The sequence below is a fragment of the Vicia villosa genome, linkage group LG7, assembly GCF_029867415.1.
Source record: "Vicia villosa cultivar HV-30 ecotype Madison, WI linkage group LG7, Vvil1.0, whole genome shotgun sequence".
Taxonomy (NCBI): Eukaryota; Viridiplantae; Streptophyta; class Magnoliopsida; order Fabales; family Fabaceae; genus Vicia; species Vicia villosa.
In genome coordinates, this window is record NC_081186.1 from 92,463,725 (window position 1) to 92,607,903 (window position 144,179).

The 144,179-nt window shown below is 33.8% G+C and overlaps 11 protein-coding genes, 4 non-coding genes and 3 pseudogenes across 18 annotated transcripts; 10 read left to right on the forward strand and 8 right to left on the reverse strand.

Moving 5' to 3' along the window:
• The first annotated feature begins 1,598 nt into the window (after positions 1-1,598).
• LOC131619702 (probable polygalacturonase At3g15720) lies at positions 1,599-3,626 on the forward strand. Its single transcript, XM_058890772.1, has 7 exons — positions 1,599-1,733; positions 1,849-1,986; positions 2,222-2,392; positions 2,527-2,737; positions 2,879-2,960; positions 3,060-3,168; positions 3,273-3,626. The coding sequence occupies exons 1-7, from the start codon at positions 1,599-1,601 to the stop codon at positions 3,624-3,626; spliced, it is 1,200 nt and encodes a 399-aa protein (XP_058746755.1).
• Positions 3,627-5,822: 2,196 nt separating this feature from the next.
• On the forward strand, positions 5,823-7,850 carry LOC131619704 (probable polygalacturonase At3g15720; annotated as a pseudogene).
• Positions 7,851-23,278: 15,428 nt separating this feature from the next.
• Positions 23,279-25,824, forward strand: LOC131617838 (WRKY transcription factor 71-like). The gene is made up of 3 exons (XM_058889092.1): positions 23,279-23,811; positions 24,354-24,491; positions 24,961-25,824. The coding sequence occupies exons 1-3, from the start codon at positions 23,420-23,422 to the stop codon at positions 25,406-25,408; spliced, it is 978 nt and encodes a 325-aa protein (XP_058745075.1). The 5' UTR covers positions 23,279-23,419; the 3' UTR covers positions 25,409-25,824.
• A 5,466-nt stretch (positions 25,825-31,290) lies between these two features.
• Positions 31,291-35,555, reverse strand: LOC131615848 (probable receptor-like protein kinase At2g42960). Of its 3 annotated transcripts, none has more exons than XM_058887015.1 (9): positions 35,400-35,555; positions 34,719-34,848; positions 33,228-33,921; positions 32,866-32,970; positions 32,547-32,669; positions 32,286-32,456; positions 32,066-32,195; positions 31,773-31,982; positions 31,291-31,688 (listed from the first exon to the last, which is right to left on the reverse strand). In XM_058887015.1, exons 3-9 carry the CDS (start codon positions 33,872-33,874, stop codon positions 31,542-31,544), a joined length of 1,533 nt encoding a protein of 510 aa, XP_058742998.1. In that variant the 5' UTR covers positions 33,875-33,921; positions 34,719-34,848; positions 35,400-35,555; the 3' UTR covers positions 31,291-31,541. The 3 variants fall into 3 exon arrangements, with proteins under 3 accessions (XP_058742998.1, XP_058742999.1, XP_058742997.1); XM_058887016.1 differs by having other exon boundaries at positions 33,228-33,941; XM_058887014.1 differs by having other exon boundaries at positions 33,228-33,945.
• Positions 35,556-36,184: 629 nt separating this feature from the next.
• On the reverse strand, positions 36,185-40,043 carry LOC131617839 (uncharacterized). Its single transcript, XM_058889093.1, has 13 exons — positions 39,723-40,043; positions 39,198-39,248; positions 39,036-39,069; positions 38,639-38,725; positions 38,497-38,548; positions 38,153-38,342; positions 37,927-38,022; positions 37,629-37,689; positions 37,460-37,524; positions 37,300-37,374; positions 37,133-37,208; positions 36,831-37,006; positions 36,185-36,660 (listed from the first exon to the last, which is right to left on the reverse strand). Exons 1-13 carry the CDS (start codon positions 39,819-39,821, stop codon positions 36,637-36,639), a joined length of 1,086 nt encoding a protein of 361 aa, XP_058745076.1. The 5' UTR covers positions 39,822-40,043; the 3' UTR covers positions 36,185-36,636.
• Positions 40,044-42,329: 2,286 nt separating this feature from the next.
• LOC131615849 (probable sucrose-phosphate synthase 2) lies at positions 42,330-47,822 on the reverse strand. Its single transcript, XM_058887018.1, has 12 exons — positions 47,187-47,822; positions 46,841-47,073; positions 46,379-46,442; positions 45,591-46,289; positions 45,378-45,512; positions 45,140-45,271; positions 44,867-45,043; positions 44,682-44,735; positions 44,531-44,593; positions 43,359-44,273; positions 42,930-43,057; positions 42,330-42,760 (listed from the first exon to the last, which is right to left on the reverse strand). Exons 1-12 carry the CDS (start codon positions 47,475-47,477, stop codon positions 42,478-42,480), a joined length of 3,174 nt encoding a protein of 1,057 aa, XP_058743001.1. The 5' UTR covers positions 47,478-47,822; the 3' UTR covers positions 42,330-42,477.
• Positions 47,823-58,835: 11,013 nt separating this feature from the next.
• On the forward strand, positions 58,836-58,908 carry TRNAR-UCU (transfer RNA arginine (anticodon UCU)). Its single transcript has one exon. It is a non-coding gene; the product is annotated as a tRNA-Arg (tRNA).
• A 1,383-nt stretch (positions 58,909-60,291) lies between these two features.
• Positions 60,292-60,372, reverse strand: TRNAL-AAG (transfer RNA leucine (anticodon AAG)). Its single transcript has one exon. It is a non-coding gene; the product is annotated as a tRNA-Leu (tRNA).
• Positions 60,373-68,759: 8,387 nt separating this feature from the next.
• LOC131617840 (uncharacterized) lies at positions 68,760-69,555 on the forward strand. The gene has a single exon (XM_058889094.1). The coding sequence runs from the start codon at positions 68,823-68,825 to the stop codon at positions 69,087-69,089; it is 267 nt and encodes an 88-aa protein (XP_058745077.1). The 5' UTR covers positions 68,760-68,822; the 3' UTR covers positions 69,090-69,555.
• Positions 69,556-72,699: 3,144 nt separating this feature from the next.
• Positions 72,700-80,651, forward strand: LOC131615850 (conserved oligomeric Golgi complex subunit 5). Of its 2 annotated transcripts, XR_009287962.1 has the most exons (4): positions 72,700-73,872; positions 75,794-76,267; positions 77,824-78,895; positions 80,126-80,651. XR_009287962.1 is itself a non-coding variant. In XM_058887019.1 (3 exons), exons 1-3 carry the CDS (start codon positions 72,805-72,807, stop codon positions 78,760-78,762), a joined length of 2,481 nt encoding a protein of 826 aa, XP_058743002.1. In that variant the 5' UTR covers positions 72,700-72,804; the 3' UTR covers positions 78,763-79,127. The 2 variants fall into 2 exon arrangements, 1 of the variants encoding a protein (XP_058743002.1); XM_058887019.1 differs by lacking the exon at positions 80,126-80,651 and having other exon boundaries at positions 77,824-79,127.
• Positions 80,649-82,518, reverse strand: LOC131619705 (GDSL esterase/lipase At4g10955-like; annotated as a pseudogene).
• Positions 82,519-87,744: 5,226 nt separating this feature from the next.
• Positions 87,745-87,817, forward strand: TRNAR-UCU (transfer RNA arginine (anticodon UCU)). Its single transcript has one exon. It is a non-coding gene; the product is annotated as a tRNA-Arg (tRNA).
• Positions 87,818-88,391: 574 nt separating this feature from the next.
• Positions 88,392-91,328, reverse strand: LOC131615851 (GDSL esterase/lipase At4g10955-like). Its single transcript, XM_058887020.1, has 2 exons — positions 91,067-91,328; positions 88,392-89,583 (listed from the first exon to the last, which is right to left on the reverse strand). The coding sequence occupies exons 1-2, from the start codon at positions 91,183-91,185 to the stop codon at positions 88,554-88,556; spliced, it is 1,149 nt and encodes a 382-aa protein (XP_058743003.1). The 5' UTR covers positions 91,186-91,328; the 3' UTR covers positions 88,392-88,553.
• Positions 91,329-96,899: 5,571 nt separating this feature from the next.
• Positions 96,900-96,972, forward strand: TRNAR-UCU (transfer RNA arginine (anticodon UCU)). The gene has a single exon. It is a non-coding gene; the product is annotated as a tRNA-Arg (tRNA).
• Positions 96,973-97,841: 869 nt separating this feature from the next.
• LOC131615852 (uncharacterized) lies at positions 97,842-99,144 on the forward strand. The gene is made up of 3 exons (XM_058887021.1): positions 97,842-98,079; positions 98,175-98,246; positions 98,787-99,144. The coding sequence occupies exons 1-3, from the start codon at positions 97,926-97,928 to the stop codon at positions 99,080-99,082; spliced, it is 522 nt and encodes a 173-aa protein (XP_058743004.1). The 5' UTR covers positions 97,842-97,925; the 3' UTR covers positions 99,083-99,144.
• Positions 99,145-99,249: 105 nt separating this feature from the next.
• On the reverse strand, positions 99,250-100,478 carry LOC131619706 (F-box/kelch-repeat protein At3g06240-like). The gene is made up of 3 exons (XM_058890773.1): positions 100,446-100,478; positions 100,173-100,248; positions 99,250-100,079 (listed from the first exon to the last, which is right to left on the reverse strand). Exons 1-3 carry the CDS (start codon positions 100,476-100,478, stop codon positions 99,250-99,252), a joined length of 939 nt encoding a protein of 312 aa, XP_058746756.1.
• Positions 100,479-102,077: 1,599 nt separating this feature from the next.
• Positions 102,078-103,272, reverse strand: LOC131619707 (putative F-box protein At3g16210; annotated as a pseudogene).
• A 4,742-nt stretch (positions 103,273-108,014) lies between these two features.
• LOC131615853 (uncharacterized) lies at positions 108,015-111,712 on the forward strand. The gene is made up of 2 exons (XM_058887022.1): positions 108,015-108,214; positions 108,554-111,712. The coding sequence occupies exons 1-2, from the start codon at positions 108,129-108,131 to the stop codon at positions 111,441-111,443; spliced, it is 2,976 nt and encodes a 991-aa protein (XP_058743005.1). The 5' UTR covers positions 108,015-108,128; the 3' UTR covers positions 111,444-111,712.
• Positions 111,713-144,179: the final 32,467 nt, after the last annotated feature.

Genomic DNA, 144,179 nt, shown 5'->3' on the forward strand with positions numbered 1-144,179 from the left:
AATGAAATCACATAAATGTAGGATACACGAGTATGACCTAATACATATACAAAAATGGATGTCGATACCAAATACTAATCAGAACAACACACTCACATAACAACATAAGATAAATGGTCTTCAAAGTATTCAAGACTTTTTGCCTTTTTCTTTTTCCTTCACCTGATTACCTAAAATGTTAGCATTGGGCAAGATACAACTACCTCAGTGGAGTCTTAACAAGACCACAAGTCTGCTCGGCAAAAGTGTTTTCTATTACTATCCTCAATTCCCTAGCACTACACTTACGTGTTTGATGAGCAAAGTAAAAGAAATTAAATTTTGTTCAGCTTCACTCAACGCTTGAAATTGGACATCCTATTTTTACAAGCCATGTAAAACTCAGATGGTGGTTAGCATAATGAACCTTCGTGAATAATTACTAATCCAGTCCATTAAGGGGAGATTTCACAGAATTAACTCCCTCCGTTTGATTGGATCATATCCATTAAGGTGATGTCTTTTGGGTTTACCTACCTCACTCTGCTCTTGGTCTTATCCTCCTAATAACAAACTACACTTAAGGCAAGCCATAGGAGTTTTAACATTCAATATATTCACTATGCTTGATTCATACTGAAATTAATACTATCGGTACTCGTCAAACTTGAAGTGTCATTACACTTTTACGCTTTCTTTACCATGGAATCTCAACATATGTCTAGGATTTAAATATAGTTTAATATATAATTTTTTTTCTTTTCTACTTAAAATATTTTTGTTTTAAGACATTGAAAAGATAAAAATAAAAGTAAGTTTGGTCCATGGAGTTTTTAAACTCCATTTAAAATTTGTTGAAGTTATAATTAGTCTGAATAAATACGTGCAATATATAGTTTAACCCTTCGTAAAAAAAATGAATTTCAAAAATCATTTTTAAATTAGATTTATTTCAAAATAATAAAAAATAATTAGATAAATGTAAAAGCAAAATAAATTTTGTTTTCTAATGACTAAAAGCCAATCTAAAAATGTCAAGAGATAAAATAAAATGATACTATTTTAATGACTAAAAACGAATCAATATTGTTTCTCAAGATATAAAAATGTTATCATTTTTTAGACTAATGGCTTATTCAAAAATAAGATGTTCATTTTTATTATAAAATTTATATTTTTTTGGCATTAACATAGAATTAAAAAGAGAAAAAAGAAAAATGGTTTTATATTCTCTTCATGCAATTCATTTATTATATTTGCACACCATTTTTATAATTTTTTCTCATTTAAATCATATTCATGTTAAAAAGATTTGGATTCATTAAACTTTAACTTTTCCATCTTAGTACTAACTAGTTGTCATGCATTTTCTTAACATTTTAGCTTTTTGATTTAACATTAACAAATCTTTCTCATTAACTCTCACACCATGCCGCAAAATTGATATTTGCATGTTGCACAATTGTTTTTTGTTTAATTTTAATTAAGTATTTTGATTATAGAAATTAATATCAATAACATCATTGTTGATTGAAAATTTCCCATATATAAATCATCGTCATTTCTCTAGTACTCAACAATTTGAACTATATTAATTTTTTTTTCTTTTCACTTTAAAGATGAAAGACTTGTTTCCTCTTTTTCTAGTGTTTGTAATAGCTTCACATTGGTTGTGTTTTAGATTAGTAGGCGCTATTGATTTTAACGTTGTTAATTATGGTGCTAAAGGCGATGGCCTTACTGATGATTCAATTGTAAGATATTTTTATTATAGTTATAATTTTTTCATACAATTTAAATATACTTATATATAATATTGTCAGATAAAATTTCTCAAACCTAATATAATTTTCTATCTTATATACAAAGGCTTTTCTAAAAGCATGGCAAGCCGTGTGTGTTACAACCAGAGGCACTCCAACACTTATCATACCCCAACACAAAACATTCATGTTGCAACCTTTATCCTTCCAAGGTCCCTGCAAATCAACAACCATTAATGTTATGGTATGTAAACTTGTTTTTATCAAATGTATCATAAAACCCTAACATTTACAATATTGAACTTTTGAATGATGACATATATGTATACCTTTTCTTTTTTTAATTTTAAAATTATAATCATGTTAGCTGATGATTATTTTTAGTTATATTTATTTATTCACTCTTAATCTTATTAATCAAATTTTTTGTTTGACTAGTATATTTATCAGCAACATTATAACAATATCTGGTTTAACAGATTATGGGAACTATCATTGCGCCAAAAAATCCTAAGAATTGGAAATGGGTTAATAATGACGATGATGAGTCATGGGTTAAATTCGATGGTATCGATGGTCTTGTTATCAATGGAGGAGGAAAAATTGATGGTAAAGGTGCTCCTTGGTGGAGGCAAAGTAATAGACCAACAGTAAGTTAATTCATTATGTAAACAATATAGTCTCTCATGTTGAAATTAAAATGATAATGATATAATTGTATATGTACACACACTTTAAGTCTTAATTTTCAAGTGTATAACTTGTATATAATATGTATGTGCAGGCTCTTCGATTTCTTAAATGTGATAATCTAAAGCTGATTGGCCCATTGACACACATCAACAGTCCAAAAAATCACATAAGCATAACTTCATGCAATGGCGCTTTACTCTCGCGTCTTCATATAATTTCACCAGAGAATAGTCCAGACACTGATGGGATTGATATCTCAACATCAACAAACATCCATGTTGAAAAATCGACCATCTCAACTGGTTCAGTTCTATATATTTTCGATCTTTAAATATTTAAGTTAATCATAAAGTTAAAAATTAATTAAGTAATATTGGACACTTTTTCCTCCATAATTATGTGATTTCTCTCCCATTCACTTTCTTTTCAATTTATTATTATAGGTGACGATTGCATAGCCATTAACAGTGGTTCCAAACTCATCAATATAGTTGGTATTAAATGTGGATCTGGTCATGGCATTAGGTTCGTTGTGCAAATACTATATAATTTTTACATTATTTTAATATTTCATCATTTTTAATGAAACAATAACGTCATTTGGGTGTATTTGTGAATACATAGTGTTGGAAGCCTTGGAAAAGATGGAAAATATGCTACGGTAGAAGAAGTACACGTGAGAAATGACACCTTTAAAGGAACAACCAATGGGGCTAGAATCAAGACATGGGCGGTAGGCATTGAATCTAGTTAATTGATAATTGATTATCTTAAAATATTGTGTAGATTTAATCATAAATAATAACACTAATATTTTGTTCTTGTTATTTGAATTAGGGAGGATCAGGGTATGCGAGGAACATAACTTATGAAGATATTATACTTATTGGGGTTAAAAACCCAATAATTATTGATCAACATTATGATGCATACAATATTTTGAACAATGCAAGAAAAGTAGACCGTGGAAGCAAAGCAATAAAAGTTAGTGATGTTATTTTTCGAAACATTCATGGAACCACAATTAGTAAGGATGCAATTAAACTTGATTGCGATGTTATTGGTTGCACCAACATTTTACTCGAAGATATCAACATAACTAGTCTTGATGGAGAGATACCACATGCATCGTGTAATAATGCACAAGGGTCGTGCATCTCGTGCAATATAAATGTCCCGTGTCTTAAGTAGACTTCGCCTTTTTAATTTGCTAATTTTACGATGAAAAATAAAAATAGTTATTAATAATGTTAAATTTTAGTCAAACAAGTTCTTATAAAAGAATTTTAGTTATAAGAAGCTAATTTGACCAATATTTTATATTCTTAAAAAAACACTAAATTTGTGTTTCTCTGTTCTTTGAGATCAAATAAGTGTAAGTGTGTGTTAGTTTGTGAGATTACTAACTTTAATTTATATGTATATTTTATATAAAAATCTGATCTATTTTTTTCTATTGGTTTAAAAAGTAAACCACTTTTATTTTGCACTTTCAATTTTTTCCTTTTGCCTTGAGTTTATATTTATATTAGATGAAAATGTTTTTTGTAAACATAATCTCGTATCTTTATGATGCACCAATGAAGAGTGCTTGCCTTGAAATACCCTTTAACATATTAGAGACCCCAAAAGAGAAGAAGGAAAAATGAGTTAATTTTAATTATCAATAAAACAGTACACTAGTTCTTGGTCTTCGCTGGCGTGAGTCCTTGTAACACCCATAAAATATGCGTCTAGAATCATACTACTAAAAGAATTATAACGCGGTACTATGTACAATCAAAAGCATCAAAATGAAATCACATAAATGTAGGATACATGAGTATGACCTAATACATATACAAAAATGGATGTCGATACCAAATACTAATCAGAACAACACACTCACATAACAACATAAGATAAATGGTCTTCAAAGTCTTCAGGGCTTTTTGCCTTTTTCTTTTTCCTTCACCTGATTACCTAAAATGTTAGCATTGGGCAAGATACAACTACCTCAGTGGAGTCTTAACAAGACCACAAGTCTGCTCGGCAAATGTGTTTTCTATTACAATCCTCAATTCCCTAGCACTACACTTACGTGTTTGATGAGCAAAGTAAAAGAAATTAAATTTTGTTCAGCTTCACTCAACGCTTGAAATTGGACATCCTATTTTTACAAGCCATGTAAAACTCAGATGGTGGTTAGCATAATGAACCTTCGTGAATAATTACTAATCCAGTCCATTAAGGGGAGATTTCACAGAATTAACTCCCTCCATTTGATTGGATCATATCCACTAAGGTGATGTCTTTTGGGTTTACCTACCTCACTCTTCTCTTGGTCTTATCCTCCTAATAACAAACTACACTTAAGGCAAGCCATAGGAGTTTTAACATTCAATATATTCACTATGCTTGATTCATACTGAAATTAATACTATCGGTACTCGTCAAACTTGAAGTGTCATGACACTTTTACGCTTTCTTTACCATGGAATCGCAACATATGTCTAGGATTTAAATATAGTTTAATATATAATTTTTCTTCTTTTCTATTTAAAATATTTTTGTTTTAAGACATTGGAAAGTTAAAAATAAAAGTAAGTTTGGTCCATGGAGTTTTTAAACTCCATTTAAAATTTGTTGAAGTTAGAATTAGTCTGAATAAATACGTGCAATATATAGTTTAACCCTTCGTAAAAAAATGAATTTCAAAAATCATTTTTAAATTAGATTTATTTCAAAATAATAAAAAATAATTAGATAAATGTAAAAGCAAAATAAATTATGTTTTCTAATGACTAAAAGCCAATCAAAAAATGTCAAGAGATAAAATGAAATGGTACTATTTTAATGACTAAAAACGAATCAATATTGTTTCTCAAGATATAAAAATGTTATCATTTTTTAGACTAATGGCTTATTTAAAAATAAGATGTTCATTTTTATTATAAAATTTATATTTTTTTGGCATTAATATAGAATTAAAAAGAGAAAAAAGAAAAATGGTTTTATATTCTCTTCATGCAATTCATTTATTATATTTGCACACCATTCTTATAATTTTTTCTCATTTAAATCATATTCATGTTAAAAAGATTTTGATTCATTAAACTTTAACTTTTCCATCTTAGTACTAACTAGTTGTCATGCATTTTCTTAACATTTTAGCTTTTTGATTTAACATTAACAAATCTTTCTCATTAACTCTCACACCATGTCGCAAAATTGATATTTGCATGTTGCACAATTGTTTTTTGTTTAATTTTAATTAAGTATTTTGATTATAGAAATTAATATCAATAACATCATTGTTGATTGAAAATTTTCCCATATATAAATCATCGTCATTTCTCTAGTACTCAACAATTTGAACTATATTAATTTTTTCTTTTCACTTTAAAGATGAAAGACTTGTTTCCTCTTTTTCTAGTGTTTGTAATAGCTTCACATTGGTTGTGTTTTAGATTAGTAGGCACTATTAATTTTAACGTTGTTAATTATGGTGCTAAAGGCGATGGCCTTACTGATGATTCAATTGTAAGATATTTTTATTATAGTTATAATTTTTTCATACAATTTAAATATACTTATATATAATATTGTCAGATAAAATTTCTCAAACCTAATATAATTTTCTATCTTATATACAAAGGCTTTTCTAAAAGCATGGCAAGCCGTGTGTGTTACAACCAGAGGCACTCCAACACTTATCATACCCCAACACAAAACATTCATGTTGCAACCTTTATCCTTCCAAGGTCCCTGCAAATCAACAACCATTAATGTTATGGTATGTAAAGTTGTTTTTATCAAATGTATTATAAAACCCTAACATTTACAATATTGAACTTTTGAATGATGACACATATGTATACCTTTTCTTTTTTTTATATTTAAATTTATAATCATGTTAGCTGATGATTATTTTTTGTTATATTTATTTATTCACTCTTAATCTTATCAATCAAATTTTTTGTTTGACTAGTATATTTATCAACAACTTTATAACAATATTTGGTTTAACAGATTATGGGAACTATCATTGCGCCAAAAAATCCTAAGAATTGGAAATGGGTTAATAATGACGATGATGAGTCATGGGTTAAATTCGATGGTATCGATGGTCTTGTTATCAATGGATGAGGAAAAATTGATGGTCAAGGTGCTCCTTGGTGGAGGCAAAGTAATAGACCAACAGTAAGTTAATTCATTATGTAAACAATATAGTCTATCATGTTGAAATTAAAATGATAATGATATAATTGTATATGTACACACACTTTAAGTCTTAATTTTCAAGTGTATAACTTGTATATAATATGTATGTGCAGGCTCTTCGATTTCTTAAATGTGATAATCTAAAGCTGATTGGCCCATTGACACACATCAACAGTCCAAAAAATCACATAAGCATAACTTCATGCAATGGCGCTTTACTCTCGCGTCTTCATATAATTTCACCAGAGAATAGTCCAAACACTGATGGGATTGATATCTCAACATCAACCAGCATCCATGTTGAAAAATCGACCATCTCAACTGGTTCAGTTCTATATATTTTCGATCTTTAAATATTTAAGTTAATCATAAAGTTAAAAATTAATTAAGTAATATTGGACACTTTTCCTCCATAATTATGTGATTTCTCTCCCATTCACGTTGTTTTCAATTTATTATTATAGGTGACGATTGCATAGCCATTAACAGTGGTTCCAAACTCATCAATATAGTTGGTATTAAATGTGGATCTGGTCATGGCATTAGGTTCGTTGTGCAAATACTATATAATTTTTACATTATTTTAATATTTCATCATTTTTAATGAAACAATAACGTCATTTGGGTGTATTTGTGAATACATAGTGTTGGAAGCCTTGGAAAAGATGGAAAATATGCTACGGTAGAAGAAGTACACGTGAGAAATGTCACCTTTAAAGGAACAACCAATGGGGCTAGAATCAAGACATGGGCGGTAGGCATTGAATCTAGTTAATTGATAATTGATTATCTTAAAATATTGTGTAGATTTAATCATAAATAATAACACTAATATTTTGTTCTTGTTATTTGAATTAGGGAGGATCAGGGTATGCGAGGAACATAACTTATGAAGATATTATACTTATTGGGGTTAAAAACCCAATAATTATTGATCAACCTTATGATGCATACAATATTTTGAACAATGCAAGAAAAGTAGACCGTGGAAGCAAAGCAATAAAAGTTAGTGATGTTATTTTTCGAAACATTCATGGAACCACAATTAGTAAGGATGCAATTAAACTTGATTGCGATGTTATTGGTTGCACCAACATTTTACTCGAAGATATCAACATAACTAGTCTTGATGGAGAGATACCACATGCATCGTGTAATAATGCACAAGGGTCGTGCATCTCGTGCAATATAAATGTCCCGTGTCTTAAGTAGACTTCGCCTTTTTAATTTGCTAATTTTACGATGAAAAATAAAAATAGTTATTAATAATGTTAAATTTTAGTCAAACAAGTTCTTATAAAAGAATTTTAGTTATAAGAAGCTAATTTGACCAATATTTTATATTCTTTAAAAAACACTAAATTTGTGTTTCTCTGTTCTTCGAGATCAAATAAGTGTAAGTGTGTGTTAGTTTGTGATATTACTAACTTTAATTTATATGTATATTTTATATAAAAATCTGATCTATTTTTTTCTATTGGTTTAAAAAGTAAACCACTTTTATTTTGCACTTTTAATTTTTTCCTTTTGCCTTGAGTTTATATTTATATTAGATGAAAATGTTTTTTGTAAACATAATCTCGTATCTTTATGATGCACCAATGAAGAGTGCTTGCCTTGAAAGACCCTTTAACATATTAGAGACCCCAAAAGAGAAGAAGGAAAAATGAGTTAATTTTAATTATCAATAAAACAGTACACTAGTTTTTGGTTTTCGCTGGCGTGAGTCCTTGTAACACCCATAAAATATGCGTCTAGAATCATACTACTAAAAGAATTATAACGCGGTACTATGTACAATCAAAAGCATCAAAATGAAATCACATAAATGTAGGATACATGAGTATGACCTAATACATATACAAAGATAGATGTCGATACCAAATACTAATCAAAACAACACACTCACATAACAACATAAGATAAATGGTCTTCAAAGTCTTCAGGACTTTTTGCCTTTTTCTTTTCCTTCACCTGATTACCTAAAATGTTAGCATTGGGCAAGATACAACTACCTCAGTGGAGTCTTAACAAGACCACAAGTCTGCTCGGCAAAAGTGTTTTCTATTACTATCCTCAATTCCCTAGCACTACACTTACGTGTTTGGTGAGCAAAGTAAAAGAAAATAAATTTTGTTCAGCTTCACTCAACGCTTGAAATTGGACATCCTATTTTTACAAGCCATGTAAAAAAAAATGAAGATTGTTCACCTAGCGAACATTCGTGACTAATTACTAATCCTACCTAATAAGGCGAGATTTCACGGGATATTACCTGCCTCCGTTTAACTGGATCATGTCCACTAAGGCGAGGTCTTTTGGGTTTACATACCTCACTTTGCCTGGGGCTTATCCTCCTAATAACAAACTACACTTAAGGGAAGCCATAGAAGTTTTAACATTCAATATATTCACTATACTTGATTCATACCAAAATTGATACTATCGGTACTCGTCAAACTTGAAATGTCATTTCACTTTGACGCTTTCCTTATCATGGAATCTCAACACATGTGTAGAATTTAAATATAGTTTGACATTTTTTTTCTTCTCTATTGAAAAGCTTTTTGTTTTAAGACATTGGGAACATAAACTAAAAGTAAGTTTGGTCCTTGGAGTATTTTGTTGAAGTTAGAATCAGTCTATATAAATACTTGCAATATATATTTTAACCCTTCTCTAAAAGATATGAATTTCAAATATTCTAAATATTTTAAAAATTATTTTTAAATTAAATTTATTTTAAAATAATAAAAAATAATTAGATAAATGTGAAAGCAAAATAAATTATGTTTTCACTACCAAAAAAAAAGCAACATATTGCGGGGTTAGTTTGAGGAGGGTATAAAAACCCCCTCAAAATAATTTTAAAAGAAACAAATTCTCTTTTAGACAAAATATTCCTATAGTTTAGGGGGCTTAAAAAATCCCTTGCTTAAAAATTCTATCAATCACATTTAAAAAAACATATATTTTTTTTCTTTAGGAAAAACGAAGTTAACCCTAAAATTGAAAAAGTGAAGAAATAGATCTAAAATTTCCAGATCTAAAATCCATTCTCCTACAATCACGTTTCTTTCTAAATTTGAATAAATCCATAAATGTATCTATCTTATTCTTCAATTAAACTTTGATGAAACAGATCAATGTTTAATCACATTTTATGACCTAATCCGTTTCATTTTTATTTTGATTGATCTAGTCTGCATTGTAAATATGATAAAGAATTACATTTTTCTTTTCTAAATTTGTTTATATTCCATAGAAGCTATAGGATTTTTGTTTGAAGCTATAAGACTTATGTTAAAGGGGAGATAAAAATAAACTTTGAGGTGAATCTTAAATTAATTTTAAGCAATTCTTTAAAGGCTTTTTAATGTGTGAAAAATAAAGTCAGTATCCTCACTTGTTTTCATTGTGGTTTCCTAGCTTCTTATTGAAGGGTTTAGTTATGTTCTTGGTTTTACTGGTAATGCTAACGAGTGTTCCAGGGACACTGTTTAAGAGTTTAAAATGGTTACTTATTAAATACTTTTAATAAATGTAGTGAAAATTAAAATAATTGACTATTGTAAGAAATAAAATATATGTTATTCTTAAAAACACTTATATTAAATGCATTGAAAGTTTAAATAATTGATTTATATAAAGATTATTTTCTATATTTGAAATCCTTAACCAGTACCCCTGGAATACTCGTTAGCATGACCCTTTACTTATTAGTACATTTGTGTCTTACTTTACAAATTAAAGAAAATGATGAGTATTTTAATAAATAATATTAATTTTATTATTAAAATCAACACATTTAATATTTTTTTAAAGAATCGCGCAAAATTCAAAGAGTTAAAAGGTAGTGCACTGACAGTGTAAAATAGTTTTACACTGTCATCCAATAGGGAGTCATGAATGTGCCATGTCATTAAAGTTTTTTTTAAATAAAAGAATGTTTTAATTAGATACATGGTGGTGATTGGTTGACAGTGTAAAAATACTTTACACTGTCAGTGCATGACCCATTTTCTCAAATTCAAATAAGATATTTATTATAAGACAGAAGGAGTACTTAGAAAAGAAAAAGGAGGAAAAGACTTCCAAATCAAAGTCTTTAGTGTCACCATAGTTGTGAGTAGGGGTGGAAAAACGGACCCGACCCGTTGGGTATGCTCGTTTTACCTGCACTTTTGTGCGGAGCCGGCTAAAGTTTTAGGCTCTCACCCTCTAGTGTGACCATCCTTACCGTTTTTTATGCGGGTTTTTGCGGACATGTGCATTAACATAAATTTTACATTATTAGACCTAAAAAGTGAGATGCCTGCGGGCTTAATTCGCCCCGCCTTCATTTTTTTGCGGGACGGACAAAGATTTTAGATCCGCACCCTCAATTATGACCGCCCCGCCCCTTTTTTTTGCGTAATAGACCTAAATGAGGTGGGTATGCCCGTTTGCCACCCCAACAGTGAGAATAGTTTTGTTGTCAAATGAAGATTAGTCAAATTCAGAACAGCTATACAAGTAAGGTTTTCAAATCTCAAAAATCTCACAAGAGCCATGCAAGTGTAAGAACAAGTCAAATGCATGTGAAATTGACAATTCAACTACAAACACACATGTTCCATAATTTTCAATTCTACAAATAAAAAAGCATCTATTTTCATTGATGATGATGATGATCAAGGGCGGTTCTATAGCCCAGCAAGCCCGGGCACGCGCTCGGGCTCAACCCCTATTTTCGTTGTATTCCCCTAAATTTAATAGCCGATTTTTAAACGAAATTAGGGGCAAAATTAATAAAAGTAAGGGTGTAAAAATTAAAATAGATGAATACCCAATGGTCCAGTCAGGCCCAACCCAATTAAATATTTAAGACTTAAAACATAAATAAATAAAAAACAAAATTAAAAGTACCGCAAATCCTTTTTTTTTAATCTCTGAACCGCAGCACCTGCACCTGCTGCTGTCTTTTCAACTGTTCCTATTCGGCTATTCCTATCTCATCTCATTTACACGTTCCAGCCAGCTAGCACTAGCAAGTATGCTTCTCTTTCTCTTAATTTATCTTCTCATTAGATATTAGTATATATTATAATGTAACAAATTGTTGCTATTGTAGAAAGGGTTACTAACAATAGTACTTTACATGTTGCTACTTCAATTCAATTTAATAGTCTGTATCTCTTGCCACTGTCTTATGCTTAGAGTTTTCTTTTTAATAAAATTTTGTCTTTTCTAAACAAAACAAAAAAATAGTTCAATATATTATAGGTCAATTTTACATAGTTCAATATAAGTCAATTTTACATAGTTTAATTTAGAATGAATGATAGTTCAATTTTTCTTCTAATATTTATATTGTAGTTTTTATTTTAACAGAAACTCTACTCTATTTTTTTTGGGTTCTAATATAATATCAAAGATTTTGGTTAATTTAATAGGTCATTCATAATAATAAAATTCTCTTTTAATTTTGTGGTTATGAATTATTTATTTTATTTAATTATTTGGTCTTGTCAATTTGCGTGTTATAAATTGTTTAATTAAAAATTCGTTTCACTAAATCATTAAATTTCAGAGATGAGAAAGTTTTCGGTTCCTAGAACAAGTATTGAGAAAGTGAATGTTAAGCAATCGGAAGTCGAAGTAGAAGAAATATGTTGCTATTGACAAAATATGTGTGGAGATGGATCACCGGTTTTGTGAAGGAAGTAACGTTGTGCTGGATTGCTTCTCATGTCTTGACCCCAAGAACTCTTTTTCCAAGTTTGATGTTGATAAGCTTGCTCGTCTTGCTAATATTTATCATGCAGACTTTTCTGATGATGATCGTGGAACAATAAGGGAGCAACTTGAGACTTATGTACATCAAGTAAAAAGGCACGCTTCTTTTACTTCTTGTGAAGATGTTCAAAGTTTGGATAGGAAGATGGTTCAAACTGAGAAATATTTGGTATTTCCATTGGTTTACAAGCTCATTGAGTTGGCTTTGATATTGCCGGTGTCGACAGCATCCGTTGAAAGAGCTTTTTCAGCAATGAAGATTATCAAGTCTAATTTGCGCAACAAGATCAACGACGTGTGGTTCAATGACTTGATGATATGTTACACCGAGCGGGAGATATTCAAGTCACTTAAAGATGTTGATATTATTCGAACATTCACCGCAAAGAAGTCTCGGAGAGGGCATTTACCTGTTAATTTTATTTAGCACACTATTCGCAGGTGAGGTTTCATCTCTCTTATGTAGCACACTTTATTATTATTTATATATTGTCACATGTAACGTTCAGTTAAATTTTTTGCCCAGACTATAAAAAATTTCTGGCTCCGCCACTGATGATGATGATGATGATGAGAAGTACTAGTAGAGAAGAACATGTTGTAGGTTAGAGAATCAGAAAATACTGCGGAAAAAACAAGACATGCAAATTAAGGATTGCCACGTGCACCGAATAACAGACCAAACACGCGCGAGAATGTACATCAGACAACAACGTGAAATGCTTCACATGTTACGATCTAATTGATTTGATGTGAGTGTTAGGGGTGTTCGCGGTGCGGTTTGGTTCGGTTTTGAGCATAAAAGTCATCCTAACCGCGAGATAAAAATGCATGCGGTTCGGTTTGGTTCGGTTAATTTTTAAAAAGTCATCCAAACCAAACCAAACCAAACCAATGCGGTTAGGATCGGTTCGGTGGCTGCGGTTTACACCATAAAATAAAAATGTACTGAAATAAAAAAAGAAAAATAATTCATTCTTCCATACATATATTACAGTACCATTAAAAAGAAGTTTTTCATACTAATTACACCAAAATAATTCATTCCTCCATACATGTAATTTACACCAAAATTACTACCATATAAGTGTATCATGTATTTTACAGTACCATATTATGTATTTTACATATACTACATACTAAATTACTAATATAACTTCAGTTATTCATATTACATACTATATACAATTTTTCATACTAATAAACTACATACTAACTAATAAACTACATACTACATATACAAGTATCAGATAACTTCAGTTCTAAATATTAATACAACATTACAACTTTAGGACTAAATATTATCAGTACTACATATACACCAAATGTTTCTCTAGAATGAGTGAGAAATAAGAGAATGAAGTTGAAATGTTGAATAGGAAGAAAGAATGAAGGAATAGTGAGTCACGTGACGTTTGGAAATATAACAAATTAATTATAGAAATTCAAATGTTTAGTTAAATATGCGGTTTGGTTCGGTTTGGTTCGGTTTTGTGAAATGAAAACCGCAAACCAAACCGAACCGTGCGGTTCCGTGCAAAAATCATCCAAAACCATCCAAACCAAACGCGGTTTTTGCGGTTTTCGGTTTGGATTGGTTCGGTTTGCGGTTTTCCTTTTGGATTGGTTCGGATACGATCACCCCTAAGTGTGATAGTGTTTTGCATATGATAAGGCACACAAAGGGAACTAGACGCGTGCCACAAACTTCAGTAAGCAACCAAAGCAAAAATATGAAATCCCACTCAGCAACACAAAGCCATGTATATAGGCGTGATGAGAAACAGTACGAAGAAATCAAGAAAACATTAGTATTCGATGTCGTCTATAATTTTGTTCTAACTAATATGTACTATCTCAATTATTAGCTCACGTCTATAAATTTGTATTTGACATCATTTTCAATATTTGTTTGTACTGAGATGGATCACCAACTATAGCAAAAAATGTGAAAGTTAGTTCTTGTTTGGTTAAAATGAGTCAAATCAAATCGGACTTGCCATTGTTTGATTTCATAAAAATTCGATTTGGATTTTATATCAATTTTTATTATAGCTCAAACTAAACCCACTTTAAATTTGCAAACAACTCAATGTTAATGGAATAGCTTGCAAAGGAAGAAACTCATTATTATTGATGAAGAAATGATAACTTGCATAGATCGAGAATAATAATGATCACCAATTAACCACTTTCTAACAAACTAACTAACCATCCAAAAATAAAAATAAAAAACAGAAAATTTAGACTATGGAGGTAACATAAACCCAAATTGGAGATGTTGGCAAGGAAAATGTGTTCGATGTAAAGGCTTGGTGAATGCATCTGCAAGCTGATTCAAGCTGCTGACAGTTAGAAAAAGTATGAGTTTATTTTGAAAATTCGCTCTAATGACATGAAAATCTATTTTTGAATGTTTGCTTCTTTCATAAAAGGTGGGATTATGTGCAAACTATATAGCTGATTTTCTATCACAATAAATGGAAGAGGTTAGAGGAAGAAATGTGCAGAAATCAGATATGAGATTGTGAAACCATTGAAATTCACATGTGAGAGAGGCAGGGGATCGATATTCTGCCTCACTGGAAGACCTTGAAATAGTATTTTGCCTTTTGGATTTCCAAGAGAAGAGAGAGGTTCCAGGGAAGACACAGTAGCCAATAATGGATTTCCTCGAATCAGGGCATATTGCCCAATCAGAGTGGGAAAAACCATGAAGCTTGACTTGAGCAGTGCTAGAGTAGAAGATGCCTTTGTGTGGTGAAGATTTAAGGTACCTCAGAATATTGGTTGCTGCATTGATGTGAGAGGTCAAAGGTTTTGAGATGAACTGAATCAAATGTTGCACAGAGAAATAAATGATAGAGCTTGTGTGAGTAAGATAGAGAAGTTTCTCAACGAGTCTTCTATAAGAAGTAGGGTCTTTTAGAGGAGTGCCCTTGTGTTGAGAGAGTTTGGTGGTTGGATTGATGGGAATGAGAGACAACTTAGCTCCTAAGTAACATGTGGCCTCAATTAATTCAAGGGTATACTTCCCCTGGTTCAGTATAATGCCTTCATCCGATCTTGCAATTTCAAAGCCAATGAAGAATCTAAGTTTGCCAAGATCTTTGATGCAAAATTGTTGATCATGAAGGTGAGAAAAACACAAGAAGGGGTTTAATTGTGTTGACTTTTATTTCTCTTTCTTCTTAAGATCTGTTATTAAATTCTGGTTCAGAATTCGATTTAGAGTCTAATTGATAGCAACGGAATAATATTGAACAGAAGTAAAGAATATAGCAAGACAACACACAAGCAATTTATCCTGGTTCCTCCTACAAATTAAGAGTAATCTAGTCCCCTTGCATTTCCAAGAGATTTCCACTATAATTGATTATGATTACAATTTGCTCAAGCACACAAGTAAGAGACTTCCAATACCAAAACACACAAATAAGGGGCTTCAATGCTCAAGCATACAAGCAAGAGAGTTTTGATTGATCAAACCCACAAGCAAGAGACTTTTACAAGTGCTCAAACACACAAGCAAGAGACTTCACAAATGATCAAGCACACAAGCAAGAGATTTCACTGCTCAAGCACACAGGAAAAGGACTCCTAATAATCTATCTAATAGATAAATGATAATGATAGTTACACTTGGTATACAATCATAGATGTAACCAAATTACAACACAAAAAACCTAAGAGTAACTTCTCTTTTTCTTGTCAAGGCACACTGTTGTTTTTATCTTTAAATTTTCAGCTCCTTTTATAAGTTTTATGAAAGAGTTGTTGAAGAGTTCTTTAAGCACAAGAGAGACGTTGTAGAGAGGCATCAACAAATCTGTTGCAAAACTTCCTCAAATGGACAATGTCACCGTAAGCTCATTTGAACTTCCTTTGCTAGAAAAGAGATTATCAGTTGCAAACAATCAGACTTCTACAACTTTTTGCCGAATTATCTCGTGACCAAAATTAGAAAAATTGACCTCAAAGTTTGATAGCAATATGTCACGACTTCTTCCGTTCATGAGCTTTGATTGGGTTCAGGTTCCTGTTCTTCAGAGTCTAAGTCTATGGCTTCTAATCTTTTAGACTTTGACTCTTCATAGGCTAGCTTGTTCAAAGTCTAAAATTCTAATCATCTTGATCAAAAGTTGATTCTTTAGAATCTACCTCTTAAAGACTCCTCTTCCAATGTTCAGTGCAGTTTCATAACTGACTTTCAATCAGTATATTGACCTTTGTACCTGCACACTTGAACACACATTAGACTGCCTAATTATTCTTCAAATACTTCATTATCATCAAAACCCAAGGGATATAGTATAAACCAATTTTGTTTCAACAATCTCCCCCCTTTTTGATGATGACAAACTCAAATATTTAAGAATAATGGTTGTTGATTTAATTAACATTCTGACTTCAGGGTCTGGGATTTGTAATCTCCCCCTAAGCCTGATAGTCCTAAGGGTGAAGTTTATAAGCGCCCCTTAAGTTAGAGAGTCCTAAGGGTGAAGTTTGTAAGCTCCCCCTAAACCCTAGCCAGGTTATTAGATTTTTCATTTAAACACAAAAAATCATATCTTCAGAATTAAGCATAAACAGATTTAATTTCATCAGGTTCAGATGCTTAAATACTTGTCCTTTTTCTCCCCTTTTTCTTTCGACAAAAAGATAGAAGAGAACAAATAAGTGACTGAAGAGTAAGACTATGTATGGGATTTAAGTAATTCAGAATAAAAATAAGCTAAAAATAGACCTACTTTGCGTTATTCCAATAATGTTCTGGAAAAGGTTTGGCTAGTAAGATTGATAAAAAATATCTTTCAAGTTTCAAATTGGTTAAACTATGATTCTGACGACCGAGCATATGATCAGATCTTGAAAGTTGTGCATGAAGACCGAGACCAGCCTCCCTCTTCTGCAACCATTGATGCATAGTGATCGAAGCTTGACCAGACATTATTCCTTTCTTCTTATTCGTAGCTTTGCACTATCAGCAGGATTACACATTCCTTCTTCCACACTTTTTTTTGTCAAGCATAATGGACCAGCCACACATTTCTCTTTTTGATACAATTGATCATTTTCTTCTACAGATGGTCATGTCTTCTACTATCTATTCATTAATAATAGATTGACCAAATTGCCTAAATTACCCTTTCACCAAAATTTATTTGCACTAATAAAAGGTCATTTTTGTAACTAACAAATTAAGTATTCACTCTTTCAACTTTATTGAATGGATGCCCCAAGTGTTAGCTTTTCATTGGTCCAAATTAAATAACATTTTCCCTACAACTTTATTGCATGAATGATGACATCACATGTAAGCCATGGATGATGGAAGTCATATTTAAATTTCTTTTACATTTCATTTTCCCACACTTTCTTACTTTCATTTTAACTTTTCTTAATTTATTTATTATCACAAAAAATATTAATAATCTATTTTTAAATTTTAATCTTACTAAAAATTTCAAATTTCTTTCGCATTTCATTTTTCCATACTTTCATTTTAATTTTTCAACATTTATCTATTATCGCAAAAAATATTAATAATCGATCATTTAATTATTATTTCCAAAAATATTTAATTATTTCACGGGCCACTATCAACTCAATATTTAATTTTTTTAATCGATCATTACACATTTTCTCTATCTTAATTAAAATTTCAAATTTCTCTCACATTTTTTCACACTTTCTTACTTTCATTTTAATTTTTTTCTCTATTTATTTATTTATTTATTATCTCACGGGTCACTATCAACATAATGTCTATTTTATTTTAATCAATCATTGTCTTTATTTAAGAGATAATATCTTTATTTTTATTTTTTTCTCCATCTCACAATTTTTTATCATTATTTAATACAATTAAATTTCCATGATTATTGTTTATTTTACATTTGTTTTTAAATATATTTTATATCGCATCAAATTATTTTTTTATTTCACGGGTCATTATCAACATAGTAGCTATTTTATTTTAATCAACAATTACTATTAATTGAGAGATAATTTTTATTTTTAAATGTTAATATTTCATTTTTATGATCTCCATCTTATAGTATTTTTTCTATGATTATTTAATATAATTGAATTTATATGATCATTTTTCATTTATAATTAAACCATAGTGATCTATATCATTTTCTTTTAATTGTTGTTGGACCGTCAATTATTAAATTACCTGACCCAATTTTGCTATTGTGTTCTTAACCTATCTTAAACATTTTTTTGTGGATCATTGTTTTCTATATAATTATTGTTAAATTTACAATTAAGTAAATTATTTCATATTTTTCATTTATATTTAAAATTTTACATTTGCATTTGTTAAAATTTTTATTTTTTCTCCAACTCACATGTCCTTTTTTATATGGTTCTTTATTACACACAAAATTAGCACATGAATAAGATAATAATTAATGTTTAATCTTAAGGGTCAATTTCAATACAATGCCTATTTTATTTTAAACAATAATGACTTTTATTTGAAAACTAAATTATTTATTTTCAAATTTCAAAACCATTCCTATGGATATTAGGTTTTCAAAGAATTGGGAGTATAACAGAGCAATCAATAAAACTCTAACTCTATTCAAATAAAACAATTCCTTTTAATTATGCATATTGCTTATAATTCCTTTTATTTATATTATTCATATCATTACAAAAATACTACACCAGAAAAAAAATCACCCGTGCGGAAGCACGGGTCTCTCACTAGTTATTTCCTGTAATTGATTGTAAATTATTCTTCAGCATAAAACAAACACATTAAAGTATAATTAATTATTCTTAATTATATTACTATCATCAAAACTCTACAGGTTATTGTCTTCCAAACTATATTTGATTCAATATAGTATCATTGTGTTTTAACTTTCTATTTTTTTTTCTTAAACACCACTACTTTTACAATCCATCAATTATTTTTCTTTCTATTTCTATTATAATCAGAATAAGACCACTCGAAAATTATGAGAAAAAGAATATTTTAACAACTTTTCCACGAACCTAATCAAACAATATATCCTTTAAAATTAATTATTTTAAATTATAAAATAATTTTCAACCTATTTGCTTAACTAGTGATTAGGGATGAAAATAGTCAGACCAATTAACAGAGACTTACTGTCTAATGTCAATGTCAGATCAGACTTTTTTTTAAATTGAATAGGACTATGCTTGTTTATAAGTCTATTAATTAGCTAAAAATACTAGACCACGGGTCATAAAAAAAATACCTTCTAAGTCTATCTGGCCGACCTATTTAAATATACATTTATAAATTTAAGTTAAATTACTCCCAAGGTCCTTTTAAGTTATTTAATTGTAACCGTTTGGTTCTTCAAGTTTTTTTTGTAACAACTTGGTCCTTTTGGGTGATTCTGCCTCTTTTTTTTTCTCATTTTAATAATTTAGAAATGGTGATTGTTGTGTTCTTGGAAGCACTTCATCATTTTTACACCCCTCAAAATAATTGCATCCACAATTAACACATTTTCTTGGTTAAAAAAGGATAATGGTGTACACATTTGATAACATAAAGGACCTAGTTGTAGCGAAAATAACATGAAGGATTAAATTGTTACAATTAAATAACTTAAAGGATCTTGGGAGTAATTTAACCATAAATTTATCATTATTATATTGTATTTTCTACTTTGAAATAAAATACGAAAATAAAACTTAGTTAGCCTAAACAATGTCATAAGTTATTTTTCGTAAATTCTCAGACAAAACAGTATCACAAAACTTATGCTAATAGGTAAACTCAAATGAGTCAATAAAAATAAATATTTAACCTCATTGATCTTTTAATTTGTTAGCTTATTTGTCATTAGTTGAATTGCATATTTACAGATGTTCATATGAAGTAGGCTAGTCGGAAAATCAGACCTTCAAAAAAACTAAGTTCAGACATAAAAATAAACATATAATAAACTACATATTAAACATAAACTTTATTATTTAACAAGTCAGACCCAAACTTAACAAAATCTATCTTAACCTAACCTATTGTCATTCCTATTTAATTTGTTCATAAATCATACTTGTTTAACAACATCTGACACACCATAACTAAAATCATTAAAATCATTACATGAAATGGAAAGACACTTAAAATATATTTAAATACTACTGGAAGAACCCTTCTAAAATTGATTTCTTCATACGTGAAAGATCATCTAAAAAAATTCTCCTATGCTATTTTAAATAACATGTATAAAACAAATATAACATTTATAGAATAAAAATATAGTTTGATTGTGTTAAAAGTCAAATTCATAAATAAAACAATATTTTTGAGAGAATTTAGAAACAATACGTTTGAAAATATCAAGTTTATTATATTCTCCACTAAAAAAACCTAAAATTCTAAAAAAAGAAATATGTGAAAATGCACTTTAGAAATAGTAAAAACAATCATAAACTTAACCTCTAATTAACATGACCTGAGTTTTCTTCACATAGAAATAATTTTTTATTTACAAATTTTAAAGAGCTTAGAATTTTTGGTACATGCCTAGAAATACTTGGCACGTGCCATTTCAGCAGTCAAATGCCGGTGCCATATTTCTAACACGTGTAAGCCTAATTGTCCCAAATGCATAAAAGCAAAGTGTGTATAGTCGAAATTTTTGACTTACCCCCACTTTCTAGTTATCAACGTGACTATGACACTCTACACTCTTTATCTCTCTCTCAAAAAATATCTTTCACAAGCTATAGTAATCATAATTAATTATATATTTTTAATTACATAAAGTTTTATTCAATTTTTTTTTAAAAAATCGAGTATTCTTGACATTACAAAAAACTTTAGTCAATTATTTTTTACGCGTAATTGCAGTGACTATTCGAGCAGAGAACAATTTCAAAGAATTATAAATTTTTTATTATAAAAATATAATATCATTGTATGTTTATAATGAATTTGAGCTTTAGATCTAAAAAAAAAGTTAATATTGTTTTTGGATAATTTAAATTTTAAGTAAGTTTAGATTATTATCAAAGCTAAACAAATATTTATAAAACTACTTATAATTAAGCTATTTATGGTGTCATTAATCAACTCAAAAATATTTGGATGAGATCATAAAAATTTCTTGCAATTTAAATAAAATTTTTATATTCGAAATCAACTTCAAACGCATCAATAAAATTTTTATATTCAAATTTTACTTATTTTTAAGAGACAATTTGTCTTTTATAATCCTCTCATACTTGAGAGATTATAAGTATAATTCAATTTCTTATCCTTTCATAATTTCTTAATTTATAACTAGAATTTTATATCATATCATAGAAAATAGAAAATTATAGTGGACATTTCTCAAAGTAATATTTTTAAATAGGAGACAAATCCCAGTTTTAGAAATTAAAAAACTAAAAACTGATTTTGTTCTAGATATATAGAGAATGATCTAATTATATCTAAATAATAATCTTTTTCAACTATTATATCTAATTATCTAATAATAATAATATATATCATGCATCACGTCACTTTTGAAGGACCCCTATATATACATACTCTATCACACTCTAGGATCCTACCAAACCACTACGTGGAACACAAATGATCACATAATGCAAACTTGAGGTTTTCAATCAATATTTTTTCTTAATTACTACATTAATTAAGCAACCATAGCCTTAATTACTTTTAAAAATATAATCAAATTGCTACTTTTCTAAACATCAATTATCATATCATACATTAATAACAAATACAAACATTTTTATCTTTTATGAAACAAACAAACGCATTATGCTAAACTTGTTATTTTTCTTTCCCTTTGATTAGATTCAAAACTATCAAATAAATAATTAATATTGAAAAAGGCACTTTAGTTAGATCTGTATGAGAAGTCGTTATCAGCTTAATAGCTAATTAAGTCTTTCAACCAATTGGCTCAATTAATAATAGATCACAAATCACGCCACACAATATGAAAATATTCTCACTTTTTCATTTTTTTAATAAAAATAATAATTTTCTTTTGCATAAAATAATTACAAGCGACCAATAGTTTGTGTGATCAATAAATCAATCTAATATGTTTAAAAATTAGTTTAAAGGTAGATCTTTGTTATTTTTAGTAAAAAGTAAATTTTATATTATTAAAAAATTGAAAATAATTATGAGATTTTATTAAAATTTACTTAAAATAGTAAGACACCTCTTTAATCAGATCTATGAATAATACTCCTTTAATCAATCATATCTATAGTTTGTACATTTAAAAATTCACTACTTTAAGAAAAATCTCATTTAATAAATCATATCTATAATTTATAGTTTCATACATATAATTTTTTTTTTTAAATTATTAATTCATAAATACCAACAATTTATTTATATTAATATATAAAAATTATAGATTAATAATTTATATCCATTTAATTCAATTAATACATATCAATTTAACAATGTTACATGTTACCATCCAAAAAAATCACTCTTAAATAGAGACTAAGTTGAAGATATTTAAATACTCGATAAATTAAAAGATTAATGTATTATTTGAAAAATTTTAAACACATCTAAAGACAAAATGACCATAGAAATTTGAGATTGAGTTTTGCTGTAGTTAAAATTAATTCCGGTCACTCATTCATGCATCCGTGACGGTCTGATTAAGATAAAAAAAAATTAATTTAACCGCATGAATGCGACAAAAAAAATCGAATGGTTTATATTATTTTGACCGCATGAATGCGACAAAAAAATCGATTGAAGAATATTGATTTTTGAGAAATTTGGAGATAGAGAAACCCTAGTGAATTACCTAGAAACATTAAAGGAAGAGAGTGTAAAAGTAGGAAGAAATATAAAAACCAATAAGAAAAACAAAGCTCCCTTTCCCACAACAAGCAACCATCAAAATTAAGTCTTAGCTGAAATTTCATTCTCATAAAAAAGCTAACTTTATTTCTGGTCCATTATTCCACCTTCTCTCTTCACACTCTCTCTCTCTTTCTCTCTTTCTCTTTCCATGGCTAATGAAAATCATGATCCATTCTATCATCACAACAACAACCACCACCATGATGATGATGAACTCAATCACTCTAACTTTTCATTCTCACAAAACTTTCAAGGATTTGAGCATCCTTCTACTCATACTACAACTTTCACTGACTACTTACATGGTTCCATGGACTATAACACTCTCTCTAAAGCCTTTGACTTGTCTTGTTCATCATCTGAAGTGGCTTCTTCCATTAATGATAATAACATGAAGAAATCTAGTGCTGGAGATTCTGAATCATCTTCATCTAATGAAGCTGAAGCTGTCATAGAACAAGACTCAACCAAAAGTGAGAAGAAAGATAAGCAACCTAAATTATTAGGGCCTGAAGATGGAGATGAAAATTCTAAGAAAGAGTAGGTTTTTTTTTATCTCTTATTCTTCTGTTGTTTCTCTTTCTTTTCCTTTAATCCTTGAGATATATGAATAAAATCTGATCATGATTTTAAATTGCGGTTGCGGCAGGGCTGCAGACCTTTATATTACGCAGAAATGAGAAAAAAAAAATGCAATCATGGATTGAAATTGTGGCTCAGAGATCTTGAAGCTGCAATTTAAGACCATGAATATGATTATCTTTTTATTATTAGCTTTTGTGTTTTTTTTTTTGTGATATATTTTGAGTTTTGTTTGAACCACCAATAATGCAATAATTAGGACATTTTTCAGTGTCTCTCATGAAATGAATTTGGTCAATTTTGTTTATATTCCATCTCTTCAAATTATTACAATTGTACAGTAGTGTGAATGCAATATTTGTAGGTTTTGTTACTTTTGTGTAGAAAAGGAACTTAACTAACCCTAATAATATATGATCAGTTTCTTATGTTTTATTATATGTCAGATATTTATGTATATTTTTTGTTGTGAATTTGACTTATGGTTTGGAGAATTTTAGGAAGGTTAAAAAGAAAGAGAAAAAACCAAAAGAACCAAGGTTTGCATTCTTGACTAAAAGTGAGATTGATCATCTTGAAGATGGATATAGATGGAGAAAATATGGACAAAAAGCAGTCAAGAATAGTCCATACCCAAGGTTCATTATTTTTCCACCTTTGAATTTAACTTTCTTTTTTACTTAACCTTTCAAAATAAAATGATTAAGGGTTGTGTGCCACTATTATCAATATTAACCTACACATTCTTTTAACTATTTTTTCTTAATCATCCTTATAATCATATATTAAGATTTAGGTCATCTGCATCGACAATCGCTGCAGCTGATCCAAATCTCAATTTGTTTACTATTAGTCGAGATTTGGTTTTGTTAATCAAATATCTGATAATAAAATATACTCAAACGGAGTATACAAGAGAATCTGAGTTCAAATTCTGGCTAAAACAATTATTAATAGAATTTTTTACCGAACGAAGTATGAGTTACTAGGTCATTTTTCTTGAAAAAGCAAAAATGAACAATCAATACCTCTAAATTATTCAATAAATATTGTATTATAAGATAAAATCTAAGAGTACTAATGTTATAGTTTATATGTATAATGCAGGAGCTATTATAGATGCACAAGTCAAAAGTGTATAGTGAAGAAAAGAGTGGAAAGATCATACCAAGATCCATCAATTGTGATGACAACATATGAAGGACAACACAACCATCATTGCCCAGCAACACTTAGAGGCAATGCAGCTTCCAACATCTTTTCTTCACCATCTCTCTTTAGTTCCAACTCAATTGGATTTGAACAAAGAATACACCAAGATTTCCTTGCTCAGTTTCTTCCAAGTTATAGCCAAAGTAGTAATCATCAAATGTTCCACCAAAATCTTCCTCTACCATCTCATCATCAACAACAACAACAGCAACAACAACATCAGCAGCAACAACATCAACAACAGCAACATCAACAACATCAGCAGTTTCAACTCCATCACGATAATGGTTTGTTGCAAGATCTACTACTACCATCATCATTTCCGGGAAAACAAGAGCAATGATGATCAAACTTATATAGTAAAGTAATTAATTTATAATCTGATGTCAATTAACAATATACTCCATAAAGTCTCTATGTACTATGTAGTAAATAGTACTAGTAGCTTCCCTTAACTTGTTCCATATATGTACCTAGCTAGATTTGTATGCAAATCAGAACATTATTTAAGAATTATTAATTACTGCAGAAGATGTTGCACTTGGGTCTCATATGGTGGACCTTGAACTAACCTATCCATATTAAGATAAAGTGTTAAAGAACATATATGTGATGTAGATGAAAGGTTGGTTGGATATTTTGTTTTGAACAAAAACCGTGTAATTGGGGCTTTAAGTTTCTAGCATGTGTCTACGTGTGTAACAACAATACATACTTCTGGTTGGATTTGTGGATGCATATATACCTAACTTTTCAAGCTTGATGTGATCTTAATTTCAACCAATAATTTGCATAAAAAAAGAAGTTAAACCAACATTGTTATTTTAATAAAGGTTGAATATATTTTTTATCATGTTTAATAAATATAGTTTAAATTATAAAAAGCTGCTTAGACATTTGATAAATTTGAATGCATATTTGAATATGAAGATCTTCATTTATAAGCACTTAGTGTATATGTGAATTTTATAATAAACTCCTTAGAATTAGAAAAGAGGAACTATATATGTTTATTCTGTAAACATATTGTTCCTAGATTACAACATTAGGGTGGGTGCTAATCCTAGAATATATTCAAACAAGCTCTACAACTTAAAGAACAATGTGTAAGTAATTAAAGTAAGAGAAACACAAGAAATTGAAAATTGAAAATTGAATATAGTGTTAGATTTGAAAAGCTTTTTCAATATTCTCAAACACAAAGATCCTATGGCAGCGGAAAGAAAAGAGAATATTAAAAAAAATCACATACAAATTTTATATTGGTTCACCCTGTTAACAAAAGAATAGTCAAGTCCCGTTACACTTGAGAAATCTTCACTATAATCACACTAGATTGTAGACAACCACTAAGACAATTTAGTCTTAGATTTCCTTGTCTCATGAACACTTCCTTGCCTTTCAACATATAGGGGTTTCCTTTCCTTAAATTTTCAGACTTTGTTTGTGAGTTAGGAGTAGAGCCGTCAATTTAAGGGGCCAATTAGTTTGGGCCCCAGCCCCAATAATAAGAGGGCCTAAAAAAGTTTAACAATAGTAAGCCCTCAAATACATAGGGCCTAAGTTAGAAGACCCTAAAATTCAAAAGGGGGCCATAAGGCCCAACTAAAATTAAAAAAAACATAATTGTGAAAAATAAAAAAGTAAATTTAATAAATTAAAAAAAATCTGTTAAAAATTTTCAAAATAGAACAAATTTTTAAAAAAGATTTAAAAAAAGTTTTTTCAAAAAATAAAAAAATAAAACTCATATTTTATAAATTATCATTAACCGCACTGTTATAATCTTGTATGCACTTACTAAACACTTATTTATTATCAAATTATATAGATAATTTCACTATTATTTTATCAATAAAAAACCCCATTAACATAATAAATTACAATAAAATAATCATATTATGTGAAGTAATATCAATTAGTCTTTTTTAATGGCAAATCAATTATACAGATAGAAAATGAATTCAAATAATACTTTTGACTCATTACAAAATTAAAAGATATAAATAAACAAAAACAAAATAAAACTGAGTTTAACAAATGTACTTCTCTTTAGTCTCTTTCATTAAAGTACTTCTCTTTAGTTTAACAAAATAAAACTGACTTTAAAATAAAAGTACTTTCTTCCAGTTTATCAAATAAACAATTATAATTCTTAAATTCTTAACTTATTGAACATTTAAGTATTTTTAACTACTATAAGTGTGCTTTAAAAATCAATAATGCTTTAAAATAAAAGTACTTTTTGTTTAACAAATGAATAATTAACTCTTTGCTGAACAAAATAGAGAATGAAATATTGGTGCAAATAGAATATTGTGCAAGTTTTGGAATAAAATAGGGCCCTCTCAATGGGGCCATAAAAAAATACATTATGTAAAGCGCCTACAATTTTAGGGCCTAAAATAAATCTCCAACAATAAGGGCTTAATATATTAGGGCTTTGATGGAGCTAAATAAGTGGGGCTTTCAAATATAGGGTTTATTTGACAGGTTTAGTTAGAAGATGATGTAAAGGGGAGGAAAATAAAGGATTCCAAAGAAGGAAATTTTAAAAAATAGAGAAATTTTAAATAATTTTTTAAAGAGTAATTTTATATAAAAAGATAAATGAATGTCTATCATTAATAAAATTTTAATTTTTAAAATATTATAGCAACATATATTATAATGAAAATTTTATCTAAACCTTCACATTTCCTCTAAATCTCACATCTAATATAAAATCCATATCAATTTCTCTCAAGCACTCTCCCAAGTGTTTGGACAATTATAATAGATTAAGAATGATGGAAACGAATTACAACTTAAAATACTTTATTCTTTAATATAGGAATATGACTCAATAATAGAGTATTACAAAATAAAACAATTAGGCTCAAACAAAATAAACATGTCTTTACGATGGAAAGCTCCTCCATAAACAACAACAAGGTTCCGATGTATGGTCCATTAGGAATTTCGTCTTTGAACACGGCTAAACAATCCCACAAGCGTAAGTAAACAATTATTCATTAAGATGATTTGCTATCATTGATTGGTTAAATCTTAAATCAGATTTGATCTATTTTAATCTTCATGTAATGATCTTTAGGGAAAATTTTTTTATTCCAAACAACACTTAAAAGTTTAAACACGATTAGATAAATATATAAGCAAATCTTCAAGCAGCACATTATTTACTCAGCGCTCAACAGCTTTTGGACGAGACATGATTCATCAAGATCAAGAGCGCTAGTGATGACAGTTTTTGCTTTCAAACCGCGTTGCACATTTTCTTTATCATCTTTGGTCCAATCCTTTTTCAAATTTTTTCACTACAACTCTCTTTACTTCGTGTGAAGGAAGAACAAATGGACCTTCTTTCACAAGCCTAAGAATATCATGATCCATCCCTTATATGAAAATTTTCATTTTCTCTTTCCACAAACTACACCCTTATCCATTAAAGGATGAGAGTTTGTTTAGTTAATAGCTTGAAGACATTTTTCCTCCTGAAAAAATTAGTCTATAGCAGGAGTTATGCTCTGATACCCTTTGTTGGACAAGTGAATTCAAGCACAAGAGGGGGAAATAATGGTATTTAAAATTTGCGATTAATTTTAGTGTTTTGTTACTTAAGAAACAATTTGTGTTAGTATTCTTTAAAATCGGAGTAAATTGAACAACAAAATGTAAATCAGTAAAATAAATTGCAGAAATAAAGAGATAATGGTTTAGAAAGATTGCACCAATTGTTTATCCAGGTTCAGCCGAACGTTGGCCTACTCTAGTCCCTAGAGACCTTTTTGAGATTTTGACTATAAATTTGAGCGTTTATAAGTTATGCCCATGAACCTTGATACAGTCTAAACTTGAAATTTTACAAAGACTTATCCCCAACGAAAATGAAATCTATTACCTAGGATTCTTCTAATCTATTAGCTTAAGGTCCCAATCGATTTGGTAGTTCAAAAAAGTTTTTAACAATAAGGTGATAGTTTCCTAATCATTTAGTTCGACCTTGAAAATATTTTAATGTAATTATATAGTTGGAAAATATTTTTTAAAAGTGTATGAGTGAGTTGCCTTAGTATCTTAGAAGTTACTTCTCTACTTTTACAAAACTCTGGTCACTCAGACAGACACGACCAGACAAACTTTCACACTTCCTCTCTTTCACAACTTTGAGGTTTTCAAGATCATTTGCTAGATACATGATCATACAAACACTTCAATGGAATCTTAAGTCTCATACTATATGAGGCTAGAGATGTTTCCATGTTTTGTCACCTTCATTAGAGAATTAGAAAGTCGTTACCAATTACTTCAACAATCATTAATGTTGTTGTCATCAAAACATCACAAAGGATTTTTTTGCAGGATCATCAACTTCATACCTGCAAACACATAGATTCATAATAACTTGTAAAAGCTCAATTTTATATTCAAATCTCAAAAAGTTTTCTTGGGGATAAGAGTGGACCAACGTTTGGCCGAACATAGATAATTCTCTAGTGTCATTCCTCTAACCCTTATCTTTTATTTCCTGCTATTTACTTTACCACTTTTACTTCTTACTGTCCTTTATTATGATCTTAAAAATACTAACACATCTTGCTTCTTAAGTAATAAAAACTTGAAATTAATCATGAATTTTGAATACAGCAATTCACCCCTCTCTTATATTTTGAGTCACTTGTCTAACAAAGGTAACTCTCACATACACACTCCTTTGTATATTTTAAAGCCTCTCTTATTTTATAAAATCACTTGAAATGTTGTATGCACGTCCCTAACTGGTTACTAGCTTGTTTAAACCCTTAAGAGTGATTATTGCACTAGATAATCGATTAACACATGGTTATTCAATAAACTCTTTTGTAATTCCACTAAATCATTTAAATAAGTTTTTACTTGATTAGTGATGGAGGATTGAAAAACATTTCATATTTAGCCTATCTAATCGATCAACCATAGGTCTTAATCAGTTATATCATTAAAAGGCCCATGAATATTTTCCTTTTCGAGCCAAATATTTATCCTTTAAATAAAGGGATTCTCCTTATTCCGAAATACACCATAATTCGTATTGAATATATTATCTATCATTTTTTACTTCTTTTCTATTCTTTCACCAAAGTTGCCTTTAATGTCTTGTGAGTAAAAAAAGTACTTGTGAGGGTTTTGGATACTGGTGTTCATGCTCCAATGTTCTTCATTAAGAGTGCAATTCCCTTTTTTGATTTCTTTGTTTGGTTCTTGAGATTATACATCCTTATAAAATATTTGTTTTGTTCTTGAGATTATCCTAGTAAAATCTCTATTTAGTTCTTAAAACTAACCGGTTAAAATTTCAAATTGACTCGTGAGCGCAACTTGTTAAAAGTTTGGTTTAATTTGAGGGATCAGTCATTGTAAAATCTCTCATTTATTGTAAAAAGATTTGTGGGCATATCCATAAAATCTAAAGACATTTTATTAGTAGAATTCTTAAGATTAATTTACTGGTGACATAAATAAGTCAAATGGTTAGAATGAACCTACAAAAATCATCTTGCTCTCCAAATACTAGTTTTGGCATTATTGAACATGTGTCGTTTCTTGTTCTCCAAATACAATGAATCATGTGCATTCTGGCTAAGTAATTGTGTCGTTGATTTTGGGATGTCGTCCTAAACTAATCATATTTTATAGATCAGTTATCTTTGTGACAATATTATATGGCGAACTTTTTAGTGGTTTCCTTCCAAATACCAACTGCAAAAGCATGCTGAAAAAATTATATTTGGTTATTTCCCACTGGCAATTACAAAAACCACACATCGGTGTCATAGTTCACCAATTTTTATCACAAAGGATTTTAGCATGGGCGAGTCTCCAAACCGTGAAAAGGGTTTTTAGCTTATGTGTACACTCTTATTATCATTTTTTTTGTGAGCTAGTTGTATTTTTGAAGCCCAAAGATGGAAATCCATATTTAGGCCTTGATTAATACCATTGGACAAAACAGCCTTAAGGAAAGGGGTGGACCCATTCAAAAGAAAAAAAATCATTTGTACCTCATCTATGGTCCCCACTTTCTCTTAAGTTTCCTTGTCTTTGACTGAGTAGGAATCTTTTGACACATGATAATCTCATTTCCATTATTGTAGATTTGTAGTGAATACCATCACGAGTCCTTTGACCAAGCAACAAAAGAACACAATACATTCAAAACCAATGCATAACAAAGACAAATTATCATGTGATTAAATGCTTTTAGAACCTTAAAATAATCAATTATGTAAGCAGAAGATAGCCTCAACAGAGAAATCTATACAACACTATCACTAATCTGGCCACTTCAAATTAAAAAAATGATCCATTATCCAGATGAGTTTTCTGGTTTGATTCTCTTTTCAGATGCAGCAAAATTTTCTAGAAGATACATAAACTTAGAGATATATGGTATAAATAGTTTCTGGAACAGGTTTTATGGTATGTGGTTCTCAATCCTATCCTCGAGCTGTTCCGGGAGCTGTTTCGGGCGCATGGCTCTTAGAATGTACCGCCGCCTTTTCAGCATTTGATGGACCGGAAATATCATTGACTGTTTCAATTTCCAAGCTGGTGGTAGTAGCGCTCTTTCTATTTCTTCGATCCTGAAAGTGATTATACCAACCAATTAGTTACCGTGCTAATTTTTTACGAGATGATAAGTCAATAGGTATCGAAGTGAAGCAAACCTCTCGATATGGATATTCGTCGGCTTCAAGCATCCTTACAACATGACTCATTTTGGGCCTTTTTTCTGCATCGGGATCAATACATCTAAGAGCGACCAGAAGCGAACGCTTTAAAGCGCGAGCAGATGGTTTAACTTCGAGTCTAGAGTCCACAACTTCCTCGGCTCTTCTTGCTCCCACCATCATCTTGAGCCACTCAACAAGATTGACCTGTCATTGGGGTAAACAAAATCTCATCAGACATGTGAAGGATAAACAAGAGGACAAGGTTCTAAAGGATTTCGGATACGAACCTCATCAGAAGGACGCGAATAATCTACAGGGTCCCTGCCGGTAACGGCTTCCAGCAGGAGGACGCCGAAGCTGTAAATGTCACTCTTCTCATTTAACAAACCGCTATTGGCATATTCTGGTGCTACATAGCTGAAATCCGCAATAGAAGTTAAGTTCATAATTGTGTAAATAAATCCGAAATAAAACTTATCGAAAGAGATATTGAAATTTTCTTTATACCCAAATGTTCCCATTACTCGAGTAGTTATGTAACTTTCTCCTGTTTCCAAGAGTTTGGCCAAACCGAAATCGGAAACTTTCGCATTGAACTCAGTGTCGATCAATATATTGCTGGACTTTATATCTCGGTGAATAACTTTCGGTTCTATTGCTTCATGTAAGTAAGCAAGCCTGCAACCAACCACAATAAAATATAATATAACGTCAGTAACATAATATTATCAAGATGATACATATTACTAATTTGCAAGGGGAACTTACGCTTTGGCTGTGCCGAGAATAACTTTCATGCGGGCCTCCCAGGTAAGTGTTCCGAGTTGGTATTTGTCTCCATGTAACCACTGTTCTAAGTTACCGTTGTTCACGTATTCATACACCAGTAGCCTGAATAATAATCGGAACGCACGTGCATTATAACATAGATAGAAACAAAACATAGAGAAAAGGTTCGGTTTGAATTTGGAAAAGTATAATTAGTGACTCAAAAGAAACACCAAAAGCTTGTGTTATTATTGAGTGCGAACGAACTTGTGAGAGTACTACAGTACACGTATATAACATAAAATGGTGAAATGAATACCTGTGAACTCCTTCAACGCAATAGCCAAGTAGGCGCACGAGATGCTTATGTCTAACATGGCCTATAGCTTCCACTTCAACCCGGAATTCTCTCTCTGCTTGTCCTCTATGAACTCAATGTGGAATACAATTATGTAACAAAAGATAGAAAAGAGGTCACTGTTTATGAATAGTATCAATCTATGCATCACCAGCGCTTTTGATTAAAGGTGTATCTTACACTGATATGACTCTGACACGTGTAGTTTCATTCAACTATTCTACTTTCTCAAATTATTGTCAGTGTTGATGTGGTAGCATCAGTGTCGTGTTAGGTGTCTGTGTGTTTTGCAGGTGTCAAAAAACAATATGAAATGTCCTTACAAGTTGTTAAGAAGTTTCTTCACAGCAACATCGGTTCCATTGATCAGCCTGCCCTTGTAAACAACTCCATATCCACCCTCGCCAAGAATGTTCTCAGCCGAGAAATAGTGGGTCGCTTGTTCAAGATCTCTAAGTGTAAACCAGTGACCCCACCCGAGATGAGAAAATTCCGGCAAACCAATCAAAGGAGAGGTAGTCGTTGGCCCTCCTCCATACGATAATGTAGACCGCTTCTTGAAATTTCCGGAGCTCCCTTCTTCCCATGACAGTGAACTTAATCCTCTCTCGTGATGATAAACTGAGCTGCACTGACTAACACTATCAGGATCACTGAATTTGCCCGTCCTCATACGAACTGATATCTTATCCAAATTATTATCATTAGGAACAAACACGTTTCCATGTTGAACATGAGAATTCTGCACCCCAACAATGTCAACATTGATATCTTTCGACACATTCGGTATTTGGGGCTTCTCGAGAGATCTCCTATTCCTAGACTTCCTCCGAAACATCACCCATATAGACAATATACAAAGAATCACCACAATAAATGCTCCAACACCTATCCCAATCAAAACCCATCTTTTCAAACCCAAAACTGATTTCTTTGATAATTCAACATTCAACGAATTATTTGATGACATAATCGGTTGCTAGAAGTCAATCAATTGCCTCCTCCAAAGCTCTTCACCTGATAGAATCAAGGCATTCCTATCTGAGTACAAGAATCTAGTTAAGCACACCCCTTTGTCAACGCTTGGAAACAAACATGTTTGAACATTCTAATTCACATATTGCAACGATCCCGTGAACATAAGGCAAAATCAACAAGGGAAGCATTTTACCTCTTAGTTGTCCCAACTAGAGTAGTCATTCCCGGATAGCGATCCGGAGCGGCCGACCCCAAAAGTGGGATTGCGTATAGCGGGATGACCGCTCTATTTGATCATTTTTTGAACAAATTACATTTAATAATTATAAACATACTTTAAATAGAAAGTTAAACAAATAACTCAAATCATAAAATATTCATAAATCAAAGCACACATGACTATTGAAGTCCATAAACCACTACAGGGGAAGGTTAAGGTTGACCGTTCTACACCGCTAAGGCTCTTCCCATAGTGATTGGCCTCTGCTCTGCTATAGCAGGATAGTGCCGCTATAGACTACTCTGGTCCCAGTCCAAACAACACGGCTAATCCGTCGGGGACAATTTTCAAGCTTGATTGTCAATGGTATAGAATAAAGAATCTAAGTTTTAACTATCATAAGGAGCACTCACTTGTTCTTAAACAAAACTAAATGACATTAAAAAAAGGAAAATATAGAGAATCCACAATTCATTGCAAAAGTAAAAGTAAATGTTGATCATCACAACAATTCTGACACACACAAAAAATAGAAATTGGTAAAGCATCACTTATGATCCAAGCAAAGTGAAACAATTAATTATCCACTATTATCCAAAAAAGACAAAGCATATACCTTTGTGTTGATTCAAGGTAGCTATCCTCCTTGATCTTCTACCTTGAGGAAGCAAAGAAGCAACAAGTTTCACACTTCTTTTTGAACCAACAAACTCAATGTGCATAGCAGGCACATCAACACACAAACCCTACCACAAAATCCACAATTACAGTATAGTACCCCACTAGTCAACAAACAAGTAAACCACAAAAATGAATATATAAAAAAAAAAATCGCTATTGAAAACCAAAAACTTAAAAGGAAATGCCAGATAAAAATCTAATTTTTATAATTAGAAACCAAAAATTAAAAGGGAATGCAAGATAAAAATCTGATTTTTATGATTAAAAACCAAAAATGAAAAGGAAATGCCATATAAAAATCTGATTTTTATGATTAAAAACCAAAAATGAAAAGGAAATGCCAGATAAAAATCTGATTTTTAAGAGAAAAAATGAAGAGGGGTAGAGAGAAATTGTAGGATTTGGAAAAGAGAAAAGGACAAATTAGTAAAATGGTTGATGGGTATTGTAGTTGAAGAAGAACAAGACAAGAGCAAATTAAGGTGGAAGTGAAACATGGTTTGTAACGAAGGGAAAGTAAATATGAACAGTGATTAAGGTTGAAAAAAGCAATGTAATGCAATGAAAAAGAACAAGAGTAAAGTGTAGAGAGAGGAGAGAGAGTGAGAGGATGAACCTGAATCCAACAGGAGAAGAGAAGTGAAGGTGTGTCGTCTGGAAGCCCCAAATCTAGCTGCCGCTTATGTCATGTCTGCTTACCAAACTGTCATATTTGTGTGAAAAGGAAAATTCCCATGTAAATTTTCAATCTTTGTCTCTGTTTTTTCTTTACTTTTCACGTTGTTTTTTTAACTTGGGCTTTGGTTTTTTGGGACAAAACACCGAAATTTAAGGAAGTTACTATCTACACCATACTTAATACTTAAATAAAAATATTTTTATACAATTTTTTTATTATAAAAAATTATGTCAATCGAACAACAAAACTCATCAGAGTTGAGCCAGGGTAGATCTCAACTGTCAAACTATTTATGTCATCCGCCAAATTCAAAGAGCCGATTCAATTTCTGGTAGATCTCAACTGTCAAAATATTTATGTCATCCGGCAAATTCAAAGAGCAGATTCAATTTCTTTGAGTCAACTTGAGTCAACTTTATTTTACACTTTAATTTATTAAAAAAAATGAAAAGTTATTTTAATTTTAAAAAATGTGTCAAAATTGTAAATATTTCTATAATCTTTCCTTTTGTTATTAATTTTAGAGACTAAAATTGATTGACTGAAGATTTGGCTTTAATAAAGCTATTATGTATAGAAAATATTATGTTGACACTACTTATATAAACAAGTTAGTTTGAAAGGAATATTTCTATAACATAATTTACTAAAGGTGTTTAGAGAGTGCATTTTTGTTAACTATAAGTTGTATTTTAGGATAAAAGTTGAATAATTTTTTCTTTTTTAAGAATTATAAATTTTATTTATTTTATGGATTCACTTTGTTATAATATCTATTTCTACTAAATAAAGTATTTAATAATTAATAACTCTATTTGTCGTTCGTATTACTTTGTATATGTAACATAGTGGATACTTTGTATATGTGCTCCCCAAGTTCATCACTATTATATTACAACCTTTGATTGCATTCATATATATGTACAATGTAAAAGCCATCCATAGCATCATAAGAGCTTTTACAAAGAGATGATCACAAATTGCAACTATATACAGTAACATATATACATCATATATACCGATGCATGTTGGAAGGAAGGAAGGAAGCCAACTAATAGACACTTGATCAAATGCTTTGTCACTTGTCAGAAATCACAATTAATCGTGTACTCGGGACGTATCATGTGTCATTAGAATATTTGTTCATTAGATGGAGTATAAGGAGCTCAATCACTCATATCGGACTTGCTCTTGAAATCTGCAATGAAAGAAAGGTCATGTTATATCATGAGCATGGCTGCATGCAATCTGCAAGAGGAATTTACAACATTCACAGAATCTGCGCACCAACCACTTGGGCTAGACCGCGATGGTAACTTCAATTTCGACGAGTATACTATATAAAGCAATATGAATAATAAAGTGAACCTGATTCTTGGAACTTGTAGCAGTAGTCCACGACGAAGGATGATTTGAGCTGGATGTTTCCTCGGCGTGGCTGATGAAAGCATATGTTCCTCTTGGTTCTTCTTGTATACTATCTGTGACTGGAGGTGGCAATTCTCTAATTATCCATAACAAATAAGCTGACGGTAAAGAAGAACCTAAAAATTCAATAAAATAATCACTTTTCGATTTCCATATTCAGTAATCAAAAGCTCAAATGAAAATATTTCGATGAAGAAATGTAGCAGAAGTTTCGATAATGTTTCCATACTACTAATGATTACCTATAAAATAATAAATGGTCAAGAAAACAAAAGCTTTAACTCCATATATGAACTTTAAATGCCAATGATAGAAAAGCTGTGAAAAGGCACAAGATTAAAACAGCGTAAGTACAAAAAACTTACCATTACGGAAACAAGGAAAAAACACTGAAGGCAACTAAACTTACAGGTATATCTGTATTGAGAGCTACTAATGCACTCGATGAAAAACATACAATCGAAATAATAGCTAAACTGATAACCTGCATGCGCAGCAAATCCATCATAATAAGGCTCAAAATAAAAATATTTATAGCTAAAGATATTGTCAAGAGTTTTGCAAGAGACCTTCCACATTTCTGATGAAGCGTTCTCAGATCGTACTTTCCTTAATTTGAAGAAAAGAAGGAAACCTAGAGTGAAAAGATTGATGGAGAAGAAAATAACTGATTTAATGGATTGTAAACTATAACACAGTTAGTCATAAAAGGTGGAGCAAGAATACGTAATAGCTTACCATAGCAGCCTAACGCTCCGGCCAATATAAGTATCATTATTGCAAGAAATGTTTCATATACCTACAAAAGTTGCATCTCAAACATGTTAATATGCCAACGCCCTTTTAATTTGTTAACGCCATTATTCACTAGATGAAAAAGTATTTTAGAATATGTAGCAGAATTAGGTCAAATAACGGCAGTAGCATCTCTATAGCATTGTTATGCAGTGGGATTTGAACAAACTGCTATTTTTTGCAATTCACGATTGATAACACTGATAAAAAGCTAGGTGATGCATGGAATAGTGTTCAATACCCGAGCAACAATTGACGGATCTATTGGATTCGTGACATCTCCAACACAGATAAGTATAGCAAATGCCATCATCACAGCAAAGATCAGAAGCACAATCTGGAGGAAGAAAAACATAAAATCCACATGACAAAGAGTTTTTAGCATTTTCTATTTTTCCGATACAAATTTTTTTAGTGATTATGTGTATTCTTAACAAGAAATAATTCCGTTGATCCATTCTCTCTACCATTATGACGTATTTCTGTCTGCTACCAATGTGAATGCCTTGGATTGAGCAGCATCTACGGTGAAATTTTTTGGGAGCTGAACCATGTTGTTCCCTCATCACACCTTCCACCAAAGCCTGCTGCGACCTACTCTCGGCATTATCCTCATCGTCCAACTCTTCTTCATTTTCCTGATGGCAAAGGTCGACCCTACAATATTATTGTCCACAGAAGCATACATAGACTTTATGAATAACTGTTTCACTAAGGTGAGCCTTAATGCGTATGCGGCTACTAGCGTATCAAACCAATGTTGTTATGTGCAGTGGAATATATATTTTAATTCATCGATACTATGGCATACCAGAACGATAGTAGGAGTAGAAACGCTGCTAAAAACACGACTTTGGGAGCGGCTGCAAAAATGTTTTGTCAGTAAGAATGAATAGTAAACAATCAAGTTCTCAATAAATAGACATTAAAAACATAACTTTGAATGAACATACCCATAAGAATAAAACCGCAAACACCGGACCAGCAATACCACCCATTACAAGTAGCAAAAACAGTACTTGTAAAATAGATACAGTATCCTGTGAATACAAGTAGAAAAATACGTAAAAAAATAGAGTTGAATGAATAGAGTAAGATAACACATAATGTTTCCTATTTCCGAACTTCAACATATTGAACTACAACGCAAACTAATAATTAGCACCACAGCATATTGAAGAGCTTCCAAAACTAAATTTCAATACGAATCATAAAAGAGTTATTCCATGATTAAAATGATCCACTTTCGGCAAAGAAATTAGTCTGAAGTCTGAACTATGACCACAAATCTCATCAAACGCAATATAGGATATATTGCTCATGGCATCAAAAAGAGACTCTAAATCTTACCTAAGTTGGAAGTGCCAATCATGATATGAAGTACCTGAAAAAAGTAGCTATTATCAAATACTAACATAATGTATATTACAGCAAAACATAAGAATGTATTTCAAACACTAGCATCAATAAAGACAATTTGAAAATAGAAAAAATTAATCAGATGCAACTAACTTTTTGCCGCATCCAACCATTTTGTTGACTTCTCAAGTGAATCCGGAGGACCTGCCATGTGATAGTGTAAAATTTTGTCACACACTTCCAATGCAAACTATTAATTTATCAGTTAATTTTACCAAACACTTCAAATGTATTATATCAAACACTTCATCGTGTTAGGTAAGGTAAAGTCGTTAATTTTATCAAAGACTAATCTATTAATTCATCTTAGTTTTATCAATGACTAATCTATTAATTCATCTGGTAATTTTATCAAATACTTCAACGGCAATTCGTTAAGAAAACCGACCTACTATCGTTTGGCGTTTCCCATGTAGTAAAAAACTTTCCTTTTTGCCTTATTCCCAAATTCTAGCATCTAAATGGTTCCCCTAAAGATGCCAATGAAAAAGGGCTTTTTAAGAAAAGCTATTCCCCACCCCAGATTCTACTACCTAACCATCGAATCATAGCACAATTTACCTATCAAAATATTTGAATGCTAAGAACCAAAAAGAGAATAGAAATGAAAATTGAAACCTGAGCAAATGCAATGAAGGCAAGAAATCCATCTATGGAAGCTAGAGTTACATTGAAGATGATCAAATCAAGAGTTAAGCAATTCCAGTTTTCAGTCATAGATTACAACAAACTATAACAAGCTTTGGGTGAAGAAAAACACAACAACAACAACAATAACAACAACAACAACAAAAAGAATGACTAATCAGAGAAGGAAAAAAAGACAGAGTGACAGATAGACAGGTTTGTTAGTTCGTATAGGACTATGTAGAAGGTGCTGTCTGTCTTGCTTTCATGACTTTGTCTCAAACTCCTTGTTTGAGGCAACTGGCAACAAGTTTTGGACCATTATTATACTTTATTTATCAAAGACTTTCCTTGTTGACCTATTTTAAATTATTATTTGTTCGTCTCGTTAAATCAACTTAGTAGTTGTTTACAATTGTCCGGTTTCGAATCCACGACATATTACTTATTCATTTTTAAAAGATGTCTGTCTGCTTAGAAGTTAGATCTATCTTGTAAAATTCGTAAAAAATGGCATATGGCAAGACATATATGATTGAGGATCTGAATCTGAAACCTCGACTTATCTTGAAAAAATGAGGATGGAACCTATCTGCAAACACTGCATCTCAGATGTCTAAACATGGTAAAAAAAAATATTATATTAATTAATATTCGTGTTCGTAAAAGTCCAAAAAACAAAGCGGCGCTGAGTAAAATATTAGAGGGTGTGGATATAAAATGTGGACAAAATGAACATATATGACGGATCGGGTCAATTTTGTCACCCCTAGTTAATCAACCTACTTTAAAAAAATTAATTTTTGTTCTAAACCAATGTAATCAAAATCTTTGTCTTTGGAATTTACCTAAAGTAAAGTTAGTATACTGCTAGTTGTACATAAATAAATGTAAAACAAATATTATAGTGTATAGCAGTTGTGGCAACTATGAAAAAATAATCTTAGTTCTATGTATCTGTTAAAAAGAGAATAAGGTGTCTTTGTCAAACCTTTATGAATTGTTAAGAAGAAAAATTAGAGATTTTACTTTGGTGAATCAATGTTAAGGACAGATAATGAATATTCTATCTGAATTTGATATTGAGGATGATTCTGTTTAGATCCTTGTTTTTCTTCTTTAGTGTTTTTTATTCAATTGGGATATGAAATATTAAAATTCGGATTTCAAATGGGATTTATTTGCAAATAACTGGAGATTCTAACTACTGTGGAAAAAAGTGCAGATTCTAACTGTTTCAAAAGTCTTCACCTAGTGATCTAGTTCTAGCCTATGCATAAAGTGACCCAAAGTTAATTTAGGCACTCTTACTATTTCTTTCTCATCTTATTGAAAACTCGAAAATACTCATTCAAAACTCTAGATTCATTAGTGATAAACTTGAAAATACTCATTCAAAACTCTAAATTCATTAGTGATATATTAAAATCATTAGTGGTTTATTAAAATTATAAAATACTCATAATTTGAGACAAATATTTTTGTCAAAAGTGACTTGATATGAATTGTAAAAGGAAACAAAAGTGGATATGAATTATGAATGGAAACAAAAGTGATGAATTAAAGAAACCACTCGTTGTCACTATTGAGGAGCCCTCTGTCTACTACTCCAAATCCTGGCCATTGGTTTTATTATAATTTGAAATTGAAGACAGTTAAACTTAAAGCTTCAATAACTGTCCTCAATTTCAAATGGTAAAGAAACCAACGGCCAGAATTTGGAGTAGTTGACAAAGGGCTCCACAATAGTGACAACGAGTGGTTTCTTTAATTCATCACTTTTGTTTCCATTCACAATTCATATCAAGTCTCTTTTGACAAAAATATTTGTCTCAAATAATGAGTATTTAATAATTTTAATATATCACTAATGATTTTATGTCTAATATTTTAAGTCTAAAAACACTAACAGACCTCTCAAAACTCTAGATTCTCTCAATTTCTACTCCAGCTCATTCAAACTAAGTACTTTTACTCCTTTTCATTCAAACTAAGCGTCTTCATCTCTCACATTTGATAAGGTTCTCATTCTTCTCTTTGATGATTTTTATGCATGCAATTCCTTAATAGGTTATAGTTAACCTACATTATATACATAGTTAAGCTACATTAATAGATTCCTTCATCTAATATTGATGTATACTTTTGTGATTATGATTTTGAAATATTTGGGATACGGTATACAATAACATCCAATGGTTTATAGAGTTTCTCATCCATATATGACACCAGTGTTAGAAGGAGATCTCCATAGATCAATTCATCATAAGATACTAAAAGGGGAACTGGCAAAGGCGGACTATGTTGGCCTATATCCCAATGTTTTCTTTTGTAATGGCTATTAATAAAATTCAAAGACAATAACTTTAAACATGTTAGAATATATCTTTTTCTCTTGTCTTCTCACATGGTCAATACTCAATTATATGATATAGTTTCAAAAATTATTTCAAGAAGAGGAATAAAGTTGTTGATAACCGGTTATATCTACAGAAGTTTTTCGAAATTTATTTCAAACAATGATAATATTATATTTTACATATATTTGCTTCTTTTTTTTATGGATTCTAACCAATAAAAATTATGCAACAGAAAAAACAACAATTTATATACATTTTGATCAGATTTATATGCATAATTATAAGAGATAATTAATTACATCCAATTTCCATTTTATAATACATGGAAACATAAGTATCACTTATTTTCAAAAGAGATAAAAAAAACACAAATATACATAACCACTTCAATTTCCTCCAGAGTTTGAAAGTAGCTTCAAAACATCTGCAATAGTTTCCTCTCTTGTATCACTTACATATGCAACAAGAGGACTCTTATTTGGTACAACATCATCCCTTTGGTAACTTCCCGGACCTCTAAGCAATTCTTCTGAGCCCTTGGACACAACACCCTTCATGATTATAGTCTTGTGTGTCCCGGAAATAAGTTCCTCGTGATCAGTGTCGCCTGTTTCTCCAAGGATGACATACATGTTTGCGACGTTTAATCTCCAACGAACAAACAGATACCTAACACATTTACACCAACACATAGTCAAGCTAAGTTCTGAAAGATATGTACCTGGTAGTGGTACGCGTATGGTATGTGCCAAGTCCATACATATTTTTCTTATGTTTGGTACGCGTGCTGATACATATGTATAGATAAACATGATAGTTTATTATGAAGTATATTTACCTTAGTGCTTGAGCTCTAGATGCAAGAAGAGGAATAACATGCATTCTAGAAGATCCTCTACAATACATAGGATGACATCTTAAACCTCGCATCCTAAGCTTTTGCCTCAAGTCATCAACTTTCTTTGCCTAAAACAAACAATCAATAGAACCATTTCAATCAATTTGGAAGTAAAGCATGTTTGATATCACACTCAAGATTTCCAGAATCACAGTAATCCACCGTGATTTGGAAGTGTAACTTTTACAAAATTATGATGGATCACTCTGATTCTGGTAATTCACTGTGATACAAAACATTTATTTAGTGCATGTCTTAATTCGCAGTGAGTTTGTCATAATCCTATGAACCATCGTGATTCTGTCAAATTCACTGTGATATTAATCTGCACTTACCTTACTAAATAAATATATAGTAAATTTCACTTACCTTACTAAGATCATTTATTTTGTATGAAATACAATGTGCATTACTTGATTTCGAATCTTCCTCAATAGGACTAATTGTTTTTCCATGATTTTCTTCTCCATCAGAGGCATTCATAAGTTTACGAATAGTATTCTTCAAACCTTCAACACCCCAACGATAATCTATATGCACGTCATAATCATGATCGGGCAAAAGCTTTCCGTCTTCCGTGTGAACACCAGGGTAATAAACTTCACTCCCGCTGCTACAGATTATAGCATCAAACTCAGTTACTTGAACATTCCCCGATGCTAAAAACTCCTTCGTTTCTTGCATTGTCATAGCAGTTGATAGAGCAAATCCGGTAACTCTAGTAGTTTGAGGATCTAACTGAACAGCTTTAACTATCCTTTGAACTATCTCAATCAATGTTTTATCAGGATCTCCATTACTGTCATAGGAATCAAGCGCTATAACAATCAACCTGCGTCTCCGCCTCAATAAAGGATACTTGTGTGGTACGCTATCGAGCAAGATGTCACTATTTGAACCAGAATCTTGCTTCCTTATCCTGCTTAGAATATTTTTCACTTGGTCTTGCATATCACCGCTATTTGCTGCAACGAATTCACCGTCGATCGAGAGCCTGAGTGACATATCTTGAACATCTCTAAGTGAATCGTTGAAAGACTCTTCAGCATCTACATCTACATCATCTTCTGGAGCAGTATCCTGCCATTGTGGATGTCTCATTCGACACGCATCAACGCGTGTCAAATATGTTCGACAATGTTCAGGCCATGAGAAAAGGTGTATGTTCTTCCAACCGTTTTTTCTGCATTCATACCATAAGTTTTTCTCTGATAACAATTTGAGCAATGCATCAGCAATTGCTTGATGATCATGAGGATCCACAAGCAAACCATTGTTGAGAGCCTAACATTATAAAAAAGAAACATAATTAGAAGATGCAAAGTCATTATATATTTTTCCCTATGCCTTGATTACATCTAAGAAAATAGCACTATGAATTCCTATTATGTTCAATATCGTAACTAAGTGCGGTATGCTACTCAGAACATAAATATAAGCAAAAAATACATGTATCTGGTCTAAATATGGATCAGATATATGTACACTTTTTGCTTATATTTAAATCCAGAGAGAATATATAAAGTTAATTCTTCAATTACCCGATTAATGTCAACTGGTCCGCCATTTTTCGTGGCCACCATTGGCAACCCATGTGCAGCTGCCTGCATGAGTTTAAACATATTTAACAACACTATGATTTGACATAAAAATGTGAATGTAAACCAAAGTGGCATGTTATTGAAAACTTACCTCAATTAAAGTAAGGCCAAAAGGTTCCACTAGAGCAGGATTTATAAAAACTCCCTGAGAGAAAATATCAAACTAATTAGTTGGATATATTCAGAGCAGTCTTTGAGAACGTGCAAGGTGGGCTACCACACACAGAGGATCCAAAATTTATTACGGTTAAACCGTGGCTAACAATATATACATACCTTTGTTTTAGCAGCAAATCTATATATCTCAGGTACATCAGATTGTCTATGATGTTTAGGATACGCGACATGTCCATATAGATCATACTTGTCAATCAATTTCAACACAGTTGTGAGAACACTACCATTTCCAGAAGACATCTCTTCTATGTCATCTCTATTTCCCATTATAAGGGTCTGTTTGAGTTGAGAATTTATATTAGTCATGTGATAAGTGCTTAATCATAGTTTCCATCAAGTGTTGCAATTGAATTGTGTTAAGTTGTTACTTACAAGATTAGCTAGGTTTCGTAAGGAACGACATTCTCCAAAAGCCTTTAGCAAAGTTGTTATGTTCTTCTTTGGATCTGGCCTTGATAAGGCTAATATCATAGGCTTGTGAGGATTTGTGAAGAAACGCATCACCTGCATAATATCATAGGCTTGTGACGATTTGTAAAAAACTCAATTCTAATCGATGTGATACTAACCACTGACAGTTGAACTCTAACATATAGTATCAGTTACTCACTTCTAACCATATTGGAGGTAAAGCTTTTGTTGAAGATCCATCAGCACGACGGGTAAGCTGCGCGAGATCGCCATCGACTTCAGGGCCATCTTCTTGTCTCACTACATTGCTAAAGTCCATACCAGGAGGAATAACCTACAAAAATTTCATGTAAGCGATGGCAATGTGAATAAAAATATATCAAAGAGCGAAAGTACTATATGATTTTCTTACCGCCATTCTTGGCATGTATCGACCGTGGCAATTGACACCGCGCCTATCACGGGCACGCAAAACTTTCTCAAGCTTGACATCAAACCCGTCGTAAAGTCCCCATTGCTCATCGATTTCTTGTCTAGTACTAGTGATGACAAGTTCTGCAGCATCCAAAGAAAGCTCTTCAGCTTCAATCCTCCTCATTATCTTATACGTCGAATTTATATCCTCCAACGACTGTCGCCCTTGCTTAAGAAGCTGTTCCAACTTGTTTCTTCCAAGTGAATGACCAGTTAGCACCATTGGAACATTCAACGCGCCCGAAAGAAGCGCGGCGCTGTCACCAGCATCGGCATAGTGTCCATGGATCACATAAGGCCACACAGGCTGTCCACCACCAACTTGTTCACCCAATACTTTCGACATATTGAGAATATGAGCCAAAGCTCCATCTACAAATTCTTGAATATGTGGCCAAAGAAGTTCTTTCTCGAGATACTTATCGCGTGGACCGAATGGTATTCTTATGATATATGCACCGCTGCTTTCGCCAGTGCTGTCATCATTCTCATCCTCTTGACCTGAAGATAGCATTTCTGTAGGCTCTCCATAGCTCCAATCAATTTCAGTAGATGATATTTGCCGCGTGAAGAGATCTACCCTATATACTCCTGGCATTTTTGCTAGCGCACGAGCAAGTTCTACCACATATTTAATCTGATAATACATTTTTTTTGTCAATTTTACAAAAAAAAAAATCACTGGAGAAACAAACACACACTTATTCATGTATGAATATCATATACCTGTCCACCAGTATCAGAATCTCGACCAAGCTCCATGTTTTCTCCTCGGACTAATCCATGCAAACTATAAAAAAAGCCAAGGTCTCAACACTACATTTACTTACATATATGATCATAGCTTCAAATATAGTAATATTATTCATTACAGGACATGATCATCATTTCAAATATAATGAGATAATTTGTTACAGGGCCATCTTTGAGGGCGTGCAAGAAAAATTACCGCCTAGGACCCAAAATTTGTCAATGTTAAACCGTGGCTGAATAAGGACTCTTAAAATGTATATCATAGTTAAAACTTAGCTAAACAGGACCTCTATTTGTTTTGTGATGGCTAAACTGCGACAAACGCTGAAAAACTTGAAATGGCGGTGATTCGTTATTCCTTTAAACACACATATTAAAAGAGATTTCAATTCATAATATGATTATTTCTATATGATGTGAACAAGATTAATATACCTTAAGAGGATAATATAAAGTTTCTTTTCCTTTTTGTCATCAGACCACAGTTCCAAGGTAGAACTAATCCTCTGAATTTTTTTCTGTGAAGTCTCAATTTGTATTATCTCCCCAATTCCATCTCCCTTTTCTCCTTCTGATAACTCTTCAGACAAATCCTCGGTCGCATCTCTTCGTCCTTGTTCTATTTCCCATCTTCTGTATGCCAATCTTTGAATTTCTTCCCCTTCAACCTACAATGGTTACCCCATTATTTGTTTCTCCAAATTCATTGAATATAGACCATAAGACCAATACAAATATATATGATCATGATTATGATTATTGAATGGTAAAAACTAAAAACCTGTTTCTTCTTGCGAGCAAGATGCCAAATACGCCAACACATGTTCTCGAGCCTCGAGCTACGTTCCCTCGTGTTACGAGTAGCAACAACCTTAAGCCATGTTCGATGAAGATCAGACTCATCAACAGCACTCACCACTTCCTCCACAAAGTACTTTGTTGGATTGAATTGATCACCACTTTCTCTCGCAGCAGCCGCGACCCTTTGCTGCTCTTCGACCGTGCTAGAAGCACCTCCACCGGTCGATAGTATAGCCTCAAGGTAACCATTGATCCACTCATTACCAGCCATTGATCACAACCTTTCTTTTGTATTCTATGTAACAGTAACACTAGTACTATGTATTATGCAACACTATTCTCAAACACAAGTACTCATGTTGCATAGGAATTGATCAAGATGGTTTGTGTTTATGTAATGAAGGGAAAGGATGTTCATGTTTTGTCTGCAGAGTTAGAGAACCACATATGGTAACGAATGATGCATATTGCACATTTTTGGTTCAAATTTGTGTGCTGTGTGTTGTGTTGTCCTTTGTGCTAGATAACCGTATATTACCAATATTATTCTTTATGCTTATTGTTTTGTTTATTAGTAGAAAAATTAAGTTACATTAATTAACTTTTTTGGTTAATTAAAATTAATTTTGTAACGTTGTAATAACAAAACAAAAAATGTAATTGCATCTTCTAAATTCTAATGTGATCATGCATGGCCTATATGCTCTTTATACACATTGAGAGAGAAAGAAAAAGAAAGAGTAATGTGATGGTTTTGTGTCTCGTGATATGATAGAAAAATAGAGATAGAAAGAAATTGAGGGGGTTGAATGGACATTGAATATCATTGTTGCTATATTAGTGCACTTTCATTTGATTTTTCCATCCTTGGGATGTTTTGTAATGTTTTTTTAATAAATTTAACTTTTTATTATAATTATAATTTTCATGTAAAACTATTATTATTATTATTATTATTATTATTATTATTATTATTATTATTATTATTATTATTATTATTATTATTATTATTATTATTATTATTATTATTATTATTATTATTATTATTATTATTATACTACTAAAAAATACAGTACTGTAACTTTACCCGTGAGAGCTAGTATTTGTCGTCTATAACGTGAATCGTAATTCTTGCTCCCTTGGCGATCATCTACTTGTATAGTAGCTCTGGTCTATTCCACACTCAAGGCCAATCAAGAAGTATTTAAGGTGATTGTTTATGATTATTGTGATGTCTTAATGATAATTGAAATTAATTTTATTCTCGGACCTTGAGCCACAATGTTATCATTTAGTCATAATTGTTTATCCATGTATCTTAATTCGAATATTTCCTTTGAGTTAGTTTTTAGCTGGGACAATTAGTTTAGTCCATCATCGGCCTCTACTTGATCTTGTTATAATGGGCGAGCTACAATTCATGATAGACTCTATTGGTTTTGGGTATAATCGATCCCATTCTTCACAACCTGATCCAATAGGTCGGACATGTATACAATTCCTTAAGCATGAACATGATTTCCTAAGACCTAACGAGAGGCCGGACATTTACACATTCCGTCAAACATGAATCATGTAGGGATAAAATGTTTTTCTGAGACCATTTAAGAACTTTCCAACACACCTCAATGGACCGTCCCTTTTAGGATAATTTGGTCTATTCTTTTGGACTTTGCAGTCTATGACCTCGATCGACTAACTTCCTTGGCTGCCTAACATCCTCATTGTTTGTTCCACTTGTACTAGCTACATCATCTTTCCACTAGGTGTAATGATTGTCATATTTCTTGGGAATAGTAGTAACATCATGGCCTATCCCTACTTCTTGCAGCCATAGGAGGAAAACTTTAAATGCAACCTTCCTTATGTCTCAAACTTAACCCTATAATTAGGCGGTATGGTTTTTCATTCCCCTCACCTCTTTGCTCTATCTCGTACATTTCCAACAAGTATCTTTTTCCTATTTCTCATTACCTTGTCTTGAATTCCCTATAACTGCTCAAAACACCAGGTAACAACCTATTTCCCTATGTTTTTTCATTTCTTCTTTCTACTCATGGAGTTTATTTGAGAGTGTGATTCATCTATGAGGGTCATAAATCCCCCCAAAACGATTTTAAGTGGTGCAATTTATGGACTCAATGTTTCAAGAGCTCGAAATGGGATATGAGGCAGGTAGATTAGAAGTTTGTAGAGATGGAGCTTTTTGGTAGTTACAAGAGTTCGTCTAGTGGTAGTTCGGAGAGCAAATCACCTAGTGAAAGAAAAACTGACTTACTTTCTTCTTCCTCGGGTCTGACTAGATCCACAATGACGCTCTCAACTTCTACCCAAAGCTTTTTTATGAAGAAGGTATGAATATTGACTCGATTTGTCTCGAACATGACTAGGTACAAACCTTAAGATTAAGGGTGTGTTTGATTTACAAAATAACAATGACTGAACAGAACAGTACTAGACAGTACAGTACAAGACAAGATTTTGTATTATACCGTGTTTGATGATTAATGCACTGCACAATTTTTTTCTCAATTTTTCTTGATATGTCTTTTCACCATACAAATTAATATAATTTTTATTATAATACTATTTATTTATATATAAAAGACTATTATTTATTATTTATAAATCAAAATATTAAATGATAAAAAAGACGAAAAAAAGATGAAGAGACAGATTTTTTTTTACTCTACTCTGTTTAAGATGTTTATGCAAACAAAATAATATAATTTTTTATTATATTATTTTTTATTGATATATATGATATTGATATCTATGATATTGATATTGATATTTATGAATCAAAATATTAAATAATAAAAAGAGAGAAAAAATTAAAAATAGAGATTTTTTGTTCTCTACTTTGTTTGACATGTTGATGGAACAAATACAAATAATATAATTTTTATTATAATATTCTTTATTGATATATAAAATATTAATATTATATTTATGAATTCATATATTAAATAATGAGAAAGAGAGAGAGAATCAAAATGGTATTTGATATAATTTTGATGATTTGTGCTTGAAACAAAAAGTTATCCCATATTCTCGTGGGGGACAAGAATTCATGGTTTTGTCCAGTTTCTTACAAAAAAGGTTGTCATGTCCAATACATCATTCTTTAGCAAATCAAACGCATCATAAGTCTTGAGCTCCTTTATTGGACGTGCAAGCCTATTGTTTTCTCGGGCTATGACCCATATAAACTTAGTGAGAGAGATGATAAAACAATTGATCCCCTAGAGACTTTTTCTATTATGGGTGATATATTTGCTTAGATACGAGGGAGATCTTTCAACAGAGTCGTCTCAAACTTTTGAGAGGCCCTATGTGAGAAGTTGGAGTTATTTTTAATTGAGTCATGAAAATTTGTTATGGGGCCCTATTTGCGCGTAAATTAGCAGTGGAATATATAACTGGAGACCCTTTTTGCTATGGCTTAAATGTGAGGCTCTGTGTTGTAGGTCGCCTTGCACACCCTCAAAGACGGTCATGTCTTCCAAAGTTAATGGTTTTTTTTGGATAAAACGCTTTCTTGATGTCTCTCCATTCTCTATAGATTTTAGTTGACTCTAACCAATTAGTATGGTTCTCCTTCCACCAGTAGAGATGAAGCAATGATGGAACTTGATCCTAGCCGGATCAAGGCCCAAAATGAAATGTCGGTGCGTCCTAATTCTTTCCAACTTATAAATACTCTCTCTCTAGCACTAAAATATGTAAAATAGATTTTTTTTAATAAGTAAAAAATATTAATAGTATTACAAATAAATGGCACTCCAACTCTTATAATAGAAAAATAATTAAAATTCATCATTAGAGTGAATATTCGTATATTCTTTGAGCAAGATTTTTGAACTAAATATTCTTATTCGAAGTTAGACCAAATGTGTGAGTCTCTCTGCCCACATTTGAACCTAATTATCTACCGATTTGTATTCTATCAATAATGTAATATAATTAGGTATTATCAAATCAGAGTAACTAGGTTTTATCGAACTTAGTCCTAATTCTTCCACAAGAGTTTTTAGGTATTCAAATTGAGCTTTGATTTGATCCTATCCGAAACAAATAGTTTAACTATTTTCTTCTTGCATTAAAATAAAAAGATATTGCAACTTTGATGTCAATGAGCACTCACAGCCAAGCCTACGATGTTGAACACAAAATTGGTTAGAAATAAAGGCAACCCTCCATCGTCCGTGTTTGATGCAAAAGTTTGTGGCAAATGACCCATCATCCAACCAAACTTTATCTCTTTGCCTTCTTGGTTTCAAGCCTTTTGCACCAATATTCCTTTTAGATTATACAAAGTAATTGATTCTACCTATTTTTAGTTAAGTGATTTCATCGACACATGGTGTGCTTAGCAATCAGACAAACTAGGTTGCTATTTGAGGGAGAGAGTTGGCGATACCAAACAGATTCGTCACTAATGTTTGTGTCACTTTGTGACACTTGTTAGTTTGTTTCTTATATAATACTCCCTCCGGTCCCATTTATAAGAAAATATTCTCTTTTTAGATACATTGAATAAATAATGTATCTGAACAATATATTGTCCAGATACATTATTTATTCAATGTATCTAAAAAGAGAATTTTTTCTTATAAATGGGACCGGAGGTAATAATAATAATAATAATAATAATAATAATAATAATAATAATAATAATAATTCATTGAATTATATTTCAAATAATAATAATAATAATAATAATAATAATAATAATAATAATAATTTGAAAGAAACAATGTTACTACTTTTTTTTTTTTTGAAAGAAACAATGTTACTACTTGTTTTCGTCATTAAACTTGTTATCCCACTAATAAAATTTCATATCATATCTTCAATAAATGCAGCTTATATGATACAATTGAGAGGACAACCCCTATTTTCTACCTATTTTCTAACCTCTCCAACTCTCAATATGAAAATCACTCAAATTCAAGGTGTTTAGACGTATTTCTAAATCCTCTTAGATAATTCCAAAGGTTTTTCAAATATCTTTGTCTTTTTAAGTTTTCCCTTAGAATTTCCTAAACCCTTATTTCTCCCTTTTTCTCTAAAGATATAAAATTGTCACATTTTCTTTTTTGACAAGCAAATTGTCACATTATAAACAGAAGAGATACATTTTATAATAGCTAAAATTCAACAAATCCATAAAAGTGTCAAAACATATCTCCTTAATTTGTTTGAATAAAAGATACTTTTATAATCCTATAATATCTCTCAAATATTATAAATATCTTATAATATCTTTTAGACTATTATATATATATATATATATATATATATATATATATATATATATATATATATATATATATATATATATATATATATATATTATAATATTTTATAGAATATTTTATATATATATATATATTATAATATTTTTTAGAATATTGTATATATATATATATTATAATATTTTTTAGAATATTATAAATATATATCTTATAATATCTTTTAAAACATTATAAATATCTTATAATATTTATATATTAATTTATATGATCTCTAAATTAATATAAAATATTCTGACATTAATGAATGGATCAGTGAACCGAATCGGCCGAACCCGATACCTATAAATCGTTCGAACTAGATTACTTTTCGTCTTTTTTAATTTTCGACAATCTCGAAATATATTTTCTTTCTCTTCATCAACAAAGGTTTTAAGACATACTTTAACACCTTGACTTTAGACCGTGTTCATACCAATTTAACCATCAATAACATTGTTGCTCTCTACCAAGTTGAAACTCTAATCAATAACCTTGATCAAATTCAAACAACCCTTGAGTCTTGATCTTGTCACTTGTATTCACTTGTTTCCATTTACCTTTTTCTACCTAGGTAATTTAACAAACCTACAAGTATATTTTTCAACCACCCTTGACTCCACCTGTTTTCAAATGCCTCCCTAAAAGTTTTTCTTCTTTTACTTTGCACTCCTTCAGCCACATTAAAAATATAATATTCAAGGCTCGCATAACTGTCCCTTTGAGATGCTACAATAACCATCCTTACCTTATCTTGAGCAAATGATAATCAGAGATCTCTGTAACTATCCCCTCACTACTGCTAGCATCCATAGTAAGAAACTCCACCTCAAACTGAGTTTTCTCAGTTATAGTTTTTACCAGGTTTTTCCCTTGGTTTTCCCTATTCTCTCTCTGAAGAAATTCTCTACCAACCAAGTAAGTTATTTTAACCTCAGATCTTCCCCAAAAACTCAATAACAACTCAGCAGTAATACGCATTTTTATCTCTTGATTTCTGCAAAATTCATTATACTCCTCTGAAACTTTCTCAAGGCATTCATAACGCCTTAAACTCAAATCACACAGTTCTTCCTTGTCATGAAAGCATCCACTAGTTAACGATGAATTAATAAAAACATTTGAACCTTCTAAAATATATATACCACATATTTTAGACCTTTTAGCAATAATTAATTCATTATGTGAAATCTTCAACACTCCATGTTCAACTCTAGTACAATAGCCTAGATCATCAAACATACTTATAGATAATAAATTTCGCTTGAGTTCAGGAACATAACTCACATTGTGAATAAAAATTTCACGATCGTAAAAAATTTTAAATTTGACCATACCAATACCATGAACCATGCATGCTTTATTATCACCAAGGCGAACTACTCCATGTTGCACCATCTTCAAAGTTTCAAAGTATTATATTCTTAGACACATGTGATAAGAGCAACCCGGGTCAATGACCCAACTATCTTCAGTTTCCAAGCTCGATACTACTAGTACATCGGCATCGTCATAACTTTCCTCACCCATAGCAACTATAACTTAAACAAAATCTTCATTGACCTTTCTCTCAGGACAATCCCTTTTAAAGTGACTGATTTTCTGACAATTAAAACATTTTACCTTCAACTTGTCAGACCGTTTTGATTTGGACATCCCTATATGCTCACCTCCTCCTCCTGACACATTTAAGCCTTCACCACTATCTTCAATCTTCAAATCTTTCGACTTTGAAAATTCCTAGGATTTCACCGCTGCCTGGACTTCATCCAAAGTAATAATACCTTCTTTGCCATAAAGAAGAGCATCCTTAAAGTGCTCAAAGGATCTAGATAATGAACTCAACAGAAGCGAAGTCTTGTTGTTAAATCAATCTCCACTTCAATATTCTCAAGATCATAAATAATTTTGTGAAATTTTGTAAGCCGCTCAACTATGGATTTGTTCTCCATCATTCAGAATGAATAGAGTTGTTGTTTCAGATACATTCTGTGAGTCAAAGACTTTGTCATATACAATGATTTAAGTTTTGCCCACATAGCAACCACAGTTTTCTTCCTGGCAACTTCTCTTAGAACTTTATCCCCAAGGCACAAGATAATGACACTCTTGACCTTATCCAACAACTCAGTCTTTTGTACCTGTGTAAGTCTTGCACGCATCAATGCTTCATTCTTCAAAGCATCGATACGTTTCTCTTGAATTAAAATTTTTTGCATCTTAATTTTCTACAACCTAAATTCGTTGGTACCGGAAAATTTCTCGATCTCCTATCTACTAACCATAGTGCTCACTTGTCAATAATATCTCTTTGCTCCATGCTCACCGCACCACTTGTTGTGAATCTTGTTGTGAATTACTACAAAATTCAATACTAGTTTGTGACGCAAAGAATAGTAGTAATAAAAATAAATGGTCTACATCAATAATAATCCGTACAAAAGATAAAATTATTCTCAATTCAATTTCTTCCAACTTAAATTAATAATAATAATTATTATTATTATTCTAATAAATAGATCAATTACCAACAAGAATAATATAATAAAAATATTATTCTCATTCTTTTTATTCTTTTTCTTTTTTACATTTATTCTTTCCAAATACTGAAACGGTAAAATTGATAATTAATCATAGATTATTTTACTCTATTTCTTTTGTAACGGATTATGCAAGATGGGACCAACGTAACGTATAACCTGTCTCCAAAGCATGCATCCAAAGCCACCTCCTTATTATTCTTAATCTAATCTAATCCTATAAAAAATATTACCTCAAACACAACATTTTCATGTGTCTAAATTCCATGGAACACCAAACCAAAGAAACTAGAAAGAGTTGTTTCAGGAAGCTTGTTATGGGAAGAAACAAGAGTAGAAGAATGTTGTGGTTCAAGAAAATGAAGAAGGAAATTTCGAGTTGGACATTCTCTGCGTTTAGGTGGAAACGACTTGATAATCTTCAAACGACACTTATGGATACTGTCGTTTATAGGATACTGTCTGTTGCTGAGGCGGTTGTTCTCGTTTCTACTGTTTGCTTCTTCTATCTTTGTTGTGGCTGCCATTTTTAAATTCTAGCTGAATCAGTTTTTTAATTTGATTTTTTTTTTTTTACGAGTTTGACTTGTTGATTTTTTATGGTGATTTTTTTTTTTGTGTTTTTCATGTTACAGACGTGCATAATTTGGAGCTAAAGTTGTTATAATTGGATTTTAATTTTATGTTCTTGCTGCGATAATGTAATTTAAGTGAGTAATTGCTTTAAAAATTAAATTGGTTTAACCATTGAATATGTTATGGAGTGTTTTTTTAGGCTATATTTGAATAGAATAAAAAAGAACGAGCGGAATGGAACGGAGCGTGATAGAACAGAACGGAACGGAATAGAATAAATACGTCTTTCCATTGTTTGGGAACTTCGTGATGGAATAGAGTAATTTTTTCATTCCGCCCAAATCGGAGGGTACAAAAAATGGTGGAAAGTGATGGAATGAGATGGAATGCATTCCTTCCGATATCACTCTATTTCATCCATTTTTAATCAATCCAAACGATGGAACATAAACTTTATCCATTCCATTCCGCTTCATTCCATCATATTCCATCAATCCAAACATACCCTTAGCTCTTGTAACTATGTATTTTGCTAGTGTTTGGTGAAAATGTTGGGTTGTTCTTTATTTTAAGACAAAGGAAAAGAAAAGGACAAAAAATATAGTCATTTTGGATGTTGTTCTCTCACACTCATTTTGTTTAGAATGATAAAATAATGTTTATCTTTAATGTATTTTTAATTTTTGAAATATTATAAAAACAAAAATTATATTTGACCAATTTGTCTAGCTAAGTCCTCCAAAACCTTTTCAAAACACTTTTGCAATATAAATTTTGAGTATCAAATTAGAGAGTTTTTTGTGTTACGAAGAAAAACAAACCCTTTAAAATCTTACGAACCAAAATATTTCTATTCTTTTCACTCGATCCTTTCTAATTTTCAAAGTCTTCCTCTCTTTTCTTCCAAACTCCAAAATATAGCCTAAGAAAACACTTAAGTGAATGATTAAAAAAGATTTGTCAGATGACAAAACGAATGACACTCTGACATTTATCCGACTCTGTACAAGAATGTTCCAAACCCAAAAGCAACTCTATAATCCACATATAAAAGAGGAGCAAATATTCCTTTATGCCCACATACTATCACAAACTTGTGCATCAAGGTATTTGCTTATACAACCTTTAGATATGTACCAGGTCATTGGTAACGTATGTGGAAATCCCTTTTAATTACATTATCTTTTCTTCACGTTATAGTGAAATGACATGCTTCAGTATTAACACATCTTGTTATACACAACAAGACCAAACTTTGACGACCATGGAAGAAAGCACAAGCCTAACCCTCCCTTGGATCCCTCGTCAACCACTCAGAAGAGTTTTCAAATGATGAGATGACATCTTCATTATTATATGTGTCAACAGGAAACCGTGTTTCAATTGAGAAAGTTTACCCATATACTTACACCATGTGGCAGGTAAGGCAAACATGTCCAATATTTTTTCGTCGACAATGATCCATACTCCCTATAGACAACTATTGTTTTTTATTTAGGAAATATCCCCACAAAATTTCACTTCTTAAAAATGCATCGACTAACGAGATACCTTCATTTTCATTCTACGATGACGAACTAACAATAACGTTACAAATCACCACATACCTATCCTTATTAGGGTAATGATTGTGGGTCAAGACGTTTGAAGTGTATGGTTGACCAAGGATGCTCGTTTGATATCAAGTACACTGAATTGTATGATAAATCAGACTTACAAACCACCGGGAGCTCTAAGATTTCAATGAATCCAAACAAGACCTTTGGGATAGGTCAAACTCCCGACAAAGTTTGTGGTTGAAAAGAAAGAAGAACCATTTAGGAAAATTTTCTAGCCAGCGAATTTGACCATGTCTACGATTGTATCTTAAGGAGGCCAACATTGGCAACCCTAGGCGTCATCTTATCAAGCATTCACTTAAAAATTAAATTTCCCACTATCACGAAACAAGTTGTTGTGTTGGGCATAGATTTGGCTTCATCTTACGTGTTTCCTTACCTTTTTATTCAAACAACACTCAACAGAAGAAAGTTACTTTACGATAGAGAATCTTAATTTAGACATTTGGGCTGAAGCATCACCCCTTGACAAAACCATGAGGACGATGAAGTCATGCTTATAGAAGTGAGAAAAGGAAATTGGAAAAGCTCGAGCCACTCAGAGACTTTGTCCCAATTTCTATAAGAAAGCGTCTTTTAAAAGTCATGAAATTATACCAACTTATCCAAATATATGCAAGAGTAGTTAATGGAATACATTCATCTTAACTAAGACCTATTCACATGGCCGGGAAAAGAGATCTTAAACCTCAACTATGAGGTGGACATCTACACTTTGGCCCTTCGAGATAACATCCATATATGGTACAACAAATTAGGAAAAAAATCACAAAAAAATGCCAAAGTATCAAGAGGGTCGTCAAAGAACTTCTTAAAGTTGGATTTATAATTGAAGAAATTACACTATATGAGTTTCCAACATGATTCTAGTGCTCAACTCCGACACCAAGTGGCGGATGTGCATCAAATACTCAAACTTAAAAAGAGCATTCATAAGGATTTTTACTAACTTCCTAACATCTACAAACTCAAACTCGTTGATATTTCATCGGCGTTTAAACTCCCATTTTTCATGGGTTTACTTTGAGAATAGTCAAATCCCAATGGACCCCCTTGACCATAATCAAATAGATTTCATAACAGACGCGTGGAATTTCTGTTACAAGGTCACCCTTTTTTGTCTTAAAAACGCAAGTGCAAAATACTAAAGAATGATGAACAATGTTTTCAAGAATCAAATCAGATATATCCTATAAATTTACATGGACAACATGATTATCAAGTCCAAAGCACAAGAAGAACATATAACCCACTTGGAGGCCATATTAGGAGAAAGTAGAAAGTACGACATGCGACTAAACCCAAAAAATTCCATTTTTGGGATAATATTTTGAAAATTCTTGGAATAATACCTTTCAAAGAGAAGGATATAGGTTAACCAAGATGATGTTAACAAAAGTGGTTAAGGATGTAGGAATCATGTATGTAATTGAGATCCCTAGTTCTAGGATATTTAAGGCTAGGAAGATTGGCATAAAAGTTGTTGGAGGGGACTCTAGCAATCAATTAAAACTTACCTTATATAATATATGAGTATTGCAAGCGGGTAGTGTGTAAACTAATGAAGTAATAGCAATTGGCATTTATTACAAAAATAGCACCTGTGGCCTAATGGATAAGGCGTTTGACTTCTAATCAAGCGATTGTGGGTTCGAGTCCCACCAGGTGTGGAAATTTTTAATTATATAAAATAAATTTATAAAAAAAATTTGAAGTGGAGATTTGTTTCACTAGAGATGAGTCACAAAAATCTTGAAGAAAAGGACGAATATGTATGGAGATTATATAAAATGAATAATGTGTTACTGTTATTCATGAGTTAGAGACATACCAACACTAGTTGGTTGCATGACATGCATGCGATTTTTTCTTGAAAATTTCACTCCTCAAACATGATTGAATTTTATCAAATGGATTTACAATTACATGCTTTTTTATTTTAATGTTTCTCACAGAAGGAACCAAAAACCTTAGGAAAAGTTTGGATAAACTAAACATCTCCAAAAAGATTTTACAATGAGTTTTTAAGCAAAAATAGCTTATTTGAGAGTTGAAATTAGCTTATGTATCTCACATTTTTCAAAAGCTCTTGTGATTATCTTCTCTATAAGGATTTTTTCATAGCTAAAGTGAAGATAGATTCATAAACTTATGCCATAGAATGTTTGTTTACAAGATAGATTCATAGCTGAAGTGAAGATAGATTCATAAATTAGGAATAACAGAGTTTAGTTAGAGTGGTAGTAATTGAGCATCTTCCCTTCTAGACAATGCATCTGCAACTAGGTTATTTTCCCTTTCCTTATATTGAATCTTGAAATCAAAATTCATAAGTTTAGCCAAAGTTTTTTTTTTTCATTTCAGTGAATGCCAAAGTTTTTTCTATACTCCATATGAAATTAAAGCATGTGATTCAAACTATTAGCATTATATATGACACAACTAAATTTCAATCAACACATTACATTAAATCATGTCTTTTAAGAAAACATATACAATAATAAGTATAAATAATAAGAATAATGTAGTTTAAATTAAAAATTATCAATTACTTTAGGTTTTTTTATTTAACTTAGTCCTTAAATTTTGATCCGGAAAGGAATATTTATTCACACGAAGAGATGAAATGCAATTGAATGGTGAATTACATTAAGGATTTTGGAGTCTTTCTAAATTGGCATGATGGCGGGGCACTTGCAAACACTATGCCGTACAAGTTAGTGACGGTCGTAAGTGAGAAGTTCTAAAATTATAATAATATCTATTTGAGACTGATGCACAATCCAAATTTTTTAAATAGGTTTGCTACCATATGAGAGGGAAAGTGTAAGAAGACTCCTAAAAGTACAATTTGACGGTCCTATGTGTTTTGTTTATTTTGATCATATGTCTTTCTAGGGCAGAGTCATCTTAAAGGTATGTGTTACTAGTACGAATATACGAATAGAGATAATGTATAAATAAGAACTAAAAAAATTCATCAAGGTATGTGTTACTAGTACGAATAGAGACTTATTTTATTTATGCATTAGGAAAATATTAAAAATTTAATATGTTGAGAGTGGGATTTGAACCCACGCCCTTTCGGACCAGAACCTTAATCTGGCGCCTTAGACCAACTCGGCCATCTCAACTTATTGTTAAATTTTATACCATTTTTCAAATTGTTTGTATAATCTGTATGTAGTGGTGATGTTAATCTTTTATGTATGATTCCAATTTTATTTTTGTGTATCTGTGATAAGTTAAGTGTACTAGTCAAAAAGTAGAGGTGTGTGTTATCCTCTGCAAGAGTATGGGAACTCAGAGGCCTTTAGGGGTGTTCAAACTCGAACTAGTCCAATTGAAAATCGTAAAACCAAATCAAAACTGCAAAAAATCGCATTTGGTTAGGATGCGTTTGAGTCATTTTCTAATAGAACTGCGTGATTCGATTCAGTTTGTATTTTGCAAAACGAATCAAACCAAATCAAACTGCATTATGTTACAAAATTTTACTAACCAATATATATTTTTTTAATTCTTTAGAGAAATCAACATGTATTATGTGTATATTTTATCATATTCTTTATATGATATTTATTTTAATTTATATATCATCAAAAACTAAAATGTATTCATTAATAAATACTATTTTGACAAAATACATTCTATCGTATTCTTTTTATGATATTTGTTTAAGCATGCAATTTCATATATATTATTCTTTAGACCTAAGAAAAATTGTAAGACCCAATTATGTATCAAATTATAAATTTATTTTGACAATTATAAACTTTTTATGGTAATGCATGAACGATTAAACACAAAATTTTATTTTCCTCTATATGTGTATATATGGCTCAATAATTTTTTTTATAAAAAACCGAACCAACTCAAACCGCATTAGTTCGGTTTGGTTTTATTTTTAAAAGTCAACCGAATCAAAATTTTTTTCTCTTGCGGTTCTGATGATTTTTAACGTCAAAATCGCCCAAACCGCACTGCGAACACCCCTAGAGGTCTTAGTAGGTGTATATAAGGTAATCAGACTCGAGATCTCACGCAAAATCATGCAGACATAATAAGATCGTAAATCGAAGGATCGTAACACAGATCATAAGATCCTACAAAATTTAAAAATCATGTATATTGCATATTGGTTCATAATAGACATATGAAGCAACATAATTTAGCAGAAAAATTCAAATAATATTAGAATTACTTAAAAAAAATTGAAACGGTTGTGTTGTGTATTGATTAGGTTAAGAAAAATTAAGAAGTGAAGACAATATTTAACGTGAGAGAGGGAGTGAAGATATAAATCTGAATATGATGGAGTGAGTATTTACCGTGAAAGGGGATGAGGAAAAGCCATTATGGTAAGTTCAACTAATTATTATGTGTGTAACATTGGAAAGTTACAAAATTATTAATTAGTGGATGTGTATTGATTATTAATTAATTTCTTTTAATTAGGCAAATAAAGCAATTAACGTTTCAGCTTTCCAGTGCCAAAAAAAGAGGAACGACTCTGTCCGATTAACGTTTTAATTTAGGGTTTTTTCTAAATTGGGTCATAATTTTCAGGGTTCAACCCTTGGACCCAAAACTTTGGGTTGTTGAGAGAATCGCGCGTGAGCGGCAATTCCACCGTTTCTACGCGAAAATGCGGTGATTCCAACTGTGCCTACCAAAAAACAATTATGGCCATACTCTCACACGAAGAGGGGTTGCAAGATCGCATAATCGTCCGATCCGATGAGTTGGATCGCGATTATGGTGGTTTAGGACTTGCCTACAGTGGCGAGAAGCCATGTATTGTGGTGTTTATGGTGGTTTAGAGGACCTGCTCATGTGAGGTGAGAGGCTTTGTATATGTGTTGATTGCTTGAGTATAAGTGTATGCGTTAGGATATGTCCCACCTCCCTTCAAGGGAGAAGTGTTTATAGAGGCTTTTGGGCCTGGGTTTAGGAAACCCTTAGCGGAGGCAAATACTCCCTCGTAACTAGGGGAGATTGTTGACCACCTATTCCTTACGAAATTGTAATGGACTTCCTTTAATTTGACTAATGGGAGACAATGGTATTGTACACATCATTAGTGCCAAGGGAGAGTCGTTATGTTCAATGAGGTTGTTGCCTAGGTTATATCATTCTTAGGCGAGGACGCCTGAGCCGCCCTTTTTTATGAATCTCATAAATATAACACTACATAGTCCCTCGAGCACGAGAGCTTTTATAAGAGAGAAGTGCTCAAGGTTTCTTTCATTTGTGAGGTACGTCCCGAGGCGAGTCTCTCAACTGAATGCGATATTTTTATTGAAGGAGAGTCCCTCAGCTGAAGGCGACTTTTTATTAAGAGGTGAGTCCCTCAACTTTGGGTAAGTCCCTCAATTGAAAGTGATCTTTTTTATTAAGAGGCGAGTCCCTCAACTGAAGTGACCTTTTTTCTTTAGACGAGCCCTTAATTGAGGAGTGAGTCATCTCCCCCTGCCAGATGTCCTCTGATTAGCTAAAATGTCAGGTGGAAATGTCAATCAATCACTCAGAAGATCACACTTACTTTCATTTAATATAAGTAATGATTGTCTATTTTTCGAGTCCTTAAACGCTAGTGGAACGCGTTAGAGACGTATTGAGTTTATCAAAATAATGGGGGAGTCTAAATGGTACCTTGTGGTTCCAACTCCCCTACTAAAGCTTTCTTTTATTATCTCATTTGCTCCATTTTGCTCCCTACTTCTGCAAGATCATCTCAACTACCCAACTCCTCATCTCTCTTGATTCTTCCTTCAAAATCTTCTTCTAGGTATGAATTTCACTTTCTCTTGTTTTGTAAGTAGGGTTTGTGAAGAAATATTTGAAATAGGGCTTAATTTAAGTACAAGGTCGTAGGTATTGAGGGTAATAGTTGCCCCTTTTGATGATTGCAACGATGGTGATGATTTCGTTTTGTCCTACTGTTTTCTCGTGAACAAAGAGACAGTCTACCCTCTCGTTGTGTCCAAGAACGTCGAATTATATTGGATCATTTTATATTTCTGATGAACCGGTCCTCAATTTCCGAACATGAGCGGAGGTTTCCTCTTCAAAGGATGAAGACATAATTATTTTGAAGGCTTGTTCGTTATCGGAGAGGACAATCACTTTAAAGGTCTGGTATTGATGCTAAATACCATACAAATAAGAAACCTCATATATTTTTAAACATATATAAGGTGTCTTTCACTTATATTATGGTTCTTAGTCTAACATAATATTCAAAAGTTTGTAAAAAATAAAAAAAAACTCATGAAGTATCATATCAATTCATGCATTATCATTTGCCATGGCATATATTCTTAATTAGTATCATATCAATTCTGACAGAGAGGTTACAGTGAGCAAGTATAGGACCAAGTTTCTTTTGAATCATAACTCCAATTTTATATTGTTCCAATTCAAGAAACATGGTGCTCCAATTACAAACTAATTGAAGAAACTCAACATCACCAACTTTATAAGGTATAGGTTTTCTTTTATGCTATGATGTGGTAAGTGAAAACTATGGACGAAATATGTACCTCTCCTTTTTAGATACCACGCAAACAGTATGGATTTCAAATGAAAAATGTTAAGCTTTACATTTGTAAAGTTGGATGCAAATATATGGAATATTGGAAAGAAATAGAATAGAATCTTAAACCTAGCTGTTTGTCAATTTCATGAGACTCTAAAATTGGGTGGAGATATATGGAATATTGTAAAGAATATTAAAATTGGGAAACAACTGAAAAATACCTTGACGTGGTCTAAATCATACTCGTATTAGTATATGCAACATGATGAGAATATGTAAATGCATTTTTCAGTTCTCAAAGAGGAGTCACATTCTCAAAAATTGAGGAACTTTTCCCTATAATAATATTTTTTTTATTTGACAATTTTAAATAGATAAAAAAGATATAATAAGTAAATAAAATGATTTATTTAATTATTTACACCAATCATTAAACATAATATTAAGTTGAGTTTAATATATTTTAAATAACTTTAAATAATTTAATTATTCATATCGACCTATATGGACTCTCTATTTTGAAAGCTCTAAATACTTCAAATTTTTTTAAGTATGATTGATGTGGATTGGAGTAGTCTTTGGAGGATTAGTGCACCACCTAAGGTTAAGCATTTGATTTGGAGGATTTGTCGTGATTGTGTCCCCACTCGTGTGAGACTTAGACTTGCGTCCCGTGTTCGAGTGTTTGTAAACTTTGTGACGGTGAAGGAGAAGACGATTTGCACATTTTCTTTAGATGCTCAGCAACGGTTCAATGTTGAACGAGTTGGGTCTTAGTTCTATTGTTCTTCCTAGATTTTAAAGATTAAATGATCCAAAGTCTCCCACTCTTAATACTGGTACTAAAGAAGATTGGAGGACCACATGTACAATGACGACAATGTGTGGGTTCTTTGGAATAATAGAAACAATTGGATCTAGAATAATGAGAAATTAGATGCACATCAGTTGGGTAATCAAGAATTTTACAGTTGGAATAATTGGTTCCTTGCACAAGATAGTCATGAGGTTATTGATATTGCTAATCATAGCCTTGTTTGGGAAGCACCGAGTGAAGGTTGGGTCAAGTGTAATGTAGATGCAGGTTTTGATAACGGTATGAGAATGATAACTAGGGGTGGTACTATGGTAGATTTATCAATGCGTGAGATAGTGGTACTTGTTCTATAATAGAAGTCGAAGCTTTGATGTTAAAGGAACCGGTCCAGAGAGTCGTTCATTTGCAACTTGACCATATTATATTTGAGAGTGATTCACAAGTGATAATCCAAACTATACATGCAAACACTACTGGAGCATCTAAATTTAGTTTTATTATTTCTAGTGTTAAAAATGTATTACCTTGTATTAAACGTCAAGCAGATATCGTTGCTCATTTGTTAGCTAAAGCGGTCAATTCTTGGTCTAGGCGTCAATTTTTTCACGTTATTCCTCCTTGTATTAAACACCAGTTATTATTGGAAATGAATTAACTATATATATATATATATATATATATATATATATATATATATATATATATATACATATATATATATATAAAATCTAGAAGTATGTTAATACTCATACTAGGTTACACAATCACACCCTCGGTGAATAACCAAGTGCATCGCGTCAAGAGACTTGCTCAGATCACAGCATGATGATCCAGATGAGTCCTACATGGAATTTCATATGTGACGAGTTACCGAAGTGACCTTGCCTAAGTGGTGTCACCACCTCGTCAGTCATCTAAACGCATGTGATTACGCCTGTGCAAAACACGCCATTCTTGACAGCACAAGCCCACCGGGCGAAAGCCTAGTGATATTTCCTACATGGCATCATTAGAGTTGAGTAAATTCAAAGTGATGTAGCATACATGACATCACAACCTCACCATACCAAGCACACTGATGCTTTAGATAATCACGCCAGCGGGAAACGCCCTTTCGGACCCTCGCTGGTACATCGCAATGGTATAAGCCCGTTGATCACACAGCCAGGGCAGACCCGTTGATCACACAGTCAGGGTCGTACGTGATTTACGCCTAATAGTTAGGTCTGCTTCGATTCAAGCATACATCAATCATATCAAGCACACAAACAAACATCTCCAAACGTTCAACCGATACGAACGACAATAAAACAATCAATTGATCATATAATAGTATTTATCATCATAATGCATTTCCAACGTAACGCATATATTAAACATGCATATTCACACAAATAACACAAGTGATCATTAAACGTTTCTCGACACATCTCATAAGTCTTAGAAGACTAGGGAGGCATCTGGTTCTCTAAATTGAACGGAACTGCACTTCAGAGAATTTAAACATGTAATTTCATTCGAGAGAACTCACTAAATGGAGTCCTAACACACTTAAGTCAAATATACTAGTTCTGGAACTAATTTTATTAAAAAAGTATGTTTAATTAGCTTTTCAACAGTACGAAATTACGCATTACTCAAACTTGCAATGCAAAAGTTATAAATTTCTGAAATTTTACAAAATTGTCCAAAACAACGATGTAACCGATTACATGAATCATGTAACGGGATAAATGATAAAAAAAACTATGTTTTTCACCCTTTTCACTGTATTGTTTTTTTTTTAAAATAACTATTAAGTTGAGCCCACATAAGTACTCCTATTTGTCATTAATTAATCATAATAATATCATTATCAGTGCACTAGCCGTTATGCAAATGCAACTTTACCCAAGTATACAAGAAAAAAACGATTGTTAAAGTCAACATTAAACATATTAAAATAATCAATGAGTATGATACAAAATAATAAATCTTTGAATGATAATCACGTATTTTAGTTGTTTTCAGTATTTATTAAAAAATAAAATAAAGTCAATTTATTGAGAAAAAACGAAATACTACATAGACATAGTGATCTTGAATTATATAACATATTATAGAAATCAAAACTAATCTTCAAGTAAACATTCTAATTGTAAATTGATAGGTTTCATTTTTTTTTAAAAATAGATACATATTACTTCCTCCGTTTTTTATTATAAGTTATTTTGTAAAAAAAACTGTATTTAAATATAAGTTATTATATAATTCCAATGAATAATTAATGTTATTTTTCCTATTATATTTCTAAATATTTATTATTTTCTCTCCTTTCAATTATATAAATTTATCTTCCACATGTTATTAATGACGGATAATTTTGTAAAAACCTTCATAATTTCTCATTTTTATACAATAATTATTATTTTTCTTAATCTGTGTGAAAAATCTAAAATGACTTATAATAAAAAACAGAGGGAGTATTATTTTTCTTCAGATTTTACTTTTGTAATATAGTATTTAAAAATAAATTATTATGACTTAGATATTTTAATAAATAAAAATTTCAAAAATAGTTAATACAATTTTTTGAAACAACAACATACTATTCAAATTGAAAAAGAAGGTTCGTTTAAATTTTGTCTAATTGGGGAATAAAGTGTGAAAGAAAGGACCAGGAAAGAAACATGACAAAAGGAAGTCACATAAAGAAAAGTAACATAAACAAATTGTACTAAAAGTCTAATTGGTAAGACAAATTTTTGAGTTTATGATTTATAGTTTATAAATTCAAATGATAATTTAGCCTCGTTTGATCACGGTTTTTTCATCACAAGTTTATAACTTATTTTAGTAGTTTATAGCTTATTTTTCATACGCTAGCGTTTTAGCTTGTAATTTATTATTTTTTCTTCCTTTTTTATCTTTATTATTTTAACAAAAACTCACTTTTATTTTTTATAATTTATTTTAATTTAAAATAAAATAATTATGTATTAAATAACTTTTATGTCATTTTACATTTATAAGTTAATTGAACTACTAATTTTACCAAATACTTCAATTAGCTTATCAACTATCGGTTTCAACATCAGCTATAAACTATAAACTATCAGTCATCAGCCATTAGTCTTAAGCTATAAATTGTTAAATAACTTATCAATCAACTGCTATTTATACCAAACAGACTTTAAATTAAATATTTTTTTTGTTAAAATAATTATACTTGAAATATGTCGTCTATAAGATTTGAATATTTCTCTCAAATTTCAACGAGCAGCCGATATATATATATATATATATATATATATATATATATATATATATATATATATATATATATATATATATATATATATATATATATATATATATATATATATATATATATATATATATATATATATATATATACACACACACGCATACAAAAGAAAGAAAATATTTAATAAAATTGTACTTTATCTGTATAAATAATTTACTAAAATTGTAAGAAATAAAATATGTAAAATGATACTAATATTAGTAATTTATTGTTCTAATTTTATTACTTTTTCAAAACTAAAAATATACGTAATGCAAAATATATTAGATTTAAATTAAAAAGCATCATTCTATATATTATATACTATTTTAGAAACTTTTACTTATAAAATTGTATATTTTGTAAATATTTTTAAAAAAATTATAAACAAATCAATTGTTTATTTTATATAAATTTGATCTAATTTCTCCATTAAACCTAACCATCTTTAATCAAATATTTTTTATAATTCTTAATATAGGATTTAACTTTTTGTAATTGTTTCATCTAATAAATTCATTTCCAATTCAATTTTGTCTACTTTAGACTAATAATAATAATAATAATAATAATAATAATAATAATAATAATAATAATAATAATAATAATAATAATAATAATAATAATAATAATCAATATATCGATGAATAATATATTAAAAAATATTATTCTCTTTTTATTTATTTAAATTTTAAAATTTTAATAGTCCCAAGCCGAAGACTGAAATAGTCAAATAGAAAATTCAACTATAAATCATTTTATTGTATTATTTTGACAATTCAACATAACGTACCAATGCTAGGTGGGACCAGCTAAGTGATAGACAGCAATAAAAGAACATTCTTGTCTCTGCAGCATCCAAAGCCATCTCATTATTATTCTCAACCTATAAAAAGCACCTTCAAATAGAACCATTTCATGTCTCAAAAATCATAATTCCATGGAAAACCAAACTAAAGAAACTAGAAAGAGTTGTTTCGGGAAGCTTGTTATGGGAAGAAACAAGAGTAGAAGAATGTTGTGGTTCAAGAAAATGAAGAAGGAAATTTCGAGTTGGAGATTCTCTGTGTTCAAGTGGAAACGACTTGATAATCTTCAAACGACATTTATGGATACCGTCGTTTATAGGATACTGTCTGTTGCTGAGGCGGTTGTTCTTGTTTCAACTGTTTGCTTCTTCTATCTTTGCTGTGGCTGCCATTTTTGATATTTTTTTTGTTGAATTTGTTTTCTCCAATTTATTTTTTAAATTCGTTTATTCATTTTTTATACAAGTTTAATAACTTGTTGCTTTTTTTTTTTTTTATAATTTGGTGAATTGGTTTTGTGATACACAAAGCTTGTATATTTTGTAATCATTTTCTGACTTCATATTTGTGTTCTTACATTATTGTATAATAATTGGATCTTAGTTTTAATGTGATGATATTACTGAACTGGCTCTTTTTAACCTTATTATTAAAAACAAATGAAAAGAAAAAGAGAAAAACATATTCTTCGGTGTTTTAATAGCTGAAGTAGTTGGATTTGAACGCTTATACGCCGACAACCAATCACGACCATGTATCCTACAAAGTCATACTGTTATTTTTAAATTATTAAGATGACATGGCAGAATGATATATTCTCATTGGATGACAGTGTAAAACTTTTTTACACTGTCAGTACATCACCATTAAACCCAAAATATATTATCTCTAGAGATTAATTTTAATAATTTTAATTAGAGTCATCTTGACCTATGTTAAGTTAAAATGATCAAATATTTAAATTTTTTGAGTACGACAAAAATAAATTTTTTTGAATATCTAAATAATTAAAAACAAGTCTAAGACTTCAACTCTTGTCGACCAAATTCACCAACACAAGTTTTGTATCAATTATAACGAGAATTTATCTAATAGAGAACTTTAAAATTTGTGATAATGCGCATTTTCGTTGACGCATTATTGGGTTTTAACAACACAAATTATTTGTTTTTAAAACTTCACTCATAAGTAGATTTGGTTTTTGAATTCATTATATTACTAGGTCTGACCTAAGATAAAAAAAAATATGCATCATTATTTTCATATTGAACTTCACAGAGGTGTTGCCACTCATACATTACAAACCAGAGAGAATTATTTTTATAAGAATAATTAGGATAATATCTCCACCCCCACGTTATAGGTATTAAAGTATGAATTATCGCGCCGATTGTTGTTAATGTAGTTAACATTATCTTGGCTAGTTCCTCTAGTGAGGACCATCTGGAAATCAACATTGAAGTGTCCATTAACTCTGCAAATTTCACAGAAAAGGACTGCAGGAGCAGTAGGAGCTGTAGGGTAATGCTTAGATTTTCAATTTTTTGGTACATGGCATCTACCTTAATATCCATATGGTCAAAGGGACTGACTTCGTAAAGTCCACCCTTTTGAGCATCCTTTATCGTCAGCCATAACTCGTTGTTGTCTTAATAATCAATGTATATCATGTAAGAAACACTTGATTTTATTTATCAATTCGACAAGGTTCCCAACGTTGCGGGACCTTTGCCTATAATCGAAACGAAAGGATAGCAAAAAATACAATAAAAATAGAAAAACGTGTTTTAGTCAAGACAACGATGTAATTGAATAATAATATTAGAAACTTTTGGTCCACATCAATGACCCGAGCACTTGATACATTGCAAGAGTACGACAATACCGAAGTAGTAAAAATATATTGTCCTCATAAACCAATTCTAATTATTGAGTTTTGTTGAACCTATGTTTAGCTAAAACTATCAAATATTTGGAGTTTTGAATACAAGAAAAATATTTTTTTTTGGATTTCTTAATAGTTAAAAACGAGAGTCTGAGACTTTGATTTTTGTCAACCAAATTTGCTCACACAAGTTCTGTATCGATTATAACGAGAATTTTATTTTGTAGAAAACTCTAAAATGATAATATCCATTTTCGTCGGTTCATTACCAAGTTTTAACTGCGCAACTCATATGATTTCGTAGTATAATTTGTACGTTTAGAAACCTTTTTTTTAAAGAAAATCATTTTCTTAGTTGAGTCTGAAACACTTTCGCAATCTTAGAGTCAACTGTTTGAATTTCTAAATCGGAAATCATTTATACCCTTTCGACGCATAAATAATGTCTCTGTACTCCTACTTTCGGAGCCATTTTTTTTCTTTTGAAAACAAAAATTACAAAACAACATCTGATTCTTGTTACAATTAACACAAAAAACTTGCATGAGGTTTGTCGGTATGAAAATTCTAATGTTTGAAACTCTTAATCTATCTACTCATACATGGCATTTGATAAAGCAACAAAAGCGTAAATGGGATAAGTGATCATAGTAATAATAACAATAGTAAATAATATTAGAACCTAAATAAAATCAGAAAATAATTTGGATTAAAATGCTCCACTGGAGACTTGAACAATACAAAAACAACAGTGCTTTAAAAGCAAAATACAAGAAACAAAATAATAATGTAAAACAAAATTCGAGAGAATATGGTACTTGTTTCTCTCAAAGATCGAGAGAATGGAGATTCCGATATCCGGGTTGATAGCCCGACGTAACGGTTTAGAGGAAGTCTCAGGGTCGCATGAAGTTTACGAAATTCATCAACGAATCGTTATGGAATCTGATTATCAACAGTAAATAGCAATAGCAGACGTTATCTCAAGCATTTAAGAACGAGAAACAAAGAGACGACTCATTATGGTCCAAAGTTGGGGAACATGGGCTATATAAGGGACACCATACCAAGAGAGAAGGTATCCAACATACAGAGCAAAAATACACTGATAACAAGCATAATTCCTAACTATTGCGGCCTCTCATAACTAGCATTAAAATGGTTAACCAAAAGTTATTTTTAGCAATAACAAACATAAATTTGAATATAAATTACACTTGAATATAGTTATAAATGCCACTAATCAAACACCTTTTCACTGTATAATCTATAAAGTAGTAGATACTGAACCTGATGTTGCTACAATATTATTGGATATCACCTAGAAGCTAAAGTATATTGCTCACACTAAAAACAAACAGTATATTGCTCACACTAAAAACAAACAGTTTGATTTATACATACAAACACACGATTTAATGTAAAAAGCTATTTAAAAAACATTGCACTTAATTCTAAGATATTTGCAAACATCTAACTTAGAGGAAACTCAATTACAAAAGAGATAAATGATAAACACTAATAAACAAGACAAACAACAAAACGAAAGTCTCAGAGGACATATCAGCTTCATGACCTTGTGTTAAGTGGAGCAAGCCAACCATAAGAATAATCAAATATAATGCAGATGTTTCTTTTTCTACTATTCATAATAGAGCAAGAATATGTGTTTGTGTTAGAAATGAGCACAATGCTTTTGTGGGGGCAAAAACCAAATAGATCAGTTCGATTTGGAGAGGTTATTGACTTACTTTTCAAAAATTTATTGAGTACACGAGTTCAAGATGTATCTAGTTGATTTTGAAATAGATTCTAAAATTGTAGTCTCAAAATAGATTATACAAAATTTAATAAGAAGATAAGTTAATGACATTGTTCTTAGTTTAGCCAAAACTACCACACCTTTAGTTGCTAGAAATACTATAATATATTTAACACATTTGCTTAATTAAATACAATAATTTTTTGACTAATAATAAAAAGTAATTTATTGAAAATAAAATAAAATAAAATAAAAGAAAAATAGACAAAATAGATAATGTGATTACCTATGTTACAAAGGAAAATCAATAAAATAAAATTGAGAAATGAAGATATGAAAACATTTCAACATACAAAAACATTGAGTTAAAAAAAAAAAAAAACCTACTAAAAGAAAAAGAGACATCAAAGTTAGTTGAATGAGAAGAGGAGTGTAGATCTCTTCACTCATCACAGAAATAACGACAATGGCCTCACCAGCGGCGGCGAGGTCGCCGGCACCGTCCGCCGCCACTCCACTCTCACGTCTCTCAACCTTCAAAAACCCCACTCCCACCACTGCCTCCTCCGCACTCGATTCCCTAGCCTCCGATCCCATCTTCTCCGCATTCCTCTCTCCTTCCTTCTCCTCAACCACCTTCTCCGCTGCCGCACTCTCCTCCGGATCCCCTGCCTCAACCGCCGAGAAACTCCACCACGCCATCGGCCTCCTCGAGAATCAGCTCCGTTCCGAAGTCCTCTCCCGTCACGATGAACTCCTCTCTCAGCTCTCTTCCCTTCACCATGCTGATCACGCTCTCTCAACACTCCGATCGGCTCTCTCCTCTCTCCAATCCTCCATCCGCCGTCTCCGATCCGAACTCTCTGATCCACACCGTTCCATCGCCTCCAAAACCGCGCAGCTCTCTAACCTTCACCGGACTACTGAGCTCCTCCAACACTCCGTCCGCGCGCTCCGTATCTCGAAGAAGCTTCGAGATCTCATGGCTGTTGAGCCTGACAAGCTCGATCTCGCTAAGGCTGCGCAATTCCACTCCGAGATCATTAGCCTATGCAACGAATACGACCTAACTGGAATCGAAGTCGTTGATGAAGAGCTTCGCTGGGTGAGGGAAAGTGGAGATCTGTTGAGGAATGAAGCAATGAAGGTTCTGGAAAGAGGAATGGAAGGGTTGAATCAAGCGGAAGTTGGTACTGGCTTGCAGGTTTTCTATAATCTTGGTGAATTGAAGGTAACCGTGGAGCAAGTGATCAACAAGTATAAGGGAATGGGGACGAAGAGTGTGAGTGTGGCATTGGATATGAAGGCAATTACTGGATCGAGTGCAGGTGGGTTTGGACCCGGTGGAATTAGGGGCACTGGAACCCCTCAGATTGGAGGAGGAGCTAAGGCTAAAGAAGCTCTGTGGCAGAGGTTGGGGAATTGTATGGATCAATTGCATTCACTTACTGTGGCAGTGTGGCATTTGCAGAGGGTGCTTTCGAAAAAGCGCGATCCGTTTACCCATGTTTTGTTGCTTGATGAAGTCATTCAGGTTAGGAGAGAATCATTCTTATCCCTATGTTTTTTATCATACTTCATTTTATATTGATAATGGAACTATTATGTCTTTCTTTACTTGGATTCATGTATTCATATATGTTTATGTGCATCGTACAAAGGAATCCTACATGAACTGTGATTTGATTAGACATCGGCTTCTTATCTGCATATTAATGTTTTTAGAAGCTTTCTAGTTTAACTTCTTGATAAGCATTTGTAAATCTATGAGGACTTTTTTCAAGTGAAAAATTGTAAGCTTGTTTTACTTGAGAAATTCTCCAAAGTTATTAGAAGCTAATCTAAACGGGTTCCTTTGAATGCACATTGCCCTGGTTTAAATGGGAAAGGAAATACTAGTATTTCTCTCCTACAATGGATTTACAGATATAATCGTGTAACACATACATGTGGATTATATAAAGCTTCCAACTTTGATCCTGTTAAAAAACCAAATTTTGGGGATTTAATTTAAGTTCTGAGCTTGCAGAAATTGTTAACGCAACCATGTTACTTTGTTTTTAGTTTTTGAAACCTGATTTAATGTAAAGGTTAGTGTATGGGAGTTATTTTTTGTGTCCTCTTTCTAAATGAAAGCAATAGTGAATAAAACTAATAGCTTGAATCGTGTCAAGGAATTAATATCAGTATATAAGTTCATTTTGTAACGATTCTTCTGAAGAAATAGACATGACAACATGTCAAGATTTATAAATCTATGATTTATAAATATATTGCAGGCATGTGGCATAGGTCTGTAAATGTCAGAGATCCCACAAGTATGACATTTCCTTTTAAAAAAATTGAGAACTCAGTAAATTCGCTGTGCTATATGAATCATTTGCCAGCCTTGTAACTCCTTCCTTTCTGTGATCTTCTCTACCACCCTGTTACAATGTTGTTAAATAGCGGCTATATTGGTGCTATACTGCTATAACATAGCGGAATTTGGACAAACCACTATTGTCCTACGTGCGATATGCTATCTGGTACAAAATGTTGTTAAATTGTTGCTATAGTGGCACTATAGCACTATTACGTAGCGGATTTTAACAATCTACTATTTTCCGTTATCCGGGATTGGCAAATTATTATTCTTTAAAGTTGAGCCGAGCAGATGGGCTAGGATTACTTAGCAGATGGGCTGGGATTACTTACTTTACTGTCTAATATAAGGGAAGAGAGAGTATGCCATAAGGAGATAAGGTCTATTATTTGTTGTTTCTCATTTTTATATAGTTATTCAGATAGGCTCTCAGACAGTCAAAGACCTTAATATCTTAGCTACTGCTGTAAATAGAGTGCAGGGTAGGGAAATCTTAAAAATTTATGCCTGCTCATTTGCTTCTGACTCTAATTTCTAATGCACCAAACATCACTAGATGGATTGCATTGAATTGGACATGATCAATACATAATCTCCTGAAGTTGTATTCTTTCATTTGTATTCAGAATAGAATAAAATGATTACTATGGTAGATGTATAGAGATGTTGTATTGGATTTTCTTAATAATGTCTTTTACCTAGGTTTTTAAAAATAATATCATCTTGTGCCAAGGGAGAAAAACATCTCCGATGGACTTCATAGGGTGTCTGGGCTGTTAAGGAAAGAGAAAATGAGAGACATATATTGCAAATATATGTAGACCAAAAGCAATAATCTTAGACTAGGGTACAGTGATTCTAATAGTTGCTATTACATGATTTTTTTCAACCTATGCAATGTGTCTGGTTACTATTTATATATGCTTCCCAACTGGATCTTCAGGATCTGTTATACTTTGACAGTAATGAGTTCTTATCAAGGACCATTGATCACACTCTCTTTCTGAGTAGCTGCTATCATTTACAATTTTTTTTTAATTTTCTAATTGTATTTTCTCTCACTATTCTAACATTGATTGCTGCTGAACAGGAAGGTGATCCTATGTTAACGGATCGAGTCTGGGAGGCCATTGCAAAAGCTTTTGCAAGCCAAATGAAATCTGCTTTCACTGCTTCAAGTTTTGTTAAAGAGATTTTTACAATGGGATATCCAAAGCTTTACTCCATGATTGAAAATCTCCTCGAAAAAATTTCACGTGACACAGATGTCAAAGGAGTGTTGCCAGCCATTAATTCAGCTGGAAAAGAGCAAATAGTTTCAGCTGTCGAAATATTCCAGTCTGCATTTTTGGGTCACTGCTTAAGTCGTCTTTCAGATCTAGTGAATAGTGTATTTCCAATGTCCAGTCGTGGAAGTGTTCCCTCCAGGGAACAAATATCAAGAATAATAACGCGCATTCAGGAAGAGATAGAAGCTGTTCAGATGGATGCACGCCTAACTCTTCTTGTTTTGCGTGAAATTGGCAAGGTTTTGCTTCTTTTTGCTGAGCGAGCTGAATACCAGGTAAACAATAGAGACCTCGTTGTATTTAATAAGGTGCTATTTGCTATTTATAAAATGCTTTATCAACTACATTTATTAGTCAGGAAGTATTAAACAGCTAGCCAGTATGTATTTTTTCAGGAAAGCTATCCAATTAACTGTCAATCTTTTATTTTTTTGTTTATAAAGGAAGATTCTATGACAAGGAAAGAGTGGATACACGAGGAGGAAAATAATGTTAACTACAGTTATGCATATATCAGTAAATAATGGTTCTGTATTCTTTAGTTGCAGAGTTCATTTGTGCATGTGATGCCAATCTTGTGACAGTACTACTTTAATGATCAACGACCATTGAAATATGAAACCTGTTTTTCTTTGTTGGTATATTATTATATTAAATAATTAATGTTTAAGCTAGGCTTATCAAGCATCAACCATCTATGTATATTACTAACATGTGACTTGTCATATGATGATAGAACTAGAATGAACTGGTATATTATTACTGAAAATGGGGAGGAATCCTCTTTGATTACAACGGTAGCACTTCGAGGGTCTGCCTACCTCCCAATGCCAAAAGGCCATATTCCTCTCAAATTGCGGCAATATGATCCCTTCTCTAATCCTCCTCTCTATTTATAGGCAACATGCCTTATTTGGCCTAATTAGCCCTCAACTCAACAAACTACTAACTATCCCATTAACTAAACAACTACTTAAATAACAGTAACAGACCTATCATATGGTGAGGCACGGTTTTTGATGATAGACAATTACCATGGACGGGCAATGCTTAAATTATTAAGAACTTGAACTTTGTCAATCTCTGAGTATATGATTTTAAATTAGCCATTTGATGTGATAATTGAACTTAGTCAATCAGGAAATATAGTGAGTTTGCCGAGCTTATTTCCCTTAGTCTTGTGAATAAAGTTTTTATATCCAAAGATATGTTAAGTCTCAAAAAAAGGTAATGGCTAACCTAATGCGTATTCCACATTTAAGCTTAATGGGATTGTGAATTTGTGACATGTAACTTCTTTAGCTAGTTAGCGAGTTAGAGAATTAATCTGACAGTGTTAGATGATATGCTATAAAAAGAGGAAAGGAAGATTAACAAGGGTTATCTTTGGTTTTAGAAAGGAATTTAGAGTGGGAGAGAACTGGGACTCTAGAATACCTGGAATGGAATGTAATAAAGTTTCTATCAGCAAACACTATTTTCTTCTGTGTTATGAGCCAGTTCCTATGATATGGGTTTTAATTTTTAAGAGATGCACCTTCATGCCTCTAGAATGTGCAATCTTGCAACCACTTTTATTATTGAGTGGGAAAGTCCTGATCTTCCTTTCCTGTTCAGTTTCTGTTTGTGGGTTTTGTAATGTTACTTATACTGGAAGTGCTGTCGCTGTATGTTTTCTCTGGTACCTTAAGGCAATATTTTTTTTCTGTGGATGAGTTTTCAAATCCTTAATCTTCAGAAACTTTTTGTCCATTTTATACATGAGAAAGGAAGACTATTGTAGAATTACAGTGTCTAATCTTTTAATTATTCATTTTCATTGTTATGGCAGATATCTACTGGTCCTGAATCACGTCAAGTAAATGGCCCTGCAACACCTGCACAGCTGAAGAACTTTACATTGTGTCAACATTTGCAAGATGTTCATTCACGGATATCAACCATGCTTAAAGGAATGCCCAGTATTGCTGCAGACGTTTTGTCTGCTTCGCTGGGTGCAGTATATGGCGTTGCATGTGACTCGGTAACGCCTTTATTTCAGTCAATGCTCGATCGTCTTGAGTCTTGTATATTGCAAATACATGATCATAATTTTGGAATGCTTGGAATGGATGCTGCTATGGACAATAATGCATCACCTTACATGGAGGAGCTCCAGAAATGTATTCTTCACTTCCGCAGTGAGTTTCTATCTAAGTTGTTGCCTTCCAGAAAAACTGCAACACCGGGAATTGAAAACATATGCACCAGGCTTGTCCAGAGTATGGCTTCCCGTGTTCTGGTATTCTTCATTCGGCATGCCTCTCTTGTCAGACCACTTTCAGAATCAGGGAAATTGAGAATGGCTAGGGATATGGCTGAATTGGAGTTAGCTGTGGGTCAAAATTTGTTCCCTGTTGAGCAACTTGGTTCCCCATATCGAGCACTTAGAGCATTTCGTCCACTTATATTCTTGGAAACTTCCCAGCTTGCATCATCTCCCCTTCTTCAAGATCTGCCACCAAATGTCATACTTCATCATCTGTATACCCGTGGTCCTGAAGAATTGCAGTCACCTCTACAAAGAAACAGGCTGACTCCATTGCAGTATTCATTGTGGCTTGATTCACAAGGAGAGGATCAAATATGGAAGGGCATCAAAGCAACACTTGATGATTATGCTACAAATGTGAGGAGTAGAAGAGATAAGGAGTTTAGTCCTGTTTATCCTCTTATGATTCAATTGGGTTCATCGTTGACTGAAAAGACTAAGGCTTCCTCAAATTCTTGATCCAGTAAATATTTTGTGGTCTAGCAATAAATCACATATGTAACTTCCCAGATTGTTTTTTGAAAGTTGTTAGAAAGGATTTATTTGCGGAAACACGAGGAAGAGGACTGCTAGTTCTGCTGGTATGCACGAGGTACAAACTATTATATGAGTCAATAGGTTTTACTTTTATTTTTTTCTTCTTCCGTCCCTTTTTTATATAATGGAACTACCGATGTTGGTTAAAGTTTCCTAATTAGTTATATTAAAATGTAGAGAAATATAACTTTTTGATGAAGATAGAAACAAGTGATGTTGTAAACTCCACATTATTAGCGAGTATTTAATCCATTAGTTACAATGTTTACATCAATATTGAAAATCAAGGCATTTGTACAAAGGCGGAGTGGGCCATAATGAAAGTTGCTCTTTTGAAATTGATGAATGCATGACAAGCAATCGTTCCCATCATATGTTTTTTATTGTTTATTAGAATATTATTGGGAAACATTGTCTGCTGTTGCTTGTTGGTGTAAAACAAGTTACACTGACAACCATTCAAAATCTATAGACTTGCTACATTAGATTAATGATTCTAATATGTGGCCATGTTCTTCTAAGAATTCCCTCATGACTCATGTCCCAACCCCAAAATCCTTGGTTTGCCTCTAATTCCCACTCCTGTAACTTCTGCCGGCACCCTTTGGATTCACAAGTGTGACTGTCATCACCCTCCCCCTTACTTTCCCCTTGTGTACACCTGTCCTATCCCATCTTTCTCTCAGAAAGAACAGTACAGGATAACGTCAAGGTAGAACCAGAACCCACTGGGTACTTAATTATGTTTTTAAATTTTGGGAACCCCACAGGTTCTTTACTGATGGTCACAACTCACAAGGGATATTTCTTTTCTCTCACTAAGTCTATCCGTAAATTCTAAAAAAAAACAAATAAAAAATCTGTGTTTGCTCTAGATACATATACATATTGAAATTTCATAATCTTCTATTTATTTGTCTTTTGTTACACATGCTATGGTTCTGTTTTCTTAAACAGAGTAGTATGACTGTAAGCATAATGATACAACTAATATTTGCATTAAGAAGCTGTTAAATATTATATGACCACATTAGTAACCCAACTGCACCTTCTGGCCATTTCCCCCTCATTTTCTTGATGTTGTGGTATATTATTACTCTAAGTAACCAGTGTTATCTAGTTTGTTTTGTTTGGCTCTTGGCCTTTGTTTTGCTAGTATCTTTGTTGATTTCTACCTATGTTAATTTCTCCTTCATCTTGTGTTGATCTTTATAGCATTAAATTTATAGAATTTGAAGCTTTAATTTGTTATTGTGCTCTACAAGTTTCCCTTTCTCTCTTTTAGGTACAAGTCATGCATGCTATCGAGGTTCTGTTCGGACAATGAGGGTTACCTTGAAAAAACATTTTTATCATAAGTGGCAACAAGTGTGGTGTTGTGTGGGAAGCCTTAGAACAGTGCCAAAGAAAGATACTGAGTAGTTCAGATGTAGAAAACACCTATTTTTATGGACACATCAGCTCTTGAGATTTGAAGTATATAGATTTTGCTTTTGGCTCTGTATTTTCTATGTTTCATGTACTATTATAATTGAATTTATTTATACTGAAAAAAAGAGTGAATTTTCTTTTATATACTCTATGTTTCACGTACTGATACTTGAATTTGACCCTTTCAAATAAGTTAACACAATATAAAACTAAAGTATAGCAATTAAAGCAAAAGCAGATGCAACTGCATTCTTAAGTCATTTTGCCAATGTAATAAATCCTTGTTAACTTGAGGCTTTTCCTGAGTTATGGCAAATGACCCTCATTCTCTCCCTCAACCATTTTCTCTCATATGCCACCACTTTCTCTCCCTCAACCATTTTCTCTCATATGCCACCACTTCTCTTGTTGGCATACTGATAAGGAACAAATTTTCCCACCCCAAAAGCAGCATCCCTAATGCCAGATAATTGCAGTTTCCACTTCATCAAACCTACACTTGAAGTCTTGTTTGAATCATGGCTGACTTGAGTTTCATTACTTGAAACAAACTTTTCCCTTTCTCCATTATTTCCATGACTCGTGGCTGGTGAAACAAAAGATAGATTAAACATAGGAGAAGCCCTTTTCACCACAGCAAAACAACCATCCTTGAAGCTTGATAGTGAAGGCATCGCACTCGTTATCGATACATTTGATATCTTGTTGTCGTTGTCATTTTTCACGCGAGTTTCACTACCAGATAATTGGGTTATCCAACCCATCAAACCTTTACCATTATCACTTCTATGAGGCACACATTTAAGTATATTCCCAACACTTCTATGAGGCACACATTTAAGTATATTCCCAACATAATCTGTCGCGTCACTAATATTTACGCGGCTCGTGGCTAATGAAATATATTGTGGGAAAAAGAAAAGCATTATCTCAGAAGGTGTAATGGTGTTCAAAGATTTTAGTCGCGTGCTTACGAGTTCGCTATTTCTGATATCATGCTTAAGCTCTACGTTACCGTCACTTGACCATCATTGTCTCATGCCATGTGCCTTGAGAAATTTCCGGTCTTCATTTGAAACAACAAACAACTTGGCTCCATTTTGCTCATTTGCAGGATCCATATTCTCCGCATCGACTATCTTCTCTCTTGTTCTATCGGTATGAATATAAAAGGAACTGATCGAGTCATTGTTGTTAAGATAAAGACGAGGAACCCAGTTTCCTTTCCCGAAACCAGCTTCCATCAAGCGCAATAAACAAGGTACCATTCTCTTCGATTGTATAGCGTAAGTATGGTCCACGTTGTTGCTGAATCGATCTTCACTACTCGAGAGAAGGGGAAGCATAGGTTTGATTTGATTCCAAACACATTCCACTTTTTCTCCAATATTTCCAAGACTCATAGCAAGTGAAACAGAAGGTGGGTTAAACAAATGTGTTTCGACATTAATCTTTTCCTTTGCCAATTCATATCCGACTTGAAGACCGAATCCAGCCCCTAAAGAATGCCCTGCAATGCAAACATTTCTGCTTCCATATGTTTCTGAAACTGATCTTATCGCATCCATAGTTACTTTAAACCTCTCAGAGTCCTTCAAGCTCTCCAAAGCAACGAAACGAAATTCATCTTCAAAATCTCTTCGCATTGTAGGGATTCTGATCAATGTTCCTCTGAGTGCTAATACAGTTCTAGGGGCACCAATTGGTTTAAATGGTTTGAGTTCAGACAATGACGCAAACCGATCCCATTCGAATATTGCACCAAAAATGGATCCATCTCTTTGATCAATCAATACTTGTGTAGGCTTATACTTGAAGGGAATCCAAAAACTTGGAGCTAAGGAATTCTCTCGTGTTCTATTCTCTTGTCTATCGAGTTCAAGCGAGTACACTGCTTGTATAAGGCTTGCGATGGCTCTTCGTTTATAACTTGAGTCGTTCCTGTTTACAATAAAATGCTTATCAATAATGTTGTTGATTCGATAAAGTTTTGAACTTTATACACATCTGTTACAACCCATAATGCCAACATCCTAAAAAATTTTAGCATAAAATCATATGCATGTAATGCAACCAACTAGTGTTGGTATGTCTCTAACACATGAATGATAGTAAATAGTTATTCACTTCTAAGATCATACATCATCAAATTCAAAGGTAATTAATACTTACTTACCATTTAGAATTGATGAAGTCTCTCCAATCAAGGGTTGTGATCAAGTAGAGAAGATCAGATCCTTTCTCCATAACCTGGTTTGCCAATTGCCATGAATCAATGTAGGAAAAGGTTCCAATTTCCTATGTGATGACTATGTTAATAAATTGATTGAACAAACTTTGATATTTTAGTGGAAAATTCAACCGATTATAATAATGTTTCTTTGTTTGGTTTTCTCATATCAGATAGAATTAACAAAACTTAGATAAACAAGATTAAAATCAATGCAATCTAGGAATGTCAACTTATTAGGCACCGTCCAAAATCCTTTTGGGAGTCTTGATATCCATTTCTATAGGTTTTTAATTTTTTGAAATATATACAAAATATTTAGAGACTCATTTTGATACCAAAATATTCCAAAAGTGATTTGGAGACTTGATACAAGATGACAATGCTAGATGATGTCTTGGTGTGGCGGCCTCTTTTTTGGTTTGACTGCTACCTGCAAAACACTCCGACACTTAAGTCAATGGATGGTCAAGCTAGAGAGTGAAATGTTTTTATGTTTTCAAAAATGTATTCCTTGTTTATGATGTTTGTCATTCCTTTTATAGAGATCTTATTAGAGTTTCTTTCGGTTCTTGTTCTTTGGGTTTAATTATGATCGTTCATATTGATATATATCAATATTTGATTCATTACATTATCCATCGATCCTATCTCCATTTTATGCTTGGAGAAAGTGATTTTTAGGACAGGTCCGTGGATGCTTTTCAAGGCCTAGAACCTCAAAATCAATGGTAAATTCATGACGTCATTGGTCTGATGTCATCCTCATCACAAATATCTTTGTCTTTTGGGCTCATATGGTCTTTCTCTCATGGGCCGAGACTAGTTTGGACCAATCGTGACTCAGATTCATAGATTATAATGATAATGAGCCAATTTCAATCCTGCCTCGGTTCAGGTAAGAACAATTGCCCAAAGTCTAGCATGAGGGAATCAAGTTTAGAATTATAAATGTTATCGTAGTTAGGATTTTTAGAAATGATTATAATGGAGTTTCCTCCATCTTTTCTCTATCTTTTCCCTTTATTTCTTGGTTATTCTCATATCTTGCTAGATTCCTTGAGGGATTCAGTAGCGCAATGGACTATCCCTAGGTACTTGCGATGAGGGATTCATAGGAATTATCTTGGTTATAATGACACTGACAACACTTTTGACCACTCGTATGTCATCTGTCTATTGTTGTCCAGTCTTTCGCTTGATCTATACTTTAAAGACTTGGGTTTTTATCATTCCATTTTCTCTTCCTACAATTATAAATACTTCAAAAGGTCAAACCATTCACCCTAATTGTCTAGAGTCACACTGCATATAACCATATTTCACAGAGTTAACTAACCATATATATATATATATATATATATATATATATATATATATAAAAGACAAGTTAACCACTACGCTCTCTAGTGGTCCAAAGTCACACTGCACATAACCCCTTTAGTTAGGGAGCGTAGTTATAGGATGAAGATTCGAGGCTCTCTAAGGTAGGGCTGAAGCTATATATAGTGACATAGAAAGTTAGATCAGGTCATCAGTGTTCACATATCAGTCCTAAAGCCCCTTTGCTTATTGTAGATACAAAAAGATAAAATTAGAACGATGCAAATAATATTAATTACATACAAAAATTGAAAAATGATAAAAAAATTGCAACAAGTTGAGATGGCCGAGTTGGTCTAAGGCGCCAGATTAAGGTTCTGGTCCGAAAGGGTGTGGGTTCAAATCCCATTTTGACTTATGTAAAAAGGATTAATGTGGAGGAAAAAGTGGTTGGATTATTTTGGCACAAAATTTTGACGGTAAAGTAAAGTTTGAAGCCGTAGAATGAAGGTTTTCATCATCGAAATCTAAATTTCTTACTAGAGATTCATGTATCTTTTCTTTATTTCTCCAGTTCTAATTTCTATTAGTATGAGTAGCTAAATTTCTATTGACTAGGACTTATTAGATGAACCCGTTGGGTCATATGTCTGCGTATTATACTACTTTCACTTTTGATTAATTCAATATTTTTATTTAGTTACTTTCATGTTGATTGCTTTATATATGTTTACGAACTCATATATCAAACCTAGAATCATACAAATTACTGACCATAAATATGTGAATCGAATCCAAATTAATTATTCAACATAGTAATTGATTAAAAATAATAAATTAGAAATTGTGACTTATGGTTTCACACACCAAATATTTCCTATTTTAACTATCTAGTTGATCTAAGAAATTAGAAAGTTGTAGTTTAGAAGAGTGAGTTATACACGAAGGAATTGGGTAACACGACTAAGTTAAACCATAATAATTGATGGGAAATCAACTTAGAAAAAATAGATGTCAGGATCAATAATGACATACATGGGATTCAAAACAACGCCTAATATATTAATATGATTAAGTTTCCAACGGTTTCTTTACGCATTTATTTTATCAAAATCAAACCTTGAAAACCCCTCAATTATTTTTACTTTCAATAACATCCAAATCGTTCTGCTAAAATATCATAATTTCTCTGAATACAAACATATTTTTATTACTTTGACAATATAATTGCTAAAAGTCTATCATTTATCCTTGACTAAGATTGATAAAAATGTTGATTTAAGTATTTTTGGTTATCTACGTCAAATAAAATTTGCAAAATAAATATCATGTAAATAATCATATTTAATTTGATCCTTAATTGAATATGCTCCGCTATTAGAAGATTTTTTTAGTGGATTGAGATCAATATTTTACACTTGTTTTATTTCAATGTTTTCTCCCCTAAATCTAAGTTATTTAGGTAGGAATTCATTTCAATTATATCTCATATAAATATCATTACAATTTGATATGTAACTATTTATTGTAATCTATTGTATAAATTGGTCCTAGGCCTTTCTTCTAAGCCTTTCAGTCTTATGAAATTTAGTTCAGTTAAGTTAGACCCAAAGGAAGGAAATTTGAATATTACTTTTATTCCATAAAAATTTTACTATTATAGAAAATGTAATTCATGTTGACGGAACTCACATTTATAATATTAGTCTTATGATATTAATCTTAAAGAGCGCAAACATTATGAAAGAAATTAACTTTTATTATTTAAGTAAAGTGATTTTTATCAAGAAATCCGACTTACTTATAATGGTATGGTTTTTGTTCTAACATAATTGCTCTTTCAAGTCAATGAGAGAACCTTAACTAAACCTACTAAGATCATGTTTCTCCAACACTTGACCTTTATAATTTTCTTCTTCTAATTTTACCTTCTTAATTTTTCCATTATATTGCATTAATGAGAATACTTATTTTATATACGAAGGAGAGAAAGACAAGATAGATAGCCCATATTTTAATAATTTCAAAAGTAAAATAAAAATAAAAAATCGAGTCATAATCATTCACCATGAAAATCATTGATAATAACACACCATTATTATCATTAATTTACGAAATATTAATTAATAAAATAAATTAATTTGAATGATTTGAAGTAACACATTTTAGAGATCAATTATAAATAATTGGTGATCCATTATCTTTTTAGTGACATATGTTTCCTTTAGAAGGTTCAACAATGGTGATGTTATTCTTAAGTCCATATTTTCTCATCCTTTCAAAGGATTGTCAAAAGTTTCAATGAAATCATAAAATATAAAATTCATTACTGTTTGGTAAGTTTCACCAACATTCCTTAGGCCAAAAGACATTACCACCCACTCATTAGTTCCTAAGGCCCCAGGGCATCAAAATGCCTTTTTTAACACAACTTATGTGCAATAAAAATTTGGTTATATCCAGAATAATCATATAAAAGACTTAAATACTCAAAAGCTTCCTCTAAATTAACTAGCATTTCTGCCACCAACATTGGGTATTCGTATTTTGGAGTAGCAACATTTAAGTCTCTAAAGTCAATACAGAGTCTAAGAGTCTCATTCTCTTTAATCACAATGACAATATTAGCTAGCTAGTCAACTTACCTGTCAGTTCTTATGAACTAATTCCTAAGTTATTCTAGTTATATTAGTAAGTATAGTTGTTGAGGATGTTGATCACCCTGAGTGTTAGATGGTACAAGAAAGGAAACAAGTGATGGACGAGTTAGAGATATATATTTTGATGATAGTGAATAAGAGATGAAGAATGAGTTTGATGAAAGGTTTGGTGGTGTTTTCACAGATGGTGAAAATATAGGTCAAACTAATGAAACACATAATAGTTATAGTGCTACGACCACCAATGAACCACCATCACCGCCACCACCACCACCATGTGACTTTAAGACATCAAAAATGGGACAATAACATGTTATAGAATATGAGTACATCACTGATAAACTTGACAGTGAATCAAAGGATATTAGTAGTGAAAATAAACCTACTTTGATCAGGTATAATGAAGAATATATCATGACTAAGAATTTCAAATTTAAGATTGGAGTGAAATTCTCCTCATTGAGGCAGTTCAAAGATGCAATACTTGAACATAATGTGTTGAATGGTAGAAAAGTTTGATTTTCCAAATATGACAGTAGAAGGTGTAAGGTGGTATGAAAGCATAAGAAAAAATGTGACTACAATATATTGTCTAGTTGAATATTAAGAACAACAACATTCAAGGTGAAGACGTGGTTTCGCAATCACAAATGTGGAAGAGTATTCATCAACAAATATGTCACAATAGAATGGGTAGCAAAAATAATTCTTGATAAACTTAAAAATAATACCAATATTAAGTTATAAGAGGTGGTAGTGTTATAAATCCGAGATCCATGGTTATAGGAAATTTAAGGCTAGACAGCTTGCTAGAATAATTGTAATAATTGTTGGAAAGAGCTCTAACAAGCAATGCAAATACACTTTATATATAAATATTTATTTACTACTCCCTCCGTCCCAAAATAAGTGTCACATTTACTTTTTAGGTTCATTGAATATTTAATGTATCTAGTCTGTATAGAGACCAGATACATTAAATATTCAATGAATCTAAAAAGTAAATGTGACACTTATTTTGGGACAGAGGGAGTAATATTTTGTCAATGTATAGTGTATTAGTATTGTGAGCATCTAGACAGCTTGCTAGAATAATTGTAATAATTGTTGGAAAGAGCTCTAACAAGCAATGCAAACACACTTTATATATAAATATTTATTTACTACTAATATTTTGTCAATGTATAGTGTATTAGTATTGTGAGCATGTGGTTTGTATATTAAATAAATAATCATAATTAATTTGTTAGTCACTAACTTGCACCTGTGGCCTAATGGATAAGGCGTTTGACTTCTAATCAAGCGATTGTGGGTTCGAGTCCCACCAGGTGTGAAATCTCAACAAGTTCTCCCTATTTTACGATTGTGAAAATATACAACATGAGTTTACACAACTCAATAAATCACTATTTTTGTATTTTTGTACTTATCATGTAACACAAGGATGATTAGCCCAAAACTGATCACAAAGATGATTTACTAATTCATCCGTCTTTAAGATAGTAATGAGTTAATCATTTGCAATCATTGCTCACCTCAAATATTTGCTTTACCTTTAGCTTATCGAATAGTGTTCTTTAGTTTTAAGTGTTCCTGACTCACTCTTGGTAGGATATTACCGAATTATCATCCCTAGTATTTCATTATCTTGTTAATATATTGCCATTATTTAAGACCTACAGACCACATGAGTATCCTTTGGTTTCTGTTACACCAACAACCATATAACCATCCTCCTCCCATAACCTCTTAGCCTATGTTTGGCTTTTGAAGAAAATTGCGGTAACACCGCACGTTTCACAATCATGTTTAAGGAGTGAGGACCCTTTGAACCGAACAGATCACAATGGCATGCATCGCTCTTACCTCTTAACACATTTAAAGATGTTTTAATTCTGAAACTCAAGTTTAATAAAAGAATATAACAATTTTGCATTCGTATTCCAGACATTAACTCTTAGACGATGCAACATCTAAAAGAACAGATTACAAGCCAAAAACTGGCTGCATTATTAAGATTGAAAAATGAGAGATTTTGTAATATGTCAATTTCCAATGATATTCATTTATTATTGTGGCATAACCCTTGTTACTGCCTGGGAAGGAGTGTAAGTGTATAAAGATGAAAGTTGTCTACTTATGAGTTTGCTGTTATGAATAACCTGTTGAAGTTCTGCATCACTTGACCACCATTGTTCCAAACCATGAGCCTCAAGAAATTTCTGTTTTTCTTTTGCCACAACAAACAATTTCGCTGTAATTTGTCCACCAACACTCTCCTTATCAACAACTTTCTCTGCTGTGCCACTAGGATCGTTGTAATAGCAACATATGTAGTCACTATTGTTAACATACAAATGAGGAATCCATTTTGCCATGCCAACAACAGCGCTAGGATCCTTCAAACCAGAACCATATAATCGAGACATCCAACTTTTCGGTTCGACAACTGTGGTCTTTTCCACATCGTTGCTAACTTGAGCTTCCCTTCCATAAGGAATTATAGATTTAACTCTACTCCATGCATATCCGGCCTTCTCTCCAAGATTTTTGAGACTCATGGCTAGTGAAACAGAAGGTGGATTAAACAAATGCGCCTCCACATAGATTCCTTGTTTCGCTAATTGTTTTCCTACTTGAAGAGCAAAACCAGCGCCTAAAGAATGTCCTGCAATACACACATTACTACTTCCGTACATATCGCAAATTGATTTTAGAGCCTCTAATGCCACTTTAAATCTGACAGACCCTCTTAAGCTTTCCCATGCAACAAAACGGAGATCGTCTTCAATGTCTCTCCGCATTGTAGGACTTTTGAGTAATGTTCCTCTAAGTACTAAAACAGCTCTAGGGGCACCGTTTGGTCTTACTAGTACTAAGTCAGCTAATGCTGCGGGTCGATCCCATTCAAGTATTGCACCGAAAATGGACCCATCTCTTTCGTCAACTAATGTTTTTGCGAGCTTGTACTTGAAGGGAATCCACCAATTTGGAGCTAGGGCATTGTCTTGTGTTCTTTTTTCCTGTCTATCCAGTTCGAGCAAGTAAACTGCTTGTATGAAGCAGGAAATGACCGTTCTTTTGTACTTTGGATCCTTCCTGTATATGCAATAAAAGAATGGCAATGTTACTAAAACTTGAGTGTTTATGAAACAAAATTGACAAATGAATGGTGAAGGGCCTTGCAAAATTAATGTCAATTCCCCGAAGTCACATATTCACGCATTCACTGTGGCTGGTAAATTGGAAATATTGAACGAAGATTAGATGACTCGTATTCCCATGCAAGTAAATTAGTTTCAAAACAGGAACTCGAATTGTGAGTGTCCAATGGTTCCGATTTACAAACAACATGGAATTCATGATCCTGGCAAACCCAGCTACATCAAATTAAGCTTTTTTATAAGACTGCATCAAGTTAAGCTAGTTCATTTTCTTTTCACTCAAGTTAAGCTAATTCGTACTACTTTGATATATCATGTGTTGGTGATTTTAGTATCATCAATGTATTTTGGTAGTAATGTGATTTACTATAGGCCAATGCAATTATGCGTTAAGTTTGAAACGAGTTAGGGTAGTGCGGAGTGCACGCTCGTCGAGCCAAACGTGTAATTGAATACGAATAATAGAAACAGGGTTTCAAGGGGCGTAGCCCCTTGGCGGGGTGCGGGGCAGCGCCCTGGCGGGGTCCAAGGGGCAGCGCCCCTGGCTGGGGTCCTTTGAATAATTGTACCCTTTCCAACCGACATAACCGTTTTTCTGAAAAGTTGTACCTTTTCGGTTTCTGTTGTTAATCTCCTATATAAGGAGTCATTTGGCCTCAATTTTGGTACACGAAATATACTTCCTCTCTACATTCTGATCTGTTCTCTATTGTCAGAAACAGATTGCTCTTCGAGAATTATCCCCGCAAAGATTTCATGAACCCAGACAAGAATAGGGTCGAAATACTTTGTACGGAAAGTGAACAAACACAATTCTTCGAAGATATCCAGGATTATTATACCAAATTTCTAACATCATGACCCTGGCTAAACCCTACTACTTTGATATATCTCCACAGATTAAAGTTACGAAAATGCTGAAAGTTAGGTCCTAAATCTCAATTCCAAATGATTAATTAACTAAAAAATTGGATATCAGAATGAAGGTTACAGCAGACAAACAATCAAGAGTTACCAAAAGACAAATAAATAACTAGACCCTGATTGACAGCAAAATCAATCAATTAGATCTCAGAAATCCAAGCAACTCATCTTCAATTAACTATGACAGATGCAATCCTGCTGATAAATTTTTATATCATTTACCAATTCATGATGGTTGGAAACCTAAAATTAAAAAACTTTGCATACCCATTCGGCCAAAGCTAACAACTTTACACTAATATGACCCAACCCATTATGCTAACATCTTCAAAGTTGATAAACTAGTAAACAGAAACAAATTACACACAAACCACTAATAGTATGGTAAACACATAAAAAATTGTTTTTTTATTTGTTGTTGATAAAATAGAATTCTCTGAAGCAATTAAACAAACATGTTAAGTTGATTAATTAAAAAGGGTAGTTAGACTTACCAACTGGAAGTTATAAGGTCTCTCCAGTTAAGGGTAGTGATGTTCCGAGGACCAGACACATGAAAAGCATCTGGGTGAGGTGCAGGAGGATTAGGAGCCACACGATTTGCCATGAACATGGAAAAGAACAAAAGACAAGGCTTTGTTGTTTGTTGGTTCGGTTTCTTAGTTGTGTTGTTTTACATTTATGGGAAGGTGGTGATGAGTTTCCATTGTGAAAGCAAGTTGGAAAAGAGATGGCTTAGTATCCTATTCGGTATGGTCATTTTCTTAATGTGTGGATCTAAATATTTTCAAACTAACTTTTTGGATGCTTAACTAACGGTCAAGCTTCGTAAATTGTACTATACTAGTGTTATTATTTTATGTTAACAAGCTTCGTAAATTGTACTATACGAGTGATCTATTTTTATGTTAATGGATTTTAAAGAAATTTTGAATTTTAAATAAATTATGATCTAGGTTAGAGTTCAATGGCAAGAAACTATATCACTTTAAATTCTCAAAAAAAGTAAAGTAAATTAGAAGATGAATATTCCGCAAGGAACATTTTTATGGAGAAATATTTGATACTATCAAATAACAAGAATTTGTATGATCCTAAGATATTTGTCCTCTAAAACACTAAAAATTTGTGTAGAAAATTTGAGTCCTCCTTAAACATGAGTATAATAAAGTCTAAAGAAAAGTCTAACTCAATTATGCACTATATTAAATCTTAAATCTCACATTTATAATAATCACTAACTTTATTGTCTAAGTGTATATATGCACGTCTCTACCACTATACACGGTAATCTGATGAATTAGAAGTTGTCAGCATCATCAATATCATCCACAATATTTGAAGGAAAAGATTTTTCCAAATCAAACACCAAACTAAACTCAAAAGAAATATGCTATCTTGACACCTTTTTGTACACCTACACCATAATCATTGTTCCTATATATTGGTTATTTTGTAATTCACTTAACAATTTAGGATAATTTGGTCATTTTCAAATAGGTCTTAGGTTTAATCAAAAAGATCTTTTACTCTTCAATTTTCTGTATTGAAAAGGTTCCTTTCTCTCTCAACGAAACTCTCCGATGACCCAACGCTCGCCACTCTCAACGAATGCATAACTCTCTCCTCTCTCAATTACAACACTTCTTCCTTGTCTCTCTCAACAAAACTCTCTGACAACGCATCTCTCTTCTCTCTCAATGAAGACATATCTCTCTCCTCTCTCAGTGACGACACTTCTTCCTCTCATCTCTCAACGACGCAAACGACGATGCTTCTTCTCCTCTCTCAACGACAAGAACGATGATCCTCATCATCTTTCTCAAGGACGACGTGATTTCTGTTTAATGATGCTGCTGGTATTTTAAAAAGTCAATCAGAGTTTAATTCAAACATGGCTACAAGAATGAAGAACCAACCAAGGAAGCATGAGAAGAAAACTAAGATGAAATTTTAATGCATAATTTGTGGTGCAAATCAATAATATTTTGTTTGGAATTTAATAAATATGTTGTATTGCATAACTGATGTTGCTCTGTTTTGATGTGGTTTTTTCTTCACCCACCTCCTAACCTTCTTGCCCACCCCTGGTGAATTTACAACATTGCCCCTTGTTTCGGAAGTTCATTTCCGAAACGGTACTTTTTTTTGAAAAAAAGGTGTTTTCGGAAATGAACTTCCGAAAACGTGTTTTTTTTAATATAAAATATTGGTTTCGGAGATGCATCTCCGAAATAAAGTTACATTTTCAGAAAATGTGGTGTTTCGGAAGTTCATCTCCGAATGCACCCCCCTTGGAGAATTCGGAAATGAACCTCCGAAAATATGTCTGGACAGAATAAAATGAAAAACAACAACAATTCGCTTTATTTAATCGGGTGAAGATTACAACGATAATAATACATAAAATTAAAGTTACATATTGTTGAACACGGGTAGGTGGGGATGAGAGAGTGGTGGGGAGAAAAAAAGGCTTCCAAATTTCAAAAGGTGTACTACTGTAAGTAACAAATGACGGAGGAGGTGTAACCGGGGCCGGAACATATGACGGAGGAGGTGGATGTCCAGAGGAAGAAGAACCGGAGGTACGTCCACCGTGAGACAAAGGAGCCAATCAATGTAAGCTATAATTTATCATTATCATCAGGGGACGTCATTACAAAAAATTGGGAAAAAAATCTTATTATTTTTAATCTTGATTTTTTAGAAATGACGTCCCCAGATGATAATGATAAACTATAGCTTACAATGATTGGCTCCTTTGTCTCGCGGTGGACGTACCTCTGGTTCTTCTTCCTCCGGACATCCACCTCCTCCATCATATGTTCCGGCCCCGGTTACACCTCCTCCGTCATTTGTTACTTACAGTAGTACGTATTTTTATTAACATGATAAATCCAATACAAAAACACTGTGCGATACAATCCGAAATCCGAACAAAACAAAACAAAACACGTCAAACAAAACAAAAACATGTTATTCTGCCCGACGAGCGTTACAAAATACACATCAAACAAAATAAAAACACGTTATTCTTCTCGACGAGCGAACTCCTCCGAATGAAGATAATTATACCAATCTTCATCACACTCAGTATCAGAACCATCAGCGTTGATCACGCCTGAAGGCTGAGCTTGCGCGTCCGAGCCATGGACTCCCAGGGGACGAGAAGCAGAACTAGTCAAAAGCTTCTTCTTCTCCTTCACCACCTTCACCTCCTTCACCTCCTTCACCTCTTTCACCTCCTTCTTTGAAGAACCCTTTCTTCCCTTAGCGCCCTCTTTAGAAGACGCAATCCTGCGTGCTTGTTGGTTGCCTGACATGTTCCTGTAAACAGTTGAAATCGATTAATATGCGAGACAAAATAAAAAACAAAAAAATTTGAACTTCTGATACAATTCGGAAGTTCATTTCCGAAAACTGGGAGGGAGGTGTTTTCGGAAATGAACTTCCGAAACACCCCTGCGATGGACTTTTCTGCAACTTAACAACCTAACCATATATCATTTATGCAATTAAAACCCTAAATAACATGCATTTGAATAATAGATCTAAAAATTTCAAAACTTACAAAGTGTTAGGATTGAGGGCTTTTGAATGTTGTTTAGCAGTGTGATTGGAGCCTTGATGCAGCTTTGGAATTCTGTTTGCACAAATTTTCGCCTTTGCCACTTTTTGTTTTGATTTAGGGTAAATGATTGGGGGAGGGGGAGTGTTTTGATAAATCTGCAGAAATCGCAGTATTTCGGAAGTTCACTTCCGAAACCCCTGCTTCGGAAATGAACTTCCGAAATAAGTCAATTTTTTCAAAAAAAAAGCGCTTCGGAAGTTCATTTCCGAAGCAGGGGTATTTTGGTATTTTCGCTGGGGGTGACCCCCATAAGGAAGTGGCCAAAGAAATTTTCTTTGATGTTTATGTACTAAATAGTTAGTAACCAACGTGACTCTATTTTGATGTTGTGCACATATTAATCAATCTTTTAACTATATTAACCAACTATTTGCACTATATTAACCAACTTTTCTTTAGAAATGTAGCTTAGTGTTTATGTCTAGGAGCATATTAACCAATCTTTTAACCATATTAACCAATGCCTTAGTGAAATTAACCAATTTTCTATTATCAATGTTGATCTGTTTTGATGTTTGGACACACATAATAACCAAACTTTTAACTTTATTAACTAACTTTTATTTATTTTTATGTTTGAGATCAAACTAACCAATTTTTAAAATATATTAACCAAGTTTTTGAACTGCATCAACCAACTTTTCTTTACACTAGGATAAAAAGTAAAGCGAGAAAGAAAGATATAAAAAATCTTTTTTTATATATTTATTTATGTATTTAGAAATAGTAATCAGAATATAAAAAAGGTGTCAAGATAGCAATCTCAATTCTCCACTCAAAAATATCAAATAATTTATGATTAAATTAATTGTTATCCATAAAATATAAATATTTTACACACATTCAATTTCTTTTTACAATTAAACATATATTTAAGTAATCACCCCCACCAAATCAAATTTTTAGATTAGTTTTTGTAAATTATTTTCATATAATCAACATGGTGAAATGTGGGGAAGGGATTTGGCGCCTTTAAGGGATTTGTCTATCTCTCTCCTCCAAATTTATCTCTCATCCATATATTTATTTGTTTTTAATTTTTTATTATAAAAAACTGAATAATTTTTGCCTAAAGGTATGGTGACTTTGCCGCCATAAAGCCACCAAATCCTGAAATGTGATTATATAGTTTAAATTGATTTGATATTTTTTAAAGGTGAGTTATTGTTGCATTGAAGAAACCAAATATTTATATTTTATTACAAACAATAAAAGTTGCGGTTGCTTAAGTTGGTGAGGAAATTGAAAGTTGTAGATTCCTTGAAGATTTAGTTAGAAAATAATACTCTTTTTGCGGTAAGGGTTGGTCCCCGCGTGCTTAATTTTTTTGAACATACTTGTTGATAGTATTATATTAGTGTGTATATGGTGAATTTGTATGTTTTTCATGTTTGTTTCAAGTGTTACATTTTTAATGTCATTCATACTTATAGTGTATTGTATCGTATTTGTTTGTACAATGTAATTTATCGTATTTGGCTAATATATGAGTGTGTATCTTGTATATCATGGTAGTTAATTTTGTATTTTTAGGTAAATTTGTATTGTATTGCATTTTTATGGTATTTACACTATAATGTTTGCTTTGTTTACATCACACGAATCTAAATCAATTCAGGGATGAGGGCTATGCATGTTAAATGTCAAAGTATGTTGAAGACAAGAAATATGATGTAGAAATATTTGTTAAACCTAAAGTTTCAAAATGAATTTCAACATTTGTCGATCAAATTTTAGAAAAAAAAAATAAGAGAAAATTATTGTTGTTGATGGTGTTGATCACTTGAGTGATGAATGGTACAAGGGAGAATACGAGTGATGAATCGGTTAGAAATATATGTTTTAATGATAGTGAAAAAAAAAGAAAAAATGAATTTGATGAAGGGTTTGATGGTATTTTCGTAAAAGGTGCAAATATGACAGATTTATAAAAGCACATACCGTTTATTGTGCTTCAACTACGAATGAATCACTACTACCACCATGTGGCTTTATTACACAAAATATGAGAAAATAAAATGATATAGAAGATGAATACATCTTCGATGAACTTGACAATGATGATAGTAGTGAAGATAAACCTACTTTAATTAGGTATAATAAAAAATGTGTCATGACTAAGAATTTCATGTTTATAATTGGAATGAAATTTGTTTAAGTGAGACAGTTCAAAGATGTAATACTTGACCTTAATGTGTTGAATGGTAGGAAAATTTATTAGTAAAAAATGATGGTAAGACGTGTAGGGTGGCATGGCATACAATTATGAGAAGAAGTGTGACTATATTATGTTGTCTAGTAAAACATTAACTTAAAAAGAACAACATTCAAGGTGAAGATGTTTTCTCAATCACAAATTTTGAAGAGTATTTACCAACAAAAATCTCACAATATAATAGGTTGCAAAGTTAGTTATTTACAAACTCAAATACAATACAAAGATGAAGTTATCAGAGGTGGTGACTAATGTGAGAATCAGGTATGAAATTGAGAATCATGATTGTAAGAAATTTAAGTCTAAACAACTTGCTAACATAGTTGTTGAAGGGGACTCTAGAAAGCTATACAGACATACTTTATACATATAAATATTTATTTATTAATATTTTGACATTATATAATATATGAGTATTATTGCATGCAAGTAGTGTGTATATTGAATAAATAATAACAATAAATATTTTTGTCAACAAATTGCACCTGTGGCCTAATGGATAAGGCGTTTGACTTCTAGTCAAATGATTGTGGGTTCGAGTCCCACCAGGTGTGGTCATTTTTAATTATATAATTTTTACAACGTAAATACACATCTTTTGACATCAACGAATCTTAAAATCTCAATTTTTTTTTATAAAATATGATTTTGCTGAATATTTATTTCAATATAACAAAACACATATTAATTTTAATATAGTATACACTTAAATAAGACATCACATTGACTCGAATCAACGTAAACATTCATTATAATTGAGTACTTGTTAGAAAGACATAATAATTAAAAAATATGAACTCCGGCCTCAATGTCACATACCAGTTGTTCAACACACATAAATGCATAATAAAATCTAATTGAGTGGTATTCTACACCATCCTCAATAACCATACAACAATCTAATTATTTCTCAGTCTCAACTTGATGGTGTCTTGCAATAGATTCATATCTAAATAAATATCAACTAACACACAATATGAAACTTAAAGAACTTTTTCAAATTCACTTCCCTATTAGAATATTGTCATGATTCCAACACAAATTGGATCAATGACATATGAGATGTAACTTCTAGAATCTTCCTAGATTCATCCAATAGTCCGCATGTGACAATTAAAGGTTTACCATGACAACAACCCTCTTTCTCATTTTATTTCCATACCTACTGATTTATAAGAAAGAAATATTTAGAGGAGATTAAAATTACAGTTGTTCCTCATATTTCTTAGGAAGTAAAAGAGTAAACAGTTTGAAATAATTTCTAGACTAAAAAGAAATCTAGTACAGCAAAATAAGAGTCCATTTTAGTAGAATTTTGAGACACACATTCAAGGTTGGTGGTCCTACATGGAACTAGAATCTTTCATCACACAAAAAAATCCATAAATAAATATTTATTTGTGGTACTGAGCTACCGCCTTTGCCTAGTTCATATAAACCCAACAAAATTCACAAAATTGGAATTCTCAAACCAAAAATCAATGCCAATTATCAAACTTAGCAATTCATGGCCATCAATCTGAATCTCACCACAACTTCTTCTTTTCTCACACACAAACAATACATCAAATTCAGTCTTCCTTCTTCTGTAACAAAAAGAACATGTACTGCTCAATCAGCAGGAACTGACGCTGGTGTTTCAGAGGATGATTCTTCTCTTGGTATGTGCATGCCAACAATTCCTAATCTATTTTTTTATTATTTATTTTCTTAATTCCGTTTCAAATTTATGTGGTTATGGTTTATGGCATAATAGGATCTTTGTCTTCTACTCGTGCACAGCTGGATCTTTTGGAGCAATTTACATCTACAACCTCATCAATCAGTGGTATGCAACTTAACTTCTTATCTTTCATGTAATGAATCTCAAAAAAATAAAAATTGAAAGCTATAAACAGTTGTACCTTTGAAAACTCAATTGTTAGAGTATCGATGCCGTGTCTTACCGTGCCTGGCCGGCACATGTTAGAGTATCAATGTCGTGTCTTACGAGGGTGTCTGACACATGTTTGAATAGATGCCGTGTCCAGTGTCTGTATTGGTACTTCATAAGTCACTACTGATGTGGTAAAAACATACAGTTATACAGTTTTTGGTCTCAGTTGTTAATCTGAGATCTAATAACTTATTATTACAGAATTTTAAAATCAGTTTAAAATGATCATGGGCGATAGTTTGAAATTGGACAGTTGAGATAGATTGTGTGACATAGTTACTATATGCATTTATGTCTCAATGAGGATTCCCTTATGTGACAGAAACTGAAATGTTATAGTTACATCTTTGTAAGATCTTTCTTAGATTATTTTTTCTTTCTGTCTGATTTTGGGAAAATGATGACAACTATGAGAGCATTTCTGTTTTCCAGGTAATGAAAGCAATAACAGCTCTCTAAAACTTTCAATTCGAGACCAGCTTGCACAGTTGGTGGGAGACAGGGACGATGATTTCACCATTCCCTTAGGTAAAAACTTGAAGAAAGTGAGTGCAAAGTTCTTAACAACTTCACAAAGGAGAAATATCAAGAGACAGAATTATCTAAATGAAGTTTCTCAAAGAAATGATTCAACTTTTTTTGCAACAATAGGAGCATTTGTGATTCTTCCACCTCTTATAATACTAGGAATAGCTATATTAACTGGTTATGTACAGCTTTTACCTTAAGACATAATAAATTTAGTGATTCTGAATATAAATTTATACATATAGTAACTTAATTTCCATCACTGCATTACTTACTCTTCCTAAAACCATTTTTCAACTACTTTAATAAGTTAAAATCACAATAACCATAGTCATAAACACGACGAAAAGAAGAAAAGAAAAAATAATTACTTATGCATTCCTCCTATAGGAAGAGAGCTCTTCTTGTACTTTCCAATTTGAGAGCCATAATGCCATAGATTAACACCAAGATCCTCTTCAATCATCTTAGTATTTAAGTCAATGCAGGCTAGTTTACCATCCGTTTTCTTAAAGAAGACTAGATTGTTTTTTATCCCGACTCCGATGGGGTAGTGGATGAAAGGTAGGTGGTTAATAACAAAGAGTTTGGTCCATGATTCTTTGACACTCAGTTCCCCCAAAATTGATATATGAAAAGTACTAGTCTCTTTGTAAGTTGATATCAAGGCAATTGATTCATTTAAAAGCACCAAGTGATTCTCCGATGAAAGAGTATCATCCAAGTACGAGGGTGCTGGTGTGGTAAACAAAACCTCAGTGCTAAAATCAAATGATATCAAACATTCTTCCATATCATATTTAGACTCACTTCTAGCCCACCAATGAGACACTCCATTCACATACATTCCGACATTCTGAGCTAGTGAATAGTAACGATGATTTGGTCTCAAAGTATCAAGCTCTTTCCATGAGTTGTTTCTTAGAGAATATAACTCCCAAGTGCTTTTGAGTTCTCTTTTTAAGAGACGGTAATCTGTCAATTGAACTACTTTATAGTTGTTTGTTACGGAATCGTAACCAAATCCAAGAACAACATACCGAGAGCTAAGGTAAGGTGGCACAGAGTTAAGACGACTGCGAGGGATGACCTTGGATTCACCGGTAGTTGGATTCCACAGCACAGGACTTCCATTGTAGCTTTGTTTGAGACAGAAACACTTGGTGCTTTTAAATGAGTCAATTGCATTGATATCAACTTACATAGTGACCAGCACTTTTCATATATCAATTTTGAGCGAACTCGGTGTGAGAGAATCATGGACAAAACTCTATGTTATTAACCACCTACCTTTCATCCACTCCCCCGTCGGAGTTGGGATAAAAAACAATGTAGTCTTCTTTAAGACAACAGATGGTAAACTAGCCTGCATTGATTTAAATACTAAGATGATTGAAGAGGATCTTGGTGTTAATTCATGGGATTATGGTTGTCAAATAGGAAAGTACAAGAAGAGCTCTCTTTCTATAGGAGGAATGCATAATTGATTATTTTTTCTTTTCTTCTTTTGGTCTTGTTTATGACTATGATTATTGTGATTTTAACTTATTAAAGCTAAATTACCTGATGCAATAGATCAGTTTTTGTTGACTCCATGCGAATACACATTTGTTTGATATAAGGAAATTCAATGACTTCATCTTTGTGATGTTAAAGTACATACTATAACTTGCAGGTCGATAATACATATCGTGAATGATTATTGCTTCTGTCTTGTGGCAGTGTAATTGTAAACTACAATAGCAAAGGATGGTAATTTCTTGTTAAATACAAAAGCATTACTCTGGTTCCAATTGTGTAAAGTGATTTTGTTGCTAGCACATGATTGAAAATTTAAGTGATATAAGAAACTTGGTATGATAATATCAAAGTAGACATTCCTAGTACAGTGGCATGGATAGCAGCCCTCCGTGCCGACCCCAAAAATGGGATAGCAGGATAACATATAGTATAGCGGGATAAACAACTACTAGATATTAAGGAATAACGTCGCTATTAACTACTCTGGATAATATAACCTTGTCAGGTGAAACTTTTATGTGTCCTCCCTGATATGTGGTATAGTTAATGTCTACGAAGATAAATTTAGACATATTTTTCATATCAAATGATCAATTTCCTCTTTCCCCAACCTTCCATTGTTCAACTTTTTTATATTCTCCCATGCCGTTATCACTATGGAAGTCAAGGTTTTGAATAACTTTTTGCAATCGCGTAAAGGCTTTTGCAATTTTTGTCGGTTCTGCCTGTACAAGTGTAAGTGTTGTGATACTGATTGTTGTTGTTGCAGTGTCATAGAAACCGTAAATAATGGACTGTTTTCTAAAACACTTGATGGTAATTTGTTGGTGAGTAGGATAACTTGCAGTAGTAAAAGTATGTCGTTACACATTTGTTTATTTTAGTTGTTAATCTGAGAAGATCTAGCGTATGTTTATTTTAGCGTCTGAAAACCAAAATGCGCGTTTGGTCAGATGCCGCAATTGTCAGCTTCTAAATTTCCACATAAAAACAGCATTCGGATGCGGTTTTGTGGCTGTAAATGCCATTCCAAACAAATCCCTAATAATTTGCTCAAAATATCTTGATGAAAATATCTCGATCGATTAGTTTGAAATCATACGGTTGAGATAGAAAATCGTGTGACTTAGTTACTACACCAAACCAAATCCCTAGTGATATGCATTTATGTAACAATCATTTATGTGAAGGAAACAGAAATGTTTTAGCCACATCTTTGTAACTATTTCTTAGAGTCTTTTTTCTTTATGTCAGAAACTAAATAATACTTCAAAAAAATTGCTCGTACGAATGAGGAATTGAATCGTTGTTTAACAACTGTTCTTGGTTGTTGCCTAAAAATATAAATATTGTAGTGTAAATTTCAAAAGGATATTTCAAAATATTGTAGTGCACACGGATGAATTCTTTTAGAACAAGATACATTCAAAAAATTCTCTGAAATAGAATCAAAATTAAGATTTTATGAAGTCTCACAAAAGAAAAATATATGGAGTGTATTGAGAATTTTCTTTTATTTTTTTAAGAGTCAAAGTACAAGTGCAACTATTTTTATGATTTGAAATAATGTTCAAAAATTGATCTATTGCATCAGGTAATTTAGCTTTAATAAGTTAAAATTACAATAACTATAGTCATAAACATGACGAAAAGAAGAAAAGAAAAAATAATTACTTATGCATTCCTCCTATAGGAAGAGAGCTCTTCTTGTACTTTCCTATTTGAGAGCCATAATACCATGGATTAACACCAAGATCCTCTTCAATCATCTTAGTATTTAAATCAATGCAGGCTAGTTTACCATCCGTTTTCTTAAAATATACTACATTGTTTTTTATCCCGACTCCGATGGGATAGTGGATGAAAGGTAGGTGGTTAATAAGAAAGAGTTTAGTCCATGATTCTTCGACACTCAGTTCCCCCAAAATTGATATATGAAAAGTACTAGTCTTAAAGTAAGTTGATATCAAGGCAATTGACTCATTTAAAAGCACCAAGTGATTCTCCGCTGAAAGAAGACGAGGAGTAACATCCAAGTATGAGGGAGCTGGTGTGGTAAACAAAACCTCACTGCTAAAATCAAATGATATCAAACATTCTTTCGTATCATATTTAGACCCACTTCTAGCCCACCAATGAGACACTCCATTCAGATACACTCCGATACTTCGAGCTAGAGAACAGTAATGAAGATCTGGTAAACAAGTATCAAGCTCTTTCCAAGAGTTGTTTCTCAGAGAATATAACTCCAAAGAGCTCCTGTCTTGGTTATTTGAGAGATGATAATCTATCAATTGAACCACTTTATAGTCGTCTGTTACGTAACCAAATCCAAGAACAACATACCAAAAGCTACGGTAAGGTGGCACAGACTTCAGATCACTGGGAGGGATGGCCTTGTATTCACTAGTAGTTGGATTCCACAGCACAGGTCTTCCATTGTACTTGTACTTTTGTTTGAGGCAAAAAATACCATTAATACTAACAGAACCCAAAATATAAATATCATCATTATATTCTCTAAATGGAAGGGGCCAATCAATTTTGACTCTATTTTTAAAGACGTTGTCAGGTAGCAAATAAAACTCAGTCGGAGTTGTGTATTCATCTTTACTGTATTGTAGGATGAAATATGTATCATCGTAATCCTTACTAACAGACATCAAATTGTTGTTGTTGTTGAATATGGTCGTGAAATAAGAGTTTTGTAACAAGAGTGACCATGACTTGCATGCACATTCAAATCGTTTCAACGATTTTAAAGGCAATTTAGAGAGAATACAGAATGTGACATCATCAGTTATATACTTTCTAACCTTTTTGCTTGTCACAACGATCGCATCCGTTTCTTCCATCTGAAACAGTAACTCTCGACTGTAAACCTAGAACTGATGAAGAATATTGTCAATAGGATTGCTCTGTTTATATAAATCTGTTTCACATAATATCCCACTTTTATTTTAAATTGTTTTTCATGACATGCTAAATTATTGATTTTCTTATTGGTTGAGTATGTAAAAGAAACTTTAGACAGAGAATATATGAATATTATTCTCATTAAAAAAAATCTTTATATAACTTAATAGTTAATACTTATATCATGGCTAATTTCTTTTGAAATTCAAACAATTTTATATCAATTTTTTAAAAACATAAATATTTTTAATTTAAAATATTTTTAACTCATAAAACTTGTCAAAATTATAAATTTTATTTCTATTATTTATTTCTCTAATATACAATTTAATACAATATATATATATATATTATATATATATATATATATATATATATATATTATATATATATATATATATATATATATATATATATATATATTATGTAAATAAAAAAATTTATTTTAAAGTATTAAGTAAAAATTCTAAAAACACCTAAAAACATATTTACATTTTATAACTATTCTTTTTCTATAAGCACATTTTATAACCATTCTATTTCTTTCCTAATTTTGTTTAGGGTATAAGTAGATTTGAACCTTTGGACGTCCTTCTATAAGAATCAAGCTCACCATATCAAGTGGGTCACAACCTCTGATTTAAAGTATTATACTTTTTGATTTTGAAAGAATTTGGCTAGAGGAAAATAAATCCTTTTTCTCCTTGATAGGAGTTTGGCTCTTGATAATCCTTCCATAATAGCACCTGGAAATTGTGCGCCATAAATCCCTAAGATCCTCGAAAAAAGTTAGTTAACATGCTATGTTATGATGATGTGATAGTATGCGGATGTTATGCATTAAGCAGGGGATAAGGTGATGAGTACAAGTAAGTCCTACAAACAAATCATGCAAGGAAATCAAGTTGTTAGATAACTGAATACAAACAAGTCACACAAGTAGCCCTAGGTTTGAAGCTTGCATGGAGTATAACCAGGTAACTACCCTTCCCCAAAGGTACTTTTAAGGATAGGAATGAAATCAATAACAGGGTTCTAAAGGTTACTCATAATGATCAGCCTCTCTAAAGCACCCTCAAACATGATACATACATATCATGCAATGATACCTTAAGAAAGAACCTATTTGAGTTGTAGTATCGGGTAACGTCTATAACTCAACATACACCAAGAATAGTCCTCCCACTACGTTTCTAAAAGCCAAGATGGGTTAAGGGGTGACTAAAGGTCCTTAAGCTCCGACGCACCCAAGATATCTACATAAACCTCCCTTATACAAGAGAAGTATGCACACATCCATGGAGGTCTAACTTAAGCGTGAACTCTCATATTGACTCATCCCCCACATACATGAGGGAGGTCACCATGAATATGCCACTTCTTATCTTAAGGTGCACTAGAATCCGGATATAGGACTCATCTTCCATTCAAATGCCGAAAACACCCTTAAACAGTAAAGCAATCAAAACAAACAAATTATAAGAGATCTAAGCTCTAAGGTAACCCTTTTTTAAATAATCTCCAGCAGAGTCGTGTTAGTTACCAAATTGTGTTAATATCTTGGGTAATTTTTGGTAACTTTCAAGTCTTTTTATGGTTAATAGTAGTATTTTATTATCATTTGGTATATTTATTCTTATATTTATATTATTGTCGAATAGTTCTTACCTTTGCAATTTGTGTTGGATTTTATAGTTTTTGCTAGATAAATGGAAGCTTGGACCATGGAAAACGAATGCAAGATATTCCAAGACCAAAAACCAAGGATTGCTGGAAAAAGTTACCGCGCTAAGCACAGTATAGGCGCGCTAAGCGCGGTTTTAAAGAAAAGAAGGAAGTTCTGGCAGAAACTTCCATGCTAAGCCCGGTCTGGAGCCCGCTTAGCACGGTTGGGCGGTTTAACCATTTTGGGATAGCGCGCTTAGCCGGCTTCACCGCGCTAAGCGCGGTCTGCGTAATTTTGTTTGTTTGTTTAAGGGCCAGAGTAGATATTATAGTTAGTTAGACATATTTAGATAGAAGAGAGCACTAAACTACTGTAGCAAGTGAAGAATTGGAGAATCGAAGCCTTGATCGTCGATTAATCGCCGTAGATGCTTGTCATTCTTCATCCTTACCTTCTTGAGCAAGCTACCATTTTCATGGATAGCTAAATCTCTTTTGTATCAAGATAAGATGTAATCTTCCTAGCCTTTTGTATGTTTTTCTTGTGAATATATTATGTATGAACAAGTGATGATCAATATGGATGGTTTAGTTTGTTTATTAAAGCTTTTCTATGGTATAAGTGTTTGAGACATCAATGTTTGTATCTAGACCTAACTTTATCATCTATTAAACGATAAATTGCAGACATGGATTTAGCGTTTGATGTTTACTTAGTATCGGTTTTAAAAACGTTATTTGTATTGTTTAAACGGTGGAGAAATCGTCGGTTAAACAATACGATAAATCTAGCTATATTGTTGCGGACACGGACGGTATAGACGTCGATACGTAATTATATTGATCGTTAACGAGTTCATATACATATATTTATAAGGAGATATACAAAGTTAGGTCGATGAAATCGAATCTTGATACATTTTCTTTAACTTAGAACTTTCATTAATTTACTCTTTGCTACTAAAGTGTTGAATGATCTTTTGCAAACTCAAAACTAAAGTAACATTAACTCAAGACAAAATAGGCTATAGAACGGCGGTGATATCGCAATAATCCCTGTGGATACGATATAAACGAAAAGTACACCACAATACTCTTTCAACAAGTCGCCAATTCTGTAATACGGTAAGAGAACTGGCCTTTTGTTTTGCAATAAAAAGCCAATTGAAAGTATACGAAGCATAGGCAAACATTTTTCTATTTATTAAAATATAAATAATTTAAGAGTAAACTATTATATTTTAAAATAGACTTTAAATTGAATATTTATAAAATTCAGGACGTCAATGTAAATGAACCCTCGATTTTTATAAAACCCTATTTTTTGAAATAGTTTTGAATTTTTAAAAAGTGTGGGCAAATTTTGGGGTACAACAACATGCACAAAGAGAAGCATCTATACACTCTATTTCACACGACAATGGTCCCATCATCAAGGTACTACACATGAAGAATAAGCTTACAATCGTTGCTAATTTGATAAATAAGTTGGTGTAACACAAGGGCAAAAAGGAGCGGCCCTAACGGACCACCTTGTTGTACTCCAATGGATGACATAATATGCCTTTCCCCAATGCATGAACTAGTTGTTTGCCTAGAGAAACTCAACTCACAAGGAAATAGATGGGAATCTCACCCTCACCTCTCGCAGTATGCTGATTGATATACCAAGTCTAAAGCATTCGTGAAGTATATTGTGATCATAGTCAAAAAGTCATCTCAATGTCGCTTGCTCAACACCTTGTTGGCACTGTGCAAAATGGCCCCAACACCTCCCGATACTCCAACTGTAAATTGGAAGTCATTAAAATATCGTGCCACATCCTTAGCGACCCATTTCATTGCAACCTTGAATACCAAACATCTCCAAATAGAATCCATAACAATTGGTTGTATCCCACCATCGGGCTTTAATAACGGCGTCAAGGGTGCATAGATAACAAACTTTGCCAAACTCATCGGGCATTTCCCTCCCAATCATATGTTAACAACTATAGTGATTGCATACGAGAGATCTCTAGACATAACAAAACCTTATCCACACAGTGCGTCTAACAAATCTTGTGCTCGCAAACTATCTATACAACATGAAGTCTCTTTGGGGAATGACTTAATGCCCGGGAAGATAGTATCAACTTCATCCACTAGAGGATTTTTATAGAACAAGGTGGTCGGCATTGAGGGAGGTGGTTTGTATGGGTGTTTAGCCTCCAAAGGCTTTATATTATGTGCATTATAAGGGGCTACATCGGACGACCCCAACACTTTCACAGTCGTTGTGAAGAGAACAAGGTGGTCGACATGGGGGGAGGTGGTTTGTATAAGTCTTTAGCCTCCAAAGACTTCATAGTATGTGCATTATAGGGGGTTACACTAGATGACCCCAACACTTTCACAACTGTTGTGAAATGACCATTTGCAGCTTTACCAAGGCATTGTTTTACGTTAGATCTCACCTTTGAATCTTTCTCTTACATATGAATTTCTCCATGGTTAACGTATCTTGCTCGAAACTGTCCAACACACTATCAATTAACTTGACAAGATCATTTGCATCCCTCCAAGCAGCTAAACACTCCAAAATGTGATGTTATTAGAAGGTATTACGATTCCCAGATTTATGATCCCGTCCATTTTGAGGCTTGACCACCTGCAAATTCAATCAAAAAGAAATAACAACCGAACGTAAACATCTATAGATCTCAACTCAACAACCACCTTGAAGAGCGCAATGCTGAGAGTGAAATCAAGACAACACTTAAAAGGTATGCTCAATCCAATAAAGATGTGTGTTATAAAGACTCTCTCTAACAACCATTCTTCTGATACATTCTCCTCATTTACATCAGGGTTATTGGAGTCTTAATCGGATAACACGACTAAAATTGAAAAATTAAAATGACAACTCTTTTAAAATGATATCATATTGTTGAAAAGAAGTGTTTCAATAAAAGTCAATAAAAGTCTTATAAAAAAACAACAAATATAATATAAAAAGTGAAGTCTATAATATTAATGAGAAATAGAAAGCACAATATCACTATCCGTTGAGTTTCCTCAAAGAAAGACTCTTAATCGAATGATGTTCAGTGTTGTAATCATCGCATAAAAAATTGGAACACTTGTTTGCTACATAACACACTGATGACAAACCAGGTTGTGGAAAAAGGGTCTGATCCTCGTAGCTTGATCACATCCCTTCATTGGAGGAACTTCATCGATTCTCAATGGTAAAGTACCTTTCCAACTCAATCATTTGTTTGAAACATACCATCCCAACACTAGTTTCATTGCATGCATATGATTTCTTCTTCAATTTGTTTAGGATGTTGCTATTATTTATGGCTTGTTTGTTTCAAAAGTGTATAAAACTTTACCAATTGGGTTTACATGCTTTTTAGGATGTTGCTATTATTTAAGGAAAAGAACTGTTACTGTTTTTTGTCTTGTTTTACAACAAGTTTGTGTAAACAAAACTTATTATAATTTGACTTTTCAAGCAATGGTTTCTGATGTAAAATCACCACCATTTATGTGCAAGTTGTTGATGATTATATTGTTGTAAACAGGAAGGATGCAAATTATAAACGAACAGCCATTGCAAGCTTTATACAAGCAGTGTACTGTCTTGAGCAAGATAGACAAGAGAAGAGAACTCAAGAAAATTCTCTAGCACCAGAATATTGGATTCCCTTCAAGTATAAGCCTACACAAATACTGATTGATGAAAGAGATGGATCCATTTTTGGTGTAATGTTTGAATGGGATCGGCTAGCGGCATTGTCTGAGTTCAAGCCATTTAAACCAATTGGTGCCCCTAGAGCTGTTTTAGCACTTAGAGGAACATTGATAAGACCGCCTACAGTGCGAAGAGATTTTGAAGATGATTTCCGTTTTGTTGCTTGGGAAAGCTTGAAGGACTCTGTGAGGTTTAAAGTAGCTACAGATGCGGTAAAGTCGGTTTCTTATACATATGGTAGCAGAAATGTATGCATTGCAGGGCATTCTTTAGGCGCTGGATTCGTTCTTCAGGTGGGAAAGGAATTGGCAAAGGAAAGAATTAATGTGGAAACACATGCATTTAATCCTCCAGCAGTGTCACTAGCTTTGAGTCTTGGAAATATTGGAGAAAAGGCCGGGTATATTTGGAATAGAATCAAATATATGCTTCCTTTAGGTACCGAGGCTCAAGTCAACAACAATGTGGATAAGACTTGCATTATACGATTGAAGAAGATGATACGTCGGTTATCTTGTTTGATGGATACTAGTTTTGGAACAGGAAAATGGGTTCCTCATCTTTATGTTAACAAGAATGATTGGATCAGTTACTTTTATATTCATACCCATGGAACAAAAGAGGAGATCGCCAATGTGGAGAATATGGATCCTACAATTGAGCAAAATGAAGCCAAGTTGTTTGTTGTCTCAAGGGAAAACCAGAAGTTTCTCGAGGCTCATGGCCTGAAACAATGGTGGTCAAATGATAGTAGTGGAGAGCTTAAGCATGGTAACCACAATAACACACTCATAAGCATGCAACTTAAATCTTTGAACACCGGTACACCTTCTCAGGTAGTACTTTTCTATTATCCACGCTATGTTTCATTAGCTACTCGTTGCATAAATATTAGAGAAGCTTCGGATTATGTTTGGAGTATACTTAAATGCGTGCCTTGTCATATAAGTGGTAAAGCTCAAATCAACAATGATGGAGAAGTGATTTCAGGTATAGGTTTGGTTGGTTGGATACCCTCATTATCTGGCTTGAAGGATACCGGCTATTGGGTTTGCAAATGGATTCCTCGCATGTATGTTGGCGCCGAAGAGAAGATGGTTGGAAAGGAGAATATGGATCCTGAAGACGGCCAAATTACTCCGAAATTACTTATTTTCTCGAAGGAACAATTGAAATTTCTTGCAGCTCATGGCCTAGAACAATGGTGGCCAAATGATGTAGAACTTCATAGAACTATCTGTGATGGAAAACTCGTAAGCAGGAAAGTTAAATCTCTATTCACTGGTACACCGTGGGATGTAATTACAAAAGGATCAAATCTCTCTTTTATTTCACTTGCCACGCGTGTTGGAGAAAAGGAAGAGTTCATATTGAAATGTAATAGTCTTAAATTCATGCTTCCTTCAAGTAATGATGCTCATAAAGTGTGCAGTGACGAGGGTAAGATTTCCGATGTTGGTTTGAAGGGTTGGATACCTCAATTATCTTGCTTGAAGGATACTGCTTATTGGGTGTGGAAATGTGTTCCTCATTTGTATGTTAACAAGAACGGTGGTGGCATTGAGGAGAATGTGGATTGTTCAAATGCGAAAACAACTTCAAAGTTGTGTCCTGTCTCAAAAGAACAACAGAAATTTCTTGCAACTCATGGCTTGGAACAATGGTGGCCAAATGATGCAGAACTTCGGAAAATCATTTGTGGTGAAAAACTCGTAAGCAAGAAAATTAAACCTCTATACACCAATACACCTTGGGAAGTAACAAAAGGATCAAATCTCTCTTTTCTTTCACTTGTCATGTGTATTGGAGAAAAAGAAGAATTCATCATGAAGTTTAATAGTCTGAAATCCATGCTTCCTTCAAGTAGCGAAGCTCATGTGTGCAATAACGAAGGCAAGACTTCAGGTGATGGTTTGAGGGGTTGGATACCTCAATTATCTTGCTTGAAAGATTCTGCTTATTGGGTGTGGAAATGTGTTCCTCATCTGTATGTTAACAAGAACGGCGACATTGAGGAGAAGGAGGTCGACAAGAAGGAGAATGTGGATTGTGCAAATGCGATAATAACTTCAAAGTTGTGTGTTGTTTCCAAAGAGCAACGAAAATTTCTAACAACTCATGGCTTGAAACAATGGTGGCCAAGTGATGCATATTTTCAGCAAGCTATCCATGACAGTAACCTCATAAGCAGGAAAATTCGATCTTTATACACCGAAACACCTTGGGAAAATCCTTCAATGTCACTTCCCATTTGTTTCGGAAATATTGCAGAAAAAGAAGAGTTTGCATGGAAATGGAATACTATTAAATCTGCAATTCTGTCAAATAGTGAAACTCAGGCGAGCAATGATTGCGATAACAAGACACCATATGTACCATTTCAGAGTTGGATGTCTCCATTATCGAGCTTCAAGGACGCCGGTTTTGCTGTGGTACAAAAGGCTTCTCCTATGTTGAATCTGCCTTTTGTTTCACCGGTCACGAGTCATGGAAATAATGAAGAAAAGGACAACTTTGTTTCGAGTAGTGAAACTCAAGTGAGCAATGATTCAGACAAGACTTCATGTGAAAGCTTGAAGAGTTGGATACCTTCATTATCTGGCTTTAAGGATGCTGCTGTAGGGATTGGAAAGTTGGTTCCGTATTTGTATGCTAACAAGAGTGATGTTGGCATAGGAGAGAAAATGGTTGACAAAGAGAACAAGGGTCCTTTGGAATAACATAGAGAAAGTATCAAGTGATGAAATCTTCATCTGAATAGAAGAGAAAATGGTGATGTTAGATATTAAGTGATTAGGCCAAAAAGCTTCTCTAAGTTGGTGGGAGGTTTCTACATGTCATTTTGTCTGGTGTGCTATGTTCATATGTATGTTTTGGTATTGAAATTATGGCTAAAATTTCATCTCTTAAACATAATTTAGAATAAGAGTATGTTTTCTATTGGAACTTAAATGAATTTATTCAAAGATCTTCTATTTTAACTTTAGCCGATTTATTGTTTGGAACGTAGTAACTTGTGCCTAATTAATTGAATGGTTGCAGTAGTAGTTAAGAAGAAGAAGAATTTGGTTAAGTGGAATTAAATGGTTCTAGCAGTCAATTACTTGGCTGCAGCGGAAAGATAATTCAACAAAGATGAACATGGTTCAGTGGTACATCATGTTGTCTAAAAACCAAAGAGACCTTTGTTTGATTCGTGGCTTTGGGCAAAATTTGGAATTTTTTTTGGAATTTTCATGATGGTAATATCATATGCCACGTAACGTGTCATGCGTGCAAAACATAAATACGTAAGATGCCACGGCTATAAAAATGAACACGGTTTGTAAAAATTAGACGGAAATGATTTAAATGACGTTGTTTGAAGACTAAGAGATTACATTGACACTTTTAATAGTTAAGAGACCAAAATAGACCTCGAAATAAAGATAAAACAAGAAAATGAATATTTTGCCTAAAAACGGTCAAAAGTATACTCCCTTTATTTTTTTTTATTATTTGTCCATTTGAAACAAAAATATTATATTTAATTTAAGTAGTATTATAATACCAAAAAATCACTTATAAATTATCAATGTTATTTTTATTTTTATGTATTTTTTTAATTTATATTTTTAAAAGTGTAATTTTGTCTATTTTATCTCTATTATGCATAGTCGGTCATAAGTCCGAATAAAAGTAGAGAGTTGTATTAGATATTCGATAATCAACATAAAATTTTGCCGAATCTCTATGTCACTGATCAACTACAAAAAATGTGAATGGTAGATTGTTGCCCGAAAGGAATGTGATTTATGACTCGGGTACAATGTCAAAAGAGCAAGGGTTGTTGCATCGCTGCCTTGATGCAGTGAAAAATAAGTAAGAGTTCTCACATTTTCATGAACATGTGTGGGTAAAGAAGTTAGTTCATGAGAGTAAGATTTGTTTTGGATCATAGAATATAGACACACTTATAAGAAAATATCTGGAAACAGTAGACATTATGGTTAGGAGGAAGATCAATTTCACGTGCCTATAAGAAATTAAGTGGACATGTAAAAAGGCGGAAGAATTAGACATCTTAAAATTTAACCTTTGGTACACCAAAAAAAGTTAAATCTAAAATGAGGTGGAAATTATTGTGGACAAGGCGTAAAAAAAAGGATATTATAGGTGTGAAAAGAGAAGGGAATAGAATCATAGTTTTGAAATTTGTAGTCGAACAAGACACATTTAATGTTATGATTGCTTATATACCTTATATTGGGTTAGCAGAACACCTTAAGATAAAATTTTAGTAGGATTTAGAAGGTATACTTAGGATATACCCCAAGGAGACAAGATTTTTCTAGGAGATGATCTAAATGGATATGTAGGGAGCATAGCAAGAGGTTTTGAGGGCATGCATAATGCATTGTCTCGGAGAGATAAATGCGGATTGTAAATCCATCTTATCAGATATAGCTAATACCTAGTTTAGGAAAAAAGATGAGCATCTTATCAGATATAGGAGTAGCATGGTACAATCTTAGATAAATTTCTTTCTTATTAAGAAATTAAATAGGAAGATTTGCTTGGACTGTAAAGTTATGTCCTAAGAGAGCTTAACTATCCAACATAAAATAATTTTTATCGTCGCAGTGCAAAATTTTTTGAAACGTGCTCGAAACAATAAAGTCGTCATCAAAGTTTATTTAAATCAAAAAAACATTGATGAATTTTGTTTAAAACAAAAAATAGTCTTTGAAACCAAATATTGTTAATTTATAATTCCTTGTGTCGAAGCTGTTACTCGAACACAAGGTGTGTCGAAGTGTGTAATAGTTTGTTACACATAAGTTTGGTTTTAAAATAGATTAGATTTGATTTAGCTTCAAAATAGGTATTTTGGGCTTTTATAGTTTTGGGCTTTGGCTTAGGGAGAAGGCTAACCTAAATCTATAAATAGGGAGTAACCCTCATTATTTGTAATCAAGTCATTATCTTGTATTCACAGAAGTTGCAGTTGCAAGTGAATAACAGAATTTCCACAGTTTGTGGGCAGAGAGAAACTCTGCAGAAAATACTTTCTTCTTCTCTTTTTAATATTTCCGCAAACCCTAATCCTATTTTTCTTCATTGTCATCTTTACGATAAGGAATTACTCAAAGGTTTGAGAGTCTAATTCCAACATCTGGTATCTAGAGCTCCGGTTAATCGATTCAAGGCAAGAAGAATGGCGATGGCAATGAATCATCCGAATGGGCATTTTCCAGCAACACTACCAATTCTGAAAGGAGATAACTATGAGAATTGGTGCAAGCAGATGAAGGTTGTATTCTGTTGTCAAGATCTTTGGGATCTTGTAAAAGAAGGGGTAGAACCGCTTGCAGAAGGTGCGAAGGAGGAAGAAAAGGCTGCTTATAAAGAATTGAAGAAGAAAGATTATAAAGCCCTCTTTATAATCCATCAATGTCTGAGTCCAGGTAATTTTGAAAAGGTTAGTGATATAGAATCTTCAAAAGAAGCTTGGGAGATTCTTGAAAAATCTTTTGGAGGTGCAGAAAAAGTGAAAGAGGTGAGGTTACAAACTCACAAGAGAACATATGAATTGCTTCAGATGGAAGATAGAGAAAGCATAACTGATTTCTTCACTAGGGTTACGAAACTAGTGAATCAAATCAAGATATGTGGAGAAGTGTTAACAACAAAAGCTGTTGTTTCGAAGATATTGAGGTCTTTGGCCCCTAAGTTCGACCACATCGTGGTAGCCATAGAAGAGTCGAAGGACTTGTCGAAATTGACAAAAGAAGAGCTTCAAGGGACGCTTGAATCTCATGAACAAAGAATGGCTGAAAGAGCTGCGGGCAAGTCGAAGAGCGATGTGGCTTTGCAGGCTCAGTCAGCAAACGAAAAGAAAGGTAAAGGAAGCTGGACTGGAAATAAAGGTAGAGGTGGCTACAACAATTCGACTAGTCGAAATCAGCAAGAAGGAAATTGGTCGAATCAGAGAAAACCCTCATATCAAGGCAACCAAAGAGGTGGTGCTACAGGTAGAGGAAGAGGTGGTGGTCGAAAGCCTGACAAGAGTCACATTCAATGTTTCAACTGTCAGAAGTATGGTCACTATTCGACAGCTTGTCCAGAAAAGAATAAAAGTCAAGAAAGTGATGCAAAGCTTGCAAAACAAGAAGAAGAAGAGATGTTGCTGATGGTCACAACAAAAGATGAAGATAAATTCAAGGACCAGTGGTACTTGGATTCAGGATGCTCATCACATATGTCTGGAAGAAAAGATTGGTTTGTCAACATAAAACCCTCAATGAAGAACATGGTGAAATTTGCAAATGACAATACTTTAGCAGCTGAAGGTATTGGTGATGTAATGATTACGGGGAAAGATGGAAAGAGGTCAGTAATTTCCAATGTGTTGTACATACCAGGCATGAAGAGCAACTTACTCAGCATTGGGCAGTTGGTCGAAAAGAACTACAAGGTTTCGATCGAAGATAAGATGATGAGAGTTGTTGATGCAAGTGGGAGGTTAATCTTGAAGGCTCCTATGTCACAAAATAGAACCTTCAAGATCGAACTCAATGTGATGGAGCACGAGTGCCTTGCAACTGCAGCTAGCAGAGATGAATGGATATGGCACTATCGACTAGGCCATCTCAACTTCAATGACATCATAGAGTTGAAAAGAAAGAATATGGTTTCAGGACTGCCAGAAATCGACATTCCAAACGAGGTATGTGAGGAATGTGTGCAGGCGAAGCAGCACAAGAATAGCTTCAGCAAGGATGCAGGAAGCAAGTCGAAGGCAATTCTTGATGTCATATACTCTGATGTATGTGGTCCTATCCAGGTGGATTCGAATGGAGGTAACAAATACTTTGTTACATTCATAGATGATTTTAGTCGAAAACTATGGACTTACCTGATCAAGAAGAAAAGTGAAGTGATCAAGGTATTTGCCAAGTTCAAATCTATGGTCGAAAGACAAAGTGGTCGAAAGCTCAAGGTTTTGAGAACTGATGGTGGTGGAGAATATGTGTCGAAAGACTTCGACATGTTATGTGAAAAAGAAGGGATTGTGCATGAGGTGGTGCCACCCTACACTCCACAGCAGAATGGAACTGCAGAAAGGAAGAATCGAACCATCATGAATATGGTAAGAAGTATGTTAAAAGGCAAGCATTTACCTAAAGAATTTTGGGGAGAAGCAGTGTCGACTGCAACATACATTCTAAACAGATGTCCGACAAAGAAGCTAGAAGGAATTACTCCAGAAGAATGTTGGTCTGGTGTGAAGCCTAGCTTGAGCCATCTGAAGGTATTTGGATCTATAGCACATAGACATGTGCCAGATCAGTTGAGAAGAAAACTTGATGACAAGTCGAGTCAAATGATACTTATAGGATATCATTCGACTGGAGGATACAAGTTGTTCGACCCAGTGAACAAGCAAGTAGTGATCAGCAGGGACGTGATCATAGATGAGCTTAAAGAATGGGATTGGACTGAAAATGTCAAGAAGGATTCAGTGAGAATTATTTATGACGAACCAGCTACTGAAGTCGAAAGAGAAGAAGTTCGACAAGAAGAAGTCAGAGGTGATGCAGGCTCAGGCAGACCTCAGAGAACAAGACACATGCCTGCAAGGTTGCAAGAATGTGTGATTACATCAGATGATGTAGTCAATGATGAAGGTGAGCTGGTACATTACGCTTTCTACGCAGATGTCGAACCTGTCAATGCAACAGAGGCATTGAAGGATTCGAAGTGGGTGAAAGCTATGAATGAAGAATTGAAGTCCATCGAAGACAACAATACTTGGTCACTTGTCGAATTGCCTCAAGGCAAGAAGGCAATTGATGTGAAGTGGGTATACAAGGTGAAGTGTAATCCCAAAGGTGAAGTGACTCGATACAAGGCAAGGCTTGTGGCAAAAGGATTTCTTCAGAAGGAAGGAATTGATTTCGATGAGGTCTTTGCACCTGTTGCCAGGATCGAAACGATCAGGTTGGTTGTTTGTCTGGCGAACATGAACAATTGGCACATGTGTCAGATGGACGTTAAATGTGCATTCCTGAATGGACCCTTAGACGAAGAAGTCTATGTTGCACAACCAGTTGGGTTTGTGAAACATGGCGAAGATAGAAAAGTGTACAGGCTGCATAAAGCCCTGTATGGGCTAAAGCAAGCTCCAAGAGCTTGGAATAAGAAGATCGACAGTTTCCTAAGGGAGAAAGAATTTGTGAAGTGCACAACTGAACATGGGGTATATGTAAGAAGAAGCAAGAGTGAATTGCTTATACTATGTCTCTATGTCGATGACTTGTTGATAACAGGTAGTTGCAAGAAAGAAATCGAAGGCTTTAAAGGTGATCTCAACAAGGAATTCGAAATGTCGGATTTGGGCGAAATTTCATACTTCCTTGGCATCGAATTCTACAAGAGTAGTAGAGGCTTGATGATGCATCAAAGAAGATATGCAAGTGAAATTCTCAAAAGATTTGAGATGGAAGAATGCAATTCGACTTCGACACCTGCTGAAACAAGATTGCAACTGTCGAAGAACCCAGATGAAGAGGATGTCGACCCAACCCAATACAGAAGACTTATTGGGTCATTGAGATACCTTTGTCACACAAGGCCTGACTTAGCATACAGTGTAGGTATGATAAGTAGATTCATGCAGAAGCCAAAGGTATCACACCTAGCAGCGGCAAAGAGGATACTGAGGTATCTGAAAGGAACTCTCGACTATGGCATTCTGTTTCCTGCAGCTGATAAGGGTAAAGAATGCAAATTAGTGGGTTACACCGACTCGAGTTGGTGTAGTGATGCTGAGGATCGAAAATCCACAGCAGGATATGTGTTTATGTTAGGTGGTGCACCAGTTGCTTGGAGTTCGAGAAAGGAACCAGTAGTGGCACTATCATCGTGCGAAGCAGAGTACATAGCTGCTTCTCTTTGTGCATGTCAAGCAACATGGATGGTGAACTTGGTCGAAGAGATAACAGGTAAAGATCATGGAGCAATTACCATGAAGATCGACAACATGTCAGCTATCAATCTGGCGAAGAACCCGATAGCACATGGTCGAAGCAAGCACATCGAAATGAGGTTCCATTATCTTCGAGAGCAGGTAGCTAAAGGGAAGATGAATTTGGAACACTGCAGAACTGAGAATCAGATTGCAGATATCATGACAAAGGGAGTGCTGGTTGAAATATTCAGAAGACTAAGAGCTATGATGAATGTAGATAGCTTAGACACAATGAATTAGGTGGTGTGTTAATTTGTAATTCCTTGTGTCGAAGCTGTTACTCGAACACAAGGTGTGTCGAAGTGTGTAATAGTTTGTTACACATAAGTTTGGTTTTAAAATAGATTAGATTTGATTTAGCTTCAAAATAGGTATTTTGGGCTTTTATAGTTTTGGGCTTTGGCTTAGGGAGAAAATTAGTGGGTTACACCGACTCGAGTTGGTGTAGTGATGCTGAGGATCGAAAATCCACAGCAGGATATGTGTTTATGTTAGGTGGTGCACCAGTTGCTTGGAGTTCGAGAAAGGAACCAGTAGTGGCACTATCATCGTGCGAAGCAGAGTACATAGCTGCTTCTCTTTGTGCATGTCAAGCAACATGGATGGTGAACTTGGTCGAAGAGATAACAGGTAAAGATCATGGAGCAATTACCATGAAGATCGACAACATGTCAGCTATCAATCTGGCGAAGAACCCGATAGCACATGGTCGAAGCAAGCACATCGAAATGAGGTTCCATTATCTTCGAGAGCAGGTAGCTAAAGGGAAGATGAATTTGGAACACTGCAGAACTGAGAATCAGATTGCAGATATCATGACAAAGGGAGTGCTGGTTGAAATATTCAGAAGACTAAGACCTATGATGAATGTAGATAGCTTAGACACAATGAATTAGGTGGTGTGTTAATTTGTAATTCCTTGTGTCGAAGCTGTTACTCGAACACAAGGTGTGTCGAAGTGTGTAATAGTTTGTTACACATAAGTTTGGTTTTAAAATAGATTAGATTTGATTTAGCTTCAAAATAGGTATTTTGGGCTTTTATAGTTTTGGGCTTTGGCTTAGGGAGAAGGCTAACCTAAATCTATAAATAGGGAGTAACCCTCATTATTTGTAATCAAGTCATTATCTTGTATTCACAGAAGTTGCAGTTGCAAGTGAATAACAGAATTTCCACAGTTTGTGGGCAGAGAGAAACTCTGCAGAAAATACTTTCTTCTTCTCTTTTTAATATTTCCGCAAACCCTAATCCTATTTTTCTTCATTGTCATCTTTACGATAAGGAATTACTCAAAGGTTTGAGAGTCTAATTCCAACAAATATAGGTTTGGGAGTCAATTATGCATAGGGTAGATGTTAGCACCCTACAACATCCATTTTGAGAAAATCGCTACCTCTAATTAATTTTGCAAAAGATGTTTTTAACCATATTATATCGATTTTCTCCTACTTGTCTAACAAGAAATATAACATACTTATGAACAAAAGGGAAAAAAATTATTATTATTCTTGACAATATTTGATTCTTGCTCCTACGTATTTCTCAGTGCAATGGAAAATTCAAAGCTATGTAGTTCATGATAGAAAAATCTTGTGAGTTGGTTAATTTTGAAGAATAATGCTTTGATCATGTAAGAGTGGAAAAACGCTTGTTGGTCGCGTTAGTGTGGATAAAAATGTTGTTTGTTGGTCGCGTTAAAACATATAATATTTTGCTTGTTTGTTAGTTGTGATTATTTTAGGAGGAAGACAAGTGTGTGAGGAATTGATTCATGTCACATTTGATGATAAGCTTGACCCTAAAAAGTCAAAGCTAGTTGAGAAGTTTGCAGATATGGAGATTACCTATTCAGGCTCTAAAGGTAAAGAATATGTTGCTAAAGAATCTGAGGCAAAAGACTCTGAAGTTCTTCAACCAGAAGTTGTTGATGCTGAGACTCCTCTAAGGAAGCACAAACAAGGATCTTCACACTCTGAAGAATTGATTCTGGGTGACAAAACTGAACCATTCAGAATTAGATTCTCATTTAAACCATCTTAAGAGACACTTATGAGTTTGGTGTCCCTCATATAACCTACATCGGTTGATGAAGCAATTCTGGACACTGAGTGGATTTTGGCAATGTAAGAATAACTAAATGAACTTATCAAAAATGATGTATGGGATCTTGTGCCTAGACCTAAAGGAATTCATGTCATTGGAACAAAATTGGTTTTCAGAAACAAGCTTAATGAGAAAGGAGAAATGGTGAGGAACAAGGCCAGACTGGTTGCACAAGGCTATAGTCAGCAAAAGAGTATGGACTATACTGAGACCTTTGCACTAGTTTCTATGTTAGAGTTTATTCGTCTCTTAATTTTATTTGTTGTTAATCATAACATCATCTTATATTATATGGATGTTAAGAGTGCATTTATAAATGATTACATAACATAAGAATTGTATGTACACCAACCTCCTAGTTTTGAAAATCACAAAAATTCATATTTTGTTTTCAAACTTAAGAAATCTTTGTATGGTCTGAAATAAGCTCCTAGAGTATGGTATGAAAGACTATGCAATTTTCTTTTAGAAACTAATTTTACTAAAGGAAAGGTTGATACCTATTTGTTCTACAAGACGTTCAATAATGATATCATAGTTGTTCAAATTTATGTGGATGATATAATATTTGGTTCTCCTAGTGCTACCTTATGCAAAGAATTCGCTAAATCTATGCATGATGAATTTGAGATAAGTCAGATGAGAGAACTTGAGTTCTTTCTGGGAATCCAGATTAACCAAAGTCTAGAAGTAACATAAATTCATGAGAGCAAATATACCAAAGAACTTCTAAAGAAATTTGACGTGTTAGAATGCAAGTTAACTAAGACTCCAATGCTTCATACGTGTATTTTAGATAAGGATGAGGTAAACAATAAAGTAGACCAGAAGGTATACAGAGGTATAATAGATTTTCTATTATATTTAACAGTTTCTAGATCTGACACTTTATTCGGTGTTTAATTTGTTTATGCTCGCTTCCAATTTCATCACAGAGAATTCCATTTAACTGATGTTAAGATGATCTTTAAGTATTTGAAAGGTACTGCTTATTGGTTTTAGTAATTCAGTTAGTTAAAATTAGTTGACCTTAGTATATGATAGATATATTGCAGCTCTATTGTTTTGTACTAAGTGATATATATATCACATTTACTTCATTCAATAAAATAACTCCAATAAACTCTCATCACTTTGTTTTTATCTTTTCTCTCCAAAACAGCTAAAACCCTAAATCCTCTTTCTGAATAATCAACTCTGAATTCTAAGAATTGCATATATTTCCATCGATTGTTCCATCAAATTGGTATAGCAGAGCCCGGTTCGATAACTGTTGTTTGAGAATTCGTGAAGAATGGCAACTCACAACAACATCCCTGCGCATCTACCGGTGTTTGAAGGCAAGAACTTTGATCAATGGATCGTGAAGATGAAGGTGATCTTCAGGTTTCAAGATGTCCTTGAAGTCGTGAATGAAAGAGTACCAGTACTAGCAGCCGATGCAACTGATGCACAACGAACAACACACAAAGATTTGAAGAAGAAAGATGGGAAAGCAATGTTCTTGATTCATCAGAGTGTAAATAATGAGATCTTTGAGAAGATTATGCATTATGAAAGCGCGAAAGCGACATGGGATGCATTGAAGAAATTGTATTCTGGGGATGGTAAATTGAAGAAGGTGAGACTTCAAGCATTAAGAAGACAGTATGAAGTGCTGACGATGGAGGAAGAAGAAACCATAAGTCAATACTTTGATAAGGTGATCAATCTCACAAATCAGATGACAAGGAATGGCGAAGTTCTCACTGATGTGATGAAGGTTGAGAAAGTTCTCAGAACTTTGACACCAAAGTTTGATCACATTGTAGTTGCTTTGGAGGAATCCAAGGACCTGGATTCTATGAAGATAGAAGAACTGCAAGCAAGTCTTGAAGCACATGAATTAAGACTGACAGATAGGGTTAAAGAAAGAGGCAAAAGTGTATCCTCTAATCAAGCTTTGCAGGCCCAGTATGAAGAAAAAAAAGGAAGATTCAAGAAGGGGAAGAAACCCTGGATTGATTACTCCAACAAGAGTGGTGAAGGCTCTAGCAAGAGTCAAGGTAGAACTAAGAAAGAAGATGCAAAGTATGATCAGAAGAAGAAGAAGTTGAAAGACATTCAGTGCTATAATTGTCAGAAGTGGGGACATTATGCAGCTGATTGTAGATCTAAGAAAGTTCCAAGAAGCAGAGATGAAGCCAAGTTTGCTCAGAATGAAGATTCAGATTCTGAAGAAATACTCTTGATGGCAACAGTCAAGGAGGAAGAAGAAAGCAGTGATGAATGGTATTTGGACACAGGGTGTTCAAATCATATGACAGGCAAGAAATCTTGGCTATCTAAATTAGATGATTCAGTCAATAGAAAGATTAGATTTGCAGACAATAGCATAGTTTGTGCAGCTGGCATTGGGAAAGTGCTAATTCATAGGAAAGATGGTAAGAAAGCATGCATCACAGATGTACTGTATGTACCAAGTATGAAGAGTAACCTCATCAGTATTGGACAACTACTACAAAAGGGGTATACTATGAAGATGGAAGCACAAGCTATGAAGGTGTTTGATAGCAAAGGCATATTAATTTTGAAAGCTCCACTGTCAAAGCAAAGAACTTTCAAAATCAACATCAGGGTGATTGCAGATCAGTGCTTGCTATCAGAAACAAAGAGTGAAAACTGGTTGTGGCATCAAAGATATGGGCATATCAATTTCAGGAATTTGAATATGCTTCAGGAGAAGAAAATGGTGCTAGGGTTACCAAAGATAAAGCTGCCTAATGAAGTATGTGATATGTGTTGTACAGGAAAGCAAGCCAGGAGCTCTTACAATGCAGAAGTACCATACAATGCAACCAGGAAACTTGAGGTAATCCATTCTGATGTCTGTGGGCCTTTTGAAGTGAAATCAATAGGAGGAAATAGCTATTTTGTAACATTCATAGATGAATTTACTAGAAAATTATGGATTTACTTACTAGCTAAGAAGAGTGAAGTGTTTGAAGTGTTTAAAAAATTTAGACTGCTTGTTCAGAATGAGAGTGGTGAGGTAATTAGCAGATTAAGAACAGATGGAGGAGGTGAGTATACTTCCACTGAGTTTAATGATTTCTGCTCAGCAAATGGTATAAATCATGAAGTTACAGCACCTGTTAGGTGCCAAATTGTGTTTATATTTAGTTTAATTAATGGCACCTTTCGACCGTTTTTATCGGGTATTCGTACAATTCCCTGAAGTTTTAGATAATTATTTATAGTTTATAATATTAAGCTTTAATTTTATGTTAATATGTGTTTTAGTTATGATTTTGTAGGTTTTAGCCAATTTTGGGGAAGTTTGGAGCTTGTTTTGAGCTTGGCAAGAGAGTGCCTGGCAGAAGTTAGCGCGCGTCGCGCCCTTGGCAAGATATTTTGGAGCTTCAAAGCAGAGAGTTGCGCGCGTCGCGCGCATGGGCGGTTTAACTTTCTTAAGTGTAATGGCGCGAAGCGCGCTGGAGGGCGCGACGCGCCCTGGACAGAAAATGGTTTTACTATATAAAGAGTAATTCTGATTTTTGGAGATAATCATATTTTTCTTAAGAGCTCATAAACCCTAATCACTGTAGCAAACTAATAGTTGAAGATTGGAAGCTTTGATCGTCGATTAATCGCCTTTGATGCTTGTTGATCTTCATCCTTTACTTCTTGAGCAAGCTACCATTCTCATGGATAGCTAAATCTCTTTTGTGTCAAGATAAGATGTAATCTTCCTAGCTTTTTGTATGTGTTCTTGTGAATATATTATGTATGAACAAGTGATGATCAATATAGATGGTTTAGTTTGTTTATTAAAGCTTTTTCTTTGGTATAAGTGTTTGAGACATCAATATTTGTATCTAGATCTAACTTTATCATCCATCAAACTATAAATTGCAGACATGGATTTAGCGTTTGATGTTTACTTAGTATCGGTTTTAAAACGTTATTTGTATTGTTTAAAGGATGGAGAAATCGTCGGTTAAACAATACGGTAAATCTAACTATATCATTGCGGACACGGATGATATAGGCGTCGATACGTAATTATGTTGATCGTTACCATGTTCATATACGTATATTTATAAGGAGACATACAAATTTAGGTCGATGAAATCGAATCTTGATACATTTTCTGTAACTTAGAACTTTCATTAATTTACTCTTAGCTACTAAAAGAATTGAATGATCTTTTGCAAACCTAAAACTAAAGTAACATTAACTCAAGACAAAATAGGCTATAGAACGGCGGTGATATCGCAATAATCCCTGTGGATACGATAATAACGAAAAGTACATCACAATACTCTTCCAACAAAATGGCGCCGTTGCCGGGGATTGTTGTTTAGATATTGCAAGCATTGCAATAGTTTGTTTTGTATTGAGTCTTATAATTAATATCTTGTTTCTAAATTTATTTTCCTTGTGTTTGTTAATTTGCTTGGTTAGTTTTTCAGATTACAGTTTATGCGAGGACGTGTACCTGCAGATCAACTCCTTTTTGATCCTGAGATTGAGAGGACTGCTCGTAGAGAGAATAGCAAAACTCGTAGGAGGAGACAACTAGCTAGGGAAAGAAGACAACAACAAGAGGCGTCTTCTTCTTCAACTCCGGTTGAAAACTTAGTTGAGGGAGAAATGGCAGGAGAGATCCCTAATGTTCCAGCTCGAGGGCCTTGTGTTAATAGCCCTCGACTCAATGCACAATTTGCTCGTGATCAGGCCAATGGAAGAAACTCCGAGATGAAGACGGGGTTACTTCAATTATTATACCAAAATCCGTTCACAGGGGCAGATCACGAGGATCCATTTACTCATCTAACAAAGTTCTACGAGATCGCCGGAACAATTGGTGCTCCGGAAGACCAAGAAGAACAGGTGTTCAGGAGACTTTTTCCTCATTCCTTAATTGGAAAAGCTAAGGAATGGTACCTTGATCAACCAAATAATGTCATGACAAATTGGAACGAGTTAGAAGAGAAGTTCTTGGATCGGTTCTTTCCTCACAATAGGTTCATGGAAGCGAAAACTTCTATTGCGGTGTTCTCTCAAGGTTCGAATGAATCTCTCAATGAAGCATGAGAGAGGTTCAAGTCCATGGTTAGAAAGTGCAAAGGTCATGGGTTTGATGAATTGTCTCAAATCCATATCTTTAGAAATGGACTCCAACCTCAACCAAAAACTCTTTTAGATGCTACCGCGGGTGGTTCGTTGATGTCAAAAACTGCTGCAGAAGCGATTGCTATCATTGATAGAATGGCTTTGAATGATCATCAAGGGAAACACAACCGTAGTGCATTGCAAAGAAAACCGGGAGTTCTTGAATTGAATACTAGTGATGCAATACTTGCTCAAAACAAGTTATTGACACAACAAGTAGAATTGCTCACTCAACAAATGTCAAAACTCCCTCAACAAATCAAAGAGATAAATGGGAACCCTTCTAAAAATCAACAGGTGATGTGTTGTGAATTGTGTAGGGGTGACCATCAAACAGGTTTTTGTCCTCCACCGGGTGAAGAGGTGAATTATGTGTCTAATCCTAATCAAGGATATGGTGGAAGACAACAACAACAACCTTACAACAATAACCAAGGTTACCAACAAAGAGGTAATCAAGGTTATCAACAAGGATGGAGGCCGGAAGCGGGCCCATCGAATCGTCAAAATCCTTATCAAGGCGGTTACAATCAACAACCTCAACAAACAAAGCTTTCAATCGAGGACACTCTTAGCCAATTCATGCAATTGCAAATTGCAAGCCAAAAGAGTACGGATGCCGCAATAAAGAACCTTGAAACTCAAGTCGGGCAATTGTCAAAGCAACTTGCCGATCAAAACAAAGGTCCTTTTCCGGCTACTACACAAGAAAATCCTCGTGAGCATTGTAAGTCAATTCTAACTCGTAGCGGTAGAAATATTGATATGGGTGTAGGAGAGATAGTTGAGGAGGAAATTGTTGAGAGTGAACAAGATAGGGTGATTGAAGTAGAAAAGAATGTTGAGGGTGATTTAGTTGAAAATGAGAAAGAGAAAGAATTAGTGGAAAAAGAAACTCTTGAGAAAGTTGTAGAAAAAGAGAGAAAAAAATTGAGTGTGAGTGAAAAGGGAAAGAAGAAGGTGGATGATTCTATACAAGTGAAGAAATTACCTTACCCTCCCGGTCCGTCAAAGAAAGAAGATGCAAAGCACGATGCTCGGTTCTTGGACATTTTTAGCAAGTTGCAAATCAATGTTCCTTTTTCCGAAGCATTAGAGCAAATGCCGATGTATGCAAAATTCATCAAAGACATCATCACTAAGAAGAGAAGATTCTTGGATCCTGAGGTAGTAACGGTGAGCTCTTGTTGTAATGCGTTAATTCAACGCACTACTCCGATAAAATCAAATGATCCTGGGCGGGTAACCTTACCGGTGTCTATTGGAAATGTCCACATAGGCAAAGGTTTGGTGGATACCGGTTCTAGCATTAATTTGATCCCTCTGTCAATGGTGAGAAGATTAGGAATCAATGATTTGAAACCGACAAGAATGACGTTATCATTAGCAGATAAATCCACAGCTCATCCTCATGGAGTTGCGGAAGACATGCTTGTCAAGGTTGACAAATTTTGGTATCCTGTTGATTTTATCGTCATAGACATGGAAGAAGATCCTGAGATTCCATTGATCTTAGGAAGGCCTTTTATGAAGACGGCCCGAATGATGATAGATATTGATGATGGCTTAATGAAATTAAGGTACCAAGATGAAGAATTATGTCTTGATTTCTTTGAAGCCATCAAGCATCCGAGTGATGATGATGATTGTTTTAGAATCGATGCTACCGAAAGGGCTATTATGAAAGTGGAGAATCAAATGCACTTGTCGAATCCTCTTGAGAAGACTTTAATGGAAGCTCTTGAAGTTCTCACCAAAGATCAAGAGAAGGAAATTGAAGATTGCTTGAGAAATTTAGAGGCTTGTGAGGAGATGAATCCATTTGAAACTCAAATTGAAGAGTTGAAGGATGAACCTAAAGTTGAAGAGCAAAAGGTGGAGTTGAATGTGTTACCGTCTCACTTGAAATACGTGTTTCTCGGTCACAATTCTACTAAGCCGGTTATCATTAATAGTGGTTTGTCTAACAAGGAAGAGCATCGATTGAAGGAAGTGTTGATAAAGAATCAAGAAGCAATAGGATGGGTTTTATCCGACTTGAAGGGTATTAGTCCGGCCTATTGTATGCATAAGATTATGTTAGAAGATGATTTTCGGCCCGTGGCACAACCTCAAAGGCGATTGAATCCAAACATGAAAGAAGTTGTTAGAAAAGAGGTTGTGAAGTTATTAGAGGCGGGGATGATTTATCCCATCTCCGATAGCGAATGGGTGAGCCCGGTGCATGTGGTCCCTAAGAAGGGTGGATTGACAGTTGTGAGAAATGAGAAGAACGAGTTGATTCCTTCGAGAGCGGTGACCGGGTGGCGTATGTGTATTGATTATAGGAGGTTGAACCAAGCAACAAGAAAAGATCACTTTCCATTACCTTTTATGGATCAAATGTTAGAGAGGTTAGCCGGAAGAAATTTCTATTGTTTCTTGGATGGTTATTCGGGATACAATCAAATATCAGTGAATCCGGCGGACCACGAGAAAACTGCTTTTACATGTCCTTTTGGCGTTTTCGCATACCGAAGAATGCCATTTGGACTATGTAATGCTCCTGCAACATTTCAAAGGTGCATGCAAGCTATCTTCTCAGATTTGATCGAAAAAAGCATTGAGGTGTTCATGGATGATTTTTCTGTGTACGGGTCATCATTTGACTTGTGCTTGAAGAACCTTGATGTGGTGATGGAAAGATGCATTGAAACAAATTTGGTTCTCAACTGGGAGAAATGCACTTTCATGGTGACAGATGGGATTGTTCTTGGCCACAAGGTTTCTTCAAAAGGGCTTGAGGTTGATCCGGCAAAAATCGAGGTTATTGAAAAGCTTCCCCCTCCGGTGAATGTTAAAGGCATAAGGAGCTTCTTGGGACATGCTGGGTTCTATAGAAGATTCATCGAGGATTTCTCCAAGGTCGCAAAGCCTTTGAGTAATTTGCTCAACAAAGGTATGGAATTTAATTTTGATGAATCATGTCTAAAAGCTTTCCTAGAACTTAAAGCAAATTTGACCACCACACCCATAATTGTCGCTCCTAATTGGTCGCTTGAGTTTGAACTCATGTGCGATGCAAGTGACTATGCGGTTGGTGCGGTCTTAGGCCAAAGGAAGAACAAACAATTCCATGCTATACATTATGCGAGCAAAGTTTTAAATGAGGCACAGGTTAACTATGCCACTACCGAAAAAGAATTGCTCGCAATTGTATTTGCATTGGAAAAGTTTCGCTCTTACCTCATTGGTTCTAAAGTGGTGTGTTATACTGATCATGCCGCAATCAAATATCTTCTCACCAAGCCTGATTCAAAACAGAGGCTTATTCGGTGGATTCTTTTGCTTCAAGAATTTGATCTTGAAGTGAAAGATAAGAAAGGTACAGAAAATTTGATTGCGGATCATTTGTCTCGGTTAGTGAATACCGAGGTGACAAACAATGAAAAAGAAGTGAGGGAAGAATTCCCCGATGAAAAACTGTACATGGTACAAGAAGTTAGACCCTGGTTCGCAGATATGGCTAATCACAAAGCATCTGGCTGGATACCGGAGGATCTAACTTGGAATCAAAGAAAAAAGTTTTTAAACGATGCTAATTTTTATGTTTGGGATGATCCTCACTTGTTTAAGTTGAGTAGTGACAATCTTTTGAGAAGATGTGTCGCGGATGAGGAGACAAAAAGCATTTTGTGGCATTGCCACAATTCGCCGTATGGTGGTCATTTTAATGGTTTGCGTACGGCCACAAAAGTCCTTCAATCGGGATTTTGGTGGCCTACTTTGTTCAAAGATGCTTACCACCATGTTGCCTCATGCGACAGTTGTCAACGAACTGGTGGAATAGGGAAAAGAGAGGAAATGCCCCTCCAAAGTATTGTAGAAGTAGAAGTATTTGATTGTTGGGGCATTGATTTTGTTGGACCATTCCCTTCCTCAATGTCAAATGAATACATCTTGGTAGCTGTGGATTACGTGTCTAAGTGGGTGGAAGCGATTGCTTCACCCAAAGCGGATGGTAAGACCGTATAAAGTTTTTGAAGAAAAATATATTTTCGCGGTTTGGCTCGCCAAGAGTGATAATTAGTGATGGTGGATCTCATTTCTGTAATGCTCCGCTTGAAAAAGTGTTGGAGCAATATGGAGTAAAGCACAAGGTAGCTACTCCATATCATCCACAAACTAATGGGCAAGTTGAGAGGACCAATAGAGAGATTAAGAGAATTCTTGAGAAAACTGTGTCTAGCTCTAGGAAGGATTGGTCAATGAAGCTTGATGAAACCTTGTGGGCATATCGGACCGCTTTCAAAGCACCGATCGGTCTGACACCATTCCAAATGGTGTATGGTAAAAGTTGTCACCTTCCCGTAGAACTAGAGCATAAGGCATATTGGGCCTTGAAGCTTTTAAATTTTGACCACAAGTTGTGTGGAGAGAGAAGAAAAATCCAACTTAATGAGTTGGAAGAGATGAGATTGCATGCCTATAAGTCCAATTCGATTTACAAGGAAAAGACCAAATTCTATCATGATAGTAAGGTTAGAATGAAGGACTTTAAGGTAGGGCAATTAGTTTTACTCTTCAATTCCCGGTTAAGACTTTTTCCGGGAAAGTTGAAGTCTAAATGGTCCGGACCGTTTTTGGTCAAAGAAGTGAGAAGCCAAGGGGCTATTGTGATAGAGGACCAAAAATCAAACGAAGAGTGGGTAGTAAATGGTCAGAGGTTGAAGGTGTGTCGAGGAAGCGATTTTAATCGTGAAACTTGCGTTTTATCGTTTGGCGATCCTTGATTGCCTTTGACCGTCGAGCTGACCGACGTTAAACAAAGCGCTCTTGGGAGGCACCCCAAGTTGTATATATTCACTTGTATTTGTGTTCTTTTTGCAGGTGGGATTTTTGAGTTGTTGTCGAGCCAGAAACGATCTACCGGTATTTTTAGGCGTGCTGAAACAATGCAGTTTTTCTGCTGTTTCTGGTGTAGCGCGCGTCGCACCCATATGCGCGCGTCGCGCGCTATGTGAACTCAAGGACCCCTTCCAGGCAGAGATGAGGGCGCGTCGCGCCGAGTCTGCGCGCGTCGCGCGCTGTGTATATTTTTGAAAAAAAAATAAATTTTGATTTGGGCCCACCCATGCTGGGCCCGACCCGGTTTCGCTGGCAGAGGTTTAGTTAGGGTTTTGGAGGTCTTTGCCTCCATTCCACCCTTCTTCCTCTTTGTTCCAAGAATAGAACAACACAACACACACTTGCTCATTTCAATTCTTGCATTTATCCTCACTATTTTCGTTGCTTTATTGTCATCATCATCAAAGGTATGTTCTCTCTTCCCTTCTATTTCCATTAATTTAAGTTTTAGAAGTTTAGGTTTTTAGATTTAGGAATTTTTTTGATAGATTTTGAAAAACTAGGGTAGAAACAACCATGTGTTGTATCTTTTGCCTGCTGGAACCCTTAGAAGGGAGGAGAAGCGAGTTCTTCTCTTCTGTTTTGCAGAAATATGAAGTTTTATTCTGGGTTTCGCAGAGCGCGCGTCGCGCCCTGTTCAGCGCGCGTCGCGCCCTGGGTTCATTTTTGAAATTTTTTTTTATGTTGTTTGGGGTGTAGATAGGGTCTGTTTGATGATTGATGATGACTGTGGCTTGAATTGTGCTGTTAATTTTGAGCATATGCTAACTTTGTTTCAATTTTGTGTGTTTTGGTTTGATTTGAATTTGTGCAGGAATGGCACCCTTTTTAAAGAGAAAGAAGACTGAATCTGGTGAGGGATCTTCCTCACAAGCTGGTAGGTTTGATCGGACGAAGTTTCTAGGTCCGGAGCAAGAGGCGAGGTACCATGAGCTTGAAAGTCGAGTTGTGTGGAGTGAACGCACGGTGGTTCCTATTGACCACGGCCTTTTCCAAAGGGCGTGGACTGCTTTGTCTGAAACATTCTGGGACAAGCTGTTCGCTCCACCAAAATTCTATCAGGTGGAGATTGTCAGAGAATTCTACGCAAACGCCATGCCTCCGAGCGGTTGGTCAGGTACTGAAGCTTACCCGTTTAAAACATGGGTGAGAGGTAAGGCCATTGATTTTAGCAAAGAGGCTATTTTTGATTTTCTGGATAACCCTCTTGCTTTGGTAGAAGAATGCCAGTACCATCCCAGGTTGAACAGAGGAAACTGGGACGTGGAGAGTATTAGGGAGAGGATTTGCAGGACTGGTTTCACCTATACTCTGACTAAAGCTGGGCTGCCAAAGACTTTTACTCGTAGTCAGTTGACGGAGGAGGCTCAGTTGGTGACTTCGGTGGTCCTTTACAACATTAGGCCACGGAGTCACACTTCCTCCCTCACCATTGATACGGCAGGTTTGGTTCAGGGTATTTTGAATGGTGATAACATTGATGTGTCCAGGATTGTGGCGAACGAGCTGAAAAGAGTCGCCCTGAATGGGACTCTTCATGGAGATGGGGTGAAATGTAGGTTAATTTTTCCTGGTTTAATAATGGGTTTGTGCAGGAAGGCTGATGTCCGGTTTCCACCTGGTGGTAGGATTCCCATGGATGGTGTTATAGATGATATTTTTGCTAACAGGTACTGTTTGCCTGGAGGTCGTCCTTTTGGTGTTGCTGCTGGTGGATCTGACCTTCCCGATGCTTCTCAAGCTGTTCCGGTTGCTGCTGCACCGCCTGCTGGTCCTCAGTATGGTGATGCAAGTGATTGGAACTATCAGATGCATATGGCGCATCAGAGGGCGTTTATGTTTTTGCAGGATTCTATCCGGCAGCTTTCTCTGCAGCAGCCTGTTGGTTCCAGGGATGATTTATCTGCTTATGCTTCATGGCCTGAGGGCAGGCCAGATCCTGAGGAGGGGGTGGCTGATGCTGATGAGGATACTTCTGATGAGGAGTAGTTTTGTTTTACTGTTTTATTTTTATTGTTTTTAGTTTTATGTTAGAACAATTTTTAGTTACTTTGTTTTTAATGTTTATAGTTTTGTTCCATCCTTTTGGATGAGGTACTTTGAAAGGCTAAGTTTACGCCTTTGGATAGTTAACACCTGTTTGGTGTGGTTTTTATTTTATATAAGTTTAGTTTATTTTATTTTTGCATTTATTTATTTTTAAGTAGTTTATTTTAGTTTAGTGTTTATATTTTAGAAATAATGGTTTGATAAGTTGTCCTGATGATTAATTAGCTGGAACACGAATTTTTGTTGCCACGATGAATTTGGATGATGCAACATAATTTGAGTGGTGATGATATAAGTTGAAAACTGTACGCGCAAGGTACATCCTTTATCGTTTTATTTATCAAGTACCTTTGATTCTGATGCTTTTAATTGTACAAATTAGTTGTCATTAATTTCTGTGGATAAAATTAGTTCAATTGTGAATCATTTTAGCTCTAAAACTAGTGTGAGGAGCCTTTCCATTGTACATATATATATTATTTTGTGGTTACCAACAATGTGCGTTTAACTCGTGTTTATTATGTTTAATCTTGCGGTTTTATTTAATTGTGTAAAGCATGAAAGTGATCAAAGCATTTTGTTTCGCATTACGAGTATAACTTCTCTTCCAAATATAACCTACCCGGTGAGTGTGTGAGTATTTGCTAACCACTTTGAGCCATTTTGCCAAGATTCAATCGGTATCATGTCATGCCTTATAATTGCCGATTTTTGATTTGAATCTTGATGACTTTCTTTGAACCTTGAAAAGTACCATGAAATGTGGTTAGGATTGATTCCTTTTCGCCTTAGAATAGGGAGCATTCGTGATTATGTGGTGGTAATATTCAAGTTGGGGAGAATAAAATTTTGATCTTGGTTGTATTGGTGTGTAGAAGAAAATAAATAATTGCTCAAGAGAGAAAAAAAAAAAAAAAAAAGAAAATGAATGAAAAGAAAAAGAAAAAGGAAAAGAAAAGAGCTTTGTATATAGCTAGTTCCTTTAAAATAAAAAGATGAACTCTTGAGCAATAAAATTGTGTGATCGGTTGATAAGGATGTGTGGATATAATCATGATTTGAATGCTCTCTTAGGAATTGACCCCTTTTGTTTCAATGGCCTTGAGAAATGACACTTCCTTGTTAACCAACCCAAGTTTCAACCCTAAAGTCTTTGTGATTCTTGCTTTTACGCTTTTTATATAAATGTTGTGTAGATGAATGCATAATTAATTCTGGATGTTGGCGACATTGTTCTGTGAGTGTTAGGATCCTCCATTTTTGTTCTCTCAGTAGAGAAATACGTAGGTGTGATTCATTCTTGAACTTCTTTTGTTTTGTGGAATTTCTGACATAGAATTTGTATATAGGATTAGCATTGTTATCATGGTACTTTGACGAAAACTGGTAAGGATTGATCTTTGTGTACTTTTGGAATTTGAACCATTCCATTGTTCTTGTTTCTACCTTGTTGTTTCATTTGTGATATTTTGTGTTTCCGGTAATTTATCGTTGTTTTGTTTGAGGACAAACAAGAGTTTAAGTTGGGGAGAGTTGTTAGGTGCCAAATTGTGTTTATATTTAGTTTAATTAATGGCACCTTTCGACCGTTTTTATCGGGTATTCGTACAATTCCCTGAAGTTTTAGATAATTATTTATAGTTTATAATATTAAGCTTTCATTTTATGTTAATATGTGTTTTAGTTATGATTTTGTAGGTTTTAGCCAATTTTGGGGAAGTTTGGAGCTTGTTTTGAGCTTGGCAAGAGAGTGCCTGGCAGAAGTTAGCGCGCGTCGCGCGGAGATGTGGGCGCGTCGCGCCCTTGGCAAGATATTTTGGAGCTTCAAAGCAGAGAGTTGCGCGCGTCGCGCGCATGGGCGGTTTAACTTGAAGGATAGAAAAACACTTAGAAAGGGGGGGTTTGAATAAGTGTAGCTTTAAAACTTGACTGATAAAAATAAATTGCACAGTTATTTTTATCCTGGTTCGTTGTTAACTAAACTACTCCAGTCCACCCCCGCAGAGATGATTTACCTCAACCGAGGATTTAATCCACTAATCGCACGGATTACAATGGTTCTCCACTTAGTCCGCGACTAAGTCTTCTAGAGTATCCTGATCACAACCTGATCACTCCAGGAACAAATGCTTAGACACAAGCTAAGACTTTCTTAGAGTATCCTGACCACCACGTGATCACTCTAATTACAACTGCTTAGACACAAGCTAAGACTTCCTAGAGTATTCTGATCCACACGATCACTCTAGTTCCTTACAACTTAATGTAATCAATTATAAGAGTATTACAATTGCTTCTTAAAAGCTATAATCACAAACTGTGATATTTCTCTTAAAGTTTAAGCTTAATCTCACTAATATATTACAACAGCAATGTAGTGAGCTTTGATGAAGATGAAGATTCTGAGCTTTGAGTAGAGCAGAGTTTCAGCAAGTTAATATGAGTTGTTTTATTCAGAATCGTTAACCTTGCTTCTCATCAGAACTTCATATTTATAGGCGTTGGAGAAGATGACCATTGAGTGCATTTAATGCTTTGCGTGTTCCGTACAGCATCGCATTTAATGTTATACGCTTTTGTCAGCTACCTCGAGCCTTGTTCACGCTGTGTCTACTGACGTTGCCTTTAATAGCTTCTAACGTTCCTTTTGTCAGTCAGCGTAGCCTGCCACTTGTACTTCCTTCTGATCTGATGTTTGTGAATACAACGTTTGAATATCATCAGAGTCAAACAGCTTGGTGCAAAGCATCTTCTGATCCTCTGACCTTGAAGTGCTTCTGAGCGTGATACCATCAGAACTTCAGTGCTTCTGCTTCTGATCTCATGTTCTTCTGATGCTTCCATAGACCCATGTTCTGATTCTGCTTCGACCATCTTCTGATTTCTTGCCAGACCATGTTCTGATGTTGCATGCTGAACCCTTTGAGACAAAGCTTCTGAGCGCTGAATTATGCATACTCTTTATATATTTCCTGAAAAGGAAATTGCATTTGATTAGAGTACCATATTGTCTTAAGCAAAATTCATATTATTGTTATCATCAAAACTAAGATAATTGATCAGAACAAATCTTGTTCTAACAATCTCCCCCTTTTTGATGATGACAAAAACATATATAAATGATATGAATTTGCGATCAGAAAGAGCAGACGGCAAAAGACAAATTACACAGCTATAGCATAAGCATGTGAATATGTCTCCCCCTGAGATTAACAATCTCCCCCTGAGATAAATAATCTCCCCCTGAAATAAATACTCGAAGAACTTTAATAAAAGACTTCCCTGATTATTTCGGTAGAGACGATCACATAAGCTTCTGTCTTCAGAGAATTCATAGCTTCTGACTTCTGCTTCCATTGGACAGCTTCAGAACTTGAATTTCTTTAGATCCCTAGAACACTCATAGCTTCTGATTCCTGCTTCCATTTAGGACAGCTTCAGAACTTGAATTTCTTTGATCTTCAGAACATTCACAACTTCTGATTCCTGCTTCCATCTAGGACAGCTTCAGAACTTGAATTTCTTTGATCTTCAGAACATTCACAGCTTCTGATTTCTGCTTCCATTTAGGACAGCTTCAGAACTTGAGTTTTCTGGATTTTTAGAACATTCACAGCTTCTGATTCCTGCTTCCCTCGGATAGCTTCAGAGCTTGAATTTCTACCAACATCACTTCATGCTAGATTTGTATCAGAACATTGTTGAATGTACCAGAGCATCATCAGAGCATCTCTACATCCTGAAATGTTACAGAACAAAAACTAAACGACAAAAGTCAGCATGAACGAGTCAGAACATAAAATGTATATTAGAACACATGATATGTATCAGAGCCATATAGGCTAAAATAATGTATCAGAGCAAATAGAATTTTGTCAAAGCAAATAGACAAATTTTGGATCAAATTCTATTCTCAGTGCTTCTGATTCTGAAGCTTGACAGCACTCAGCTTGCTTCAGTTTCCATAAGCTTATTCTTTTTACAGAATAACGCTTCTTATGGCTTTGCTTTGAAGATTCTCTTCACTTCTTTATACCTGCAAAACACTTAAACCATATAGAACTTGCAGTTCTTGTTAGTGAATGCAACTGATTAAATCAAATCATTTATCACATATTTCTCCCCCTTTTTGTCATGTCATCAAAAAAAAAAACAGAAAAGATTCAGAGACAAACAAAAAGAAACACACGGAGGAAAAAGGATGATTTCATTGAAGTTCAAACAACAGGTACAGAAGTACACGCAGAGAAGGAAGACAAGATGCACAAAAACAGATGCAGCAAAAAGAAAGAAACAACACAGACTCAATCTAAGATGGCCCTAGCCTTGACAGGATCTTGGCCAGCATCTCTTGAACCTCATTGTTGTGTCCATCTTGCCTCACCATGAAAGTTCTAAACTCAGCATTGAGTGAGCTTTGCTCATCCTGTCTCTTCTGAATTTCTTCCAGAGTCCTTGCAAGACGAGAAGATTGATCAGAAGAAGTTTCACCGCTTTCAACCACAGGAATAGCAACTTGATCTGTAGCTTCCATGGATAGATCATTTGCAGGGATTTCCTCAACAGGATCTGATTCAGCAACATGATCTTCAACATCTGCTTCTTGCATAGAAGCATCTCCATATTCTGCAGCAGGAATTTCCGAGTCTCCATTCTCAAGTGCCTGAAGAATGGCAGCTAGATTCCTGGGAGCAGAAGGACCTTCAACTTCTGGTGGGTCAACAACTTCCGGAATGACCAAGCTTGGGTCTTTCTTAGAAGGGTTTTCCCTCAGATAGTTAAAGAGAGTCTTGAAGTCTCAGAGCAGAACAGGATAAACAGGAATAAAGATAACAATATCCCTGCATGGATTTGCTTCCATTTCAGCAGCCAGTCTTAATTGTTCCATCTCATCCAAGAAGGGTTTCTCCTCAGCTGCAACACAATTTCTGAGAGGATGGTAGTATATACCATTATCATCCTCCAGAAGGTAACCAGGGTAACCAGGAGCAGCAACCACTAGTCTTTTCTGTACTCCCATTGCTTCTACTTGAAAATCCTTGCGAAATCTTCTCCAGAGATTTCTTGTAGAAACATCATCCAGACCATTTAAAAATGCATCCTTCAGAAGGTCTAGACTGCTAATCACCTCATGTCTGAAAAGTTCCAGGTAGGTATAGGGTTCAGGTTCAGGCGGATTGAAGGTGAATTTGTAGTCAGGGTAGAGAAGACAGTAAGGTTTGGATTTTCTGGTAGGTAAGGGATGGGATATAGAAGGTGGAGGTGCGGTGGATGAGGAAGAAGGGATATCTGAGAGAATGATTGATGAAGATGGAATATCAGAGATGATAGATTGAGAAGAGGATGGAGTATTTGTAAAGGGAATAGGTGAGAAAGATTTATCAGAAGGAGTTGGGGGAAGAATACTTAAAGGTGTGGGGTTTAAAATAGGAGAGGAGAAGGATGATGGAGAAGGATTTGGTAAGGTGAAGTTTATTTTTGGTTCAGATGGAGGTGATTGGAAAGATGGTTTAGGGACAGAAGGAGGTGGAGTAAAAACCTGCCTGGAGGTTTGTACAGAAGAAGAAGATCTGGTTCTGCGAAAGGAATCTCTGATCCTTTTATCTCTTCGTTCTTCAGAGTTCACCTTGTCAGGATCATAGGTGACTCTCAACTTCTTGGCTTTCTTACCCTCATCTTCTTGGGCTTTTCTTTTTAGCCTAGCCTTTAGTTCCTTCTGATCCTTCTTCAGAAGATCAGCCTTGGACGGAAGTATTCTGCCACGGATCCAAGCAGGATCAATATCTGATTGCTTCCTAACACAATCTTCCAGGTAAAGCTTGACAGCCTGATGCAGTTCTTCTTGAAACAAGGGGGCAAAACCTTCAACAGCAACTCTTCTTGAGAGAATGTCAGGAAAGCTTGAGCACACGGAAGGTACATTTTGAATGAGTTCTAATCTGAACAAATCCACACCATTGAAAATGGGACCTTGAACTACTCCAAGCAAATGGGATGCATTGAGTTTTCTGATGGAGTCCAGCACTTTGCTTTCAATCAGAATGTCTGAAATCATTCTTCCAAAAGGAATAGTCGTTCTTGAAATATGAGGGTACTTCGCCCTTTCGTCTTCTCTTGACTCAAAGATAGAAGTCTTCAGATTCTCAAACAAAATATGGGAGATGTTGATTTCAGTCTTTTTGCCAATGCAGAAAAGAGTATACTTGTGATCCGGACTGATGTAGGAGGAGGAGAGCATCCTCTTTCTATGGTGAAGGGAACCCAGAATAATCTCAGCCCATACTTTATAAAACGGCCTTAAGGTGCCTGTGTTATTAGAGTCAATTCCAAGAGTCTGAGAGATTTGTTGTTCAACTTTAGACCAATCAACTGATGCATGTCGAAAACCAGTCCAGCCTTCTTCATCATTCAGATTGTACAGCTTCCTGATGAGCTTTTCAGTGATAACCACTTCATGCCCTAGCACGAATGAAATGATGGCAGTTGGGGTAACCGTTGCATGTACCCAGAAATCCTTCACAAGTTCAGGATAAATTGGACCAACCAATCTATCAAGATACTTAGACCATCCTTGCTCAAATATTCTTGCATCACGCTTAAAGCCATTCGCTTTAAGATTGTTTAAGTCCACAGCAGTTTCACATAAAACTTCCAGTTCTTTCGTGGGTATTAAGCATGTTTTCAATGGAGCATACTCATATTTGCTTAGAAGGATCCGTGTAGAGGTGAGCTTTTCTTTTGAGTTCGATGAACAAGAAGATGAGTTCATGATGATTATGCTTTGAGATCAAATCAAAAACTAGGGTTTAAAAAAATGCAACGAAGGGGATGCACAAGAGAGAGAGAAAGAGAGAAAAAGAGGGAATGAAGATGAAGCGGGTTATTTAAAAGATTTGAAAATAAAGAAATCATTATGCATTTAATGAGAAATGACATTAGGAGAGAGAACATGGTAAATGAAATGATTTAACACAGTTACCTAGGTCGGCGTCTTTTCAACTGCACGCTTTGTACTAACCGCACAGACACGTGTTCACCATTAGATAATGGATGACAGGTGTGAAATATTCAATAGGCTTTACGCCTTCTGATTCCGATCACTGCTTCTGAATTGATCAGGTTTCTCTTCTGGTTCTGATAGGATCATCTTTCTTCCCAAGAATCACATCTTCTAAATGAGCTGAAGCAAGTCTAGGTGATCTTTTGACTGTTGGTTCTTCAGAAATCCTAAGATTCTCTAAAGATGCAGCAACTTGATCTTCTGATCCATTTCTTCTGAGACTGCCAGCTTCTGCAGCTTTGCTTCTTGGTTCTACTGCTTCTGATATATCAATATCAAAATCTACAAAATTCTCAAACTGCTTTGGTTTTTCAAAACCAAGCTTATCATCAAACCTGATATTGATTGATTCTTCTACAATCAATGTTTCAGTATTGTATATTCTGTAGCATTTAGAGCATTCAGAATAATCAAGAATGAAACACCATTGCTTTAGAAACAAACAAAACAGATGATTCCAAGACTAATAAACTTTCTTTTCTGATCTCCTACAAACATAGTTTCTTCAACAGATTTAAGTACCAGAACTTGGAAGACAGTCCTTCTTCCCTTCAAGTGTTGAGACCAACTTGAGTCCAGGTGACACGACATGTTGACTTTTATCTTCTTTGTCGCCAAGAGAATCTGCAAAAGAAATAGTCTTTTTCTTTGGTACCCACATCTTCTTGGGTCCTTTCTTGTTAGTTCTCCTCAAGTTCTGGTGGAACTTGGGTTTAGCAAAATATTTAACAGGAGGAACATAATGATACTTCTTATTCTGAGTTTCATGATATTTCCTAGGTTGTGTCACATGCTTTTTGGTGTGTGTAATGTGAAAGCTTTGTGCATGTGATGTGTGCCTAATATCATGGGAGTGGCCAAATTTAAATTGGTTATACAGAGGCTTGTATGATATTTTCATATCATCCACAGATTCAAGCTTGTATGGGATTTCACCCTCATAACCAATGCCAACTCTTTTGTTTCCAGACACAACATATATCATAGAAGCTAGCTGACTTCTGCCAATACTTCTAGATAAGAACTTCCTGAAACTTAAATCATATTCTTTCAGAATATGGTTTAGACTGGGAGTGGATTTTTCTGAATCAGAAGGAGATCCAACATTATTGGATAATTTTAAAAGTTTTTCTTTTAATTCAGAATTTTCCAACTCAAGCTTCTTAGTTTCGAATTCAAATAGCTTTTTTAGCTTTTTGTATTTGAGACTAATCTGAGACTTGTATTCCAGAAGTTCTGTTAGACTGGAAACTAACTCATCTCTAGTAAGTTCGGAAAATACCTCTTCAGAATCTGATTCTGATGTAGATTCTGATCCGTCATCTTCTGTCGCCATCAGCGCACAGTTAGCCTGCTCATCTTCAGAGTCTGAATCATCTTCTGACTCATCCCAGGTTGCCATAAGACCTTTCTTCTTATGAAACTTCTTCTTGGGATTCTCCTTCTGAAGTTTCGGACACTCATTCTTGTAATGTCCAGGCTCATTGCACTCATAGCAGACAACCTTCTTCTTGTCAGATCTTCTGTCATCAGAAGATTCTCCACGTTCAAATTTCTTTGAACTTCTGACGCCTCTGAACTTCCTTTGCTTGTTCTTCCAGAGTTGATTTAGCCTTCTGGAGATCAAGGACAGTTCATCATCTTCTTCAGATTCTGATTCTTCAGAATCTTCTTCCCTAGCCTGAAAAGCGTTAGTGCATTTCTTGATATTGGATTTTAATGCAATAGACTTACCTTTCTTTTGAGGCTCGTTTGCGTCCAGCTCAATTTCATGGCTTCTCAAGGCACTGATAAGCTCTTCCAAAGAGACTTCATTCAGATTCTTGGCAATCTTGAATGCAGTCACCATTGGGCCCCATCTTCTGGGCAAACTTCTGATGATCTTCTTTACATGATCAGCCTTGGTGTAGCCTTTGTCGAGAACTCTCAATCCAGCAGTCAAAGTTTGAAATCTTGAAAACATATTTTCAATGTCTTCATCATCCTCCATCTTGAAGGCTTCATACTTCTGGATTAGTGCGAGAGCTTTGGTCTCCTTGACTTGAGCATTTCCTTCATGAGTCATCTTCAAGGACTCATATATGTCATGGGTCGTTTCCCTGTTAGATATCTTCTCATACTCAGCATGAGAGATAGCATTCAGCAAAACAGTCCTGCATTTGTGATGATTCTTGAAATCTTTCTTTTGATCATCATTCATTTCGCTTCTTGTGAGCCTTACACCAGTAGCTTTAACCGGATGTTTGTAACCATCCAACAGAAGATCCCATAGATCAGCATCTAGACCAAGAAAGTAACTTTCCAGTTTATCTTTCCAGTATTCAAAGTTTTCACCATCAAATACTGGTGGTCTAGTATAACCATTATTACCATTGTATTTCTCAGCAGAGCCAGATGTAGATGGAGTTGGATTTGCTTGAGATTCACCAGCCATCTTTTACTGAAGCGTTTTTCTCTTCCTGAATCTTTTCTAAACACGGTTAAGTGTTTGCACCTTAGAACCGGCGCTCTGATGCCAAATGAAGGATAGAAAAACACTTAGAAAGGGGGGGGGGTTGAATAAGTGTAGCTTTAAAACTTGACTGATAAAAATAAATTGCACAGTTATTTTTATCCTGGTTCGTTGTTAGCTAAACTACTCCAGTCCACCCCCGCAGAGATGATTTACCTCAACCGGGGATTTAATCCACTAATCGCACGGATTACAATGGTTCTCCACTTAGTCCGCGACTAAGTCTTCTAGAGTATCCTGATCACAACCTGATCACTCCAGGAACAAATGCTTAGACACAAGCTAAGACTTTCTTAGAGTATCCTGACCACCACGTGATCACTCTAATTACAACTGCTTAGACACAAGCTAAGACTTCCTAGAGTATTCTGATCCACACGATCACTCTAGTTCCTTACAACTTAATGTAATCAATTATAAGAGTATTACAATTGCTTCTTAAAAGCTATAATCACAAACTTGATATTTCTCTTAAAGTTTAAGCTTAATCTCACTAATATATTACAACAGCAATGTAGTGAGCTTTGATGAAGATGAAGATTCTGAGCTTTGAGTAGAGCAGAGTTTCAGCAAGTTAATATGAGTTGTTTTATTCAGAATCGTTAACCTTGCTTCTCATCAGAACTTCATATTTATAGGCGTTGGAGAAGATGACCATTGAGTGCATTTAATGCTTTGCGTGTTCCGTACAGCATCGCATTTAATGTTATACGCTTTTGTCAGCTACCTCGAGCCTTGTTCACGCTGTGTCTACTGACGTTGCCTTTAATAGCTTCTAACGTTCCTTTTGTCAGTCAGCGTAGCCTGCCACTTGTACTTCCTTCTGATCTGATGTTTGTGAATACAACGTTTGAATATCATCAGAGTCAAACAGCTTGGTGCAAAGCATCTTCTGATCTTCTGACCTTGAAGTGCTTCTGAGCGTGATACCATCAAAACTTCAGTGCTTCTGCTTCTGATCTCATGTTCTTCTGATGCTTCCATAGACCCATGTTCTGATTCTGCTTCGACCATCTTCTGATGTCTTGCCAGACCATGTTCTGATGTTGCATGCTGAACCCTTTGAGACAAAGCTTCTGAGCGCTGAATTATGCATACTCTTTATATATTTCCTGAAAAGGAAATTGCATTTGATTAGAGTACCATATTGTCTTAAGCAAAATTCATATTATTGTTATCATCAAAACTAAGATAATTGATCAGAACAAATCTTGTTCTAACATAACTTTCTTAAGTGTAATGGCGCGAAGCGCGCTGGAGGGCGCGACGCGCCCTGGACAGAAAATGGTTTTACTATATAAAGAGTAATTCTGATTTTTGGAGATAATCATATTTTTCTTAAGAGCTCATAAACCCTAATCACTGTAGCAAACTAATAGTTGAAGATTGGAAGCTTTGATCGTCGATTAATCGCCTTTGATGCTTGTTGATCTTCATCCTTTACTTCTTGAGCAAGCTACCATTCTCATGGATAGCTAAATCTCTTTTGTGTCAAGATAAGATGTAATCTTCCTAGCTTTTTGTATGTGTTCTTGTGAATATATTATGTATGAACAAGTGATGATCAATATAGATGGTTTAGTTTGTTTATTAAAGCTTTTTCTTTGGTATAAGTGTTTGAGACATCAATATTTGTATCTAGATCTAACTTTATCATCCATCAAACTATAAATTGCAGACATGGATTTAGCGTTTGATGTTTACTTAGTATCGGTTTTAAAACGTTATTTGTATTGTTTAAAGGATGGAGAAATCGTCGGTTAAACAATACGGTAAATCTAACTATATCATTGCGGGCACGGATGATATAGGCGTCGATACGTAATTATGTTGATCGTTACCATGTTCATATACGTATATTTATAAGGAGACATACAAATTTAGGTCGATGAAATCGAATCTTGATACATTTTCTTTAACTTAGAACTTTCATTAATTTACTCTTAGCTACTAAAAGAATTGAATGATCTTTTGCAAACCTAAAACTAAAGTAACATTAACTCAAGACAAAATAGGCTATAGAACGGCGGTGATATCGCAATAATCCCTGTGGATACGATAATAACGAAAAGTACACCACAATACTCTTCCAACAGCACCCTACACACCTCAACACAATGGGATCTCGGAGAGGAAGAACAGAACCTTGGTAAATATGATAAGGAGCATGTTGAAGCAAAAACAGATACCTCATTACTTGTGGGGTGAAGCAGCTGCTACTGCAGCATATCTCATAAATAGAAGTCCTACAAAGAAGCTGCAGGACAAGACACCAGAAGAAGCATGGTGTGGAGCAAAACCAAGTGTTCAACATCTGAAGATTTTTGGCTCAGTATGTTTCAAGCATATACCTGATCAACTAAGAAGAAAATTGGATGATAAATCTCAAGTGATGATCATGGTTGGTTATCATTCAACTGGGGCCTACAAATTATATGATCCAACTAGTAGAAAAATAATGTTCAGCAAAGATGTAAAGTTTGATGAATCAAAATGCTGGAACTGGAAGAACAAGGCCTCAAATAACCTTGACAATCACTTCTACCTATCAAGTTCAGAGGCAGAGGAAGTTGAAGCAGAGGAACAATTAGAAATTGTTGAAGATACAGAAGTTACTAACAGGCCAAGAAGAAATACTCAACCACCAGCCAGGTTGAGAGAGTATGAAAGGTTTC

Bases quoted from the DNA above. Each gene is read 5' to 3' on its own strand.
- LOC131619702 (XM_058890772.1), top strand. From the start codon at position 1,599: ATGAAAGACTTGTTTCCTCTTTTTCTAGTGTTTGTAATAGCTTCACAT. The intron at 1,987-2,221 runs GTATGTAAACTT...CTGGTTTAACAG, and splicing joins CAACAACCATTAATGTTATG to ATTATGGGAACTATCATTGC. The intron at 2,393-2,526 runs GTAAGTTAATTC...ATGTATGTGCAG, and splicing joins GGCAAAGTAATAGACCAACA to GCTCTTCGATTTCTTAAATG.
- LOC131617838 (XM_058889092.1), top strand. From the start codon at position 23,420: ATGGCTAATGAAAATCATGATCCATTCTATCATCACAACAACAACCAC. The intron at 23,812-24,353 runs GTAGGTTTTTTT...GGAGAATTTTAG, and splicing joins GATGAAAATTCTAAGAAAGA to GAAGGTTAAAAAGAAAGAGA. The intron at 24,492-24,960 runs GTTCATTATTTT...TGTATAATGCAG, and splicing joins AAGAATAGTCCATACCCAAG to GAGCTATTATAGATGCACAA.
- LOC131615848 (XM_058887015.1), bottom strand. From the start codon at position 33,874: ATGTCATCAAATAATTCGTTGAATGTTGAATTATCAAAGAAATCAGTT. The intron at 32,670-32,865 runs GTATTCATTTCA...ATTATTATTCAG, and splicing joins TGCGTTGAAGGAGTTCACAG to GCTACTGGTGTATGAATACG. The intron at 31,983-32,065 runs GTTCGTATCCGA...CCCCAATGACAG, and splicing joins ATTCGCGTCCTTCTGATGAG to GTCAATCTTGTTGAGTGGCT.
- LOC131617839 (XM_058889093.1), bottom strand. From the start codon at position 39,821: ATGACTGAAAACTGGAATTGCTTAACTCTTGATTTGATCATCTTCAAT. The intron at 38,549-38,638 runs GTATGTTCATTC...ACATTTTTGCAG, and splicing joins TTGCGGTTTTATTCTTATGG to CCGCTCCCAAAGTCGTGTTT. The intron at 37,007-37,132 runs GTAATCATTAGT...TTGAATTTTTAG, and splicing joins GACCATTTATTATTTTATAG to GTTCTTCTTTACCGTCAGCT.
- LOC131615849 (XM_058887018.1), bottom strand. From the start codon at position 47,477: ATGGCTGGTAATGAGTGGATCAATGGTTACCTTGAGGCTATACTATCG. The intron at 45,044-45,139 runs GTAAGTAACAAC...CAACTCAAACAG, and splicing joins TACGAAACCTAGCTAATCTT to ACCCTTATAATGGGAAATAG. The intron at 42,761-42,929 runs GTAAATATACTT...TAAATGTGTTAG, and splicing joins TCTAGAGCTCAAGCACTAAG to GTATCTGTTTGTTCGTTGGA.
- LOC131617840 (XM_058889094.1), top strand. From the start codon at position 68,823: ATGGAAAACCAAACTAAAGAAACTAGAAAGAGTTGTTTCGGGAAGCTT.
- LOC131615850 (XM_058887019.1), top strand. From the start codon at position 72,805: ATGGCCTCACCAGCGGCGGCGAGGTCGCCGGCACCGTCCGCCGCCACT. The intron at 73,873-75,793 runs GTTAGGAGAGAA...GCTGCTGAACAG, and splicing joins TGCTTGATGAAGTCATTCAG to GAAGGTGATCCTATGTTAAC. The intron at 76,268-77,823 runs GTAAACAATAGA...TTGTTATGGCAG, and splicing joins CTGAGCGAGCTGAATACCAG to ATATCTACTGGTCCTGAATC.
- LOC131615851 (XM_058887020.1), bottom strand. From the start codon at position 91,185: ATGTTCATGGCAAATCGTGTGGCTCCTAATCCTCCTGCACCTCACCCA. The intron at 89,584-91,066 runs GTAAGTCTAACT...TTGCATATACAG, and splicing joins GACCTTATAACTTCCAGTTG to GAAGGATCCAAAGTACAAAA.
- LOC131615852 (XM_058887021.1), top strand. From the start codon at position 97,926: ATGGCCATCAATCTGAATCTCACCACAACTTCTTCTTTTCTCACACAC. The intron at 98,080-98,174 runs GTATGTGCATGC...ATGGCATAATAG, and splicing joins AGAGGATGATTCTTCTCTTG to GATCTTTGTCTTCTACTCGT. The intron at 98,247-98,786 runs GTATGCAACTTA...TCTGTTTTCCAG, and splicing joins TACAACCTCATCAATCAGTG to GTAATGAAAGCAATAACAGC.
- LOC131619706 (XM_058890773.1), bottom strand. From the start codon at position 100,478: ATGGAGTCAACAAAAACTGATCTATTGCATCAG. The intron at 100,249-100,445 runs GTAATTTAGCTT...AAATCAATGCAG, and splicing joins AAACTGATCTATTGCATCAG to GCTAGTTTACCATCTGTTGT. The intron at 100,080-100,172 runs GTAGGTGGTTAA...TCACTATGTAAG, and splicing joins GACGGGGGAGTGGATGAAAG to TTGATATCAATGCAATTGAC.
- LOC131615853 (XM_058887022.1), top strand. From the start codon at position 108,129: ATGACAAACCAGGTTGTGGAAAAAGGGTCTGATCCTCGTAGCTTGATC. The intron at 108,215-108,553 runs GTAAAGTACCTT...TGTTGTAAACAG, and splicing joins AACTTCATCGATTCTCAATG to GAAGGATGCAAATTATAAAC.